At 39.0% G+C, this 108,981-nt stretch overlaps 8 protein-coding genes, 1 non-coding gene and 1 pseudogene across 33 annotated transcripts; 7 read left to right on the forward strand and 3 right to left on the reverse strand.

Annotated features, from left to right (window-relative positions):
- Window positions 1-3,976: 3,976 nt before the first annotated feature.
- Window positions 3,977-9,642, forward strand: LOC103721674 (importin subunit alpha-1b-like). Of its 3 annotated transcripts, none has more exons than XM_008811971.6 (11): window positions 3,977-4,427; window positions 4,590-4,686; window positions 4,830-4,921; window positions 5,028-5,159; window positions 5,288-5,473; window positions 5,575-5,738; window positions 5,826-5,904; window positions 8,009-8,137; window positions 8,380-8,507; window positions 8,608-8,996; window positions 9,115-9,642. In XM_008811971.6, exons 1-10 carry the CDS (start codon window positions 4,215-4,217, stop codon window positions 8,981-8,983), a joined length of 1,596 nt encoding a protein of 531 aa, XP_008810193.4. In that variant the 5' UTR covers window positions 3,977-4,214; the 3' UTR covers window positions 8,984-8,996; window positions 9,115-9,642. The 3 variants fall into 3 exon arrangements, with proteins under 3 accessions (XP_008810193.4, XP_008810194.4, XP_008810191.4); XM_008811972.6 differs by having other exon boundaries at window positions 8,608-8,986; window positions 9,077-9,642; XM_008811969.6 differs by having other exon boundaries at window positions 3,992-4,427; window positions 8,608-8,986.
- A 152-nt stretch (window positions 9,643-9,794) lies between these two features.
- LOC103721672 (pentatricopeptide repeat-containing protein At2g03880, mitochondrial pseudogene) lies at window positions 9,795-21,527 on the forward strand (annotated as a pseudogene). Of its 16 annotated transcripts, XR_015973301.2 has the most exons (5): window positions 9,795-14,675; window positions 14,920-15,092; window positions 17,427-17,543; window positions 20,724-20,785; window positions 20,871-21,527. The product of XR_015973301.2 is annotated as a pentatricopeptide repeat-containing protein At2g03880, mitochondrial pseudogene, transcript variant X13 (transcript). The 16 variants fall into 16 exon arrangements; XR_015973298.2 differs by having other exon boundaries at window positions 9,795-15,092; window positions 20,899-21,527; XR_015973299.2 differs by having other exon boundaries at window positions 9,795-15,092; window positions 17,430-17,543; window positions 20,899-21,527.
- An 836-nt stretch (window positions 21,528-22,363) lies between these two features.
- Window positions 22,364-25,358, forward strand: LOC103698753 (uncharacterized). Its single transcript, XM_088711010.2, has 2 exons — window positions 22,364-23,555; window positions 24,532-25,358. The coding sequence occupies exons 1-2, from the start codon at window positions 23,318-23,320 to the stop codon at window positions 24,903-24,905; spliced, it is 612 nt and encodes a 203-aa protein (XP_088567136.2). The 5' UTR covers window positions 22,364-23,317; the 3' UTR covers window positions 24,906-25,358.
- A 10,707-nt stretch (window positions 25,359-36,065) lies between these two features.
- On the forward strand, window positions 36,066-37,394 carry LOC103712613 (GATA transcription factor 15-like). 2 transcript variants are annotated; one of them, XM_088710891.2, is made up of 3 exons: window positions 36,066-36,570; window positions 36,681-36,800; window positions 36,915-37,394. In XM_088710891.2, the coding sequence occupies exons 1-3, from the start codon at window positions 36,550-36,552 to the stop codon at window positions 37,191-37,193; spliced, it is 420 nt and encodes a 139-aa protein (XP_088567017.2). In that variant the 5' UTR covers window positions 36,066-36,549; the 3' UTR covers window positions 37,194-37,394. The 2 variants fall into 2 exon arrangements, with proteins under 2 accessions (XP_088567017.2, XP_008797400.3); XM_008799178.6 differs by having other exon boundaries at window positions 36,681-36,797.
- Window positions 37,395-44,104: 6,710 nt separating this feature from the next.
- Window positions 44,105-48,841, reverse strand: CSLD5 (cellulose synthase-like D5). Its single transcript, XM_008799179.6, has 3 exons — window positions 47,796-48,841; window positions 46,204-47,008; window positions 44,105-46,100 (listed from the first exon to the last, which is right to left on the reverse strand). The coding sequence occupies exons 1-3, from the start codon at window positions 48,683-48,685 to the stop codon at window positions 44,316-44,318; spliced, it is 3,480 nt and encodes a 1,159-aa protein (XP_008797401.4). The 5' UTR covers window positions 48,686-48,841; the 3' UTR covers window positions 44,105-44,315.
- Window positions 48,842-50,847: 2,006 nt separating this feature from the next.
- On the reverse strand, window positions 50,848-50,921 carry TRNAT-AGU (transfer RNA threonine (anticodon AGU)). The gene has a single exon. It is a non-coding gene; the product is annotated as a tRNA-Thr (tRNA).
- Window positions 50,922-52,533: 1,612 nt separating this feature from the next.
- Window positions 52,534-61,530, forward strand: LOC103712615 (protein DEHYDRATION-INDUCED 19 homolog 2-like). 4 transcript variants are annotated; one of them, XR_015973145.2, is made up of 6 exons: window positions 52,534-52,859; window positions 52,949-53,094; window positions 55,475-55,552; window positions 55,772-56,025; window positions 56,671-56,882; window positions 60,955-61,530. XR_015973145.2 is itself a non-coding variant. In XM_008799180.5 (5 exons), the coding sequence occupies exons 1-5, from the start codon at window positions 52,787-52,789 to the stop codon at window positions 61,055-61,057; spliced, it is 654 nt and encodes a 217-aa protein (XP_008797402.4). In that variant the 5' UTR covers window positions 52,534-52,786; the 3' UTR covers window positions 61,058-61,530. The 4 variants fall into 4 exon arrangements, 2 of the variants coding, with proteins under 2 accessions (XP_008797402.4, XP_008797403.4); XR_003386686.4 differs by lacking the exon at window positions 56,671-56,882 and adding an exon at window positions 57,454-57,630; XM_008799180.5 differs by lacking the exon at window positions 56,671-56,882.
- A 2,380-nt stretch (window positions 61,531-63,910) lies between these two features.
- On the forward strand, window positions 63,911-80,706 carry LOC103712666 (calmodulin-binding protein 60 B-like). Its single transcript, XM_089927293.1, has 8 exons — window positions 63,911-63,928; window positions 67,099-67,355; window positions 67,444-67,493; window positions 68,099-68,583; window positions 69,882-70,042; window positions 70,132-70,281; window positions 79,784-79,898; window positions 79,987-80,706. Exons 4-8 carry the CDS (start codon window positions 68,202-68,204, stop codon window positions 80,382-80,384), a joined length of 1,206 nt encoding a protein of 401 aa, XP_089783419.1. The 5' UTR covers window positions 63,911-63,928; window positions 67,099-67,355; window positions 67,444-67,493; window positions 68,099-68,201; the 3' UTR covers window positions 80,385-80,706.
- A 1,545-nt stretch (window positions 80,707-82,251) lies between these two features.
- Window positions 82,252-96,081, forward strand: LOC103712667 (calmodulin-binding protein 60 D-like). 3 transcript variants are annotated; one of them, XM_008799251.6, is made up of 10 exons: window positions 82,252-82,612; window positions 82,690-82,756; window positions 84,942-84,991; window positions 88,515-88,990; window positions 91,110-91,270; window positions 91,364-91,579; window positions 92,850-93,012; window positions 93,115-93,269; window positions 95,367-95,433; window positions 95,521-96,081. In XM_008799251.6, exons 1-10 carry the CDS (start codon window positions 82,524-82,526, stop codon window positions 95,865-95,867), a joined length of 1,791 nt encoding a protein of 596 aa, XP_008797473.4. In that variant the 5' UTR covers window positions 82,252-82,523; the 3' UTR covers window positions 95,868-96,081. The 3 variants fall into 3 exon arrangements, with proteins under 3 accessions (XP_008797473.4, XP_026662542.4, XP_088566885.2); XM_026806741.4 differs by having other exon boundaries at window positions 82,291-82,612; window positions 88,478-88,990; XM_088710759.2 differs by lacking the exon at window positions 84,942-84,991 and having other exon boundaries at window positions 82,324-82,612.
- A 523-nt stretch (window positions 96,082-96,604) lies between these two features.
- LOC103712616 (kinesin-like protein KIN-14P) lies at window positions 96,605-105,121 on the reverse strand. Its single transcript, XM_017844157.5, has 20 exons — window positions 104,533-105,121; window positions 104,061-104,230; window positions 103,796-103,939; window positions 103,205-103,462; window positions 103,051-103,122; window positions 102,871-102,939; window positions 102,636-102,740; window positions 102,458-102,547; window positions 102,140-102,247; window positions 101,969-102,050; window positions 101,788-101,883; window positions 101,529-101,705; window positions 101,334-101,440; window positions 101,051-101,229; window positions 100,647-100,808; window positions 100,305-100,558; window positions 100,056-100,219; window positions 99,782-99,940; window positions 98,318-98,787; window positions 96,605-97,332 (listed from the first exon to the last, which is right to left on the reverse strand). The coding sequence occupies exons 1-20, from the start codon at window positions 104,648-104,650 to the stop codon at window positions 97,194-97,196; spliced, it is 3,123 nt and encodes a 1,040-aa protein (XP_017699646.5). The 5' UTR covers window positions 104,651-105,121; the 3' UTR covers window positions 96,605-97,193.
- Window positions 105,122-108,981: the final 3,860 nt, after the last annotated feature.

The following is a 108,981-nucleotide window of genomic DNA, read 5'->3' on the forward strand; positions in this document are numbered from 1 at the left end:
TAAAATCATTTCTTCTCTCTCTAGCTAGTCCATGCCATGTAACCTATAAAAAGATGATCCTTGAGTCTTTCTCTCTCTAATTAGGTCATGCCAAATTTCAAGTTATTTAAATCTTATAATATTAATGATTTTATAAGAATATAAAAATGTGTGACTCTCCCCCTTCCTTCTTATAATGTCAATGATTCAATAATATAAAAATGTGTGACTCTCTCTCCCCCCCCCCCCCCCCCCCCATCTCTCTCACACACATGCATGCGCTTATATGCATGTGTAGACGCAATACGCGTGAGACTATGTTATGGGTTAAGTTAACAAAAACCTTGCTAGGTTAATCATTACTAAGGCAAAGGAGCATAGGTGTACGTTACTAATTTGAAGGTCGAGTTTGGACCTACAAATTAGGTTGGAAAGAAATTTGAGCTTGGAATGTTGTTTGGCCCTGCCATTGCCCTCAAAGAGCTTGGGACTAGGCCTAATCTTCGATCGGGGTATGACCTGGCATTATGTCGAACTAAATTAACGGCTAGAGGTCTAACTTGGGCTCCATGCATTTGATAGTTTGATCCATGCAATTAGAATTCAGTCACTATCTCAATGTTAAACCTTCGATGGCTCGATCATTAATTTTCTAATCCCTATTTGGCTATTCACATGTAACTTACTCTTGTCCAGTCTGGTGATCCTTCCCATCATCCATCTCGATCTCTCATTGCCCCTTCGATCATCCCGCCCACGATTCCAAGCAAGGCAGATGAGACAGCCCTCTTGTTGGTAGTTAAGCATCACCTCTCTTTCTCTCATCGACAATGCTAATCAGGCATCTCTAGTCCCTATTTCTTACCTAGACCCAACTCAACTTTACCTATTGCTAACCCATTTGAACTAACTAAATAGTTAGGCTAGGAGTTAAGCTGCATCTATTAGGTGCCCCGTTTTCCTAACAAGCTGGGCTCTAATTAGGTTGGTTTTGACATTTCAAGCACCTATAATATAGATTAATCTCCAATTTAATACAAGGAAAAGGTTTAAGAAAAATACAGAAAAAAATGGGACATTTGGTTACAATCAAGATTCAAGATAGTTTCTGTGGTTTAATACAAATTCATAATGATGTGCCTAGAAGTTGATGCCATTAATTTGAAGGTCATGGTTTAGTCCCAAAATTTAAGTCAACTATAAATGTGAGCAGGCTTCTTGCTTTGCTAGATCGGACCTTTGTCAAGCTCTATGGTCTAATTTGACAAACCTTATTAATCCAAAGCATGGAGAACTAGGTTTAAGTCAATTACATCCTTTTGGACACTTGATATTAGGCAAGGATGAATGTGCATTCTAGCTTGTTCCGCGACATGGGATCCGATAAGTTGCTTTGTTCCCCCTTATACAAAGAAAGTCTTATCCACATTGCAATTATTTAGGTCTAGCTTTTCAGAGGTGCACTATCTAAGGGTATAATCCAAAACATCTAGTTATTAAACATGGGTGTGACCACTAAGGCAAACCGTACGTCAGGACAAGTCATATAAATTAACGTGTAGCTACACACAAAGATCAATAGAAAATGCTGAAAATGCATAAATAGTGCACTGTCCAAGGATAGAATCCAAGATATCTGGTTATTAAATACGGGTGTGACCACCAGGGCAAATCCTAGTTTGCGACGAGATGTATAAATTAAGGTGTAGCCACATACAAAGGTCACAAGAGAATGCTGAAAATGCATAAAATATAAGGAGATGGATGGATGAGTAAAGAATTAGAGCAAGCATTTATCTAATAGATTGCTTAATAAGGCTCCTATGCAAAAATTCTTATTAGTATTAATCATTTTCATTTTTTATTTTTCTCTAAATAGGGTTGGAATTGGGCCGAGCTAGGCCAAACCACTTCCTTGTTGGGCTCGCCTTTTGGGCATTGGGTTGGGCCTAAGCCAAAGTTTTTTTTTTTTTTGGGACTCAAAATCATTGCTTGAGCCCAACGTGACCCCAAGCCTAGGCCCAATATCGGATAAGCCAGGTTGGGCCAAAAGGTTAGGAGGACCTAATCGGCCCAACTGACCCAAAATTTTGGCAGGCTTTGAGGCAAGCCCTAGCCTCGCTTCATCCATTGAATGGGGGATATCAAGAGACATATCACGTAGAGTGAGAGAGGAGTAGGGACAAAGGATACTTGATTAACACTGCTGATAAGAGGAAGAGAGGTGGTGCCTAATTGCCAACAAGAGGAGGGCTTGCTTGCCCTATTTGGAAGAGTAGGTGAGGCAACGAAAAGTTATGAGAGGGGTGATGGATGAGAGCAAGGAGTAGGTGAATAGCCGAATAAGGATTAGGGAATTAGGGATTAGGCCATCAAGGATTCACGAATCCGACTTAGTGAGATAGTGACAAAATTTTAATTGCTCGAGTTAGACTCTCAAAGGCTCAGATCACATGTTAGACCTCAAACAAATAACTTGGTCGGATTAAGAATAAAGTTGGGCCTTGAGCCAGTTTAAGACTTAGTATCAAGCTCAGCTCAAAATTCTTTCGGATTTTATTTGTAGGTTCAAGCTCGACTCGCACAGTCTCGACTTAGCATAAAAGCGGGCCAAGATTGGTAAGCCTTGAGTTGGCTCGAGCCCATTTCCAACTCTACTCATGGTTCATTCATTTGCAGCTACGTTGGTTGAGCGTGCTTTTTTTTATGATAAATAATAGGAGGGGAGGGGGAGGGGTAGAACCTCACCCGCATAGCTGCCCCCACTGGGCCTTCCTTCCACCAGAAAATATTCGATGCGGATTGCAAGTTTCCACGTACCCTTTCCAACCTGTGGGAAACTCCATTGGACTATTCACGTGTGAGTACGTCGTCACAGCGTCACCTCAGTATTGATGAAAGGAAAATATATCCACACAGAGTTATTCGGGCGTGAGACATACGGTCTCCTGATTTAATCGATAGCCGCGCGTTTCGAATCCGAACAACTCGGATGGAGTCCAAGTTTTCTTACCACCAGGCTACCATATTGGTTGAGCGTGCTTTGATCCCACGACATAGCTCACATGGCGTGTTGGTTGTGATGAGGTAAAGACGCTTCCCTATCGTGCGTCTTGTCGTCGTGCGAGCCTAATCCGACTCACACTAGCCCGCGTGGTTCAAGTCAACTAAGCCGTCCAATACGTGCGAGGTTTAGAATCCAGTCACCGCTCTGTGTTCTCTCTGACCGGGTTAGTAGTCAAAATTCAAACCATCGTCTGCAACCGGTACGATATCGAGGAACATCTTACCGGAGAACGAACCGTAACCAGATTCCCGTGATGCTCTCTTCCACCGCCCAACCTTTACCATCCAACGGCCGAGATCCCTCCCCCCGTTCGTAGTTCAAATGTTACTAACTTGTAAATATGGTCACAGTTCATGACCGTTTTTTTCTTACGTAAAATTTACACCAAACCAGATCTAGTTAAGCTACAATACGGCACGTGGAAGACGAGCGCTCACTCCCGAACCGACCCTCGAGTCAAATAACAGCCAATCGTCACTCGCCACATCCTCAAGTTGAGGTTTACCTAATCTTCTCCCCGGAGAGCACGATACCGCGATTCTTTCCATCCCCACCACCTTTGCCCTCGAACTTTTAACCGACCTAAACACTCTACCCCAAGATGCCGCGTGGCCCGAACATGTCATAGATGGGCGTCAATCTGGTGTCAATTTGTAGCAACCTTGGGTAACCGTTTCCGTAGTCGATAAGCAATACCTGCCACGTACCCGGTATCCGATTAGTTACATTCTTTCTCGAGAGCACGTTACCACGATTTTTTTCCACATCTACCATTCTACCGTCGCCTGGAAATTATTTCCAAATAACCACGAATGTCTGTCTAACCCACTTGTTCACCCAAGACAGTATAATAATAAAAAAAAAGCAAGCGGGACCCACAAGAAATTATTCGGGTGGGTCGGGGGTTCCGTTTGGTTTGAAATTATCTCAAAGTATTAGCATTCTAGGGTTTTTTCGGCTCCCGTCGGCCGTGGCGTCTCTCATTTCAACCTATAAAAAAGAACCCTTTGCCCTTTTCTGTTCTCCTCCAGTCCTCTTCTCTCTCTCTGTCTCGCTTTCTCTCATACGAACTGCGCTAGGGTTAGGGTATAGCCCTCGGCCCTCCGCTTCTTCGTCCGGTGTTCTTCTCTTCCAGGTCTTTCTTCTTCGTTCTCCGGGGTCGGGTGCCATGTCGCTGAGGCCAAGCGAGCGGGCGGAGGTCCGCCGGAACCGGTACAAGGTGGCGGTGGACGCGGAGGAGGGCCGGCGGCGGAGGGAGGACAACATGGTGGAGATCCGGAAGAGCCGACGGGAGGAGAGCCTCCAGAAGAAGCGCCGCGAGGGCATGCAGGCCCAGCCCTTCCCCCCTCCCGCGTTACACGCGTCCGCTCTCGAGAAGAAGGTGAATCCATTTTTCATTTTGATCTGCTGCTCTAGTCTTCTGGATCGCGAGATCGGCCTGATTGATGGGCCTGTTAGGGTTATTCTAGCTCTAGGGCTAGGGTTTTTGGATTTAGGTCTCATGGACTTTTTTTGTTTTTTCATACTGTGTTCGAATTCGCAGTTGGAGAGCCTTCCGGCGATGGTGGCGGGTGTCTATTCGGACGACAGCACGCTGCAGCTTGAGGCAACCACTCAGTTCCGAAAGCTTCTATCTATAGGTAAAGGATTGATCAAAGATTTCTCTTTTTCCCTCAATTTTAATGGGTTTACGGTACCTTTTCTTCAATAATATATTCTCAGTTGTGATTTATTATTTCCGAGAAATTGACTGTTGTAATTGTATTATTATAAAAAAAAATAGAACGAAGCCCTCCAATTGAGGAGGTTATCCAATCTGGAGTGGTTCCCCGCTTTGTGGAATTCCTTACAAGGGAAGATTTTCCCCAACTTCAGGCAAGAATTTCTTCTGTTGAAGCTAATTTAATTTGGTCATGCGCGTTTATGCTGTTGGCTGTTTAATTCATTCTAATATTTTGCTTGTTCTGAATAATTTGGACAGTTTGAAGCAGCTTGGGCACTCACCAACATCGCCTCAGGGACCTCAGAGAATACCAAGGTCGTGATAGATCACGGGGCTGTTCCGATATTTGTTAAGCTTCTAAGTTCCCCCAGCGATGATGTCCGCGAGCAGGTGTATAGAGATCTGTAAATTGAGAATCTGGATTTTTTTCATGATATCCTTGTTGATAACGCTAAAAAAGGATTAGTTTTTGCGGGTTTTCATTTTAGCTTATTATGTGACCCTATACTGAATTTTAGGCGGTATGGGCTTTGGGAAACGTTGCTGGTGATTCCCCAAGATGCCGTGATCTTGTTTTGGCCAATGGCGCATTGATTCCACTGTTGGCTCAACTGAACGAGCATGCCAAACTCTCAATGTTGAGGAATGCCACATGGACTCTGTCGAATTTCTGCAGGGGAAAACCACAACCAGTTTTTGAGCAGGTCTGGCTGTTGGCTATATTATTATGTTCTTTATAATCTGGCAATGTGTTCCTTTTAATCTGTATGATTGTATCAAAGGCTTGTATTTTATTGATGAGCAGGTTAAGCCAGCTCTTCCTGCACTTGAGCGCCTCATTCATTCAAATGACGAGGAAGTTCTCACTGATGCATGCTGGGCACTGTCATATTTGTCAGATGGTACCAATGACAAAATCCAAGCTGTAATTGAAGCGGGTGTCATCCCTCGGCTTGTAGAGCTGCTTATGTATGTATTTTTTATTTGTTTATAACTTTTATCAGAGTTTTTACTTTCTTCTGAATGTCCTCTTAATTTGGTGTCTTATCTTTTCAGGCATCCTTCACCTTCGGTGCTTATTCCAGCTCTACGGACTGTTGGTAACATTGTCACTGGAGACGACGTGCAGACACAGGTATCTGAACGAGCACTGATCATCTAATTTGTATCATCTCTTTGCTTTCTTTTAGAATATCCTTTAATGCTTGATGCCTTTCAACAAGTATATACTCTTATGAGATGCTAATTAGAATTTGAGAAGCATGTTGACAAGTTTCTCTGATGTTTTTATTTGTTGTGCACTGACAACTCTGGATGATGTAAATTCTGCACGAAACAAATGGATATTCCTCAGCTTGATGCTTATAGCATGTTTGAATGTTGATTTGCGGCCATTGTTGTAGAACTTTTTTTTTTGAATTTGAGGAAGCTGCAACACCCTTGCTAGTGGTAGTTGCAGTGCCCTTTATCAATGTGCATTGACCCTTGCTTGGATTTATTTAGCATCAATTTCTTGTTTGGCTTCCACTTTTTTTTGTGATGTTTTTTCCCTGTGGCTCTATATGGTTTCATTTGGACTGGTTTGACTATTGCTTCTATACAAAGAAGGATTTGAAGGAACTGCGGAGCTGGATAAAGGGAGAAGTGGGGTAAATCAGAAAGCATGTTAACATCTGAAGTCTAGGGTATCTTTGGTGTACCACAAGCTACCTTTTAGATTCATCTTAGAATCTTGTATGCTAATGTTGTTGGAGGTGGTACTCCAAGTGCATTTGTGTGTAAATGTATGGATGTCCTCTAGTTACTTGGTTGGGCATTTAAAAACCTGCTTGGTATGTCTTTGAAAGGGTAGAATTTATTGATGTTGATGAGATGGAGAAGTTAGGTCGTAACCAAGATCAATGTCAACCAAATTTTGTACAAGTTACAAGTCCTTAGTAGAATTTTTTAATATTTTCATGGTTCTCAGCAAAATCACAAAGTAATGATCGTGCTTTCAGTTGAAAACCTTGTGCAACTAGTGTGTGATTCTGGTGGTGGCCACGTTTCTTTGTGTAATTTAAATGTCCCTAACAGGTTACGACATAATTTGTTTGTTTAGGATAGTTTGTTATTGCCCTTTAGATAATTATTGTGTGTGAAAACCAAAGCAAGTAGTGGAATTTGGTGATCAGAGTGGATCCGACCCATGATCTATGTGTGCTAGGGGAGCTGCAGCTTGGGACATTTGGGGCTGTCCATTAGCCAATTGTGGTGTTTGCAACTGGATTTAATTTGATAGTCTAACGAGAATGCCAAGGCTTAAAACAAGAGGAGGGTGTGAGGACCCATTTTGGACACATGTTTAGTCCCAAATTAACTGTGTCTCAAGGAGATCTTAGTCACTTATACAAGGCCAAGGAATCAAAATAACAGTTCTCTGGCTAGCCTTTTCGGATAAGGTCCTGGGTCATTACAAGAAGTATCCATAAATTACAACAAATAGCTTTGGAATAGCAATGGTTTTCTTGTGTTTATTATCTTTCAGGTTCTATTGAGTCACTTAGAAATTCTTCTTTGCTGCTTCCTGTGTATCTTTCCTGCATGTTATGATACAGGCGGACAATTTCTGTTTATCTGAGGAACTTCTTTTGGGAAGATCGATAAATCAGTAAATGTTGGAAATTGAGATGACTATGGGAAGCTGACAAGGAACGATGACACATTTTAGTCTATCTATTTTCACTTTGTTGGTATCAGATGAATGTGTGGCAGAAATATTACAATTTGTTCCACGAATCTATACTTTTTCTGTTTTTGAGCCTAGCTGATATCCGAAAGTCAAAAAGCACCAATGTTCCACATTTTTTGCTAAATATGGCATGATGATGCGTGCATGTTCCTTCTTTTGGTACTCGGTTTTCTTTAAATATCACTAGTACATTTTTCATGTATTTTTTATAGCTAAAGAATTTATTTCAAATTTAGCTTTAGTTAGCTTAAAGTTGCTGTTTCAATATTGGTAATTATGCCACATTTGTTCTCCACATCATATCAGTTTTCTCCTAGTGCATGTCATTCCTAAATTTGAATTTTACTTTAATTAAGTGATGACTGGATTTTTTTTTTTTTTTTTGCATTCGAATGTGTTGACTCTTGTTTTGAAGAAATTCTGCTTAGACTGTGCTGTACTGTTCCTCCCTCTAATCTTATATTCTATGTCATGATGTCATGAAACAATATATTTTGCCCCTGTCCAGTATGTTATCAATTATCAGGCACTTCCTTGCCTCCTGAGCCTCTTGACGCACAATCATAAGAAATCCATAAAGAAGGAAGCTTGCTGGACCATTTCAAATATCACAGCTGGAAATAAGGATCAGATACAGGTATGGATGATGAAAATGAAAGACATTTAATTACATATCTTGTTTCATTTACATATCATGAATGAGTCCACTTGTGTTTTTAGAGACACAAGCATATTCTCTTGAAGAGACTCGGAAGTTAAATATAGGAAGTTTTATATTTCTCTGAATTATTAAGTATCTAGTGCGACAACTTTTTTCTTCGTCCCTACCAAAATTCCTTTACTATTGTGCTAAGAATAATTGATACAACTGAATTACAGGCTGTGATTGCTGCTGGTATCATTGGTCCTTTAGTTCACCTGCTGCAGACTGCTGAATTTGATATCAAGAAGGAGGCAGCGTGGGCCATCTCGAATGCAACTTCTGGTGGTACCCATGATCAAATTAAGTATGTGTTTGACAGCCTAGAAACTTCCATGCTGTTTTTCACATTTGGATGTTCCTCATAGCTTATAACTTGACATGGTTGCTTGTGAACTGCGGTGCAGGTTTCTAGTGGGCCAGGGCTGCATCAAGCCGTTGTGTGATCTCCTTGTTTGCCCTGACCCAAGAATTGTTACTGTTTGTTTGGAAGGGCTCGAGAACATCTTGAAGGTTGGCGAGGCCGAAAAGAACTTAGGTGCAACTGCGGGTGTGAACCTGTATGCGCAGATGATTGATGAAGCTGAGGGCTTAGAGAAGATTGAGAATCTTCAGAGCCATGACAACACAGAGATCTATGAGAAGGCTGTAAAGATCCTCGAGACGTATTGGTTGGAGGAGGAAGATGATGCCATGCCTACAGGTGATGCTGCTCAAAGTGGGTTCCAGTTTGGGAACAACGAGCAGGTCCAAGTTCCATCTGGTGGATTCAACTTCAGTTGAAAGGTTAGATGGTGTAAGATATAACATTAGTTCTCTTCTGTTTTAACACCTGAGTTAAATGGCCTAAGTTCAATTGTTTTTGTTGAGTAATAGAAGATTGCATTGTGCCCAACCTGCTGGATTTTCTGCAGACATTGAAGGATGGTGTCCCAGCAATGTTGATGGGGCCTGGTCAAATGTCGGTCGGGGGAGTCTTGTGTTATTGTCCGGTCGGGTCCAGTCGGTCCAGTCTGAAGCGTTGATGAAGGTTCTACCAAATAAAGGAGCAGGTTTTATGGAAGACATCATTCCAGGGTGCATTCTGGTTCTGAGACAAGTCTTATTGGTCTAGCTCCTCTGGCTTCCTACCAGTGGATATGAGGTTAGCCTGATGGTCTATGAATGTCAGAAAGGGAGTGGAAAATATTTGGCCCACTTTGAGTCAAAAAGTATGTGTTGTTGCATGTTGCAGGTGATTATAAAACACAGGTTATAGTCTTTTTACCTCATGTATAGCATGAGTTCTCTTTTAGAGGTTTAATAGGGTCCATTCTTGGTTTGTTTCTCTTGAAGGGGTCGTTTGTTTGACCTTTCTGATAGAGTGTATTGTAGCATGTCGTGCAAGTCACAGCAACTTCAAAACGTTGAGAAATGGAATTGAAGTATCTTATTTGTGTCCACTTTTATTGGTTCAAGCTGGATGCGGTCAAATTTTATTGCTTGGTGGGGACTCTTGATTATAATTATTCAACGCGTTGTTACTTCTGCTAGTGGTTTATCGACTTTTTTTTGCCCCCACTAAATGTGTACACTAAAGTATTAAGTTTATGTTTAATTAGCCTTCTGTATTTTGTATCTTTTATTTATTGGTTTTCACCGTATTTCATTGCAATATTTGCCCCAATCTCTTTCCTTTATGCGGTATAAAATTAGGTTTTTTATAAGGTTCAAAGGGTTTCAAAACTTCGAAAGTCTCTGGATCTTTTCAATCCTCGTATTCTTCAACTGTGGGTAAGTGTTTGGATCGTATGTGAAAGGATGCTGACTGTATATCGAGTTTTGTAACAATTTAGAATTTTATCTAAGAGTTCAAATTCATTTAAATCTAATTATAAACATCACGATCAGCCCGTGGCCGGTTCAATAGATCTATGCTTCAGTATTCTTTATTCGTTTTTGATATTATTTGATACCGAGCCTGAAATATAAAAAACCTCGTTTATTTGTTGGATGAAGGGTGGAGTGCTATCAAAGTGCCTCATTTCTTTTCAGGATGGGGCGATTTCAGTTCCTGTAGTTCTTGAACGGAGAAGAAAGAAAGTTGTTGATGGATGAATAAACTTTGGTTCCTTTTCTTCATTTACGTCTCTTAACATGATCTTCCTCCTACTGTCTCCCCAGCCTGAGTAAAGTGTTGGCTCGCCAGCTGCAACTTACACCTCTCAAGCTCTCAATATCCTAAATACACATCTACCAATTCTTGATACACGTAAATATATTGTATCGATAGATATTTGAAACTGTAAATTGATATTTTGTTAATATATAACGTTTGTCAAAGTGATATACACCCAAGTCTTTTCTGTGTGGTGATACATAAATAACATCCATTGATACACATTCACCTAGTATTCTTGCCCTTATCGTCCCGCCCTTCAGGAGTTACACCTGATGGTCATTAATCAGAGCCGTTCGATACACGTGCTGCGAGTTTGGCTACCGAAATCTGAAAGAATTCCGACTGCCGAGAAAAAGGCTTCAGTCTTCCGCCAATTCCATGGCGGTGGTCTTCAGATGGGGGAGGAACTCCTTCCTTTGTTCTCATCCCATGGTTCGTCGTCGTCGTCTTCTTCTCCGGTTCATCTCCACTTCTGCCCTCCCCGTGTATCGAAATTCGGGAAGTGACCTCTCCGTCTACAGCTCCAGGATCCGAGAACTAGCGCGCCTCGGCCATGCCAGCGAAGCCCGCCGGTTGTTCGACGAGATGCCGCACAGGGATACCATCACCTGGAACTCCATGATCCTCGGGTACTCCCAGAACGGCATGATGGAGGAGGCTCGCTCTCTCTTCGATGCCTTCGCTGGTAGGAATACCAGGACGTGGACCATTCTAGTCTCCGGGTACGCCAAGAACAGGCGCGTCGACGAGGCTCGCCTCCTGTTCGACTCAATGCCGGAGCGCAATGAGGTTTCTTGGAATGCCATGATCAGTGGGTATGTCCAGAATGGGGATATCAAGCATGCTAGGATTTTGTTCGATGAAATGCCTGAGAGGAACATCGTGTCGTGGAACTCTATGATCACCGGGTATTGCCACGCGCATCGGATGGGGGAAGCTCGAAGACTTTTTGAAAATATGCCAGAGAGGAATCTGGTTTCTTGGACTGTGATGATTTCTGGGTATGCTCAGATTGATGACCACAGCGAGGCGTGGAGGGTTTTTGTTAGAATGCACCGCGAGGGAGTGAGCCCGGACCAGGCCAATTTTGCCGCCGCTGTCTCTGCGGTTGTTGGTCTCGGTGACCTCAGGCTGCTCGAGAACCTGCGGACGCTTGCGATCAAGGCTGATTTTGAGGGGGATGTGGTTGTGGGCACCGCGATGCTAAATGCATACACGAGAGAGAGTGCTGGGTTGGACATGGCAGTGAAGTTCTTTGAGGGAATGCCGGAGAGGAATGAATACTCTTGGTCCACTATGATTGCTGCCTTCTCGCATGTTGGACGGTTGGATGATGCTCTCTCTGTTTATGAGAGGGACCCCGAGAAGTCGATCGCCTCTCGGACTGCATTGCTGACTGGTTTTGCTCAAAATGGTAGGATTCACGAGGCAAGACTCCTATTCGAACAGATTCCAAACCCTAATGTGGTGTCCTGGAATGCCTTGATTGCTGGGTATGCACAGAACAGTATGCTTGATAAGGCGGAGGAGTTATTTAATAGAATGCCCGTAAGGAATGCAATCTCATGGGCCGCGATGATAGCTGGCTATGCACAGAATGGGCGGAGTGAGGAAGCTCTGGAGCTTCTGTCAGAGCTTCATGGGCTCGGGATGCTGCCCAGCCTTTCAAGTTTCACCAGTGGTTTCTTTGCCTGTGCTAACATTGGATCTCTCGAGATGGGCAAACAGTTGCATGCTCTTGCAATTAAGGCTGGTTCTCAGTTCAATTCATTTGTTAGCAATGGTCTGATTTCTATGTATGCAAAGTGCAGGAAGATGGAAGATGTAAGTCAGGTTTTTAGCTGGATGAGAGTGAGAGATACTGTATCCTGGAACTCTTTGATTGTGGCACTATCTCAGAACTATATGTTGGAGGATGCACGAACTGCTTTTGATAAGATGCCCAATCGAGATGTAGTGTCCTGGACTGCCATGATTTCAGCATATGTACAAGCTGAACATGGGAATGAGGCTTTGAAACTATTCCTCAGAATGTTACGTGAAGGGATTTTACCCAACTCGTCAACAATAACTAGCCTGCTTAGTACTTGTGGGAGCTTGGGTGCCACGAAGCTAGGTCGGCAGATCCATGGCCTTGCTATTAAATTGGGTTATGCTTTGGAACTCTTTGTGGGCAATGCTTTGATAACAATGTACTTTAAGTGTGGCTGTGTTGATTCTTTCTGGGTCTTTGATGAGATGGTGGAGCGTGACATAGTTACATGGAACTCAGTGCTTGCAGGCTGCGGTCAGCATGGTTTTGGGAGAGAAGCCATTGAGATTTTTGAGCTGATGAAATCTGAAGGAGTTTTGCCAAACCAGATCACTTTCATGGGGCTCTTATGTGCCTGTAGCCATGCTGGATTAGTCGATGAAGGATGGCACTATTTTAAGTCAATGAACAGAGATTATGGGCTCATGCCACTGGAGGGGCAGTATGCCTGTATGGTGGACCTTCTTGGCCGGGCTGGTCACTTGTATGAAGCTGAAGCATTCATAGAGAACATGCCTATTGAGCCAGATTCTGTAGTCTGGGGAGCACTGCTTGGTGCTTGCAGAATCCATCAGAATGTGGAACTTGGCAGAAGGGTTGCTGAAAGGCTGTTTGATATGGAGCCACAGAATTCTGGAAATTATGTTTTACTATCAAATATCTATGCATCTCTTGGGATGTGGGATGATGTTGAAGAGGTGAGGAAGCTGATGAGGGAGCGAGGTGTGACAAAAGTGCCAGGGTGCAGCTGGATGCAAATAAGAAACAAGATGCACTATTTTGTCACTGGAGATAAGCAGCATGAGCAGATTGAGGAGATACGTGCTACTCTGAAGGAGTTGTATAGGAAACTGAAAGATACAGGTTATGTTCCTGACACCAAATTTGTTCTTCATGATGTGGAGGAGGAGCAGAAGGAGAATGCTCTTCTCTACCACAGTGAGAAACTAGCTGTTGCTTATAGTCTCCTGACAACACCCAATGGCACACCAATGCAAATTATGAAGAACCTCCGAATTTGTGGTGACTGCCATACTTTTATCAAGTTCGTATCCATGGTTACTGAAAGAGAAATTGACATAAGAGATGGAAACAGGTTCCACCATTTTAAAAATGGTGTTTGTTCTTGTGGAGATTATTGGTGACTTTGTATTTATCTTGTGAGGGGATTCATAGAAAGAATCTCTGCTAACTGCTAGATGGTCAGGAGCAAAGAATTCTTAATGGATAAAGAATCTGGTTCCAACTGTTCTAGAACAGGTGTTGCTCACGAGGAAATTACTGGTGGGGGCTTTTGTGGCAACGATGATCAGATGAGGCTTGCAGAATTCTAGTTTTTTGTGGAAGCATTAAACCATTCACTGACCTTGATGGGCATAGCTGAGCTTCGCTATCTAATGTTTTAAAGAGCTCAAAGATGAGTGGCTTCTGAAGTTATCTGCAATCTTGCATCTGAAGGTCCAGATTGATGGGAAGAGAACCTGCGAATGCATCTTTCTTTGCCCAGAGTGGCTTTGCTTTTCGATAGACTGGCAGTTTTGCATTAGAAGGCCTTGATTGATGGAAGGAGAAGCTTCTGAACCAGACCAGAGGCCAAATGAATTACAGAAAAAGATATGAATCATTATTTTATGGTTTGTCGTGTTCAGTGACAAACTAGATGTAGTAGAATGAAAATGATACAAGAATGTCAAAAGTTACTGCAATAACAGAATCAACCCAGAAAGAAGTGACAGCAAGAATCTGATATTTTTTATTTAAGAATGTTTTGGATTTCTTCAACAATCAACTTTACTCTTGATATTGCCAAACAACCATGCTTCAGGTGCAAAAAGGAAAAATGAAAAAAGAATCAAAAGGAAACGGAGGAAGAAGTGCTTACAATTTGGAGCACAGTGTTCTGATACCATGTGAAAAAGCATGTACATAAGGAAGGAAGAGAGAGAGAGAGAGTATGCAGCATGGTTCTTATCAGTCTATGCCATTTATGTGTATATTTAATCTTTTGATAGTGATAAGGTCCTGGAATGACTAATCTTATCTTGCTTGAGTTGACATTTATAAATCAGGCACCAATTAGGGAGCACGTATTCACTTTTGGTGGTCTGTTATGATCTTAAATCTGAAATTTGGACCAATATAAAATGTCTTCATTCTTGAGCTGACAATAACTGAAGGCGCTCAGTGAAGGTGCAACCTAACCAGGTTGAGATGGCAGCAATCTGCGTCCATGTTTAACAATATTACGAGGATGGTGGAGTTTATGCATTATCTTGTACAAGGTGACTAAGAAATTTACATATTGATACAATGGTGTTTCGTCATTTTCTGCTTGGTTTTGTTCTTGGAAATTTTTAATTTTACATTTGACAAGTGAACTCATTTAAGTACCCAAAATTAAACATTCAATTTCCAGTATTTTCCAGAAAATTCAGTTGCAGGTTTTCTGGTGATTTGTGCATTACCTCTTGCTTTCTCTTTTTTAATAAATAGCTAATTATGCACTTCCTTTCAAACTGCTGTCAGTTCAATGCCATAGGACATCACGGAATGGAAATTAATGTATACAATTCATGGCTTACTGATGAGGGAAGATGGCGCCTGCTTTTCAATATGATACACTAATTTTCCATCTTTACATTAGCATTGCAAAAGATAGCTAGGATGACTCTAAATGGTTAAGTGGACTTCATTTATGTGTAAGTTTGTTCTTGAACAGTCTCCTGAAGTTTTTTCCCATTCAAATTATTATTATCATGGAAAAGCTGTGATTAAGCGTGCACATGCTAGCATGCAGAAAGACATATGCACACACACACATGGCCTACATGCACACTCGCTTATATGGATGCAAACATGCACATGCACACACTATCATCAACATCTCAATGTTTCTATTGTTTGAACAGATCTTCTGATTTTCTATTTTTTTTTGCAAATTACACTTTATATCTGATATAACCTTTGGGATTTTGACGACAGTAGCATTTCTTTCTCATTTCAGTGATTATGGGAATTGTTTTAGTGAAATAACCGCTGTTTTCTGATCGAGCACGAAAGCTAATTCAAACAAATGGCATTTCAAAGATGCTAACTGAAATCATGTTGCTGATTGACTTCTTGCTCCCTTTTAAGTTTTAAACTTGAAGATTGATTTCTTGGACTCCTGTTTCTATTAACATTTTCTTTTAAAAATCTTACTGATATACTCCTCTTTTTATTTACATATATCAGAATATTTTAAAACTATTTTTACATGGACAAGTAGTTGAGCCTCGCCATACAACAATTGACCTCAGATATTGTGAGTGCATCAAGCATAAGCAACAAGTTGGGAAAATGGCTGGGTTTTGCCCTGGACTTACAGCATTTATCCATATACACGCATTTTTGTTATGTTACACTCTCTTTAGCTATGCCTTATATTCTTTCTGAACAGAAAAGAAGTACCATGGTAGTGGGCAATAACCCTCCAACAATAGCTATAAACATGACAAACATCACTATCAAAATAATTTGGAAAAGATGTACAGATCTTTATCTGCTGTTATTATTTATAAGGGATACTTTATCTCTCTCTGTATGCTTTTCCATGATAAAACTCTTATGTGGGATGGAATTTAACAATCAGGCCTGTGGCATCGTCTCATTTACTGTGCTCAAATCTTCAATGATATTGGATCACTGATGTGATTCCTAAATCAAGTACAGAGAATTTATAGTCAAGGTCTAGAGCGTGAACATTTTTAGAAAATTCTATGCTGTCAAAGTTGTTAATTCCACTTTTTTGTCACTTTTTATTTCGAAGCTGGAAACTGTGAGCTGGATAGTTCTACAAATTCAACTTTTAGCATCAGATGTCATATGCGCTTCAATAGTTATGCTTGACTTATACTTGACTTAAGCTCTGTTTGGATGTGGACATTGCTTAGTTGCTGATATCACAAATGCATCACAAGGAGCAGTGCGAGTAGTCCAGAAGGGGAAGAAAGGGCCTATTGAGGGAAGCCATCAAATTTGAATCCTTAAATTTTATGGATAATGTAAATCATGCTTTACAGCATGGTCTGCCGTACCGGTCCGTACCGGTCGGTACGGGCCGGTACGTACCGGTCCGTACCGGTCGGTACGGGCCGGTACGTACCGGTCCGGCCTGGGACCGGTACCGGATCAGCGTAAAATTCGGTACCGGTAATTTATTGTTGAAGGACCGGTACGCCACCGGTACGGACCGGTACGCCACCGGTTCGGACCGGTACGGGACCGGTTCGGACCGGTACGGGACCGGTTCGGACCGGTACACCACCGGTACGGACCGGTCCGGGCCGCCACCGGTACGCCGACCGGTACCGATACAGCGGACCTTGCTTTACAGGGATAGTGTGATTGGCGGCTTCTCCTGATCCTACATACTCCTTCCTGGCTTTCTCACTCCACTTTTCTCTTCACCCTCCCCTCATGCAAGAGATATTCAACAAGTAAGATGTGTCCAAATAGAGCCTTGGAGTTGAGAGATAATCACTACATGATTTTGACCATATAATCAGGCAGAACCACTTTTGGTTCAACCATGGAGAATATGGTTAGCCATCGTATAGCATAAACATCAGTCAGTGGAAGACAGTAAAGTAGTAAAAGTATTCTCTCAGTATCCCTTCTCTCTTTAATTTTTTTTCTATATATGTAATTACATGTTAGATTTCTAATACTCAAAACTCAATTTTTATTCTGTTTCCCCCGATAACTAAAGCCGTCATCACGACCATCAGATTGTTGGAAGGTGCTCCAAAAGTTAATATTCATGGATTTAAAACGAAAATTGTCTTCGGTTGGTATGGTTTATGCTTCCTTTTAACCTCATAAATATGATGAATAAGCAGATCAAAGACTTAAGAATACATTAATTGGAGTACAATACAATTTGTCTGTATTTCTAAACTGAAGTTCAATTACCTTTTTTTTATTAATCTGTGCTTTCATAAGTGCATAAGTGTTGTGCCTGAAACATCTTATCAATCTTTTTTCTTGTGTAGAAGTTTGTTAATATCACAGTCCATATTTGGGCCATCTTCAATTCTTCATACTTGCATCAGTCACTAGATGGTTGCACTGAAACTCCTTACTTCACCGTCCACACTTGGAATCCTTTGGTAGCTTCTCTAACTTCAGCATTTCCTGCTTTAAGATGTTTCCTCTTTAGCCATGCTATGAATGCATTGCTGGTTATTATTTAATCGATTTGCCTGCGCACATATTCTTATCATCATCTGCATCTAGTTGCACCATCACTCTATATGTGGCGCTGCTGGGCATGTACTTCATAGGAGGGCAGTGTTTATTTATCGTGTTAACAAATTTGCTCTATTGCCAGTTAACTTCATCAGCCAACTCATCCAGTCACCACACTGTCTCTGCCATATCCCTACTTTGCAGACTTACGGCTTTAAGATCTTAAGTTTGCATCTTAACAACCATTATTTTATGGTTAACTTTGTTTTGTGACAGTTTTGTGATAGAATTAATGAAAAAAATCAGCTACATAGTTGCAACAGCAATTATTCTCTCTACCAAGCTTTCTCTTAGTATCATTTCGTATAATATCATAGGACTCTACATGAAATGAGTACATATAGGGCTGGAAATAGACCGGGCTGGGCCGAGCCACACCCCTACTCGAGCCCGGCCCGAAATATTTTTTCGGGCTTCGAGCCGGGCCTAGGCCCAAAAATACGAAACCCCGGCCCAAGCCCAATTAGGCCAACCAAGTGGGGAGATTGAGAGAGAAGATCATGATACCTCTTCAATGGCGGCGGAGGCGGAGAGAAGAGGAATCGAGTACGAGGAGAGGTGGAGAACGGTGAAGGAGGAGAACTCTAGCCTTAGGCTCCGGATTGGATTTTGTTGATCGATCGGATTCCGTATTTGGGAGTTTGGGGAATAGACCGAATAAGAGAAGTTATCGACGGTCTGTCGCTCGTTGGTACTCCCCCCACTCCCCATGCATTCTGGCGTAGGCTTCGGTGCGCCCAGCGCCATGTAGGCGTGGCCGTCCTTCAACGACGGCAGTGGTCCGAACGACCCGCCCTCGACATCCTTCGCCTGGTCTGCACCTCCGGTGGCTATCTCCTCGATCAATTGGACCACCTCCTTCATATTGAGCCTTTGTTTTGAATCTACGTCGATGTACGCCTCACTGAGCTGCAGGAGCCACTCCATCACCAGCTCCGATGCCTTGTCTCCTCCTGTGATCATTGAAGCGATAAGTTCTCTCGTAGACCGGAGCCGACACTAGAGGGCATGGGGATTTCGGGTCTTATCCAGTCTCGAGCTTGGGCTGGGCCCGGGCTGGGTCAATGATATACTCGAGCCTGGCTCGAAAAAAAAGTGGGCTCTATAATTAAACCCAAATCCGACCTGAAAATTGTCGGGCCTAGCCAATAGCCCGGCCCGAACCCATTTCCAGCCCTAAGTACATACCCATATTTGTTATCCTAAAGCTTTGTCATGTGAGAGAGGTATGCATGATGAGAGTTTCTTTTAGTATGGTAGTAGAAATATGGAAAAATAAAATCTTGACATTACATGAATTTAATGAATTTGCTAGAATTCATGAAAAAAGTAGATATAGCCTCTAAATAGCCATGAGATTCATTTGGTTGATGCGATATATCTTTTAGATACTAGGTGATCACTTGGAAGTTGCTCTGTCGCTACCTTTGTAGCTTGACTGCACATCATGATGCAATTGACACGTAGTGTTTATTTGAGGAAGTTCTTTTGGGAAGACCAATGAAAGACCTTGGACAACACTGGAACAAAGGTGGCTGCTGGAAACCTAGAAGAATTAGTGATACATTTTAGGGTGCCATCTGTTTCAACTCTGCCTCTATTAGATATAAATGGTGCTGATGCATGTGAGGCAGAAAACTGTTGTATTTGCCATGAGAATGCATTTTCCATCATTGAACCCAAGCCAATATATGAACAAGCTCCCATATTTTGCATGCTTGCTACCTATATTGAGAGTTCCTTGCAATGTAATCTTATATGCATGTCGAATCCGTAGGCATGATAATTGTTCCTGTCAAATGCAACTCCTTTGATTTTTGCCTACTTTTTTTTTTTTAAAAAAATGATTTTCTCAAAACATCACCAATGTATTGGCTTTATTTCATACTTCATTTATTCATTGAGACTTTCATTTTTCTATAACTTTAATTGTCTTAAAGTTGCTGTTTCGATATCGTGGTTATGTCACACTGGCTGCCAATGTGGTATTAGCTCTCTTTCAGTCTTTGTAGCTCTTATAATTTCTCTAAACTTGCTGGATTTGAATGTGTCAAACTCTTGGACATTTGGCTTATGTTGAGTTGTGATTTTCTTCTTCATCTGGTCTCAGTTACCTATATCATGATACAAAGTGTGTTATCAATGATCAAACACTTCCTTTCCTTTCTGAGCCTCTTGAGATACAATCATAAGAAATCCACCAAGAGGGAAGCTTGCTGGACCATATGAAACATCACAGCTGGAATCAAGGATCAGATACACGCAAGGTTCGCCGGACCGACCGTACCAACGTACCGGTGGACAATGGTATCGGTTTCGGAACCGATACCGAACCAGAGACGCGACGTGCGGACGCGAAAAAAAATTGCATGTGTCGCGTCCGTGAGAAAAAAAAAAACGCGCGGACGCAAAAAAAAAAAAAAAAACTATGCATCCGCGTGCAGATGTGTTAGATGCTGTGGCGTTAAATGGCCCACGCGGGTTGCCAGCCCACGTGGGCACGTTGCCTCGCGCGAGGTACCAGCTTGTACCGGTGGAAACCGGCTTGTATCGGTGCGTACCGAGCCGGTACGCACCGGTTCAAGTACGGAACCAATCAGTTCCAACCCAAACTGGGTCGGAACCGAATTTAAATATTGTATCGTACCGGTGCCTGTCGGCACCGGTTCGGTATGGGCTGAACCAACCGGTTCCGATCAGTTCGGCATACCTTAGATATAGGCATGGGTTGTGAAAGCGAATGACATGATTGGATACCATTCTTCTTTTGCATATTGTCAGGTTTGCCAACAGTGTGCTTGACCTTGTGAGTGAAGCTATTATCATGTTTCTGTAGACATAATCATAATTTCTTGAAGAAAATTCTTGCAGTTAAAGATGAAAGATTTATTCTTCATTGAATTTCTGAGTGCCTAGTGCAACAACCTTTGTTTTGTCCCATCAGAATTCCTCTTATTGTTATGCTAGGACAACTTTTTATCACTAAATCCCATGTTGTAATTACTGTTGCTACTATTGGTTCTTCATTGCACCTGCTGCAGACTGCTGAGTTTGATATCAAGAACGAGGCTTTGTTGGCCCATCTCAAATGCAACTTCCAGCGGTATGCACGACCAAATAAAGCATGCGCTTGCCATTTCAGTCTTTTTGTGTTCTACTTGTTCCCTAATTGGAAGTTTCTCTCATAGTTTGATCTTGCTGTGAACTGGGGTTCAGATTTCCGACGAGCTAGGTCTGCATCAAGCCCTTGTGCGATCTCCTCATCCGCCCTGACCCAAGAATTGTCAACGGTTTCTTTCGAAGGTCTTGAAAACATCATGAAGGCCAGTGAAGCTGAGAAGTTGAGCACCACTGGGAGTGCTAAATTTGTAAGTGCAGTTGATGGCTGGCATTGCCGAGATTCATAAGAAGGCTGCAAAGATACTTGGGAACAACGAGCAGGACCCATTTCCATCTGATGGATTCAACTTCAGCTAAGAGGAGGTTGGTTTAAAAAATCCCGTTAGTTCTCGGTTGTGTAAGATACTACGGCAAAGTTTAACCGTCGCCGTCATGGAGATCAATCATTTTTTCGCACAAAAGATATAATCCATACCCTTATCAATAAACTCTGAAACCCTTTATGTAAGGAGGCATTGCAGCAAAATAGAAAAATGGCATGGAACCTTTCTCAATGAAAGAAGAGCCCCGGTGTTCTTAAATTTGATGCTGTATAGAAAGGTCCAATTCTATCCATCTATGTGTATATGTATGAATGTATGTATGTGTCGAATATGACACAATATCTATCTGTATATGGAAGTCTGTGAGTACTGATTTAGTTTGGTTTAAATCATTCCTAAACACATCGTACCAAGATTGCTCAATCCACCCCTGCTAAATGCCAATTCATCACTCTTTTGCTCATGGTAAGGTTTTGAAAGTTTCATGGGAACCTTCTCGGACTCGATAACTGTTCCTGCTAATGTAGGACGAAATAATTAAAATTGGTCCCGGAATATTTAATGCACCACTTTTACGTGCATGAGTTCCGACTCGCATCCACCCTACTGCGCCAAAACCCACCTTCTAAGAACCGCGGCAGAGCCCCGCACGGGGAGAGAGAGAGAGAGAGTGAGAGAGGGAGAGGAGCCGCCTTTGAGTGTAGGAGCGAAGCCCCCAAGAAAGGGGAGAAGAGGAACGAAAAAAGAGAGACACACCGAAGCCGGAACGAAGCGGAGGGGATGCGAAGCACCGTACCGCCCCTCATCGACGGCGGCGGAGGCGTCGACGACGACCACCACCGCAAGGAACTCTTCTGCTATGTCTACTGGTGGCGATCCCTCCCCGAGTTCGACGGCGGTGGGCGGGGGGAGGTCTTCTCCTCCAGGGCCTCCGGCGGCCTGACGCCAAGGCTCCGGGTGGTGAAGGAGCTGGAGAGGCTCGCGATGCTGGCGCACGAGTCGCTCGACGATTTGCGGCACAAGCTGCTTACCTATAGAGCCGGGGATCTCTGGTTCCCCGCCGGTGGGATCCCGAAGCAGGAGACCGACATCCCGCCGGTTATCACGATACTGCTACTTGGTTTTGCGGGGTCGGGGAAGAGCTCGCTGGTTAATCTCATGTACTCCGTCTTCGGCCGGTCCGGCTTCGTCCCCTTCGCCCATTCCGCCTCCCCTGCCGGTACTTGTTGCAAAGATGCGGTTTTTTTTTTCTTTTTTTGTGGGAAAACTGGGTTTTTGCTGTTGTTCTAAAATTTGGCGATCTTTTATGTCGTTATGTGTTTTCTCCTCTTATTTACTTGTTTTTCTCATTATTTCCGGCCGAAAGTTCTGCTTTCTTGAACTGGGTTTGTTTTAAAATTGTAAAACCTCAGCGGGGGTATCGATCGGCTTTTCTCCTGATTTCTTATCAAAAAAGCTCTGATCTTTCGAGCTGCGGCTTGCGTTAGTTTAGAAAACTTAAAATTTCTGATGTGAGTATGGCCTTTTCCCCCTTTACTTCCACATTTCCGCCGAAATCTCTGATTTTTTAGACGTAGTTTGAGTTGTTTTGCAAAAAGATTCTAATGATTTTTTTAATGAACCTGTGATCTTTTTTTTTTCTTTTTTTATAGCTTGCTCCCTCGCTTCCAATCCATGCTTCTGATTTTTCCGAACTGGGATCGCCCTGTATGCATGAATTTTGTTCCACAAAAAAAGCTCTGTTGTTTCCGACGCTTCCCTGAAAAAAATTAATTTTTCCGAACGAAGCCTCCCGTACTTTGCTCAAGAAGTTAAACTTCTCATGAAAAAAATTGATCTAATTCCTGAAAAAAAACTCAATTTTTTCGAACTAGGCATGCTTTTCCCCTTATTTTTTTTCAGAAAAAGGCGATGATTTCGGAGCTAGTTACAGTATAGTTTCCACTCTGATTTGATTTCTTTTCTTCCAATTTCGGATCAAAAGTTACGATTTTTCGAGACAGCTATCATCAAAACCTCGTCTCTAAATTTTTCCTACTTGAATTCTCGACGTTGCAGGGAAGGACGGGCGGACGCAGTACTTGGAGGAGCACAACGTTCTGAGGTCGACGCGGAACGGCTTCTGCGTCTTCGACTCCCGGGGGCTCGACTACGACCGGGTGGCGGAGGGTCTCGTCGAGGTGGCGGAGTGGATGGAGGATGGCGTCCGCCACCGCCAGCCCTGCCGCGGCTCCGCCCTCCCGGATCCCGCCTCCGCCGGACCCTCCTCCGCCGTCGCGGCCGCCAAGCGCTTCGTCCGGCGACGGGTCAACTGCGCCATGGTCGTCGCCGACCTCTCCGAGCTCAACCAATCCCTCGTCTCCGGTGACCTCCGGCCGCTTGAGGCCACGCGCGGGCTCTTCCACTCCCCTTCAATCCAAACGTACTGCAGTGAGTTTGTCTTCCCCCTCCCTCTCCCTTGACGGCCGTTATAACGTGCTATAATAGCCGTTAACACGTGCTATAATAGCCGTAACGGTTTTGGATGCCCTTTGCTGTGATAAGTAACAGTTGTTAAATAACGGCCGTGATAACGGTAGTTCTTTTGGTGTTCCTCTTCTTCTTCTTCTTCTTCTTCTTCTATTAAATTTTTTATAACCCCTATCTCTTAGTGTTTGTGTGAGTAAATAGGTAGATAAAATTCAGATGTTCATGTCATTTCTTTACAAAAAAAAAAAATCATGACGAATTCATGTAAGCCGTAATTGAAGAGCATTATAATAAAATAACAGGTAAGTAACTACCATTCTATTAAGTTTTTCATCGTGATTGTTTTATAAATATTTTTTTTTCCGCACATCTACTCATTAAAAGTATTTTAGTAATTTTAATTTGAAACCGTTAATTTTTTAACGGTCAGTTTCTTATTTGCTACCCAAATAACGATAAATGTGTCAAAAGCAGGTCCGATTACGTCTATTCCTAATCCTAAATAAAATGTAACGACGTAGGGATCCATATGTAAACATAGTATCTATTTACATACGCGCGAATGACCCCTTCTCATAATAAGAATGTAAATAACCCTATTCCGGTTTGGTTCGGTATGGAATGAACTTATAATCTAAACTAGATCCAATAAAAAATAGACCGATTGAACAATAAGAAAATAACCGACTTCCTTTATTCCCCTTAGGAGGAGATATATATATATATATATATATGCAAAAAAAAAAAAAATAGAATAGTAAAAGAAGTATAAAGATATACATGTAAATATCAATTTTACAAGGATATTTATGCAAAATTTAATATTTAAGAGATTATTCATATAAAAAAATTTATTTATTATATCAAACCTTGGCTGTGACCCTTATTTGTTTAGTATTTTAATCCCTTTTTTTTTTCCTTTTGTTAATGATAACAGATGACAACCCCATCTTGGTGCTGACCCATGGGGATGAGCTCACCGCGGAAGAGCGGATCAACACAAGGGTTCAAGTCTGCGAGTATTTGGGGGTGTCGGAGACGGTGGGGGTCTACGACGTGGCGTGTGCCAACGAGCACGGGTCCCTGGTGGACGAGACGGATCCGGTCACCGCCTACGCCGTGGCCGATGCCGTTTACCGGGCCCTCCTGGTGGCCGACCGGGGCCACCCCCCCAAGCCCAACGTCAAGGACTGGCTCATCTTGGTCCTCTCTTGGGCCATGTGCGCCCTCTCGGCCTTCTTCGCTTTCCTTTCCGCTTCTTGTTCCAAGGTGGCCAAGGCTAGTAGAGAGCAGAAATTTAGGCCACAATGAAGTGGAAGTAGTAGCTTGCGGAAGACTAGCTAGGGTTGCACTTGTGCTGATTTTGTATCCCATGCCATAGCTCAATCAAAACCGATAGTTTCGGTTGCATCGTGCCGATTGCATATGTGTCTCGGATCTGGGTCCGACTCGAACAATATGCTACATGATTACGGACTTTCCGCCCAACCCAACCCTAATTCCACTTGGATTGAGAATGTTGGGTTGATTCCTAATCAAGTTGACTTAGGATTGGAAATTTTCCTGGTTGGATTAGGCTCGGGTTGGTCGTTAGACTGATTTGCATTGTTCAAGTTGTACCATTAGTATTATTGTTGTAATTGATAGGTGTAGTGATGGTTGGGTGTTCTGAGTTTTGATGAGATGATTAGAACGGAGAGGGCTTGTCATCTGATCAAAGCTTATGTTTTTAGATGATTTAATGGGATTATTTGGCTGCTAACATGGTTCTTTGTTCTTTGTGCGATTATTAGAATATCGTTGTATGTTCATTTCTATCTTATTCGTAATTTGTCTTGTTGTACGTCATTCCTAATCGAATGTTCCATTGTGAAAGATTTTCATGATGTTAGGTGGCGTTGTATTGCTTTAGCCATTTGAGTTTTCATCTCAGCTATAATCCTTATCATCTCCCTTGAAGCTAATCGATATGTTTCGAGAAATCATCCAATATAAAATTAATAAAAGATCTACTTTTTTTTTAGCAATTCTGGTTAGAGCCATGCCTCAAGAATGGCATGGGTATTGGATCGAGAAGGTGTGGATTAGCTTGTCCCAGTCTCAAAAAAAAAAAAAAAAAAAAAAAAAATCAATTCCTTAAAATGGTAGTTAATCTTCCAAGTCGAGATTTTGACATCTCTTTTTCTTATAATAGCAGTCAAGGTCCTAATTTTTCAACATCTCGTTTCAGTCGTTATAAGTCTAGATATCACCATCCATTACAAAGGTCAAGTTTTAAAATGGTAGGAAGTTATTTCTCTCTCCTATCTTGTAAGGAAAGGAAACTAGTCTCTAAGATTGACCATAAAATTATGGACTCTTAGCTCCTTCTGACTTAAAACCATTTGTACCAGTTTTACCTAACTAAACCATGCCCAAATTTTGTTGCATGGAAGTCTTAGAGTTGGGTTCGGTGTACATAGAGCTCAAAGTTACACCCTAGAATCCTATATTTCATTTAAGGACAATAGATTGCTTACTTTGATACTTCTTTCTTTTTAAGAACAGTAAACACTGCAAATCCCAGCACAGTCAGACATCTAATTAGATGGATCACTATAAGCACAAGAGAAAGTAGTCTACCTCTTGCCATTGGGATTCCCGATGGTATCACCCCTTGCCATTGGATTCCAATAGGAATCAGCCATTGTGGGATAAGGTATATAAAGTAGAAAAGATGGGAATTAGCCTCTCTTCATCACTAATATATACAGATATCCTTTTGATAAAATAAAATTTTAGATTAAAGACTGGTATTTATTTAATGAAACTAATTTAAGGCCTACAACAAGATTGAAAATTTTTCATTCTTATATTATGAAACCAATGCGAACCGATATCTTGATCAAGATATCCATCAAGATTAAAAGATTGCTTTAGATGTCACTCATGCCCCTCAGTCACAATATTTTTGCAGTATGGTACATATTAATGGAGTTCTGCAATTTTATGCTACAGACATTCAAAACTATGTAGCTTTAATTGCGAAGCCTAAGTGCGAATATAAAAATAGAAAAATATTCAAAAAATAAATTTCTAGGAATAATCTCCCATACAAGTCCTAGGAGAAGAAGGGGAGGTTTAAGAAGTTGGTTGGGTCCAGCACTCCTTTAATGGTATATGGTTGGATGCAATGCTAGCTCTTGATCTTTTAATGATATCCATGAAAGTGCAGGTTTGCATACTGCACTGATATACATTACAGACCGCCCATGATTTCCATAGATCAAATACAAGATTAAAGACTACATCAAGCCATCAAATGGTCCCATGAGCATCGGAATCGAACCTTTTCCAAGAGCTAAAAAGGGTATTCGAAAAACGGCTATATGGTGGGTTTGTTTGTGCATAATAATATAAATACGCCTATATACCCGTACGAACTAGATTTGCTAGTCTCATACACCATGGTGTTGGATTATATTGAGGGTGCATTATGTAAATACTCCTATATACCTTCTCTTTTTTGAGGAAACTCCGATATACCTTCTAATAACAGAATTTGCTAGTCTAATACACCATGGTGTTGGATTAATGTCCTAGGATATCGACATATTAAAATCTGAAATATAATATGTCAAACACCCATACTTTGTCCCACCATGTATGCATGGTAAAATTATGTTAGATGAACCCTCCTCCCCAAGGAGAGAATTCATATCGCAAGATTGTTTAATTTAAAAGGTGATGCCTCAGTTTAAATTTCTTAATATTTAAACTGATACATGCAAAGATGCTATACCCCTCTGAAGGGGAGAAGGACATCTTGCTGCCACCAAGGTGGTAGCCTAGTGGTACTGGGCAGCAATTCTAACCACAATGTCCCAAGTTCGAATCGCTGCGGTGACGATTAAATTGTGGACCGGAGCTCACTACTTTGGCCACTGCTTGGACTTGTGGTGTAGGACCGCTCTTGAATCGCTAGTAGCCGGGGTGGTGCCGGGTGTGACGTACTCACACGTGGGACTCGAGCCAGAGCTCAGAGGAGTAGCTGAGCCGGGCCCACGGGTGGGGAGGGTATGAGTAAAACCGGTCGGGGTGCCCAACACACGGCCATTTCTGCCCGCATCGAACATTCTCCTGGCGGGGCGGAGGCCCAGTGGGGGCTGCTACGCGGGGATGGGCTTGTCCCTTCCTCCCCCCTACCCCTTTTTATTAGCAAAAAAAAAAAAAAAAAAAAAAAAAAGAGGACATCTTGCTTTCTATAGGATAAGACTTGGGACAGTCTTGTTGGGTTCAGTGAGGTAATTTAGATTCCTCAGGACTCAATAGAATACGAAAGCACAATAAAATCATAAAACATCTCATCTTATATGTCCCACTTTTTTGTTCTTAATTAAGTGATGTTGTTTGTGTTGTTCTGGGTTTGGACCTAGCTGGTTTTAGTTGGGTGGTATTTTTGTCGAATGCTGAGAAAAGAAGAGGCCAAACAGATGGGAATCCCTAGCTTTCGTTTTCGGCCGCCTTGTCCCCGTAAACGCGGTGTCTCGCCGGCCTCTGTCCTTTCTTTTGTACTCTCGAGTCCAATGCCGGCCTCTACCACTTTTTATTTTTAATTTTTTAAAATATTATTTAATAATTTTTGAATATATTTAATTAAAAAAAGTTGGACTGTGAAATAGAAATGAAAATACTCTAATCCCTCGAAACCCTAATTCTGACTCTTTCATAATATTTGAATCTCATTCAGATTCTAATTTTGGCTACAGGCCAAATGCGTTAGAAAATACAGTCATGTTGGTTGCCATTTCACTTCATGCTCGCAAACCAAAAGCATACTTTTTGCATGGATGCATGTGGGGTGGAAGATTGGATTATTTGCTTAACCACAGGGACATTATTGTTGCATGATGGTATGATAATTGTTGTGGTTCAAATTTGACCCAAAGGTGACTACGCCGGAGGAGTCGAGGGAGCTACCGACTGGAGCTGAGGAAGGAGAGCCACCTTCTGCGCGACGGTGTACCTGCACAAAGCCTCACTTATGATTTCGGTGAGGACCTTTCGATGCTCAAGTTAGAGTAGAGTTTAGTTAGCTCAAAAGTTCCTTAGGCATTACTTGACGGGGCTATTTATAGTACTTGTAAAGGTGCCTAGGTGGCGGAGATATGACCCGTTCTCATCATGAGAGGGGATGGCTTTAAGCTAGATGGCACGTAGTTAGAGCTTGCTTGAGGCGCACAGTGCAGTCCGTTCTTGTGAACAGTAAGGCGTTGGCAGTTGTAGCAGGGTATGGCTGGAGTAGCATGGTGTGGTCCTTGACTGTCGTTGGCCAGCAAGCGAAGCATAGCGTGGAGACGTTGTAATGTACGGCCACGTAGGCGGGTATGGGTGAGGCCGAGCTCGATGAGGGGTCGCATCATGTATTCGGTGAGGTCGGCCTCGCTTTCTTGATTCCGAGATTTGCTCAGTAGGGCACTCCGAGTTCAAGGGTCAGGACGTATTGTTAGATGAGGCGCCCCAAACTTGGCCGGGCGTATCGTCGAAAATTAAGGACGCCCCGAGCTCGGGTCGGGGCTTGTCGGTGAATATAAAAGGTGCCCCGAGCTCGGTCAGGATGCGTTGGCGAATATAGGGGCGCCCCGAGCTTGAGTCGGGGCGTATCGGCGAATAGTTCTATGGTTGAAGGAACTTTTTGGCTCGCAATTGACTCAGCAGGGTATTCTGAGCTTGGGTTCAGGATGTCATTACAGGTGTTGAAAGAGGTTACGACAGATCGTAGTAGCGGAGAGATCCGGCCGAGGTCAACTGAATATTCGGCGGAGTCTGAGATTGGGCGATTCTGAGCAGAGTTGTGGTCTTGCCCGGCCGGAATAGGATGATCCCTTGCCCTGAGCAGGATGATCCATTTTGCCCCCCATCAATAATAAACATGGAGAACAACTCAGACTTATGTGCATTAGCAAGCACATAATCTAATTGGAAACAATATTATACTCTCTATATCAAGAAAATGAAGAAAAAAAAAGTATGCCATACTCTTGACATGCACAGACATATATGCATGATGGGCAGTTGACTTCATCCATATAGCTATTCACTCGTTCATTACGCTATGGGAGTGATAACATGTAACTATAAAGTCTCAGGAACAATAACAATCTTGCTAGCTTGTGCCTTCTATGTTAGATATTTTAAATAAAATGATATATTTATTTATTTATTTATTTGTTCCATAGTGGCCCACATATTGGAAGATAAGGGTAGCTATTTGACTTGTTCAAACTAAAGGTTGTGAGATAGTTATCAGCATACATATAGGAGTTAGTTTTCTTGATGGGATGAAACTAACTTGTACAACGTGCATACAAGGGGTCCCTGGTCTTGCCAGATAGTGCCTGCCATTCCCATCTATAGACACTAAAAGGAAGAAGGCATAGACCAGAAGAATTCCTTGTTCCCTACAATCTCCATTCTCAAAGTCTTCATCTCCCTAAACCTTTAGACAAACGACATCAAATCTGATCACATGGCTGGAGGTAATTCTATTTACGCTGTGTTTAATTCATCTGATATATCATGAGGTTTTTAGTTTCTTATTGATATACCATGTAGTTTTATCACATTCTACTCATCAATTAGGCATGGGCATCAACAATTCCCATCAAGCTAAATAGCACTAGAGAAACTATAGGATTCTTCTTCTAAAAACGATGAACGATGTGGAATTGTCTATTAATCTTATCTTTAATGGTCATTGACTGTAGTAATGCTAATGGCACGAGAAACACCTTTCAGAGACGAACAACTGCAATGCATTATGTGATCTCTTATAGGCTGTGAAAATACTATGAACTTCTAAAACATTAGTGCAATCTAAAGGCATGATGTGAAAGTAAGAGACTTGTCTAATTTGAGTAATTGGCATGGTTTGGAAGCCTCAAACTTGGGATTAGATTAGTAGTTTCAAGAAACTTGTCTCATAAGGTGGCAACCATCTAGGTAGTTAAAGTCCCTTTTATTAATACAAGGGAGCTGGGTTTTTCCTTTTATCCTTGCTCTGGTGTTCCAATATGCTTCCATTTATCTGGTTCTCCAAAAATAATAGAATGTCCTGCCGACTACGTATATATAAATAAGCAGAAGTATATTAAAGCAACCACTATTAATCATCGAATTAAATGATTATACAAAACCACTCTTTTTATGTCATGATGAATATTTAAACATATTTTATATTTAATTTTTCCATAATGAGATTTAAGATAAGTGCGGCATCTGAATATTTCAATAATTTTTTGCGAGTTTATGAAATTTAACGTATACATAGGCCAAGTGAAATGCCGACTACCATTGCTCTTTGGAAAACCTAAAAATTAAAACTACTAGGAGATATGATACATCGATATATTGCCACGACGTAAAGTATGAGCGTTGATACTAATGCTGGACCAATCCGTGCATGGATTCTATAAATATGACCAATCCATCAAAAATTAGGATAACATAGAATGAAAATTAACCAATTTTTGAACGTTAGAGCAAGATTTTTTTTTCTAATTCTTTTACGAAAAATATTGCTTCACAGCATGAGTAGAGGTGGGCAACGGGCCGTGCCGGGCCGGCCCGGCCCAGGCCCCCCGGGCCCAAAGACTAAACGGGCCGTGCCTGGCACGGCCTGTCCAGCATGGAAGGCCAGCCCGGCCCGGCCCCAGGCCCCTCTATTGGTGGGCCGGGCCGGGCACGGCATGCCACGGGCCGTGCCAGGCACGGCCCGTAACGGGCGCAAACGGGCCGTGCCAGGCACGGCCCGCAACGTCTCCAGACGGGCCGTGCCAGGCACGGCCCGTAACGGCTCGAGACGGGCCGTGCCAGGCACGGCCCGTCTGGAGAGGGGGGAGGAAAATAGCCGTTTCCAACGGCTATTTTCGTGAAAATGACCCTTTTACCCCTCCCAACAGTCCAATAACGGCTGAATTGAGGGGTATTTTGGGAAAATTTTTTTTTTGGGCTTCTATAAATAGCCCATTCCTCCCTCATTCTCACCACACCAAACCTCTCATTCTCTCCTTCTCTACTGCTATTATTTCTCTCTTCTAAAGTGCTCTTCTAGCAATTTAATTTTTAGTTTGTTCAAGTGCTACACAAGAGGAGGTTCCTGTTGAGAAGAGAAGGTCGCTTCTGTTGAGAGCACAAGAGGAAGCTCGGAATCTCGGCTCTGCCTCTGCCCTCCGACCCTCTACTCAATTCCTCCTTGCGGTTAGTTTTTATTTTTTGAATTAATCATAGATATGTCATCTTTTGAGGAAAGTCAGTTTGGCATTCCTGTTTCTGAGGGAGAAGAAACTAATCCCCAACCCCCTGTTCCTAGTTCCTCTAGAACTGGTGAACCGAGTGAAGGTCAAACCTCTTCTCGTAAGAGGACTAGTACTGTATGGAATGAATTTGATAGAGTTATGGTTGAGGGAGTCTGGAAAGCTAAATGTAAAAAATGTGCCAAACTTTATAGTTGTAGTAGTAGTGGGGGAACAGGGCATTTAAAAAGACATCAAGAGAGTCATAGGATGCATGATTCTCATGCTCAAACTCAAAGTACCCTTAATATACAAGGAGGATTACTTGTAGGTAATTTTGCATATAATCATGAAAATCAAAGAAAAGCACTTGTAAAATGGATAGTTAAGGATGAATTACCTTTTAGTTTATGTGAATCTTTTAATTTTGAAGAATATGTTCAATTAAACCTACAACCTGCTTACAAAAGAACTAGTAGGCGTACATTTAGAAGAGTAGCTATGACCAATTTTTTAGCAATGAAACAAAATTTAATTGAAACACTTTCTACTTTAAATGTAAAAATTTCATTAACTTCTGATATTTGGTCAGCATCTGTAGGTCGTAATTGTTTTATTGCCATTACTGCTCATTATATTGATAATGATTGGCAATTAAATAAACGTATTCTTGCTTTTCGTGCTTTTGATTTTCCACATTCTGGGCAACAAATTTCAAATATAATTTATCAAACTGCATGTTCATATAATATTAATGATAAAATTATGTCTATTACTTTTGATAATGCATCTAATAATAATTCTGCTGTTGTATTATTAAAAGACTCATTGCATCCCATATTAGATGGAAATTTACTGCATATTAGATGTGCATGTCATATCTTAAATCTTTCTGTTCAAGCTGGCATGGGCATGATTCAAGATGTGATTTCAAAAATTAGAAATGCAGTTTCTTTTATTCATGCTTCTAGATCAAGACTTCAAGAATTTAAGGAATTATGCATAAATCATGGTAAACGTTTTAAAAAATTTAAACTTGATGTAATTACTCGTTGGAACTCCACATATAGCATGATACATGATGCATACCCATATAAAAATTTATTAAGTGCATATATTAATGATCGTGGATTAGGATTTACATTGACTGAAACTGATTGGAATAAAGGAAAAATTTTGGAAGATTTTTTGCTTAGTTTTTATAATGCTACCAATGTTCTTTCTGGTATTTATTACCCTACTTCATGTTCATTTTTACAACAAGCATATATAATTAGTCAAAAATTTGCAGAACATAGATATGATGATGTTTTAATGCCTATTATTGACCTAATGGAATCTAAATGGAATGAGTATTGGGACAGGATATGTCCTATGCATAACTTAGCTGCTGTATTTGATCCTAGAGTTAAATTAAATGGCGTGCTAATTTTACTTGATGCATACTCTGAAAATATGAATCAAGATGCTGAATCTGCTAAAGATGAGGTAAAAAAACTTCTTTATGATATTTATGCTATATATGATGAAAAAATTCGTGGATCTAGAACACAAATACAAACCTCTATTTCTCCTTCTAGTAGTTCTCGTTCGTCATCTATTTTTTCATTCATTGCACAGAGAAGACACACACATGCTTCAAGTTCCTCTTCATTTTCTTCATCTTTAAGTAGTGAACTAGAATTTTATTTACGAAATGATCTTCATTCTGCATATGATGAAAATCAAATAGAGAATCTAGATGTATTATCTTGGTGGAAGAGTGTTAGAAATCAATATCCTGTTATGTCTGCAATTACACGCGATATTTTAGCTGTGCCGATGTCCGCGGTAGCATCGGAATCCGCTTTTAGTGCAGGTCGGCGTGTTCTTGACGAAAAGAGAAGTAGGATGACAGGCGAAACGGTGGAGATGCTTCTCTGCTTCAAGGATTGGTTGGATGCTGAGGCAAGACTTCAAGATAAAGGTGGACATAATACAACATCCTCTGATGATGATGATACAAACACTACTGAAGACTGAAGACTGAAGACTGAAGAGTGAATACTGATTCACTGAATCACTGATGATTAGTAAGATTTCTTAATTTTTTATAATTGTACATTTTTATTGTATTCTGGAGGTCAGACCAAGGTCCAAACCTCGGCCCTTTCTTAGTTTCTTATTGTATTCTAGAGGTCAGACCAAGGTCCAAACCTCCCTTCATGTACCATTTTGATTTAAATTAATAAACTGGTAGGGGTCTATGCCAAACCCCCCACCATTAAGGTGGCTTTATATTCATAAATCATAAATTCTTAGTGTTCAATATTTATTAATTTATTAAAAAAATTTATGAAGCATTAATTTTTATCGGGCCGAGCCGGGCCCAGGCCCGGACCGTGCCAGGCCCGCGTGCCAGCCCGGCCCAGGTCCTTATGGGCCGTGCCGTGCTTGGCCCGCGGGCCTAGACCGGGCCGTGCCGGCCCAGGCCCGAAGCGGGCCGTGCCAGGCACGGCCCGCTGGCCAGGACCCTCTAGCCCAGCACGGCCCTCTCAAAGGGGCCGTGCCAGGCACGGCCCGGCACTGTAGCTGGCGGGCCGTGCCAGGCACGGCCCGCTTCGTGCCGTGCCGTGCCGGGCCGTGGGCGGCCCGGCCCAGTGCCGATCTCTAAGCATGAGTTTGTCAATTATTGATCAATCTATTTAAATTTCTTGTATTGATATGGTATATTTAAATTTGATCATGTCTTTACACCTTTATTTCTTATACTTTTATAGGCCGACACCTTGCAGTGTAACTTCTATCTCTACATAGCTTATACAATGGGTGTAGACTTATTAGGACTTATTAGTCCTAGATTACTGGTAGTATTTTTATAAATTGAAAAAAAATGTGACATAGCAAACTAGAATATAACCAATTATTTGCACTTCTAATCTGGACGCCATATATCCTATACCATATGGTGGTGTACTATGCTAATCATAGATTTGTTTGTCTATGGGTGAATCATTGATTAAATGCAGGGACCGGATGCTCTCCTTCTTATTTGTCTGGTGAAGTTTTCATCTGATCTGCCGGTACTTAGGTGGTGTTGGTGTGACGTACTCACACATGGAAGGGGCTGCCACGTTGGTGAAGCTCCTCCGCGGATGGGAAGAGTATGAGTAAAATTTGTTTATCCGTATCGAACATTTTCTAACGGAGAGAGTATGAGTAAAACTTGTTTGCCCGTATTGAACATTCTTCAACAAAGAGGGGGTCCAGGGAAAGTTGCGCGGGTGAGGTCTTCCTCACTCCTCTTTCTTTTATTTCAGCCAAAAAAAAAAAAAAAATCATCGAGATAAGTACTCGACGAATGGAGGCTTGAGAAATACGATGCGATCGGCGCACTGCCATGTGGTACGGGTGGCGACAGCCTATGCATGCTATTGAACCAATCAGCCGTCAACACCTAAACTCTGCCCGTACTAAGAATTCAGACTCACTGAGTCAATCGATCAAGCACCATCCGAGCAGGCAGTTTTTCCCCCCACCCAGAGAGACATTTCTCCCCTACCACACGGTGGGCCTGGCCGGGCCGTGCGGTCTGGACCCGTCTGCCGGCCCGATGCGAGACCATCCCAACCGTCGACCCGGTACGCCACCGCTCCCCATCGCAACGTCGGATCTCGATCAGACCGTCTCCTACTCACTCCCAGCCCAAATGACCGAAATGCCCCCACGCGATAGCTCTCACGCACGGTCCGCCGGACGAGGTTTCCTCCGCGGCGCCGCCCACGACAGACAGGGAGACAACCGTCAAAAAATCTAACTCGCCGAGGGCATCGCCGTCATTTGAGCGAAATCTCCAGCGCTAGGGTTTCGTGAGCTCTTCTGCCTCCAGGGCTTTTGCGGCGGTGCCGAAATCTCATCAGCCGTCTTTTATCAAACAGCGAAACGATCACTCAGCCAGCTTTACATATGGAGGCCACGTGTATCTGTTCCCAAAAACTAATATATGGTTGCCACGTTGGATTTGTAAGATGCCTGCTGTTCGAAGGCATGCAGGGGATCTGGGAGCTGGGTCCGAACCTATGTCGGTTGAGACGGTAACTTACGCCCGCACGAGCAAATAAATAAAGGCTGCACGGCGCCCATAGAAGCTTGTTTGGGCCCAGGCCTTTTATTTATTAATCAATTAAATCTAATTAAATTGGAAGTTGCTACGAGAGTTATATTTTATTGGATCCCTTTCTCCCTCGTTCCGCTGCTCCTATTTTTTCCCGCTTCCCTCCATGCTTTTCCGTTTCCCTCCATTCTCCCCTCTCTCCATAGATTTCCCTCTCTTCTGCTCCTTCTTTCTTTATAAGCTCTAAAAATCTTGCCTTTTTTTGGGGAAATCGTTAAGAGATCAAAGATCTCACGGAGATTAGCGAGGGGGAGGGAGGTTTAGTTCTTTCGTGGCGATCTCTTCTCTTCTCTTCTCTGTTCGAAGATCGCTCCTTTTTCTTTTTAAAGCGAGCTGGAAGCAAAGATCTCGCGAGGAGAGTGAGTGAGAGTGAGGTTTTGCTGTTCCGCCCCAATCCCCCTTATCAGATCTCGGCTAAGGGAGCGGCTTTCAAGCCCGTCTTCTCTTCTATCTCGATTTCTATACTCCAAGGGCGCCTTCCTTTTTTTCGTTTTAGATCTTCGAGAAAGAAGCGATTTTGGACCGAGTGATGGATCTATGTGGTGAAAAGGTGAGATCTTGGATCGATTTGTTCCATTTTGATCTCTTATTTCGTTTGTTGTTTTATACTATAACGGATTTAAGTGCGCTGATCTGTTTTTGGTTTTGGTTTGGCTTCAGGAAACCGGATCTATAGATCTGGGCAGTAGCAGAGAGAGTTCAGGGGAGCTGAAGAGCTGCGCGGATTGCCGGACCACCAAGACGCCGCTCTGGCGAGGGGGCCCCTCGGGACCTAAGGTAGTAGTATCGATCTATCTAAACCCTAATCGATTCGAAAAATTGGATTTTGATTCGTTTTGTGGGGGCTTCCGATCTGATCCGTTGTTGTTTATTCCTGCTGCTTGTGATCCCCAGTCGCTCTGCAACGCGTGCGGGATTCGATACCGGAAGAAGAGGAGGGCAGTGCTGGGGCTCAAGGAAGGGGAGAGGAGAGAGAGGAAGCAGAAGAGAGAGGAGAGCAGCAGCACCAAAGACTTGGGTGGGGTTTCGGTGAAGCTTAGGATGCTAGGGGTGGGGAGTGAAGTATTGTTCAAGAGGAGATCTCTTCTTGAGAGGAAGAAGAGGAGGATGGGCGAAGTGGAGGAGGCTGCTGTGCTCTTGATGGCCCTCTCCTCTGGATTCCTCTATGCTTAGTTTTACTCTGTTATATTAGTCTTTATTAGTCGAGAGAGAGGATAAGAAGAGGAAAAGTTTTGGATGCTGGTCTTCTTTTTTTTGTTTCTTTTCTTTGGTTTAAGAAGGGGGAGGGGGGCTTAATCAATCAAGCATACTGTCTCCCCTGTTCTAATGTATAATGTTACCGTAAATGAAGAATTTTGCTTGCTTTTCTTTTTCTTTCCTGATCCTTATAAGACTGTCTTGAACTATGTCTATGTGATTTCTACTGAGTTTGGTACTCATTTATTACTTGATCTGACATGTGATTGTTCATCTACTATTTGGAAAAGTTCTGTAATGGATGCTATGTATTTGAGGACTTCTCAAGTTATGGTGATGATGTTATGATTAGAATGGTGAGGAAGGAATGTCTTGTGTGTGACAGGGATTTTGTTGTTGGAAAGGGCTGCAACTGTCAGTGCAGGACAGTTGGTTTAGAGCTGAAAAGCTCTTCAGACTGGTGATGGATTGGATTGGCCTAAAAGTTTTGGGTGATCATCATCAATGATATAGCCTCAACATCAGGTGCCTTATTTGTAAATCATTTCCAAGGTCATGGACCAATCTTTTGTGATGACTCTTGATCATCTGCTGCCTCCAGGAAGATGGCATGATGATCATAAGAAAATGATTTCAAAGCCATAGACCATTTCTTTGGAGAGGGAGGGCAGTTGTCTTTTTTGTTGGCAATTTCTTTGCTTGGACTTGCTTCAAGAAAAGATACTTTGAGAGTTGTTGGCCTCTTGGCTTTAGAATGCCAATTTACTAAAGATTTGAAAAATCAATTACACTTATAGCAAGAGTTTAATGAAGTGTAGAAAATTTAGAAATGATGAAGTGAAAAATAGTCTTTTATTGATTTACGAAGCATGCGCCTTTTCTTACATTTATGTGCGCTCATGGAAATAGAAGTCTATCGCAAAAGAAGCTATTGTTAAAAAAAAAAGAGGTTTGGCTTAGTTACAGGGTTAAATTACATTTACACAATCCAATAACCCACCACCTTGTAACCTTTGGAATTATGTCAAACAGTCAAACTTTTTTTCTCAGAATCACATCATTGCCATCTACCAATTAGATCAAAACCACATCAGAACTCTTAATTCTATATCGGCCACTGTCGATGAGACCCAATATCCATCATAATCCTCATTTGAATTATTCATATTTAATTATCAAATAACTAAATTTTCCTATAAGTCTTAAATTTATACTAAAATAATATTAGAAAGATAGATGCGAACACAATTTCATTATGTTTTAATCGCTAATTAGTCATAGAGATAATAATTTCTGCCGACAATTAGCTTCACTTGCAAACTTTATTTCAGAATGGAATTAAATCATTTTTTATTTAGTATTTGGTCAATTCACTACTGCAGTAGAATGTAAAAATAAACGAAAGATCAACTCCGGAGAAAATCTGCATTTCTCATTGTATTAATCTGTCCCCTATAAGTCAGCTATTCATTTGCAAACGCAATAATCTAACATGAATAAGCTTGTTTTATTGTGTTGCCAGTTTTCTTCTTCAAAGAGCTTGTTTTCTGAAACTTCCAAAATTTTTGAAGTTGTTTCTATTAAAAATAATAAAACACGCTGAACTTCTAACTTTTTTATTGTCATGATACTATTTTTCTGTTTCTAAAACCAAAAAAAATGAAATTTAAGATGTAAACAATCTATTATGGCAATTTTCATCTCCGGTTAAACACCCTTTTGCATATGGAGGAAAAATGACTGCTGAGGTGAGAGGATTCAGGTCAATCTATGGCATGGCATTGAGTCGAAGACTATCAACCCAAGATTCAACTTTCAAGGTTCCATGTCAAATGACATATGACCTCAAGGGTCTTTTGGTCTATATGTCCTACTTCCCAGCTTGACCGAGGTGGACTTGGTCTGGCCAGGTGGGATGCCATATTAATTATGAGTTGGACTAATCCAATCGTGTTATGTCATTAGGCTTAGTTTCCAACCCCCCAAACTTTCAAGTCTGAGCCATATCTCTCGATTCGAATTTTTTAAATTAAATTTAGGGTTAATGTTTTTTGAATGTGGCTTTGAAGTTCTGAAATCTCGAAAGTAATTATCTCTAATCCACATTGAATCCTCACATGACAAAATTCTTTCTTGATTTTTCCAATTAAATAGAAAACTTTTTTATTTATACTTTTAAAGAAATAAGAAAAGATTAAGCAAGAAGAAAATTTACCTAAATAAAACAATTTTCTAAATAATTTTCTCAACGTAGGAAGTTTTACTTTTCACTCAAAAAGGATTGTTTTAATTATCCCAAACAATATGAGATAGTTTTGCTTTAACTGTATATTGATTTAGGTTTGTTTTGATTCGAATGACCTCAATATTTCAAGCCTTTCTTGGAGCTACTTTTGCAACCGATGTCAATCACGTCTCCTAATTCTAGGAAACTTAATGTGGCCCACTTGATCAGTTTATCCCACATCAAGATATACCTCATTTAAATTGTGATTAAATCCAATCAAATTAAGAGGTTATTAAGAGTTTATCTTATCTGGTGGTTTCTGTGATAGACGGAAACTGTTAGAGATAAACCTTATAGATAATGACACGGATCCCTAACCTAGTATTATAAATAGCTTGTGGATTTATTACCTAAGGCACTCAAGTCCTGCATAGGTTAGAAGATCTGGGTTTCTTCTCTCTCTCGTGTGACATCTTCGGGCTTGAACAGCAATGGGCGGAGGTCAGTAAAATTATTTATTTATTTATTATTCTGCTGCGCATATTTTATCCTACATGGATATGAGGATATTAGCCCTGTTGTGATAATGCCATAATCAAGGCTTGGTCAGCACATACCCAGCCGTCGTCTTCAGCACCATTGCCATCAGATTTCTCATTTGTGCGACCTAGCATTGTACCCCACAGGTCAATGGTATATCTCTTGCGTCTGATGATCAGATTGTCAAGCCCACATCCACTATTCAAGACTCAGTTTCTCATGACAGTCATTTGATGGTGACTTGCTAAGAGTGGCACACTAAAACCTCCTTGGCTCAACACCAAACATTCTATGGCTTTTTATGTCGCCTTGGTAGAGCCCAGTTGTTGTACAAAGGCCTACAAAGAAGCAACTTGGCATTGGTGATGGCTGAAGAGTATAATGCTTTAATTGCTAATGGTACTTGAAAATTAGTTCCCCGCTCACCACATCATTACATTATAGGCTGCAAATGGGTTTATAATATCAAATGCAAATCCGATTGTTTGAGATCGTGGCCCGACTAGTGGCCAAAGGTTTCAACTAATGAGAAGGTATTGATTATGATAAGATCTTTGCAGTTTATGAGGGATGGCCCATCCACCAGTTAGATATCAAAAATGCCTTTCTTCATGAATACTTTGATGAGGTCTTCATAAAACCACCCCTAGGCTTTTGTGATCCAAATTGTCAACATTATGTTTATCGTCTCCAATGCTAGCTATATAGGCTTAAACATGCTATGCGGGCTTTGTTTTAGTGCCTTGTTTTTTATCTTCATGATTTGAGCTTCTTTGGATCTCAAGCCAATTTGTCTCTCTTATACATGGGCATTTATGTTCTTCTCTTTATATATGTTCACAATATTATTTGCACGTTTAGTCCTAATGCTCTGCTTGATGACCTATTCTCTTCTCTCACTTGTGAGTTTTCTATAAAAGATCTAGGCCCACTCCATTATTTCCTAGGCATTAAGGCCCACTTTGTGCAAGATGGCCTAGTTCTTATACAATCCAAGTATATTTCTTATTTTCCCAAGAAGACTCACATGGATGGCTCCAAGTCTGTTACTGCTCCAATACCATCTAAGTCCAAGCTTTCACTGCATGCAAGTGATCTATATTCAGACCCGACTTATTATCATAGTATGGTTGGGGCTCTTCAATACCTTACTCTCATTTGCCGGATATTGCCTATGCTGTCAATTATATATATCAATTCATGCATAGGTCAACTACTAAGCATTGAAAGGCTATTAAACGAATTTAATCTTTTTCCATAGAGCTCAAAGGATTAGTTAATGCTATAGTCCGAGCTTATATGGATTTTATTGTCACTGCATAATTAGTGCATTTCTTCTCTCTTCCTGCACTTTGGTGCGACAACCTAAGTGCAATATATCTGGTGGCCAATCGTATTTTTCAATTTTTTTTATGAATAGTGGCCAATCATCTCCTCTCAAGAATATATCACTGTAATAATACTGATGGACACAAGCTTGATTGCCTTCCAAACATGGCATACCATTTTTGGAAGAGAACTATGGTTGAGACAAATTTAATTAACCTTTCATCATAGCTACGATTACATTCCTGCATTGTCATTATATGATTTTTTGTTGCCATTAGCATAACTCTTTGACAATTTGTATATAAACGCACAGCATTTTTGGAACAATTCCTATTATACATGAAATCACGTATTTATTTCTACAAATGGATATACTATTTCATGACCTTTTATTTTGACTGGAATAGAAAACTGAACTAAGTATAACAAAATTTAAGATGAACGTGGGCCACACAAGTTATAGGGAAAATTTTCCACCAATTAGCACATCAGGATCATTTCATTACTATGTATGCAACACTATAAAGTTCATACCAAAATATGGAGTTGATGCGGGATTTACACCCCGTCACCAGCAGAGCCCACACACCAGCCGAGCAGCAGAAGAGAGAGTGTCCCTCAGAAGGTATTGTCCACTTTGGATCCGATTCGGAGGTCGAGCGTACCCGGAGCCCTCCTCACGGTGCCTCACGGTTTTGCCCCACAAAAGGCGCCTCCTTAGGGAAGAGTGATTGAGCCCCCCATTATATGGCACAGACCTTCCCGCTACACGGCCGATGTGGGACTAAATTTGGGGAACCTCCCGTAACAGGAGTAATCAAAATGAGGAGTCAACCTACGAATGATGAGCGAAGGAGGGAGGAGGCCTAAAATGGATGGAAAAGAAGAAATGGCAACTCCCTAGAAAAAAGGGGAGCGGGTGAATTCCCTTCTTGCTTCCTCCACGCTCTATATATTATCCCTTCCGGGTACGAACACCTCGGACGTGAAGAGTAATCCGCCGGCGACATGGAGGTCCGAATCGGCGGCGGCGGCGGCGCTGGCGGGAGAAAAGACAGCCTACGGGCTTACTGGCAGGCGACGGCCGCCGAGGAGGGCCCCGACGGCCCGCATTCCCAACAACGGAGCTTGAAAAGGAAACTCCGGCGGGCGAAGCTGGGAGGCGGGGGGCGGCGTCGACGGGAGATTATCTGGATAAAGGATGCCGTGCGAGTGATGAACCGGGTTGTCAGGTTGCGGGGGGCAGAAGCCAGCGGAGGAGCGTCAAGCAGTCCGGCACGAAGAACGTCGTCACTCGAATGCATCAGCCGCGTCATGTTGCTGTTCCAACTTTCTTTCCATTTTTCTGAAATTTTTTTTTGGTCCCTTGAAAATGGGGGTTTAAAAATTTCAGAGATTTCTTTTGTTTCTTTCTTGTGCTTGAGAAAATAAGATCCGGTACTTGGGTTGATAGAGAGAGATTGCTGAGTGCTTGGATTGAGGGTTTCCTTTTGTAATTTTTATGTTTAAATTGTTTGTATATATTTTTTTGATGGATTTTTTTTTTGTTTTGGTTTTTTGGTACACCGGATGAGAACACAATCTAAAGAGTGAGACAATAGAAGAAAATGCAATGGAGACAAAACAGAGACGTGGGTCTATCAAATAAAATCATCGGAGTGATGAGAATGCATGATAATCTGCTACTTGAGAAGCAGGCTTCCCTCTTCTTGAATATAAAAGATAATAAAAAAAAGGCAAGTGATAATACTTTTTTTAATAGATAATAAAACAGTAGGAAGCTGATAACCAATAGCTAACATGTTAAGAAGTAAATATCTTGAATACTCTAATCTATCGGACTGTCCAATATGTTCTAATCTTTTATAAAATATTATAAAGGAGTACCATAGCAAAAATTTTTTGTTTTTATTTTTCAGGTTGGAGGAGGCTAATTCTCTTGAAATGGTTGTAGTCTAATTTCAAAAACCAATAGGTTTTGGTTTTGGTTGGTGTTGAGGATGATAATCTCTTTTGTTTTAATATTTTGGACTTTCACACTTTCTACTATATTGGCTTCGAACAATCTTGTTTTGGAGCAAAGAAGTATGCCGACCATAGCTAAAGTGCATGCCTTAAGTATCGAAGTTTGCGATACTTGAAGAATCTAGCAATGATCAAATGAAGTAGCTAGGGAAATTAGAAAAAATGATAGTGATGACACAATTGAGCTAGGTGAAGATGAAGAGTGATGAACAATTTGTTTTTTTTTTGAACTTGGGGTTGTTGAGATACTTCCTATTAATGGTTTTGTGATGACCCAAAATATGTTGGTATGCTGGGGAATGGAGGAACTGAGTTAAGTTTCTGAACCACTAATAAAGAAATTCAATGCCCATTCATGAGTTTCTTTTTTCCATTTCGGTGGTTTCTTACATAAAAAAGAGATCGTTTTCCCTATTAGCAGTATCTTCATCTCAGCCTCATATCAAACCACATATCAAGAATTCATGATTCTAGAAATTTCAAATTTCGAATTTTAACTTTCAAATAGTATAAATTTAAGATTGATCCTAAAAATTTATTTACTTTCTATCCTAGTATCATTTTAGTTGTAATCTCTTATATATTTTTAACTATAAATATATATGATGACTATCTTATAAAAATAGATTTTAATTGTAATCTCATTTTCATGTGAGATTTACCTCATACAACGTGGAATTATACAAATATGCGCTTGAGCCATTACAGTAAAATGCCGCTGTAGATTCGCACTTGGAAAGATCATGACGCTCTCAAAGAAGATGAATTAATCGAACACAAAGAAAATGGACACTGCGAAGTTTCATTTTCGAGAAAATTAAAGATTCCTCCATCATAGAGGGCGAAGAAATTTAATACATTCCAAACAAAAAAAGAAGAAACTTTGATGGAAACTAACAGGACAAAGAAAGAAGTATGAACGACAACATTACATGAACCAGATCATCATGTACGTCTGTAAACTTCTGTTCTCGTCCTCATGGGAACTGGAAGTTCATGATGAAGTCCTTCCTACTTCCTTTAGGAGGGCTAATGTACACCCAGAGCAAAGAGATGACGATCGAAAGCAGGCCTGACCACATGAACACAATTGTTGGCACCTTTCCCCTCCTTCCCATCAACCCCTTAGCGAATGGGTAGAGATGGCACAGCACCCAGAAGCTGAAGAACACCCCTCCAAGGAGCTTGCTCCATTGAGGGAATTCACTGTACATCGTCCTTGACACCCCTACTGCGATAGCTATCATGTTGATCATCATAATTGTGATTGGGGGCACCATCAGGAAGCTCCACCTGACCTCGTAGAGCTCGGCATACGCATCGTCGTTGTCACCGGCCGCTGCAGGCTTCGATGTTAGAGTGAAAGAGATATCGACGCCGGCAATAACCTTCAGCAGCCCTTGCAGCACCGCTGCTGGGTGAGCGCTGGTCCCTCCAATCAACCAGAACTGCTCATTCCTCCACCACTCATGCAACGTTATCCCAGACCATTTTATCTCGAGCAATGCAAGCAGGCAGAGTGTTATAGTGATGGCCAGTAGGAATATCAGAAAAGTTATGCTTAGAGATTGAACTATGAATTGCCCTGAGAAGAGAGAAACGGCTGGCAGGATGCAGTATACCAGTAGAAAGATCGACGTGAAGGGATACATTCCCACGTTGAAATAGGCCACCCTCTGCAAGAGCTTCATCCTCCTTGTGGCAAAGAGCGCATTGTTTCGAGAGAAGAAGATCTCGACGGAACCCGTCGCCCACCGGAGGACTTGGTGCAGGCGGTCTGTCAGATTGATGGGGGCCGTCCCTCTGAAGGCATCTCGCTTGGTGACGCAGTAGACCGACCGCCAGCCTCTGTTGTGCATCCGATAACCAGTCACGACATCTTCAGTCACAGAGCCATAGATCCACCCCACTCGCTGACCCCATTCAGTTTTGTCCTCGTAGTAGCAGGATACGACGTTGATTGCCTCGGCCACGGTTGCAGCATCCAGTGGCTCTCGAGGGACCGCAAGAGAGCCTGCAGGGCGGCCCTGCCGGACACCGGGCAGGTCTTGAAGTAGTCTTCCTTGGTACTCTGCAACTGGGATGGAAGCTACTAAAGTAGCCGAGCTCCCAAACCTCTTAGGTAGGAGCGATGATGATTCCATGTCCCCTTCTTCATTCTCTTCATCCCCTATAGGCGGCAGCATGATTTCGTTATCCCGATCGCTCTTCTTCCCCATTGTCGGTTTCCTTAGAAAAAGCTTAATCTTCTTCCTTCCAAACCATCCATGGTGTTCGGTGGCACGAGGAGGACTAAATCCATAAAGAGCAGTTCTCCGAAAGATGCAGCCAGTTCCGACGTACATCGGACCCTGCAGTCCATCCATGGCCCTCATGCTGACATCGAAGAACACCAAGTTGTGGTTTGCATACCTGTCACTTGGATCAATCCCTTCAAACCTCTGAGGGAATTGAACGTAACATATCCTGTCGCCGCCTCTATCAAGCATGAAGCACATCCCTTCTCTGAGAGCCATGGAGTTGTAGATGTAGTGATCGCAATCTAGATTCAGAATGAAGGGGCCATTTGACATTATAGCACTGGTTCTAACAAGAGCATTCATAGCACCAGCCTTTTTGTTGTGATCATAGCCTGGCCTTTTCTCACGAGAGACATAGACTAGCATTGGCAGCCTAATGTCGACACCGGCAGTATCGATGAGATTACGCTCGTTTGCCTCAGTGCCCATTACTGGTTCCGAGTTTGGAGGAGCAAGCATTGCCTGTTAAAAAAGATAACATAAGGTAACTTTCACTGAATTATATCTTATGATGGTACCTGAATTTTACTCAATTAAAGAGAAAGCACCAGAAGAGAGTTGATACCTGAATTATACCAGCATGATCACCTCTAGAATGATCAGTTTCAGGCGAGAACCAAGTCCCGGGCCAATGCGAGCCATCGGACATCCAAGTAGCTTTCACAACTTTAATGGGTTCGGAAAGGTTGCCTCCCATTTCCTCCTGCTTCTTTTTAGCTCGCAACTCCTCGTGGGCGTTGTATGCATCGGATCTCCGCCTGATGGATTCAGGCAGAGAATTTATCCTCACCTTGAACTCGTCATACTCTCTTTTAACCTTCCTCCTCTCTCTGACAAAATCTAGCCGGACTTTGTTCTTGAGAGGGTCGCGCTTCTGACTGAAATAGGCCTCAGGATTTCTTGGCTCTATGTCATGTTTTCTGCAGAAGGGGACCCAAATCCTTGCAAAGCTTGCGGTCTCAGCTAGAGCCTCGAAGGTTAGAAGGGATCCTCCATCATCAGATAGGTAGCAAGCTAGCTTCTCGACAGGGTAATCGACTGCAAGGATGGAGAGGATGGTGTTCGCGGTGACAAGAGGAGGTTCTTTTTCCGGGTCTGCCGTGGAGACAATTACGTCAATACCTGGTAGATCGGATCGCCCTTTGGGGTTGCGAGCGCTCGGTGACTCGAAGCGCTCTTTCAAAACCGAGAGGTCTGTTGCTCTGTTAACAGGGCAGAGCTTGGGGAGTTGGTCAAGAAGCCATGAGAATGCAAACCAAAGCTCGCAGGCTACGGACATTCCCCAGAGCCACATTGCGTCATGGTTAGGATGTCGAACTCTCCAAGCGAGAAAGAAGCCAAGGGCGACAAGGCGAATTACCATCAGCAACCTGTGAAAGTTGACAGTGCTAAAAAGATTCACGCATCTTTCAAAACAAATAAATTTGTATCGAAGAGATCTTTCTTGTATTCAGACACTCGAATACAGTAGAAAATTCTACTATATTATGACTGAAGAAATGGGAATCAGCTTACAAATATTAAGACTACAATATGTTTCCTCCCCCCAAAAGTGGCCTAAATGTTGTTGCCATTTGTCCCTTCTTCCGTATATAGTTTATAGAGTAAGTAATGCTTGCTCTTGGATGATTTGAGGATTAAAGAATGGCTTTCTGATGAAAACAAGAGAAAATTGAGTGGCCTTTGCTTCTGAAAATCACGATAAAGAGCTCATAAATGAGCTCAAATGCACTGAAGCAAAAGCTATAAAAGATTCTTCAGGTTTATTTGTAGATCCGGGCCCTCCTCAGAAGTTTGATTGACAATGAGTGCCTCCCAGGTTAATCTATTGTAAGGTTAGGTGGAGTATAAAAATATTAGCCCTGTTATTCTCCCTCTTCTGTTCTCTTTAAGTTGATGCTGTATTTTCTTAAGCACTAACTGTTGCATCTAGGCTATATTGGATGTCAAGTTATAGTTAATCCTTTAAATTTTCACCAAGTGTAACCATATCAAAACTAGGAACCAGATTTCAATAGTTTCTTTACAAAAATAATGATTTGCACTGCCTAATTAGAATAAACCACAAATGACATGAAATAATGCATTAAAGGAAGACAAAATATTCAGTTCAAGTAACAATTCTTATCCCATCTACTTCAAAACTAATATTTTTACCTGTATGGGCTGAGAATCGCTTGAGATACCCCAACCTTCCTCGTCAATGGCCTCCGACTTCTTACCCCGAAACTGGGTGGCTCTTCGAACCCCTTAAATCCTGCTCCACCGCCATGCCCGTCCTTGGGCCAGACAGCATTCCCATACCCATAGGTCCCTTTTGTCTCAAAGAGCCAGCGGTTATGATCAAAGTCAGCAGGCTGGTTTGGGGCTTTGGTCGATTTTATCATCGAAAGCCTTCTTCCGCCTCTGAAATCTGCCATCGATGTCAGCGGAAGGGCTTGCTCCTCGGCCTCTGACCCCGAGTCCTCATCGGTCATGCTTCTGTAGGGCTCCTTGCACCCTGGACACTGCTCTCCACTCCCAATGCACTCCAAATAGCAGTCCTTGCAGATCACAAAGCCGCACTCGCATGGCAGCTTCGAGCCATGCAGAAATGCAGCTCCGTCGCAGCCCTTCATCTTGCACAGCATTCCTGCGGACTTCGCCGTCGGAGGGCTATCGGCGGAGCACTCCATGACATGACCGCGGGTCACGCAGTTGAAACCACCGGTAAAGATGGTGCCGGAGATATAACTCCTTTCAGGTTGAGACTCCGTTGGCGGGTGGTCGGGGGTTGGGGGTATGTGAACGGTGTACCGGACGAATTCAGAGCTCACCTCTTCGATCTCATCCTTGGATGCGGAGCAGTACCTCGCACCACCGGCACTCGATACCTGGCTGCTTGGCCTTGCAGCGGCTGGAGAATTTGGGTTGTTGGACAGGGAATGGCGTGGGGCCGGGCTTGTCAAGCCGATGCTCCTCCGGAGAGCCCCGTCTCCTGCTCCCTTTCCTCCAGAAGAGACCATTATGGTCACAGGAGAAGCGGGAGATGAAGCCCTTCGAGCCATTTCTTTTGGCAACCTCTGTCCTCCTTCCGTGTGCTCCCCAGGAATCAAGCAAGACAACAAATCGTGGATGGGACAAAGAACACAAGGAAAGACCGAAATCCAAGGAAGTTTCTGAACAATCGGAAGAGCAGAGGAGGTATTTGAGCAAATGGAACGGGACCCAGATGCCAAGAAAACCTCAGGGATGAGAGGAGAGAGGCTGGAGATTCTGAGAAGCTTTTTGAAATTTGGTAACCGTTTGGGGCCAAGATGGGATTCAAATTGTGCTCTCCCAACGGTCAGATATGACCTTGCGGCAGCGGAAAGGCACCGACGAGAATTTCGAAACCCAACGGTCGACTACTCCGGGCGGTCCGTCGGATGGGAATCCAACGGATATAGAATGCTGTCAACGGTCACTGCATTTGTTGAAGTTTTAAATTTGGAGACGAGGACAGCAAGGAGCCAGCATGATGGCTTGGATTTGTGCTGCATGTGTGTCTTACACAACAGAACAAGTTGTAGAAGACTTTCAACAATTCATTAAAATGTTCTGATTTTCTAGAATTTTGAATCTTGGCTGTGAGGGACTGGGCTTGGTTGGATGGATCCAAGACCTGAAAAAATATACCCAAAAAAGAGAGAAAAGCTTGGTTCATGCTTACTCATCTTTAGTGACAAAACACTTTCTACAAGGAGAATTATCAAGTTGGATCAATAGAATTGTTAATGGCTAAAGATGTGATATCGGTTCGAAACCCTCGGCATGGCCTTTACAAGTTAAAATACATGTCACCTAGAGAAAGTTTGAAACCAAGTAAACAATTAACTAGTTAAAGTTCCTATTTTTGGTAATTACATCGCATAATACGTTATTCAAAACTAACCAACTTCTCTAAGTTATCCAAGATTAGATTGAATTCCTAACAACAATGGAATGTAAGCTGCTAAGATATAAGTGCAAAACCTTCGCTCGCTACCAATTCTAATATGTGCTAGTAACGGTTACTATGTTCACTATGAAGCAAATGCTGCTGGTTATTGGCCAGCAAACTTAGTCAAGGATATGCAACAAAGTCAAGAATGGAAAAAATGATGTTTGGTAATTCCCATTCTATTTTTATTGTGGGATCACAGCTTGTTTCAGCATGGATGACGATATATCATTAGCAGTACAAGATCCCTATAGCAGGTAAATCTCACCAAGCAAAGCAAGACGTGAATACACTAAATGTTATTTCAAGGAATTATTTTTGATCTCAAATTAACTTTTCTCGCACTCTTGGATAGTGTTTTTTGGGCTCCTGACATAATTAAGAGTGCTGGCTATTACTCTTTTTTTTTTCTTTCCCCCGAGCAATCCCTAAACAATCAAATTGCCATAGAACACAGAAATGAGTGTTATACTATATGAGACTAAGTCTTCAAAAAGGTGCATTTGTTTATGAAAATTCTAATTTTAACTTTTGTTTTATAATTTTTTGGTATTGAAACCATTATGCATCATAGAAATTTGAAGGCAAAAGTTTGTACAAAGTGAGTTCGTACATAACATTTAACCCAAAATCTATAGAATTTACTTTTCTCTCACACACACATGGACAACCAACCGAAAAGCATAAATATAAATAGAAATGCCCCGCCATTTTCCCTTGTTTATTTTCATTTTTTAAAAGAAATTAAGTATGGATCAATAGGAAAATGTTTTTCTCAAAAATAAAGAAATAATAAAGAATCTAATCAACCAAGGATAATAAATCTAGTCAGCCAAGGTTTCATTGTCTTTTGCTAAAAATTCATCTTGAGTTCGTCAATCAAGTATGACTTAGTGAACCATTAGCAGCCACAATGATCAGGTAGCAGCAAACCATATTAAAATAGAATACCTACCTAATGAATTTTATATGCTTGGGTTAAATCTCAAGGATACAAAAATAGTGGAAAAAAGCTCTATTGGAGTAAAAGGATTTACAAATTAGAAGCAATCTGGTTTTTTTTTTCTTCTTTTGTATGATTATCTCTAAATAAATTAAATGATAGATTACAAAAACATAACACACAAGATTTTGCATTGCTCCATCCAAAATTAAATCAAATTTTACATCAGATACAAACAAAAGCAACTGATTGCCAGTATACATTAAAAGTAAAAAAAAAGAAAGATACAGTCTATACAAAAAATATGCTTTCGTTGAGAGTCGAACTCAAGACCTCCCGCTTACTAAACGGGTGCTCTAACCAACTGAGCTACGAAAGCAGGCAATAACGGGTGACCTATTCAGTTTATATGATGAATAACCACGCGAACGCGTAGAGAAATTCTTGAACCACCGGTTCTCACTCATCATCATCTTATATGATGAAAAGCAGGTTTTTCAATTAATTTGCACGGAGCCCAAACCACACACACAAAAAAAACAAACAAAAAGAAAACAGACACAGAGCAGGCGGTTCCCTGGTGGCCCGGCGATCATTTGAGGGTGCTTTTATGGGTTTACTCATAATTGGTACAATTATGTCCTCTGTGAGGATCCGGGCACATGCGTTCACCTGCTTCACCTTTTTCACGTCGCCTCCGACACCACGCGCAATAATATACGACGGTTGCAAGACACGCTACCAACTGAATAATATACAACGGCCTACTCAGCAAATCGTCATCTGAAACATGGCCAGTGCAAGTCGGACCCACCTGCCTTTATTGTATTTCTATAGGTTGAATCAGCTGTCTTCTGTGGGTATGCTTGTACCCAATCCTTCCCTCATCGTAGCCAAAAAAAGAAAAAAAAGCTCGCGTATAACTTGCGCCACAAGCTTGCGGTGTTCGAAGTCACTGAACCCGTCCACGTGGCGCACATTTGTTCCCCGAATTATAAAAGATAACATACTCTGCGATATTTGATCTACGGCCAGGGATTTTCCTGTGAAGTCATCTCGTCAACATTGACGGTAGATCCTTCGTTCCTATATACATCGCCATGCATGCCCTCGGGAACAAAAAATAGCAACCATCCAGGTCCACCATAGATGGATGAAATCATTTCATGTTCTCTCCTTTTCTTTTTAGAAGGAAAAATAAAATCATTTTATCATTCATTGATACGATAAATCTGGTCTACTTAATAATTTTTTTAATCAATAAAAAAAATTGTGGGAGCCTAAAGTTAGAAGAGTTTCACATAAAATATTTATTGTACCATAAGATATCTACACTTGCTGGGGAACATTCCAAGAAGCTATTCCATTTTCCTTATGTTTGCCCATATTCAGGCAACAAATATTAGTACTTTTCGTACCAAACATAAGGAAGAATTTAATAGAGCTGCAGATTGGATGGCTGGTTATTCAACTAGTCATTTTAGAGGCACTATGTGGGCCGGGAAGGGAAGGGAGAGCTACTTTGGACATTCTATAACTTTTTATTTTTTTAGTTGTACTCTTGTTGTATGGAACAACTTGCATTAGCAAATAAATAAATAAAACAACAACGACAAACATCACTAAGTAGGCCGCAATCTTTTTAGAAACTCGTCAGTTTCCCTGGAGTTTTCCTCGCGGTTCCCTTTCAGGTTCGTATCAAAGCTGTAGATATCTCGCAAACCGGTTATCCTAGATAATCTCTATGCGACAATAATCTCTGCCGTCTGATTTGATCTAAACCAATCAGTAGACGCATCTCGGTCCGATCTCGATCCCCGCATAACAACATCTCGACCAACTTTATGCGTACTATACTAACGGCCCGTTTCCCGCAGCCGCGAGCATTCCTCGCCACGATTTGAATCTCGCCACGTGTACACGTCGGGCGGCATTCCCTCTTGCGGAGAACGATCGGGACTAATTATATAATTCCAAAAAGCTCTAACATTCCTGGGTCGGTGGTCTCTGCCTGTCTCTTTCTCGTCTTCTTCTCTTCTTGCTCTCCCAGGAAGCAATTGCTGAGCTCTTTCGCCGCCTTTTCCCCAAATGAGCTCGGAGCTCTTTCTCTTATATATCGCCCTTGTAAATTTTATATGAGGGTAGGAGGGATCAGTGTTGTCTTGCTTGGTTTCCGTGGCTTTTGCTTGCTCTCCGGGGGACTAGAAGCTTGGATTGGGGGAACACCGGAGGGAGGAGGAAGCCATGGAGGCTGATTGCTGGAGCCGCTTCTCGGCCGCCTCGAAGCGCCACCAGTCCGTCCTCCAATCCCGATTCGGTGAGGATTGAGTATCTGGTAGTCGATGGTCTAGGTTCGGAGTTCTTTTTTGTTCCGAGTGGGGTTTCATTGGGTGTTTTGGTTTGTAGATTTGTGCCTTGGGTATGAGGAGATCGATGGAGGGGCTGAGGATTCGAGCGCAGAGTTCCGGTGTCCGTTCTGCTCCGAGGATTTTGATATCGTGGGGCTCTGCTGCCATATCGACGAAGAGCACCCGGTTGAGGCCAAAAATGGGGTATCGTTTCGTTTCTGGCCCTTACTGGCCCTTTTGAGAATTCAAGATGCACCAGAACTGCTTGGGTTTTCATGTATTAAGGGAATACAAAGTTTATTGGGGGATTTTAGTGTAAATAATTGATAAAAGTTGGGATCTTTGTTGCGTTTTTCTGGAAAAGTTGGATTATGAAACATCTTCTTGATGGGATGAACGGTAACATGGAAAAAAGTGGATTCTTAAGCGTCTGGAAGTGATATTTAGTAAGCCTGCTAAATTTTTTTGGGGTTTTAAGCGTCTGGAAGTGATATTTAGTAAGCCTGCTATTTTTTTTTGGGTCTTTGAGTGTATAGCCTGCTAAATATGCCAATTTATATGGATATTTCTGCAAAGTTGCTATTTTTGTATATAGCCTCATAAAACATTTGTTTTTTATGTATACCCTTTCTTTCTTGCTTTTTTGCATATGTATCTATACCATCCAACGTACTTAAGAAATAAGCGGTTTAAAATTAAAATGACTGTAATTGTGACAAGCAAAAATAAATATTTATAAGGTATACATGCAAATAGCAACTTTATGGCGGTATTCATGAAATTTTGCATATTTAGGAGGGTATACGCTTAAAAACCCCTTTTTCTTAAAGGTTTTCCTTCTTGTCTGATTCTGAAGCTCTTGTTTGCATTTATTTAATAGTTGGATTTTTGGTGTTTTTCTCCACTCAATAACCAGTGATGCTAAAACTTTTCTTATAACTTATTGCTTTGTTCTGAATGATTTTAATTTTCTTCTTGTCACTCATATCTGATAAATTGATTATTTAAGATTTCCTGTGTGAGTGCGTTGTATGCTGAAGTCCAATTCACTGTTCAGTGAAAGCAATTCTTTATGCGGCCACTATGAGTGGATTCTGAGCTCCCCTTTGTTATGATACCATCTTATAATGATTTTGGTCTTTCTCATTTTAGAATTAATGAGATTCAGTTTTTTTTGTTCGTTTGCATAAGTTCTATGGTAGGATATGAATTCAAGGTCTAGTCTTGTATAAAATCACATCAATTGGTTCTTGTTTGCTTGCGTAGTTAGAAATTTAGTATGCATATATGGTAGATCCTGTCATCTTTTTCCACCTCTTTGACAGTTGGCTTGAAGTTGTACAGACAAGCGGATATCGTTGGAATGTTGTTAGTAATGGTCTAGGATGTCCATGCTGCTTTTAGAGCTTGCTGGATGGGCAGGGTGGGACAATTTTAGACTGCAAATTAGAATGCTACTAATTGAACTTTATAGATTGCTGCTATAAATTAAAGAATTTTGTTGGATAAAAGACTGATACATGATTTTTTCTGGAATCTATAAAAACTAACTTTCCTTTGCTTTAGTCACTAAGATATTTTTCTTTGTTTACCTTTAGATTTACCTCTTTGCTTTTAGATCTTGCTGATATATAAAACACCCCCACCGGACATCTGTTGTATATCCAAAAGGGACATTCATCCATATCCATCATGTGCCAGGCACATGAAAACATGGATGACTGTGATAAAGAGATATAATAGGAAGTAAAGAATGTGGAGAAATGAAGAACGGCCTCTATTTTGACTGATGATTTATGGAACACAGTGCTTTTGGATGCGTGTAGGATGTACTTCATGCCAGTTTTCAATACTAATGCAGTAAAGTATGTGTTGGTGTTGCCAAAATTATTTGATGATTTTTTGCTGCTCCTGTTAAGCATTTTTTGAGTTGATTGAGGTAGGTGCTTGGCATTAAATCTGGACAACCTGGAATTATATGTCTGAGAGCATGGGATATCTAAACTCTATATGTTGTTTACTATGTGAAAAAAGAGCGCAGTTCTATTAGTTTAAGCAAGTGAAATTCCATTTGATCTTATTGAATGACTTGAGCAAAAAAAAAAATTAAGCCATAAAGCCTTTATCACCTTCTTTGGCATGCTTCAAATCAGATATTAGTGGTTGCACATGAAAGGTCATAGATACTTGATTTAATACATATGCACTTTGATTTTTAAATTTTCAGGTACAGAATCACATCAAATTTTAATGTATCTTGCAATCTAGAAATGCAAGTAAAACTGTGGAACTTTTTTATATGATCTAGTGGTGTTTTAAAGTTTTTGTTTTTGGTTTAAGGTGATTGCCCGTTTGATGTGAATATGACATTTTTTAGGTTATTTTGTTTATTCTGCTTTCTTAATTTTCTTTGGGGAATTGTGAGACAATCTTTTTTTTTTTTTTTTACTTCTCCTTTTTTTTTTCGTTTATCATTGGCCCAGAAATAATCATTTGCAGTATTTGTCTGTTTATGTTTTAAAATTCTGCATATGTGTATTGAAACATATTGTTGCTTAGAACTGGCTTTTGTTTGTTAATGCAGGTATGTCCTGTTTGTGCATCTAGGGTTGGCACGAACATGGTTGGGCACTTAACAGTGCATCATGCGAGTTTCTTTAAGATATCCTATCTTCTTGTCGTTGATATCATATGTCTTATGTGTAGCAATGAATATTTTTTGTTTTTGTCTCTAGATGCACTATAGTTGTTTATTGTACACCAAACCCTGCTCTACGAATCAAATTGTTAAATTGTCAAGCTATCTTTACTTTGTTCATTTTGCGCAAATGTCATGTTTGATTTTGAGCAGTAGGCTTTGAATTCCTTAATAATAATTCACATGCAGTGTAGGAGGAGATTCCGTAAAGGTTCATCAGGGTCGCATTCTACACTTTCTTTGTTGAGAAAGGATCTGCGAGAAGGGAATCTACAATCTCTTTCTGGGGGGTCTTCATTTACATTTTCTCCCTCCAATGCTGCACCTGATCCATTGCTGTCATCATTTATTCTTAACTTTCCAGTGGCTGATTTATCAAAAGATGTAAAGCCTGAATCCTTGAATGACAAAACTTCAGATGAGAAAGCAGTAGAAAGGTATGAAACATTGGCATTTTCCCTCAATTATATTCTCTTTTTCATTAATGTTATGATAATTTCCATTATATTTCCAATAAGGTGGTGGTAATCCTTCAAGATTCACTGACTTCCACTTGATTACTCTGAAAGAAAAAGTGTTTCTGTAAGATGATGAGAAAAATGATTTGGAATTACTTTCTACTCTTTCCTGATCAATCATTTGTTTGTATAAGGACATGGCATAGTATGTTCATAACTATAAATTGGACTTCTAAGGGGAGAAATAGTCTTATTTTCAAATGGCATTAGTAGTTATGTTACTTGTTTTTTTTTTTTTTTTTTTTTTTTTTTTAACTTCGTCTCTAGAAATGCATGCCGCCACTTGTGTCAAATAAATTGAGATCTCTTATTCTAGTGTAGTCAATTCTGGTAATTTTTTTGGTTTTGCTATGTTGATTTTTTTTATTAACTGAATGTGGAAAATATTTTTTTGGTTTGTAAATGCTTTTTTTGTTTCATAGTAATTTTTTATCCAATTAGGGAGCTTTTTTGGCTTGATTGGATCTAATTACCTAGTGCATTTTCTGTGCCTCTGTGTGCATTGATTCATGTATGCATGATAGTTCTCTTTTAATTGTAATGGAAGTCTAGTATTGTGTACAGAACTTTAGACTGTCATATTGAAGATCTTATCCACCAATCTTGATTTGACCAAAGAAAAGATGACGCATTAAGGCCTCCAGTGGACTGTTAAAGCTAGATGATTTACCTTGTTTGAGCTCCTTTAAAGTATAGGAACTAATGATTACTGATATGAGGTGCATGAACTGGCTACTCTGGCTCACAACAAATGTTATGTCTAATCTTCCGACTAGGTATGCCATGAAATTGTTTATCAGATCTTCCCATTGCACTCCAAGTTCTGTATTTTGATCCAATCATCGTAGTTTAAGTTTTATCATGTATCTTCTTTCAGTTATAGGTTTGCTTACTTTGATGGGTGGCAAATATTTTACGGGTCCCAATGACTTAGTATTAGAGCGCTTATTCAACCTCTTCTTCATTGCTGCAAGTGAGCATGAGATCATATATAGACATAAGCATTGTAATTATGCTTCGCGCATTGAGCTTGGATGGTGCCGTGATCCTGCTTAACCTGAAAGTCATCGTGATATTAGAGCATGATATCATCTATAGACTGATTTTACTTGCTTTTCCTTAACCTGAAGCACATCCTTTTTTTTACTTGATTTAATAAAACTTGGAAACCCTGCTTTAAATTGAAAATCATTATTCTTCTTATTTTAGCTGATTCCTTTTGAGCAACAGGTGTATATAGCTGCTCCATGTAAACTTCATGTAGATTGCTTTGCAATATCCAGTTGAAATGATTGTCATGCTACCCGTAAGTCACCATAACAACTAATACGTGGTTCGATTTCACAGGTCACCATGCAATATCCCATTGGAATGGTAGCCATGCCACCCTTAAGTCACTACAGCAACTAACCTATATGTGATTCAATTTTGTAAGAGGACAGAAAGGAGTGAAAAGTCCACCCCATATCTCTGCATGTCATTTAGTGACTAATTGAGCATTTAATTTGTTAACTTTTCCTTCAGGTAGGTGATTCACTGGCTAGGTACAGCTACTTCCAATGTTTTAATGAGCATGGTCGTTTCTTCCATGGCTAACTTCCAGTTCTTGCTAAAGTACCATTATAAAGTTAGAAAAAGTTCAAATTAGAATTCAGGTGCATGGGGAATATCATCCTCATAGAGACCATTAGGTCAGTAGATTGGGAAGCAATTCTCTCGGCTAGCCATAGTTGTCAAATAGTCTAGGTGGCCCCAGACAATGGACCCTCCAATGGCCTAGGTGATTAGGCAGCCACCTAGGTGACAAAATTTATATAAAGAATTTATACAAAATTTATAAACAATCTATAACTTCATATATTTCAATTATAGGTTAAAACATGTATTTTCTCAATAAACTGTCCACATCACATGACAATAGAGATACATCTTTAACAATTAATGCGTGAGTTCTACTTAAAATACAATACTTATAAATCTATCACAATTTTATTGTTTTTGTTAGACTTATAGAATGCAATTATCTATGATAATTAATGTCTTATCTCAAATGATAGAGAAGTCATTCTCTATTGATTGTGGCTGCGTTCAAATCCCATTCAAGTATACAAAACTTTCGTTTCTCTATTTTACAGTGTATATTATTGAATTTACCCTATTTGACTAGTTAGTAGTTACTCCTGTTGAGAACAATTTTCAAAAATAAAAAACAGAATTTTCAAAATATAAAACATAGCAACTATAAAGATGCATGAGGTTGAAACCCTCCAAATCACAGCCATATTTTTTTGAGAAAAAAAGAAAACAGAGCATTATTACTTTCCAAGGGGTGGAATATCTTGTTGGAGATCATTAGCTTGGATGTCTTGAAAACATACACCACTCACAACGATGGATGCTCATTAGCGCATCCTAAGCTCTCACTCCAAAGCTAAAGAGAAGAGAAAAAGGAAAGAAAGAAAAAGATAACCATGATAAAAAATTCCTGTTTTAAAGGGTTGGACCAAAACCCATTCCTTATGGGGTTTACAACATCAGAAAAAAGAAAAGAAAATGAAGTAGAGAGGGAGAAATAGAAGTGAGAGAGCGAGAGAAAGAGAGGGAAGAGACTCACCTTGATCAATTCCCTGAGCAGTGCTGGTTACCGTCGATCACCTTCGAGGTGAACGAGAACCAGATTGAGAGAATCTAGGATTTGAAGGTTTAGTTAGTATTAGAAGGTTCTACCCAAAAAAGGTGAGGGGGTATGTCTGGTGTGAGGTGTCTCTAAGTGACAATTGGGCTCTTTAATTACTGGGGTGAGCATTATGCATGGTAAATAGGATAATAAGAGAAATAGCAGAAAGAATTTGTCAAGAGTCTGGAGAGTGTAGCAAATGTGAAAGTTTATCTGATAAGCTTGGTAGTGAATTTGTTGTTTTTATTCTCATTTGGAGAAACCTACCTCAAAGGAATTGAATATGGAATTAGCTGTGGTATCTTCCTTATAATTGTGAAATTTAAGGAGGCTTGATAAGAAGAAAGCTCAAGCAATTAGAGACCAAGAGAATAGTGGAAAAACAAAACTAATATCCTCAGGTAAGCAGGCATAATTATCCCTCATTCCCCCTACTACACAAACAAGAAATGGAATACAGAGAAAAGGAACATTTTAAATTACATTCCAAATTAAGCTTCTCAATTTTTATTAATATAAAAATGCACTCTGTTTGCTTCCTATCAGGTCATGACTTTATTAGGACTATTAAAAAGGTGAATTTTAGGCCTCCTATTGCTCAGTCTGCACATTATTTGCAGTTTATAGGAGTATTATAGCTTTGTTTTGGCAGTGGGACCAGTACTTCCAATGTAAACTTATAACAAAGCATGCTTTTTTCTGTGAGGGTGGGCAATGGGTATTAAAAGCTGTGTAGAGTGCCATATAATTTAGAATCTTTCTATTCCTGTATGATGGATTTTTCCATATTTATTTGGACACCAGCACTTAAGCATGAGCAAGCTTTTTGATTGCCAAATCCAAATTATTCCATCCTTCTGGTGTTCTCTATGCTTAATCTATATGATGCAGCATACGAAATCATCTTCCTGTTGGCATGTATTTCTTTTCCCCATGAAAAGAAAAAAATGGTGTCACATTCCTAACTCCTATGCGTATCTCACCACTGTAGAGGCATTAGAATTAGTCGTAGGGATCCATCCATCCCAGGCCTTCTAGATTATCTCATTCTCGTGTCTTCCTTTGGCAGTTTTGATTGTTCTGTCTGTATTAATGCTTTTAGAACACCTTGCTCAACTCCTGAAATCCCCAACTGCTAACTGCCTCTGACTCAATTGAACATGGTAATGCCTTTTGTTATTCCCTAAACATCTACATTTGACAACAGAATGCAAGCACGAATGCCCTTCATGGGATCATGCAAATTATCTGCTCATCCTTCCTTTGCAATAAAGTCCCAAGTATATTTGTTTTAATTCACACTTTAAAAGAAGGTAAGTGCTAAATTAAATTGCTTTGATCTTTGTAATTTTCTCTGGTCTGCCTGCTGTGCTACTCTTTTTCTGTCCTCATTCTTTCAGATTTCAGTTAAATCTATTTCTGTGATCATTCAATTTTAACCCAGTAACCCTATCAAGATGGAACCATAGGCATTTGATTCCGACCAAATTTTGTAAGTCAAATGTATAATCATTAAATATAAATGAGTTATTTATGTGTCACAAAATCACGGATGGGTTTGAGGCAGAACGAGTGCTTGGCCTTTAACCTTTCTGAGGGTTGAGGAGTGTATGAGTAAACCCTGACATAGACCTTTCTCGGCCAGAATGTGCCGATGTAATGAAGTGCCTAAAGTTTGAACTAATGAGACCTGGGACCAAACACAACCTTTCTGAGGGTTGAGGAGTGTATGAGTATTGGAGTGCTACCTTTTATTTTGTAGCCAAACATGCCTATGCATCTAATCTTCCCCTTCCCTTCTCATGCTCAACGCCCAACACGTTATTAGAAGGGGTGAAAAAAAAACTCCTTCCTGTTATCAAAAGAAACCGGCAAGAGATGCATCACCCAGCGTTTGAGTCTTTAAGATTTTGCAAAAGGTCTAGATATCTTTTAATGCGTATTTAGCATTTTGACCTTCCAATCCACTGAGCACTTGGGAACTGCTGCTTTGCATCTTAGTGCTGAGTGAGAGTTTAGGAAATATTCAAACATCGATTACCTACTGCTGAATTATCACCATGCTTAGACTCTGGCAAAAAAGGCTCTTTTTCCATGCATCTTGTTACCCAGTGTGCTTATAAAAGAAATTTTCACTTTATTTGCCTAACCTTTAGTTGCCTGCCTGCCAGTGTTGGGCCATCTCTATCCAAGAAAGACCAGGAGGAGAGAACTTGGAGGAGCAAGTTTGTGCAGGAGCTTGTGTTGTCCACAATATTTGGTGATTCCTTATGAGGGGAATTCCCCCTTCATTCATGGTGACAGCAGCGGCCGCAGCCAATGACGATGACGCCCAAAGATGGTCCCTGGGCAGCTGCATTGTTGCTATCATGACATGCTGACCAGATGCCAGAAGAGGGTTATTCTGGGGGTTATATTTAAACTGTCTTATTACGGCAGAGAGAAGAGAGCATAGAATGTATTATATTGTTAGTACCTAGATTTGGAGGGATTCTTAATTCCCCCGTTAGTGGGCATAGCTGTACATACATGGAAAACTACTCGAACAGAGCTTGGTCAAGCATCTTTTCTGTTCTCCATAAAGTTTTAGACCTGTCATCTTGATTTAATGCCCTAAGCTTTTGCTCAAGATTTAATGGACTAAGCTGCTTATTCTACTGACTCTTGTACCTGACCTACTGCATGTGTTAATGCTATCCATCAGTCATATGATTCAAGCGTGTTTAAGTATGGCTCGTTTGCATGAACTGTATATTCTGGCTGGATAACTGTGGTATAATGTTTGAAATAACTGGGAGAATTTGTGCTATGATACAAGAGATATCTGAAATATGAGCCTGGTTTTAGAGGTGTATTTGGAGAGGCTGTCAACCTGCTCACTGCGGAGTTGGCCAGGGCTAATTGCCCGTAGGGGAAGGTGTTAGCCATGATGTCAAGGTGCATGGATTGAAGGACATCGATGTCTGATATAATAGCATGCCAACTTATAAAAGGTTTGAATCAATGGATCGTCTGCTTTAATAGGCTCCTAACAGCAATTCTGAGCTGACGGAGAGTTCTAGTAAGTTGATATATGGTTCCAAGTGTGGTTAGGGAGGTAATTCCTTATACCTCTGTTGTATTTGTTTTGTTGATCTTGGTCTTAGACTCTCGTTGTTGCCATTACAATATTTGAAGTAAACTTGTAGATCTGTTGTTATGATTAGAATTATTGGTAAGCATGAAGGGTTGGTTGGCTGACGACCGTCCATTTCGACATTGAATCTAAAACTACTGAGTGCCACACCATCTGATTACAAGGCTAATGTTTTGCAGTCATCTGTCACCATTTTACTGTATCATCTCTCATCATGTCTTATTTGGGTTTATTCTTAATTTGAGATAGAAACGGGAGACTATCAAAATCTAGTGTAGTTATTAAATTATAGAGGTTGAGAGATTGTAGCCACAGGAAGTGCCTCGCACTTGCATGGCTTGCATTAGGCTTCAGTTAATAGAAATATCAATGGGCTAGAGTTAGGTCAAGTTGATATAAAATTCTAGGGAAAAAGAATATAATATTGCCGGCCTCTGCACGCGGCTCCTCTGTTTTAAAAAGCCTCAGATTGGCCCAGACCCGAAGTGGTCCTTTTGTCCATCTTCGTGAACCTGGCATGTGTGACCATTGCATGAGGTTTTAAGATCACCTTAATGAAGTGCTCTCTATTTTGGTCCCAAGGTTAACCATATTACATTATTACCTGAGTTGTACATGCTCGTCTTCTTATTTTTTTGAGTAAATCGGATAAATTAAACTGGTCCTAATATGAGTGTCCTTCCGAGACTTGGTTGGTAGCTGTTTGGAGGGTGAGTTGAACTTTCATTGTGTTGCAACGGGCTGTGAAGGAGTTGGTAGTAGACCAGTGTTAGGATTCTGCCTTAAAATGAGATTAAAGAATCTTGTTCTGGGTAAGTCAATGATGTATATAATGTTGAGTAACTTTGTTTTCGGGCTGTTGCGTAACTATTTGATCTTTATAATGATAAGGAGAATATGATAGTTTAATTGAATCTCGGTTCTTATGATTCAATATGTACAATCTCAGGCATGCAAAATAAATGTTAGCTATGACTCTTTAAACCGGCACAAAATTAATATATATATATATATATATAACCTATTCCGAATGCTAAAACTGGATTTATGCTGTAGTATTAACATTTCAAAAGCTTAAAGAGCAGCCTTCTTCTAACAATTAAACGTTCAATATTCAACATGAGACAAAACACTTCATAACAGGACCAAAAAATTAGCTTAGTAAATTACCACTTCACGATGGAGAGGGAATATGATACTGCTCTGCTTAGTTACCCCACATGCATAATCCCAAAGCACGGTGCCAAGAACAAATTAACAAATAGCAGCAAGAAGACATTTCTCAACATTAAGGTTGACATTCTTGAGATAGCTCCTTGCATGGAACGTACGAGGAATGTTCGATCTCCGTCATGTACCAAAATTTTCCTAGCACGTGTTTAAGTTTGTCAAAATCCGTGTGGGCCTCTCTTGTATCCTTCGTTGGAACCTCCACGTCGGAGACTGCAGCCCTTCACGCGTTTCTTTGGCGGTACCATAAGTTCAGGCGAACTGACATGAAATCTTCCGTAGATACACTCACGCACGCGGAAGTGTGCACTTTCCAAGCACTTCTAGCCGTTGGAAGAAGAGCTTAGCTTTTGCTTCTCTTTTTTAAGTCCGGTAACACAATTTAAATCCAAACAGGCGGAGACTTTTCTGTATAAAGCTTTCCTTCCCTGCATTTTCTTCTTCCCGCTCTATAAAGATTTCCTTCTCCCTTCAACTCCACTATGGCTCCAAAGCGATTGCCGCCGGCGGAGGAGGCGGAGGAGGACAGGAATAGATCTCAGATAGGGAAGCGATGGCGGGGCCTCTTAGTCCAGTAAGTATCTCGACTTGCTGTCTTGTATTCTTCTCTCTTCTTCTTCTTCTTCTTCTTCATCTTTTCTTTTTTTCTTTTTAATTAAAACAAAAAGTGGAGGGTTTGCTTATATCTGGACTCTCTTGTTGGTATTTCATTCAGGGATGTTGTAGCCGAGCTCCAGCGGCTGCTTCCGGAGGAGCTTGAGAGGGTGATTCGCAGAGTGGTATAAATTGAGCCTTGAATTGTGATAAAATGTATGATGAAATAGAAGAAATGACAAGCAACCTTTGCCAACAACTGTTAGTGTGGGAACCCATGTTGACGTGTGTTTAGTCCCACATCGGTTATTCACCGAGAAGATCTTGGGTACTTATACAGGACTAAGAAATCCAAAAAAATATCTTCCGGCTAGTCTTTTTGGGTGAGGTCCTGGGTTGTTAGAGTTAGCATAGTTCGTTGGCACCTCACCTCTGAGGGCTTGCAAACACACACCGAGAAAAGAAAAGAAAGGACAAGCAATCTTATTATTTAGTTCGATTACTTTTTATCTTAGCAATTGAATCTGATCAATTCTTATTTCTTTAGATTATAGTCTCTATAATTTATTAAAAATGGAAGAGAAAGGAAAAACAATCTTAATAATTTAGTCTAATTACTTTTTATTCCTTTAGATTGTGCTTTTTATAATTTATATTGTGGTTGATTTAAGATACCTAGGATCATGGTCTGTTGTACCACCCCATACCATCTGATATAGAGTATACCGCACTGTACCGAGAGAAAACCAATATGAAAGTTAACTTCAAATCGGTACAGCTCTGTACTAAGATGTACCGCCTGTACCGAGGTATACCGACCTGTGTCGAGGCGTGCTAACCTGTATCAAGGTATATCGAGATGTATCGAAGTATGTATAGGCCCATATCGAAGCATACTGAGCTGTATCAAGACGTACCGAGATAAAAATTGAGAAAAATAATTAGAGAGCTAACTCGATACTGAAGCATACCGTACCATACCGTATCATACTGAACCGATAAAGTACTGATACAGTATCTGATATCGAAATTGCAGATCTTGCCTAGGATTGTATTTAAACTTTTAAATAAGCTACAATAGGAAGTTTATATGTTATTTGGTGTTGCATCTTAATTTTTGCATTCCAAGAAGTGAGTGGCTGAGCTTGGATTTCATAGAAAGGGGTTGGTCTCATGTTTTATATTATCGATTGCTTTTGTTCTTTTGGACTATTTATGCTAATGGGAAGTCGAGTGAAGTGGTCTTCTTTTCAAAAATTCTTTTTCTCTGGATATGTTCTTTGCACTTCCGTACATTTTTTTAGGTGTTTAGGTTTAGGTAGCTTAAGATATATACCTAGGGGCTGTATTTCTATTTGAATCTTTTCTTGATAATTTGTGCTTAGGAGATTAATGCAGTTTCTGATATTGATTTTGCCTTATTCCCATTATGCCAAGGATCTCCTCTTGCTGTAGTTCTTATTTTGTATATCTTTTTCTTAGGGTATGTTTGGAAAATCCAATAGGATTAGGCTGAATTTTCGGTAGAATTCGGGCATGTTAGCCTGCCCAGCCCCTTTTATTTTCTAAAAGCCCGTTCTAATCTTGGCCTAAATCCCATCTATAGGCCTATTGAACTGTAACATAAAAAAAAGACCTATGGAGATCTTTTTGTTTCTCTCACAAGATTTGGGCTGGAGAGGGATTGGGTTGATATGGGCCTTACTTAAATAGACTGTGTAATCTATGGTCCAACGGGAAACCCAGCCCAGCCCTACTGGATTTCCCAAACAGGCCCCTAATGTTATATTTCTATCATATTTGTGTTTCTACATGCACACAAATATTTTGTCATATTTATGTTTGGACATGTTCTTTGTACTTTTGTATATGTGTTTTTTTTTCAATGTTTAGGTTTAGATAGTTTAATATATACTTGAGGGTTGTGTTTCTATTTGAATCTTTATAATCTTTGTCTGCTAATTTGTGCTTAGGGGATGAATGTAGTTTCTGATATTGATTTTACCTTCTTCCCATTTGGCTAAGGTTCTTGACTTGTTGTAGTTCTTATTTTCTATATGTTTTCCTTAATGTTATATTTCTGTTATATTTGTGTTTTTACACATGCTCACACACATGAACAGATGCAACACACGCACGCATATATTTCAAGTTTCCTTTTTAAGTTAATTAGGAAGTTTAGGATAAGGTTTTAGATTTATTGTCTTTGTTGGAAGTATGGTTTTTAATCTGTGCTTCAGAGATAATTGTATTGTTGATGTACTAAAGCTTGTTTTCTTGCCTATCAGTTGCAAAATGTCCTAGTTTACTTCCTACTTTTTGTTATTTTCCTTGCATTCTTTTTAAATTTTGGAAACATATCCTTGTCTTTTCTAAATTTTAAATTGTGTTTAAATAAGTTTAATTGGAAGTTAGAATATCTTTTAGGATTTGTTGTTGATTTTTGTCTTCAGTTTGCAATATGTTCTTCAAAGAGAAATACCTTTACCCAATATTTTGGCCTTTCCTCTCCCTGTCATCTGAGATTTGTTCCAAGTTTTGGGAACTTAGGTTGGTTGCTTCATGGCTACACAAACTAAATGTATCATTAACTATGTTGCTTGTCATGACAGTAAAGGACAGTTTAACAAAAGGAGGGAGGATTTTTCTTGGTACACAATATAATTTGATGTATCTACATGCATCACGTCATAGGTTATGTATTTCCTCAAAAGAAACATTTAAATATAAAATAAAAAACAATAATTTTCATCATTTTACTTAGTAAATTTGATATTTTATCCTAATTGTTGAATAATATATTAAACATTGCACACACTGACTTTCCAGATCAATTGTGGAAGCATCATTTAAGCAGTTAATGGGATTAAATGGGTTCTTAAACAATTAAGCATTATTTTAGACTGCCAAGCAAACTAAATGACTGCTCGGTCTTTAGATGGGTGTTGCTAAATAATTTAGCATTTCGGTCTTTAAACATTCAATTAGCTCTTTTAGATAAGCTTGCATCGGAATTCATATATAGAGTCCAAACTAAATCCTCGTCCTACACTAAGCAGACCCTGTCTTGTTGCATGACCACGAAAATGAGGTGCAGTTGCCTCAATAATCCATTATGGTTATCACCCTCAATTTATGAAGACATGCATGTGAAACTAAAGCACAGAATTTTCAATGTAAATCAACATCATAAATTAGATGATTGATGTTGCTTTTTCATAAGGAAATCTTGAGTGGGAGTTCTCAATCCCTTCTGAAAACTCCCAACTACATGAGACTAATGTTACATAATGCATTTTTTGTTATAGTCTTGCAAGGGCCCTTTCTCATTGTCTAAAGTCTATTAATAATGCAGAAAAATCTTACAGGGGTGCTTCAAATATGTGGTGAGAGAAGGGTTAAAACAATGTTGGACTCATTCATTGAGATCCCTGTCCTTCAATTCAATATGTTAATCATAACTCTTCATGATGAAAGAACTCATGCACGTAATATAAAAAGATTGGATTGAAGGAGCACTCAACCAAAAATAACTGGGAGTAGATGCACAAATTAACAATAGAATGACTTCATCTCTTTGGACATCTTCAATTATTTCATCAATGATCTTAGGTAAAATGAGGTGCTTGATACATACATTGACTTTAAAGCAGTTCACTTCCCTGACTAGCTTCTGACAAATCATGGTACTTGTAATCAGGTTCCAGAAGTACTGAAATTACTTGCCAACCATGTTCAGCCAGCTTTCAGGTACATCTTGTCTCAAAGTTCCTAGTACTTGTAAATGTCACTCCTTGGAATGTTTCTGTTATAGCTTAAGGAATGGCACACCATTTTCCTACCATAAATTTTTATTTGTTTGTGCCTACTTGCTGCCAAATTGAGCTGACCATTGTGCATAATGCCCAGTGCTTCAAATAAAAAACCAGAGTTTTAGAATTTTGTGAATAATATGTGTACCAGAACTATTTATTTTCGATAATTTACTTTTAACTAGTTTTCTTGTATAAAATAAAAAGAAAACACTGTTTTTTATAGCTACATTAGTTTGACAAAGTTTACATGTGCTCTTTATATCTGTGGTTGTTGATCTGACCTCCAATTGGTACATTCTGTTTTCTGGTGTCATTCTATGTCAGTTTGGTGATTGTTTTTTGTGACACATGTGTGCATTTATTTCATGTGTGTTTTACCATATAGAAACCATGCTGTGATGCATGAGAACATTTTTTTTTTTTTTTTTTTTTGCATTGTACCAGATTCGCTCTATGCATATATTGTAGCTTAAGGATAATATCTGATGCCCTTGTATGGATCGTGGAACAGAATATTAATATCTAATGCCTGTTTCACAGACTACCGATCAATCAGGATGAGGAAATCAAGTATCGTCTGCATTTTCAGAACAAGTTACCTCAGGAGATTTTCACATTCAGCAGAATTGTATCAGCAGACAGGATGGGACTTCAGATAGCTATAATGGATTCTAATTTAAAGGAGGTTATCACTTCCAATCCCTGGTCCTCAGTTAAGGTTGAGATTGTTGTTGTTAATGGTGATTTTGGTGGTGATGGACAAAAAAATTGGACGGAGGAAGAGTTTAAAAATAAAGTGGTAACTCAAAGAGGTAACAGAGGACCGTTGTTGGTGGGAGAACTAGTTATTAAGCTGAACAATGGGATTGGTTGTCTTGCTTGTGCCAATTTTACAGATAACTCCAGTTGGACGAGAAGTCAGAAGTTCAGGCTGGCTGTGAGAATTTTTCAAAGTGGGAACATTGAAGAGAGAGTTCAAGAAGGAATAAGCGAGCCTTTTAGGGTAAAAGAGCGCCGTCTAGAACGTAAGTTCATCTCATGTTGAATTTGTTTACCCTTTAACTTTATTAAAATACTCTAAAGGTGAAAAAAAAAAGACAACTCATTTAAATGACTTGCTATAGGAGATTAATCTTTTTGTTGAAATATATGCCGGGATGCACCATCGATACTTTGTTTCTAATGAACATCTTATGATACGACACAGGTACTATTGCTAGCAAGTTAACATCATGTTTCCATTGCATTCAGGCCCAAGACTCACTAATTGACAAGTTTGTTTGCAGTAGTGAGGTCTTCAACTGAACCAAGCTTACCCATGAAAAATGTGATAATAATAGTAGTCAAAATCCAAGTTAGAAAATTAGTTTAATTTTCTAGCTGAGAAAGCTGTAATTTTATTGAAGTCATGCCACCTTTTCTCATGAAGAAAAGGGATTATGTTGAAAGTTGAAACTTTTAAGTGAATAGGGAATGACACCACATTTGATAAGCATGTGTGAGCATCAACTGAATCAAGTAAACTATTTCTTTTGGCTGTTCTGCTTATAATTTTCTTAGTTAAAGGTGGTTTTGCTAATGCTTTCAAGTGCAGTATTTTTATGGTTCACAGAGATCAGGTAGCTAAGTGAAAAGATGTCGTTATACTGAAAATGATATAATATCACAATTAGGTGGCTTCCAGTTGTTGTCCATTAAGAAATGGGCTTTTCCACCTGGAATGGGCCCTCAAGGATGTAATGGATGTAGAGTTGCAGCCAAGACATAGACAATTGGGTGAAAGTATTGAACTGCTGAGCTGATTGGTCACAAGCATGCAGTCATTTTCTACAAATCATCATTTAGAATTTAAGAGGAAAGGTTGTCCTAAAAGTGCAGCTCTCTTGCAATTCCTATTATCTCTGTTTTGTATAAAATATTAAATGCAGTATTGTTTCCATTTAGTATGTATCTTTCTCATACGATCAGCACACAGGCATTTTGATATCAGTTAGAAACCTGCATGGAGAATGAACATGACGAAAGTTTGCGCAACCTGTAAGTGTGTAAGTAATTGCTCCTTTGTTTCTCTATGTTCTCGGTAAACGGGTCAGTAACAGGATTATTCTGTCTTGGAAAATGTCTTCAGATATACTGGATTGCATGTAAATAATCAGTGTAAGGACTTCATGTATATGATACATGTAAATATATGTGGAGAGTACGGCAAACTTAGACTAACAAAGACAAATGGAAAATATGATAATTATATTTCTATTAATATAGTTAGTCAACTGTCGGCTACATTTATTCCTACGTTGAAGTTGTCTTGTGATAATTTCAGCAAATCAAAAGCATCATCCTCCATTGCTGACTGATGAGGTGTGGCGTTTGGAGAATATAATGAGAAACGGTGTTTTACACAAGAGGCTTGAGAAAGGTGGGATCCATACTGTGCAGCAATTTTTACAAGCCCTCACTATGTACCCTGAACGGCTGCGAACTGTAAGCAAGTCTCCGATAACTATTTTAGCTAAGATATTGTGGTGGGGCATGAACTTATAAAATTTTACATCTTTTCTGTCAATTTTTAGTTACTTTGTGATGAAGCATCGAAGAAAGGAATTTCAAACAAGAGGTGGGATGCAATTATTGCGCATGCTAAGGAATGTCTCATAGGCGACGAGCTTTGTACTTATAATGTTGCAGGACAGAACATGGGTGACTTTACTGCATCTCCACAGGTGTTTTGATTCAGAAACTAATCCAAGAAATTGATTTATCATGGTTCTTACATATATATTTCATATGTCATGCAACTGTTTGCTGAACTGATCGAATTTGAGAAGTTAGTGTTAGACTCTGAGAAGTACTGGTAACTATTCAAAAGATAAGAGCTGGTAACAAGGATTACTTTATCTTTCTGACACTGCATATGAACCTGCCCACAAGCCTCATACTTTGATATTTTAGAAACTTATCATAGTGCAGATCCTGCATTTCTTTCATAGCTCAATGTACTACTTATTTGAAACACGATAGCTACTGTCCCATACTATCACAAAAACCTGTTTGCTTTGTTAGAGAGGTAGCACTGGGAGATCTTTAAATAGATTCTTGTTTATGCTTCACTGTTTGAGCTTGGTATTAGTGTACCTGTTGCATAGCTTCACATTTACTATTTTGATACATTTATCCATATCTAATCTAGAGTATTGGTGGATGCACTAATTTTACAATGTTGAATGATTCCAGACTGATTTAAACCAATACATGCCAACCTCCTCTAAGGCCAAAACATGACCTTTCTACTATATATAAAGAAAACTCTAAAAGTTGGACATGAGAAGCCGGACTCCACAAAAGTGAAGCCTCTGTCTAATAATTACAGTTTTCTGGCATAGCAGGAGGTTTTTAATAAAAAATTCCACAATGGAACCTATGCTATATAAGAGATAAATACTAAAATATATTTGTTTCCACAAGTACTAGACTTATCATGTGCAATGCATGTGACGAAGACTAGTATTATAGAATGATACTGTAGACACCTCCTAGTTGTCGTAATTCGTAGCTACTTGCTTCATTGACTAACTTATATCCCTATCCTTCATCTTTACCATCATCACACACCCTCTAATCCGGTATATAGGGCTGCAACTCAAGCAGGTTGGATAAGGTTGAGGGTAAACCCTAAACCAACTCAACCTTTAAACACCTCAACCTTTACCCAATCCAACCTGGTCTTGGGTTGGGATTTCTCTGACCCAATCGTATGTATCTTAAGCTTAATTTAAGCTGGATTGGCTTAGTTGGCTCGAGCTGGGTTAGTCGGGTTGTATCATGTTAATTGGATTAAATCAAGTTAAATAGTAAATTTAAGATAAGGGAAAGGTTTGGGAGTTGGGACATTTTTTGTTAGAATAAATACTTGTTCAATTGAGGCCTCAATTAGTCCTGAATTTTAATGGTACATTTACAAATAATTTAATATGATTAAAATATATAAACAAATAACTAATACATATGAAACATAAATTTGAATTATTTATTTTATTTAAATATTCTAGGTTGGATCGAGTTGGGTTGCGTTGAATGTCATCCCTAACAAAACCTTACTTAAGGTTGGGTTGCAATTTTTGAGCCGAAGCCCAACCCAAATTTATAAAATCTCAACCCAACCCTACCTAATGAGCAGCTTGAGCTGGTGGATTTGGGTTAGCCCAAGTTGAAACCCTACCGATATCTTCATAATTTTTTCCTTGATTTTCTATTTTATCCCTTTTTTTTATTTTTCTCATTAAAAAGCTTTTAAGGATCCCTTAATCTAACCTTAACCCTATCATAATCACCCGATCTGACCCAATTTGACGTGATCCTACCCGATTCATCCTAACTGGTCCAACTTGATCTTGCACGATCCAACCTAATCTTACATGATTCAACTTGATCCTACATGATCTGACCAATAGATCCAACTTGATCCAAATGATTCAACCGATCCTACCTAATCTTGCTCGATTTAACCTGATCCAGCTTAATCATACTAATTTGATCTGGTTAATCCTTCTTAATTCAACCATTCTTACCCAATCTAAATTGATCTACCTGTTTGGACCTGATTCAACCCCGATCCTATATATCCTACCTAACCCAAGCTTAATTAACCTAGCCCTAGGGCCAAACATAACTCATACACATAAAAAGCCTAAAAATCTACTGTTAAATTGAAATTAGATCCAGCATAAGGTCCATGTAGGCTTAGAATAAGCCCAAATTTCATAGCCTCATCAATATCATCCTTGATATCCTCACCACCTTTTAGAGATGGGCACTGGGCCGGGCCGCCCACGGCCCGGCACGGCACGGCACGAAGCGGGCCGTGCCTGGCACGGCCCGCCAGCTACAGTGCCGGGCCGTGCCTGGCACGGCCCCTTTGAGAGGGCCGTGCTGGGCTAGAGGGTCCTGGCCAGCGGGCCGTGCCTGGCACGGCCCGCTTCGGGCCTGGGCCGGCACGGCCCGGTCAAGGCTCGCGGGCCAAGCACGGCACGGCCCGCGGGCCAGCACGGCACGGCCCATAAGGGCCTGGGCCGGGCTGGCACGCGGGCCTGGCACGGTCCGGGCCTGGGCCCGGCTCGGCCCGATAAAAATTAATGCTTCATAAATTTTTTTAATAAATTTATAAATATTGAACACTAAGAATTTATGATTTATGAATATAAAGCCACCTTAATGGTGGGGGTTTGGCATAGACCCCTACCAGTTTATTAATTTAAATCAAAATGGTACATGAAGGGAGGTTTGGACCTTGGTCTGACCTCTAGAATACAATAAGAAACTAAGAAAGGGCCGAGGTTTGGACCTTGGTCTGACCTCCAGAATACAATAAAAATGTACAATTATAAAAAATTAAGAAATCTTACTAATCATCAGTGATTCAGTGAATCAGTATTCACTCTTCAGTCTTCAGTCTTCAGTCTTCAGTCTTCAGTAGTGTTTGTATCATCATCATCAGAGGATGTTGTATTATGTCCACCTTTATCTTGAAGTCTTGCCTCAGCATCCAGCCAATCCTTGAAGCAAAGAAGCATCTCCACCGTTTCGCCCGTCATCCTACTTCTCTTTTCGTCAAGAACACGCCGACCTGCACTAAAAGCGGATTCCGATGCTACCGTGGACATCGGCACAGCTAAAATATCGCGTGCAATTGCAGACATAACAGGATATTGATTTCTAACACTCTTCCACCAAGATAATACATCTAGATTCTCTATTTGATTTTCATCATATGCAGAATGAAGATCATTTCGTAAATAAAATTCTAGTTCACTACTTAAAGATGAAGAAGATGAAGAGGAACTTGAAGCATGTGTGTGTCTTCTCTGTGCAATGAATGAAAAAATAGATGACGAACGAGAACTACTAGAAGGAGAAATAGAGGTTTGTATTTGTGTTCTAGATCCACGAATTTTTTCATCATATATAGCATAAATATCATAAAGAAGTTTTTTTACCTCATCTTTAGCAGATTCAGCATCTTGATTCATATTTTCAGAGTATGCATCAAGTAAAATTAGCACGCCATTTAATTTAACTCTAGGATCAAATACAGCAGCTAAGTTATGCATAGGACATATCCTGTCCCAATACTCATTCCATTTAGATTCCATTAGGTCAATAATAGGCATTAAAACATCATCATATCTATGTTCTGCAAATTTTTGACTAATTATATATGCTTGTTGTAAAAATGAACATGAAGTAGGGTAATAAATACCAGAAAGAACATTGGTAGCATTATAAAAACTAAGCAAAAAATCTTCCAAAATTTTTTCTTTATTCCAATCAGTTTCAGTCAATGTAAATCCTAATCCACGATCATTAATATATGCACTTAATAAATTTTTATATGGGTATGCATCATGTATCATGCTATATGTGGAGTTCCAACGAGTAATTACATCAAGTTTAAATTTTTTAAAACGTTTACCATGATTTATGCATAATTCCTTAAATTCTTGAAGTCTTGATCTAGAAGCATGAATAAAAGAAACTGCATTTCTAATTTTTGAAATCACATCTTGAATCATGCCCATGCCAGCTTGAACAGAAAGATTTAAGATATGACATGCACATCTAATATGCAGTAAATTTCCATCTAATATGGGATGCAATGAGTCTTTTAATAATACAACAGCAGAATTATTATTAGATGCATTATCAAAAGTAATAGACATAATTTTATCATTAATATTATATGAACATGCAGTTTGATAAATTATATTTGAAATTTGTTGCCCAGAATGTGGAAAATCAAAAGCACGAAAAGCAAGAATACGTTTATTTAATTGCCAATCATTATCAATATAATGAGCAGTAATGGCAATAAAACAATTACTACCTACAGATGCTGACCAAATATCAGAAGTTAATGAAATTTTTACATTTAAAGTAGAAAGTGTTTCAATTAAATTTTGTTTCATTGCTAAAAAATTGGTCATAGCTACTCTTCTAAATGTACGCCTACTAGTTCTTTTGTAAGCAGGTTGTAGGTTTAATTGAACATATTCTTCAAAATTAAAAGATTCACATAAACTAAAAGGTAATTCATCCTTAACTATCCATTTTACAAGTGCTTTTCTTTGATTTTCATGATTATATGCAAAATTACCTACAAGTAATCCCCCTTGTATATTAAGGGTACTTTGAGTTTGAGCATGAGAATCATGTATCCTATGACTCTCTTGATGTCTTTTTAAATGCCCTGTTCCCCCACTACTACTACAACTATAAAGTTTGGCACATTTTTTACATTTAGCTTTCCAGACTCCCTCAACCATAACTCTATCAAATTCATTCCATACAGTACTAGTCCTCTTACGAGAAGAGGTTTGACCTTCACTCGGTTCACCAGTTCTAGAGGAACTAGGAACAGGGGGTTGGGGATTAGTTTCTTCTCCCTCAGAAATAGGAATGCCAAACTGACTTTCCTCAAAAGATGACATATCTATGATTAATTCAAAAAATAAAAACTAACCGCAAGGAGGAATTGAGTAGAGGGTCGGAGGGCAGAGGCAGAGCCGAGATTCCGAGCTTCCTCTTGTGCTCTCAACAGAAGCGACCTTCTCTTCTCAACAGGAACCTCCTCTTGTGTAGCACTTGAACAAACTAAAAATTAAATTGCTAGAAGAGCACTTTAGAAGAGAGAAATAATAGCAGTAGAGAAGGAGAGAATGAGAGGTTTGGTGTGGTGAGAATGAGGGAGGAATGGGCTATTTATAGAAGCTCAAAAAATTTTTTTTCCCAAAATACCCCTCAATTCAGCCGTTATTGGACTGTTGGGAGGGGTAAAAGGGTCATTTTCACGAAAATAGCCGTTGGAAACGGCTATTTTCCTCCTCCCTCTCCAAACGGGCCGTGCCTGGCACGGCCCGTCTGGAGCCGTTACGGGCCGTGCCAGGCACGGCCCGTTTGGAGACGTTGCAGGCCGTGCCTGGCACGGCCCGTTTGCGCCCATTACGGGCCGTGCCAGGCACGGCCCGTGGCGTGCCGTGCCCGGCCCGGCCCACCAATAGAGGGGCCTGGGGCCGGGCCGGGCTGGCCTTCCGTGCTGGACGGGCCGTGCCAGGCACGGCCCATTTAGTTTTTGGGCCCGGGGGGCCTGGGCCGGGCCGGCCCGGCACGGCCCGTTGCCCACCTCTACCACCTTTTCCTTAGCATAGGTGCACATAGTGAAGATTGAGGAATATTCCATCACATGGGCTACTTTCTTTTTGCCTCAATCCTCTTGTCCTTGGACCACTTGGGACTACTTGTTTATGAGTGTGAAAATTGGCACTCTAGCATCCCTCCATCTCATTTTTGTGATGATTTTCCATAACTAACTCAATCCCTCATCCTCTCTCCATGTGCCATGTGCTTTCCCAAGGGCACACAACCATTCTTGCATGAATTCCTACCTCAAATAAGGATAAAGGAGAGATCTTTTCCACAACAAACTCTCCTTCTCCTTGATGCCAAATCTGCTACACGCATTGGCTTGGTATTGCTGTTTTGTGTTGGGCCCTTATATCTCTCCCTAGAAATCCCTTCAATGCTTAAAACCTTTCTTGGATCTAGTCCTAACCACATCAAGCCCACTCAATTCTCATCCATTTGATCTCTTTCTCCTTCCTCTACAAAACCCTAGCCTTCTATATGTCCTCCACACCATCAATCCAAGAGAGGAGGGAAGTAGCCTTTTTCTAACATCTAGCACTTCTCTCCATCCTTGGATCATAATCTCCCTCTTCATCCCAGCCCTTCACCCAATCTTTTCATCCTAACCATCCAAACAAACACAGATTTGGGAAACATATCCCTACAAATTCTCAATTATCCATATCATTAATTCAAGCCACCTCCTTATTAGCCAACAACTAGCCTCCACCTTATAACCAAGTACCGAACCGGTACCAAACCGGTTCGGCTGGTTCGGCCGGGTTTCGGCTACAACACCATTTTTTTCTGGCTGCGGGCAAGCACGAGCGTGCGCAAAAAATGCCACAGCATAGCTACAGTGGTATTAAATGCTGCTATAATGATATTGTAGCTGCACTGTAATGGTACTATAGCTACACTGTAGCTGTTACAGTGACATTAAATGCCGCTATAATGATACTATAGCTGCACTGTAGCTGTTACAGTGGCATTTAATGATACTGTAGAACCACATTATTGCCACAGCGCGGAGCTACTATCCTACGCAATTCGAAGCATCTCACGGGTTAGATTTTGCTGCCGACATATTCGGATAGGCCTCTCCACAGTTGTATTATCAGCTAGAGAACATCTCTCAAAGCTAAAGTTTTAGCAAGATTGCTTATAATTCGGCACGCGTTCCTCATAGGATGAACATACAAAGACTAAGCCACCACTTGGTTAGAGGGGTGGGTTAATGTGTCTCCTGATTATACTAATAATCTGGATATCTACGAGAGGCATTGCCACTCGGCCCGATTTTAGATATCAGTATGTATGTTGGACTTTAAAAGTATGTAATTGATTGTATCTTGATTTGAAGTTATTTAATGTTGTTTATTTTATGATTTGCATCATTTTAAAGCAATAAGATGCATTATCTAGGATAAATCGGGATCATAGAAATATCAAAAAATATCAAAAAAATTATCAAAAAAAATATCACATTAGAATTAAATTCATAGAAAAAGATCGAAAAGAAAAAGAACTACAAAAAAAATAGGGTATGCCGGTCAGTGAACTGGCATGCCCTATCGGTTCGGCCCAAACCGATACTGAACCGTACCAGGCGCCGACCAGTATAGGTCTCGATATCGGTTCGGCGAACCTTAGTACCGACTACCGAGTGTCAATACATTCAACTGGCCCCATACTGAGCGTACCAATATAGTAATAAATTGGTACCAATATGGGGTCTAGCATCGAGACGGCATACCTTGCCTTCAACTTTCATCCTCTACCTCATCCATCCCACATCCATGGCCCTCTCCCCTCCAACACCATTAAACTTAAGCCTTCTCCAATCAAGCTACCTTCAAGACAAGCAAGAAGACCTACTCCTTTGTTGGGGTTCTCTCTAAGTGGAGACCCAATACCAAAGAGGGTGGTGGAGGAAGCAGCCGAAGAACCTGGAGGCACTATAGCCTCTTTCATCTCCTTTAGTGCATTTCTTCAAGTATTTGCATTTTTTTATTTTTATAATATTTTTTGGATTATTTTCTACATGTATTTTATAGCATCTACCAATCTAGATGTAGGCTTGGTTTCATGCTTAAACATGACCTTGGAAGCATATAGACCCTTAAGGACCTCCTTTGTTGGAAAAATAGGGGTGGTGCACCATAGGGTCCTTCCGCCACCTTAACTTAAAACCCAACCCCAAGACTTATCCATGGTTCAAGGTGTCCTAGGCACCTTTTCTATAGTAAAAGCCCAGGTGGTGGCTCCATTAGGTGCCCGCAAAGGCGCAAATATTGTATGCAATACCCATTTAAAACATAGCACTAAATTTGCATTCCGACATTATTTTGTCATGGAAAAATTGCAATTTGCTGTAACTTAGGAATAAGTCAGAAACTAAAAGCTTGATATTTTTATTGAGTCAACATAAACCTTGGGAAAAAATGCTGTGATGAAATCTCTAAGAATATTGAAAATGATTTTACATTATGTCAGAGAACTTTGCTACTAGGATTTTATACCATACAATCTTGCAAATATCCTGCAACAGAATTTAGCAGTCATCTGAGTTGAGATTCTGATGTAACCTAGGTTAAGGTCTTAGTGTTACAATTTTGAAGGATTACAGATGAGGTGATACAAGTTGAATCAAAGAGGAAAAAAATACAGATTAGGTGTTAAAAGACTCTCTTAGCTTTCTTCAAGATTATATCCAAACGCTACAGAAAAAGGTATTATTTCAAAGGAAGCATTCCTAGAGTTTCTTTGGTTAAGGAATATTGAGGTTTTGGTGGAATATTTAATTGTGGTGGAAGGAGATGGTGGAAGGAAAGGGATGTCGATTATGTGGTTTGAGGAAATCTATCTCAAGTCTGATCTGATTTATTTCTACTTTTGTGTGAAACTGATTTTGTAGGAGGAAAATATGTATTTTCAACTCGCTGCGAAACAACAAAAGAAGGGGAACAGTTTTTTTTTCCAGATACATGTAATAGAAAAAGGTAAACAATTGAGAATTGAAGGAAAGCAAATCTATTTCTGTGCATACCCTGGCTTTTTGGATACCTAGGCAGCTAATCCCTTAATCACCAAGGTGAGCTACTAAGGGGCCAGGCAGACCTTTGAAATTGAAGTTCTGCAATAATTGATTATATTATAAAAAAATGATAAATATATACATATAAGTAAAGCTAGTTCTCAAAAAAAAAATACTAAAAGCTTTAAATTGCAAAAAACCTAACTTATCGTAGACAAAAAAACAGGGTTAGGTAAGACCTTTTAGCTAATGCCAATAATAAATAAATGAAAGAAGAATTTAGCTAAGAAGAGGAAGAGGAGGAATTTGAATTCTCAATTGTATAAAAGAAGAATAGATTAGGACAAAGAGGAGGAAAACAAAGAGGAGAAAATTTATTTTGAGGGATTTTGAGTGTCTTTGTTCTAGCTGGAGCTTGAATATTGTGCTCATGCTTCCGTCTCCCTTTTGTTTATCAATTGATACAATAGAAGAGAAGAGATGGGAATATGTTAAAGATTATGGAGTAAATTGCATGATTTCTTAGATGTTGATTTTAACTTCCATATATCACTGTTGTCTTGTAGAGCTACTACCAATTTTATTATTAAAATAATTAACTGTAGAATATATAAAGCAAGATACATACAAATGGTCACATGGACTACTAATTGTATATCAGTCACCTGCATCAATAAGATAATACATAGAGAAACCTGAGCAAGAAATTGATGTCCTAAGCTAACAAGCAGCTCATTACTGTATGTCATGGGATCTAAACAATTTGATGCCCTCCTTCCTCAGGCTCATAAAAGTCCCTGTTTATGGTTTGTGACAATATTGCTTCCTCTGAATTACACGAGACCCGTTGATGTGGACAGCGTATTGTGCATCACAGAGAAACCTGAGCAAGAAATTGTTCTAAATATCGGCTCTCTTCATTCAATGCATGTATTTATTTTGTTTTATAGTTTATACTCTATAAAGTGCTCTTGTAGTTCATCTTAAACAATGCTATTCTCGTTTTGCAGGATCTTGTAATGCAGATGGGTGATTTACCAGTCGGCAGCATTCCCACACCCACCAGGACAGCAACTGCTATCATTCCAGTGCCACTGAATCCTGACTACCCAGCCAGACATTATGGTAGTTAACGTTTACTAATCTTGTGCAATATCATTAAGTTCCATTATCTCCCCGACTGCTGCTTGATTGATGTTGAAACTTCTGACAGATGAATCAGCTGCCCATTGGGGTTTCCAGCATCCTAATCAAGACCTTTCAGATGAACAGGGATTCTATCAGGTTCAGCAGCCTCTTTCCTTCCAAGCAAATAGTCCCGACACAGCTGACATTTGTTATGGGAACGCATTTAGATCCATGCATACCAGTGGAAGGGACAGGAATATGCCTGATGAATCGGAGGTAATGTTCTTGGAATTCCGGCAGCCTGATTTTTGTGGTGCGGCTGTCCCAACATCTCCTCGGAAGTGGGCTAAGCTGATCTATGGCCTCAAATTTTGGATTTTAATGAGCAAGCATATAGCCGCCAGAAGGCCAGGAGTTGTGCATCTGGAGTGTCCAAACATGGTGCCAACTAGTTGCCTTCATGCACTTGGAGCAGGGTGGTGAGAGCTGAGAACAGCATTTGACTACGAAGATTGCTCAAAAAAACATCTGACCAAGGAAGCAAAGAGGGATAGGAGGATCTATCTCTCACATTTTCACTGTATTTGCACGTTAGAAGAGTCGAAAAGTTGAAAATAGTAGTAATCATGCTGCAGAACTTTCAGTTTCTTGTTATATGTGTGAAATTTTAGTATATACCAGCTTCATTTCTAGTACTATTGCGGTCAATTTATAGGTGATAAAGGGACAAAAATGTTATGTAATTTGGAATAATGATTTGTATAACTTGTGTGCTACTTCAATTCTAGTTCCTTTATTTGAATTATCAGCATCCATTCGCTTCCTCTCCGGTCTTCTATTGTGCAAGTAAATGCCTTTTTTTTCCTATCTTTTGTAGTTGTGGAATTGAATGTTACCTGCAGAGTAGATAAAGATGGAAAGCTTGCTGAGCTTGGTATCAGCAATGAGGTTTTCCTCAAAGTTGGCTGTACATGCTCACATGTATCACTTTTATTCTCTAAAATATTTTCCGTGCAATCATTTTTTATCCGAACAAGAGTTCTGTAAGAGCTAGATCTTTCTGAATTAGCATTACATCCAGATGCATCTCTCCTCAATCATATTATTATATCCAATTAATAACAATATAGTTTTTTTCGTAACTTAGATTGAATCTTAATGTCTCACAATCCGAATTTATTAGAAGGTCAAAGGAGTGGCATTTCATTTTTGGAGATCATCCGTATAAGATAAAAAAGGAAATTCCAGATATTTGCTATATTTCTTTTTGAATGAGATCTCAATTCCAACTACGGTTTGGTTTCTATGGTTGCTAGAATTTTATTAGTGCTTGATATTCCAACAAATCCTGCTACAGCTCTGGGTATTGTTGGAATTTGATGCAAATAAATTACCAAGGATGTCATCGGTGCTGGAATTGGACCTGATCCCATAAGTTAGATTGACCTGAACCTGTCTTCCGCCTCCATTTCATTATCCTGTTTAGCCTACACAAGTTTAGGCTTGGCTTTATGCTAAAGCCTCTCAGGTTGTCCTCGCATGTTTGGTCTTTAATTTTGAATGGAGCCCAACCAGATTACTAAGAATCAAGTAGAACTACAGAAAGCATATTGGTTTAGCAGACGGAATTGAACAAAAAGAACATGTTACTTGAAAGCAGAAAGGATGGGATTGTAGTTATGAGCCTTCTCATAAAATGATCCGAGCTTCAATTCTTTGCTTTCACATTTTCAGCTTTTTTTCATTTTCTGTCTTTTCTTTCTTTTTTTTTTGTGGATTGTAAATAATAGAAACAATCAATTGAGCTATAAATAACTGACCTTTCTTGGCCGACCTGCAGACAGAGCAGACGGGTAAGATACTCCTATTGGCACTTTCCACTATTTGAGATTTAAAATTAAAACTTGTAATGGATTTGGAACAGGTTTGGAATTTCCCCCCTCCCGAATTTCTACTGCCCGAAGTTGATTATATATAATATACATGTGTGTATATATATATATATATATATTATAAGATTTTATAAAAATATATATGGTAAGAGATGTTGAATGTTAAATTTTAAGGATATCTAACATCTATATTTATCACTAAGTTATTTGTGCTTAAATTGTTTTCCAAATTATTTATATCTATTTTTATTTGATGTTATTTATTTATTTTTTTTTGTAATTTTAGGCTGGGTATCTGACCCGACCTGTTATTCAATCCGGAAAAGAATTAATTGGATGGATGTGCAAACCCGACGAATTTATTTATTTTTTTACGGAATGAATTTGAATTTTTTTGATAAATTTTTAACCAAAATTGGGATAGATTCAAATAGTGAGATTTTAAATAGATTTGGGTTGGATAAATTTTACAGGTATCCTATCCGACGATATGCCCAAAAGTCCACCATCAATCATCCTTTCTTTATGTTGAAGTACAGTTTCCAAGTACTTGCTAAAAAAGTACTTCGCCGTTGGAAAATCTATGCTTTGGATCATTCCCTCCGCGTTCCAATATTCCCATAAGCGCGAAGCCAACGACTTCTTGCACTCTGAGAACGTTCCATGCTCCTTCCCTCGTCTCCAGTCTCCTCTATAAATATGGCTTTCATCGCTTTCCCTCCGATCAGGCATGGCTCCCAAGCGGCCCCTCCCTCCGCCAGAGGAGGCGGAGGACGGCGGCAGATCTCGGGCTCTCAAGCGATGGCGGCCCTTGGTCCTGTAAGTGCCTAGGGTTGGGGTTCTATTCCTTAATTTGCTACTAAAGTTGCTGATCCGTATGTCTTTCTTGATTTCAGAGAGGTACTGGGTGAGCAGCGCTTGCAGCGGCTCTTGGTGGAGCTCGAGAAGGTGTTTCGCAGAGTGGTATCAATTCGATCTTTGACCTCATCTTTAGTGTCAGCTCAAGTTGTATTTCTTTTGTTCTTTTTTGTTTCTGATACGTCCTTGTGATTTATGTGTTTAAGATTATATTTAGTTTGAGGTAATTAGGATTGTGCGGGGTAGGTTAGAGTGGAGGTTAGAAAATAATTTAAGATTGAGTTTGCATCCTGGGTTCCAATAAATGGCCAGTAGGTGCACGGATTTCTTAGAAAGGTGTTGATTTCTTGATGTTTTATATTAAAAAGAGCCAACATTTCTCTTGATTTCACTCATATTGCCTTTGTCCCTTTAAATTGTTCTTTTGTTGTAATACGTTGTTGGTTTTACATTTTTTAGGTTGTGGTTAATTTAAAATAAGTAGGATTGTTTTCAAGCAAGTCAACAGTAGGAGGTTGGATTTCCAACTTTTTGAATTTCTGGATTCCAAAAAATGGCTGCCAACTGGATTGATTCCAAGAAATGGCTAGTAATGAATCTTGGATTTCTCAAAGACAGGTTGATCTCTTGATGGTTTATGTTAGTGGGAAAATTTCGTTAAAAGGATAACTCTGTGACTTATCTTCAGAGTTGTTATTTCAATTATTCTTATTGTTTGGCACTATTATTGCCCAATGTACATTTTTTATTGTGTTTAATGTTGGTAGCTTGACATATGGTTGGAGGTGTATATCTGTAATCTTTGGCTGGTAATTTGTGCTTAAGGGATGAATGAAGTTTCCGCTACTAATTTTGATTGCTTCCTTTTTTATTTAGACTCTCATGTTGCTGTAGTTCTTATTTTTATATCTTTTCCTTACAATTATATTTCTGTTGTATTTGTGTATTTGTGTATTTTATATTTTTCAGTCTGCGTCTTGTTAAGGTAATTGGGAAGTTTAGGATAAGGCTTGGGATTTTGTTCTGAGTTGGGTCCATAGGTTATAACTTGTGTTTCAAGGATATCTGCATAATGTTTTTTTTCCAAAATCTAGCCTTAGCACTTCCCTATCATCTGATATTCATATTAAGTCTTCAGAAATTTGGGTTGGCCGCTCCTTTGTTGGACAAACTAAATGTACCATCAATTAGGTTGCTTATCATGACAGTATAGGTCAGGGTTGACTTAAAGAGGGATTTTTTCCCTTAATACACACATGATGTTATACACCATGTAGTCCCTTTGAAGTGCGGTTCTTAACCATTTTAGGTAGCCTTTTAGGTAACCTTCCTTTGGATTTCATATATAAAGCCCAAACTAAGTTTTAATTCTACTGTAAGAAGACCCTGGTCATGTGCATGTTGCTCCATAAGTCAACTATGACCTCAACTCTCACCTTATGAAGACATTTAATGGGAACTAGAGAATAGAATTTTTAAAGAAAACAGCCAATATACTAAACTATATAAAATATCTTACCTTCTGTTGGTTGTTATTGCTATTGCTGATTTTCCATATGTAAATCTTGAATGGAACTATGGAAGTTCCTGATCTCTTTTCAGAAAATTCACAACTAAATGAGATTGTCATGCTAAAAAAAAAAAACAAAATATTGTTTCTCATAATATCGCGGAGGAATCTTTCTCATGATTCAGAGTTAATGAATATACAACAAGATCACATAGGTTTGCTTGAAATATGTGGTGTAAGAAGGGTTAAAAACAATGCTGGGCTCTTTCATGCAGACCCCGATCCTTAAAACATAGAAGGGTTAAGGATATATGTTCATGATGAAACAACTCATGCATGTAATATAATAAAATGTTGTTGAAAGCAAGGATTTAAGTGCCACTGCTGCTGGGTATACCAGCAAATATGCCATGTCATTCCACAGCTTAAAAAAATAAAATAGGACTTAATAACCTTTTCTTATTTAAAAAGTACTTTAAAAAATAATTGATAGGTGTTATGCCAACCATGCTGTGTGTCTATACTAGCACAGCACAGTATGCACCAGCTGCCATGGATTGGCATGGGCCAGCACTTGAAATCTTGGACAGAAGGAACACAACTAATAACATCGAAAAGTAGAGATGCATAAATTAGTAATAGAATTAGTTCTCTTTGGAAATTGCTAACTGTTTGGTTGATGATCTTAGCTAAAATGAGGTACCTGGTATATACATTGAGTTTAAAACTGTTCATTTCCCTGACTAGCTTCTGATAAATCATGTTACATTTTGTGATCAGGTTCGAGAAGAACTAGTGACATTATGTGCCAATCATGTTTACCAGCCCAGGTACAATTTGTCTCAACGATTGACGCTACTTTTAGGATCCATAATCACTTTAGGATTTGAACTTTTCTCTTACGGTTCAAGGGATGACATGCCCAGTTTCTTGCCATATATTTTTTGTTGATTTATCTTCTTGCAGCTGAAATGTGCTGAATATTGTTCACTATGCCCAATGCTTCAATATTAATATACTTTTCTGTTACAGTATAATTATGAACATATTTTTTTATAATTTCAATGGAAAGTATTATTTTAAAATTATTGTTGGATACATAAAAATTACTATAATAACTAATAATTATTATAAAATAGATATTGTAAAATAGTTATAGTATTATTGTGATATTATATATAGATTATAATAAGAATCATTATGATATAATCAAGGTTTAAAGTTTCGGCTGAAACAGATTGGCTTTGGCCAAAACCGGTCCTTAGTTAACCAGAATTTTCAATTTTGGATAGTTTCGGTGGTTTGGCCGGTTTAGGTAGTTTTAGTAGTTTTGGCCAAAACTAACCGAAACTATATTTTTTTAGGTTAACAACTAAAAAAAATTAAAATTTTTCTAAAATTAACAACTCTGCTGGTTGCACCTACACCAGAGTAGGGTGAGCAGTCGTTGTATCAAAAAAAAAAAAAAACTGCAAATGCAATAGTAGCTATTTGGTTTTATGATATTCAAATAGATACGTAATCCTGCGAATGATCTAGTAAGGTCACCCCTAAAAATAATTGTCATATTACAAAAATTATGTATCATTACCTTGACAAATATATATTTTATAATATATTGTTATCGTCACTAATAATTACTACTAATATTATTATAGTAATATTATATATTCTATGATAAGAATCATTAAAATACAATAATAATAATTAAATAATTATATTATAATCATAAAAATAATTATGCTATTAAATATTTATTATAACATTAGAGCAAGAATTATCATATTAATTTTATATTTAGATAATAATATTATTAAATACATATCGATTATTATAAAAATAGTTATTATGGTAATTATTTCAGTAAAAAGATTCACTATTATAAAGTTAGATATACTTTATAATCATTATATATCTATGATATTTATTTAATTATTATCATATTATATATTATTTTAATATTATATATAAACTATAATGAGTCATTATAATCTAATAATAATTAAATAAGCACATCATGATCATAATAATAGGTGCAGGCCTTGACGCAATGATAAGTCTTCTTTATTGTGATCTAGGTCATCATAGGTTCAAAACATAGAAACAATCTCTCTAAACATGGAAGTAAGGTTGCATACATCTGACCCTCTCTAGACCTTACAGTGGCGAGTCTTTTGTACATTGGGATACCCTTTTATGATCATAATTATTTTATCAAATAATTATTGCAATATTATAATAATTATTATATCAATATACTTTTCTATTATAGTATAATTATGAACATATTTTTTTATAATTTCAATAGAAAGTCTTATTTTAAAATTATTGTTGGATACATAAAAATTACTATAATAACTAATAATTATTATGAAATAGATATTGTAAAATAGTTATAGTATTATTGTGATATTATATATAGATTATAATAAGAATCATTATGATATAATCAAGGTTTAAAGTTTCAGCTGAAACAAATTGGCTTTGGCCAAAACCGGTCCTTAGTTAACCAGAATTTTCAATTTTGGATAGTTTCGGTGGTTTGGCTGGTTTTAGCTAGTTTTAGCAATTTTGGCCAAAACTAACCGAAACTATATTTTTTTAGGTTAACAACTAAGTATATTTAACATTTTCTAAAATTCATCATGCAACTGAATTATACATTTTAAGGTTCTACTAGTCTGGACAAGGTCTGATTTTCTATAAACTTTGTTAATGGCAAGTAAGATGCAATCATAATTTGTGCCTTTAATTCTAAAGAAGCAAGCAACATTATAAGGTGTAGTAATGGTGATTGTGAACTATCCCATCACTATCCTCATCAGCATCAATTCTCCCACCCAAGTCATAATGATACTGATTTGCATGCCCCCCCCCTGCAATAGCATGTCATATTAAATTGATATATATACTCAATTTTGTACTCTTATATACTTACTAACTTCTACAATCAAGTGATATTTGGTATTTCATGCAATAGATAAGTACAATGAATTAAGCTTCATTATAGTTTAAGTCTAGCCTAAAATTGCAGAAATTATATAAGTTTTGATTCTAGATAACTTAAAACACAATAACATGATACAAAATAACTTGCCTTGATTTTTTTTTAAATTCTTTGTTAATTTTGTAATTTTCCTGGTCTTTTGGCCAAAACTCTGAAATTCAGAGGGAATTGTTGAAATTGTCAAAACTGCCATTGCCAAAACTACCCTAGGGATCGAAACCGAAGCTGATCCGAGTTATAAAACCTTGGATACAATAATTATAATTAAATAAATATATGACAATCATAATAATTGTTATATCGTTAACATTATAGCAATAATCATTACAGTATTATACTATTATAAAATTTATTTGATATTATAATAGTTATATACTATTATAATAATAAATTTATACATTATTATGTATTTATTAAAATAATTAATATTTATTTAATATGTTGAAATTATATAATATTAAATCTCAGTGGTTGGAGAGTGGTGTGGGCACTCATTTTAGGGCTGGTTACAATTGCTTGAAATCTTTAATAGGAACATGGACAGTTTCGTTTACTTTCGCCTGTAGTTCCAATTACAAGATTAGACCATTTTTTGCACTTCAAATGCAGCCCAGAGTTGCAATTGTGAGCATCCAAACTTTTGTTTTGGATGTCTGCAATTCATTTGCAACTACAATCTACCCAATTGCAAGCAAACCAACAGTCCCTGAGAGTAGAATAAGAATACCTCACCATAAAAGTGCTATTATTTGCCTAATGGCAAATATTATCCTGGGAAAGTAAGATGAGCATTTTATAGTAGACTGAAAAATCCTGCCAGTTTATTGTTGATATTGTGAAGTGCGGCAAATCTGAATCCTATATCCCAAAGGAAGTCTGTGTCTTCCTTTAAAAGATCAGCAACCTTAGCTTCTTTCTGCATACTTAGATTGTACAAGGACCTTTGAGTAATATGTGCATATTTTTGATAACTTCACATGTTCCTAGTTTTCCTGTAAAAATATTCAAAAAATATACCTTTATTTCAGCAACATGTAACATTGCTACAGTTCACATATACTAGCTCTTAGTATTTGCAGTTGTTTTGCTGATACCTACACATGGTAGGTTTTTCATTGACATTATTTATATCAATATGGTTATCATCTTTTATGGCACATGTGTGTGCATTTTCTTTCATGAGTGCCTAACTATATAGAACTGTCATGATGCATTAGAAGAATGTGTTTTATTTTATATCATACCAGAATTCCTCAAGTCTGGGAGCTTAGGAATAATAACTGATGTCCTTGTTTGGGTCATTGAACAGTATTAATTTTTGATGGCCATTTTTATGGACTGATCAGCAATCAGGACAAGAAAATCAGGTATCGCCTGCATTTTCGGAACAAGCTACCAAAGGTGTTTTTCACATTCAACAGCATTTTAGCAGAGGATGGGATGAATCTCCAGATAGCTTTAATGGATTCCAACTTAAGGGAGGTTATCACTTCCAATCCCTTGTCTTCGGTTAAGGTTGAGATAGTTGTCATTGATGGTGATTTTGTTGGTGATGTACATGAATATTGGACTGAGAAGCAGTTTAAAGATCGTGCTGTACCTCCAAGAGATGGTAAAGGACCATTGCTGACAGGAGAGTTGGTTATTAAGCTGAACAAAGGTGTTGGTGATCTTGCTCATGCCACTTTCACAGATAACTCGAGTTGGACAAGAAGTCAAAAGTTCAGGCTGGGTGTGAGACTTTCTCAAAGTGAATGTTTTGAAGATAGAGTTCAAGAAGGAATAAGTGAACCTTTTAGGGTAAAAGATCGCCGTGTGGAATGTAAGTTCATCTCCTCTTAATATTTTTACCTTCTTAATTTTTTTCTATACGACTCTGAAGGTGGGAAATGATAAATTCATTGGAATAAATAATGAAAACAATTTCATCTCTATGTTGCAATATATGCCAAAACATGCCATGGATACCCTGTTTGCAATGAAGAAGAACAACTATATGATACCACACATGCAGATAAGATGTTACTAACACAGTTAATGCCCTCATTCATTAGCATTGATGCTCATAACTCGATTAGTTAACAAGGTTGTTTTCAACGATTGGGCCTTCAATTGAACTAGTTTATCCACAAAAAAATGTCACAAATAATAATACTAGTCAAAGCTAAAGCTCAAAAAATTATTATATCATCTTAAAACTTTTGTTTTTCTACTTAATGGAGTTGTTATTTTGTTATGTCAATTTTATCTTTCTTCATGCAAAAAAGGGCAGAAAGAAATAAGAAAGAGATTATTCCCTTAGAGCTTGTCCAATACCAGCAATACTCAAAATGCATCTCCTTCGCTCGCGGGCTGCCTTGCATGCAAGAGAAGCGCTATTGGCGAGTTTTGTTTGCTTTGTCCCTCTTGACGTCGCTGGTAATCCCAACTCGTATTAGCTATCGAAAGCCATACTTACCTTCCTACTTGCCACAAGTAATCTTAGCGTATACATTGTTAATTATTATATTCCAACTTCCAAGACTTCATTCATAGATGAAGGTTGAGACTATTGAACCTGTCATACATAATCTGATACATTGATGCCTTTTTAATTTTAATTTCTCATCTAGATTTTTCAAGTTAATATACTGAAGCTTTGTATGTGGCAGTACCAGAAAACCATGTTATATGTCTTTGAATAATATGGACTTCTACATTTCACGATTTCCAAAAACGAAATTACAGTGTTAAAGGACATCAAAAATTCAAGAATCAGTATAATTTTGAACTATTGCCTGGTCATGTGTTGCCAAACAGAGAACACTCTCAATTACTAAATACTATAATGTAATCACTTCTGTTTGTCCAAATCATACACATAAAAAGAATTCTTTGAGATTTGGTCATGTTTTGTTGAAGTGTGTGGAGCTTATGGTGGCAATATTTTTTTGCTTTCGGCTTTCAGAACTGTCTGGATCTTGCTTTGATAAAAAATTTATATGTTTAATCCCTATGAGATAATTATGATTATAACTAAATGGCAGATATTCAAAGCTACCCTTCAAATATGAAAAGCTGGCATGTACTCGTCAATCATCTATTTTTTCTTGTTTTGCCCATGAGTATTTTGCCCCTTGAGTAGGGACACCTCTGACAGGTGTGTGCGAACATGGTTAAATCGAGTAGCCAATGCCTTTGGCTGATCATTTTGTAATTTTGTGAATTTAGAGGTGGTTTGGCAAATGTTATCACAATAATTTTATGTTTTATGGAGATCAGGAAGCTAACTAAGAGGATCTCATCATATTGGAAATATATAATATCAGGTCTATGCAGCCTTCCAGTTGTTGCCAGTGTAGTAAGGGATGGGCTTTTCCACCTGAAGTGAGCCCTCAAGGGTGTGATGAATATACAGTTGCAGACTTGATCAAGAAATAGGCTATCAAGTGACAGAAATTAAACTGGCTGGATGATTGGTTACCAGCATGCAGTCATTTTCTATGAAATTACCATGTAGCATTTAGCATTACTGAATGCATCATTGTTTCTATATACGTTTCTCATGTGATAATCATACAGTCACTTTGTTATGATATCAGTTATGAAACCTGTACGGAAAACAAGCATGATGCAAATATTATGCAACTGTTATTTGGACAAGTAGTTGGCACCATTGTTTCTTGGTGAAATGGTTTTCAGTGACATGATCATTCTGTCTTGGAGAATCTCCTCAGTTATATTGGATTGCATTACTGCAATTAGCATACAGACTTACATTACATATGATCCATGTAGATATGTGTCGAAATTGTCTCATACAGATTGAAATTCATAAGCATTATCTACAATAAACAGTAGATGTACAAGTACAGATGGAGAATACGATAAAAAAGAATGAATAATATGGTAATACAACTGTCAGTCGTACTTACTCTCACAGTAAATCTATCTTGTGGCAGTAAATCAAAAGCATCATTCTCCATCACTGACCGATGAAGTATGGCGTTTGAAGAATATAATGAAAGATGGTATATTTCATAAAAGGCTTGTGGATGGAGGGATCCATACCGTGCAGCAATTCCTACAAGCCTTCACTATGAATCATGAAGGGCTGCAAAGTGTAAGCAAGTTATCTCATAAATTTTAGCTAAGATATTCTGGTAGCATGCAAACTCAAAATAAAAGTTCACTACTTTTTGCTTCCAACTTTTAGTTACTTGGTGACAAAGCAAAAAAGAAACAAATTCCAAACAAGAAGTGGCAAGGAATTCTGTCACACGCTCAGAAGTGTCCTGTAGGCAATGAGCTTTATTCATATAGTGTTTCAGGGAAGAATTTTGTGCTCATTTTCAACTCAATATATCAACTCCTTGGAGCAAAATTTGATGGCCATTATCACTCCATGGGTGACTTAACTGCATCTCAACAGGTGTGTATTTAGATTCAGTAAATTAATCCAGGATATTGACTCATCATGGTTGTCCCATGTCTCTTCATCATATTTCATGCAACTGTTTGTAGAACTTGAACTTGATATTAAGTTAGCATGAAACTGCCAGTTGAGAAACACCAGTAACAAAAATCATTTTCTCATTCTGGCACTGCACATGCACCTGCAGTCAGGCCCAATATAATGACTGTTTATCCTTCATATCTCGGTATAGCACTTACATGATTTTTTTTTTTGAGAAAATACATGAAAATGTTTAGTGTGCCATGCCACGTGAATCTTCACAAAACCTGTTTGCTTGGTTAGAAAGGTTGTACCAAAAGAGAGTTGAGTTTGGATTCTATTGCTAGAATAGCTGCTGGAGTCCTAATCTAACAAACCAGATATTCTTGGGAGAAAGATAAGCCAAATAGCTTCTGATATCTGAAGAACATTTAGTAAAATCTCTTTAGATGGGGAGTGGGGGACAAAAACCTTCCTCTTTCTTTCATGAAATCCACCATATCCCATTCTATCTCCCTACGTCCACTGTCTTTGCCCCATGGCTCACCTCCTTTCCCTTTGCAACAGATCTACCACTATAACAACTGCCACTGTCCAATCTTTTCCCTCCTCTCTTCCCTCTGCTATTGCATCAACACTCAAAAGAACTTGTCTCTTCCCTTTGCTTTCCAATAGTTTGCTTCTGTTGAGAGTTGGTGCATCATTGAATTAGTGAGGTGGACTGGCGAGGCAATGGTGTGATGGGGTTTGGCAGAAGGGAAGAATTGAGAGAAGGTTGCTTTAGTAGGTTCACAGGTCCAAATGGGCTGACAACAGCTAACACCAGGGTGGAGAATATAGCTTTGCAAGCTACAATGAGTAAGTGGTATTGTGATTTTGTGCATGGGGGAGAAAGAGCTTTTTTCCCTTTTTTACCTCATGGAGAGGGGGGTATGAGTTCTTACAACATCCATGTAAGTTTTCTGGCAAGAAAAAAAAAATCCTATGATTTTATAGTTACCTTACGCTTATCATATTTTTTGTATTCTAGTTTGTAGTAGTACCCTCTTTATTTTCTTTTTGGAGACTAAGATGGGGACAGACAATTTAAAATTCCGAGTCAAACACTGGACAGCTCCCAATGTATGAACGGAGAACCTCCCCCGAAATGGAGAAGGGCTGCAATCACTGAGGCTATACCCAATTCGCATTTTCTGCTAGAAGTTTTGTATGTTTATTTGAAACACTGTCATCAATTTTCTTGCAGAAATTAGTGGACTACTGCAAAAAGCTTGCCTTTGAAAATCCAAATGACATTCATATAATGGTTGACAACCTTCCCCAGCCCATCACTCCAATAAAGGTTCCTTCAGTTCCTGGATCAAGTTCATTGGACCCACAAATCCCATATAATAATGGTGAAAATCATGGTAGGCAGACTCAGGATCTTTTTTGTTTGGGCAGTATTATTATCTTTGAATTTTTACCTCATACTAATTAGTTAATATTTTTAACTTTTAAACTTTGGACAGATGAAGCAACTACCCAAGTTGGTTTGTGGCATCAACCTAATGCACCACACAATAAGAATTCAAATGTTTTATTCCATGCAGAAGATATTTCTGTTGAGGACAAGGTCCATTCAATTCAAGAGTCTTCTTCCTTCCAAGAACCAATAGTTTCTAATGTAAGTGATATTTTTACTAAATTATATCGTGGTCTTTGCATTGGCTAATGACTAGGAGATATTAAATGATCAGGGATTGCAGATATGGATTGATCTTAGCATTAGGATATAGACGGCATAACAGGCAGCTCTTTCCTTAATATAGTTTTGATGTCAATATTTCTTTAAGCAAGTTCATTTATGAAGCACCTACCTGCTAGTGAAATTCAGCATGGTGCATGTGGCTTACTTGACTAGTATCAAGCATATTATCCTATAAAAAAGTCCTAGTATAGATTCTTGTTTACGTCTCATATCAGTGTGTAAGCTGAATTGCTGCATTTGCATTATTTTGATGTGTCCATCCTGTACCCTGTTTAATCTATATTAACATACAAAACACTAAAATTTAAAATATGGAATTAGTTTAATTCACATTGACACACGCCAAACCCTGCATCATGTTGATAAGGCCACAAGGCTACACTTACATTGTAAATATAATAACAATATGCATTATGCATTTAAACATAGTAATAAATTTGGTATTCAACATTATTGTCGTGGGAAAATTTGCAATTTTTTAAAACATGGGAATATGCCAGAAATTAATGAAAAACACCAAAAACAGAATGGATATATTTTTAAAAAATCCAGAGTTATTCATGAAATATTCACCATATAATCGTAAAAGCTTGATATTCTTCATCAAGTCAACATAAACTTGGGGAAGGTCTATAGTACTTGGACAATTTTACATTAATCCAGATAAGAATTTTAAACCATGTGACTATGCAGATACTCTGCAACGGTATTGGCAGTCATCTCAGCTCAGGTTCTGATGTCACCCAAGGATAAGAACTTAAGGCTACAATGTTGAACAATTAGAGATGAGATGCTGAAAGATGCCAATAGCTTTCTTCAAGATTTTATTCTGACATTACACAAAAGGTACTTGTACAAAGTATTATTAGAATTTCTTCAGTTAAGGAATATCAAGGATTGGTGAACTCAAACACAGACTAGAATCTTTTTACTGAAAGGCAAACTCAGGATGTACATGGCCCTCTAATTGACCTACTACTCTCTAAAGGCCCTTTAAGTAGTGCCAATAAATGAACAAACTAGGTGGGGAACGTCAAAAGTAAGGAATTTGAATTCTCAACTGTCTAGAAGAAGAAAATATTAGGACAGAGGAGAGGATTTAGTTGGGGGATTTAAATGTTGTTCTGGCTGGATTTTGAATATTGTGGCTGTACTTCCTCATACCTTTTTGTTTTATTAAGTGATATGACACAGAAAGAGAACATAATATGTTAAAGAAAAGAAAAGCTAATTGCATGAATTCTATATGATTCATTTAATTTTTTATATAGTATTACTACAAGTTCTTCATAAACATAGTAGCTATGTAGTACATATAACTCAGGTTAATATACATAGGTATAATCATAGACAATAGATGAACTGCTTACTGTATGTCACTCACCTGCTTAGGCATCAAGCAGCTAATAAGCACGAAGGCAGTCGCCTTGCTTGGTACCCGTATTAGCATAAGGTACCTGTACAACCGCTGATGACAACACCATTTCAGTTCTGCTCTTGTTTTCAAGATTGGGTTTTAATACAAAAGTCTGTTAAAAGGAAAGGATAAGGCATGGAAAAGGGGGGAAGGTTTTCTATAAAATTCTTTTAAATGTAGCAACAAAACTTAAACTTCATATCCAGAATAACCCTGATAAAAGACAAATCTTATAACAACTTATGTAAATCATAACTTGAGCAATAGCTTAAATGCAGTCAGAATATAGCAATACAAGATAAAGAAACTAATTTGAAATATTCCACTAGATTGTAACTTTGTATCATTCTACAATTAGGGTACTGAGATTTCATCATATCACAAAATGTGCTTGATTTATGTTTGTTAGCAACAATGTCTCCAATGTATTTTATGGGACCCTCTTGATGTGGATAACATATGATGCATCGCAGAGAATCTTGAGCAAGAAATCATGCAACATATCATCTCTCTTCATTTGATATCTATCTTTATTTTGTATTATAGTTTATACAGAACTCTTCCAGTTCATCTAAAGCAATATAATCTTTCTACAGGGACTTTCAGTTGGCAGACTGATCCGACCAGAGCCACAGAATTATGATCACCCAGCCACATACACTGGTAGTTAATATTTATTTCTGTCATGCAATATAATTACTTCCCGAGTCTCCCAGACTGATGCTTAATCGATTTTGAAACTTCTGACAGATGAATCAGCTGCAGATATGGGTTTCCATCAACTTCCTCAGGACATTTCCAAGGAGCAGGACTTCAGTCAATTTCAACAGCTTGCATTCTTCCAAGGAAACGTATCCCCCATGAATGACATTTTAGATGAGCGCTTATTCGGAATTGAGTCATGTACTGGTAGAGTGGATGAATACATGCCTGATGATGAGTGCGAGGAAATGGTCTTGGAATATTTGAAAGCTGGTATCCCAACATCTCCTCGGAAGTGGGTTAAGCTGATCGCTGGCTTAAAATGTGGGCTTTCAATTAGCAAGTACTTGGCTGCAAGGAGGACTGGAATTGTGCATCTTAGTTCCAAACAGTAGTGCCAAGCAGTTGTCTTGGCACACTCAGTGCTGGGTCCTGGGAGCTTAGAACAGTATCCAACAGAGGAAGCAAAGAGGATGGAACGATTTATTTTGTAATTGCATAGTATCTGAATGTTAGTAGAGTGGTAAAGTTGAACATGGTAGTAAGCAGTTTGTTATAACATTCTTACTTATGTCAGGTTGTTTCTAATAAAGTGGGTAATTTGGATGATGCCTCTCTCTTTTGGGGATATTGAGCCGGTCCTTGGTGAGCCAGAGTATAATTTCTAATGCCAATTGACTGAAATATAACACCTGTCTAGGTTCCACCGTTTGTTTGATTCCGAGTCAAGATGGCAATCGGGTCGGGTTGGATCAAATACAGGTCAGGTTGGATATATGATAAATTAAAAATTTGTCAATTCGAACCTAACCTATTAATTAAATGGGTCAAAAAAACATTCCGGAACATGCTCATTCTAGTAAATAGATAGTCCACTCCGATTTACAATAGATTAAAACAAGTTAAACGGGTTAAATGTTTAAGCAATGCCACCCCTAATTCCCAATCCCTTATCTCTAAATCCTATTCATAGTCACGAGTTCAGATCATAATTTGGAATTTAAAAAGAAAATCCAAAAAAATTCAAAAATAGTTCTGATTACAAAAAATAAAATAAAATATTAAAATTAAAATAATACGACTTTTTAAAATATTTTAAATTTATTTATTTATAAGTATAGCCGTATAGGAGAGAGAAAAATAATAAATGACATCAAATAAGGATGCATGGCATCATTAATTTGTAATACAAAAATTTTAAATGAGTCACAAATAATTCATGAGTAAAACATAAAATTTATGTATAATCCAAGAATAACTTGGTAGTTCAAACTTGTTTGCCACAGCCATTATGCATGCCTGGAGCTTTGACTTTACCAGCATGTTTGCTCGACCTCATGGCTCTCCATAATCCATTGACCGTCCGCTTTTATTCACGACCGGCTATTGATATTAGCCTTCTTATAAACATTGCATCCGAGCTTCAAACTTTTGCCTTATCATCTTTTTTTGTATTTCTTTATCTATTTCTCTTTTCTTTCTGAAGTGTAAGAATGCAGATAATGAATTAAGTTATGAATTACTGACACTTCTGGACTGGCCTGAAAGCAAACCAGGAGGGTGAGAGAATCCTCCTCTTTGGCACCGATCAATACCACTATCCATGCAACAAACAGAAGAAAGTATTTTTGCCATCTACAACGAGGGAACAAGGCCCTCAATCTCTTGTGCCATGGGATAAAAAGATAGCCTGGAAATCTCTCATCTTTGTCTTATAAGCCTTACCTTCCACTTGGCACCTTTCCACTAACCGGCCTCTTTCCACCAATGCCACCGGAAACAGGAATCCTCCCTGGCTGGCGCATTGTTTGGCCAGGCCCATTCGACACTTCTCGAGATGGAGATTGGATGAGGGACGTCCTGGTGCACAGAGGAGGAAAGAAAACCATTAAAACATTATAAGTCCAAGTTAGTTAAAGACATGCACCTCAAATTTCAAACTGTGGGCAGAGTTAGTTAATTAAATTATTAATTAATGAAAAGATCAAGCTGTGGTTTAAGATGCAAAAACAGCAAGTCCTTTCATTGTATAAATGAATTTTGAAGTGATAATCAAATCGTTTAAACCTTGCAATCGGAAAAAAAAAAAGGAGCAATATTTTAGGCTGTTCTTACAGGAGCAGTTGCCAGTTCATAGCACTGAATACAGTCCAAGGATTCAGATACATGGATTGCTTTCGTCTCTTAAAATGTGCTGGTTCAGATTGAGGATGATGTGGTAAAAAAAAAAAGGAATAAGATGAGTAACTCCAAGGAAGCATAATAGCACTAGTGGAGAATCTAGCAGCACAGAGTTGACTGAGATGGCATGCATAGTGCAACAAAATCTGAGAAGATTGTATTAAGTAGAGTGGCTCAAATTTCGGTCAATGCATCAAAAGATGGAATGCAGATCTAAACCAGAAATGGGCGGGCGGAGGTCTTAATTAATTTTTTATCAAATCTGATAGCGTTACTAGTGCAGCACTTGATAAAAAATGCATGGTTAACTAAGGTTACAATGATCTGCATTGTTGGAGGTAGATCAACAGATTCCATCAAAACAGTCCCTAACAAATAGAAATATCTGCCACCTGAAATAAGCAATTTTTAGGAAGCTCTCCATCTCTGAAAGAAGTTCTTCTGTACTATCTTGGAGTACAAGCAAAAATCAATAGAATTAGAATTAGATCTAACTTCTTTAGAATGACCAGTTATGCCAATAACAGAATTATGTTAGGGACAGTTTCAGTTTCATATCAGAAATCAGAAGTTCCAATTTCATATCAGAAATCAGATTCTATCTTATTTATAGTCATTTTGGATTTATAAGTATAAAGAAGTAACTTTATCACAAATGGATTACCCGACATGCAGACTCTTTATTGGCTTTGTTTGAGGCTTCTTAATCCTTGATCCTACTGCACTGACTGCCGCAGTAGGTTTTGGAATACTAAACTGCCATAGCATATCTTGTTCTGAAGAATCACTGGCCGCCAAATCCAGATCATCTGAATCATCAGATGCTACAGACTCAGCCTGATTTCTATGCTGTTCATTGTAAATTCCTGCATCAGGACTAATTTTTTTATAAAAATAAACAGCGGGTTGTGTGTCATCTCCTTCTGAATCTCTTGGGGAATCTTCAACCCCTATGACAACCTCATGCTTGTTAATTATGACCTTGTCGACCCACTCTCCAGAACTTGTTTCTTTGTCATCCATCTTCTGGATTACAGGACAGCTCTCTGGCCATGGAGAAGGATTGGTTTCCATCGATAACTCTTGGATATCATAGTCTGCCTTCTTTTGCATCAGTGCAGAATTGCTCTGGAACTAACTCAGATACAGACAGAGGCAAAACAAAGCAAGAACACGATCAGACTGAATATTTGATAGTTGATACTATGTTATACAGAAAAATTTCCACCATAAAGCTCAATAACTGGTAATATATTAGTTACATGGACATCAATAAAAGCAAATGGTGATATTTAGAAGGAAATAAACAGGAAGTAGGCAGTTTTTTACATTAAAAAGCACTTACATGAGTCACTGAAAAGATTGCATACCCTACATTGCAAACCATATGCAAACTTCATCGGAAAGTTATCTACTTACTGTTACCTATTTGCAAGTAAACACTAAGCTAGATAATATGCACAAGAAGTATTGTCAGCGACTCAGCATTAACTAGACAACCTTCTTGACATATTGCTAAGTTGACTGATGGTACTATCATTTAGCTGCTACTATCATTTATACGATCAGAGATAACTCTCAAAACAAGGAAGTTTATATGATGTTAGTAACCTTTGTAAAAATGACTACAGTAAACGGGCATCCACTTTTTAGCCAGGAGAAATAGTAACCATCATGGATTTTGGACCAAGATCCTGAAATGGCCAGGGAGAATCGTTACATCTTCAGCTCTCTGAATGGAGATGGTGAAGGAAATTTTCTATGAAAAATCCATAACCAAAATCCATTTCTACATAGAATATTTATTATTTGGGTTAAGTCTTCTTCTTCAAAAAAAAAAAAAAAAATGCAGATGCACCGAATGCTTAAAAGTTTGTCAAGTCAATTCTATATCATGATTTTTCCTCAAAATGAATCTTGTAGTTGCATCTGCTGATAGTGTCAGTGCAATGTTAAGCACACATAAAGATGAACATTAAGCAGTCCGTTCTGACATAATACTGGAAGTCTACCCTGCATTGCAATTAACATAAAATGCAATCATAGAGGATTTATCATCTGATGATTATGCATGAATTACGAAGTCCAAATCACTGATGTAGAGTTACCATTTTAACAGTATGATTACCTCTATGTTTCCAACATCCTCCATTGGCTGTCCGAATCTTGGAAATGATGGTGAGCTTGCACCAGACTTCATCCTGTGTATATCAGGGCTGGACATTGTACTTCTTACGTGTTCAGTTTCTCCCTCTCTCCTAGCCAATGCTGCCTTAAGACTAGCTATCTGAAACAAAGGGAAGAAAACATTATCATTCAGAAAGGCTACAAAGCAGTGTAAATAAAACAATGTGCAGGCTGTATCAACCAATGCAGCTCAAGAAATGCAATGAAGGCAAAACCTGCTCTCTGAGTTCTTTGATTTCTCCATTATCTTTGTTTTTCTTGGCAGCGCCTAGCTCAACAGTGGCAACCCGCTCAGCAAATTTGAGAGTGCCTATGGTCTCACCAATGGCATCTACCTCTGGGCTTATGTGGACAAACATCAGCGTTTTGGCTTGCCCTCCTGAATATTAAAAGATGAAATTTAATCCTGTCGCAATAGCAATACGATAAGATCGTCAGATAAGATCTAAAATATCTTATCTTACCAAGAGAATCTTGAAGTAATTGTGTGAGTTTGCTATTCCTGTAAGGTACATGTGTGATCTTTTGGGCAAGGGCAGATATTACATCTCCTAATGCTGAAAGAGATTTGTTTATATGTTGTGCCTCCTTCAGCCTGTCTCCTTTGACCTTGGATTTATCTACTCTTTCACTCCCTGCCAAATCAACTAGATGCATGCATCCTCGAAGAATGTTCCCAGAGGTCAAGTCTCTTCCTTGAACATGAATGGTGAGGCAACTGCAAATAAATCCATCAGTAATGCATATGGAAGAGGAATTGCATCTAATTACTATTTGAACAGGAAACATTAAATTTAAATCCAAACCAGTGAGAGCGACTGCTGCGGTCATTCATGGCTGTTGAACTCACTGCCCGATTTTTTTGACCAAGATTCATCAATTCGATAACATCAGAAGTTGATGCAACAGGGACCAAATTTGCATCGGGTACATTAAGTCCTTTTTGTGAGCTGTTACGAATTTCTAATGTTTTTACACATAAAGGAAATCCAGCATGTATGAATTGTGGAGAAGTGAAGTAATTGAACAGCATTATAAAAGGAAGCTTAGTAAAGCTAAAGCATTTGCTGTTACGTAAATGATATTATACAACATTATTTTAAAAAATAACAACACACAATGCATTTATGTATTAATTAAAATATTTTTCCTCGTCTTCTTTTAAGAAAAAGGTTTTAAATAAAGAAAATGAGATAGTTCAAAAGGATATCTTCTGTTCCCGCCATCATTTGAAAGGAGATCTCTCACTTGCTCATTATATATCTCGATCATCTGAACAGCAATCTCATAACAAAATGTGTCCCTTCTCTGTTCTGAGATATAAAACAGGTCATTTAATGCCCTATAATTTACACCAAGAGCTTCCTCGGTAAGTTCTTTAGGTCCGCTCTGCATAACAGAATTAAATCAAATCAGTCTAGATCCATTATGATGCTCAAAGTTTCATATGGTCAAAATTTTAATGCTTGGGTATGGGTTTTGTCAGTCCTCACCATTGTATACGTTTTTCCTGATCCCGTTTGGCCATATGCAAAAATACAGACATTGTAACCATCAAGAACTGAACGAATAAGAGGTTGGGTGTCTGAAAAGACCGCTTCTGCATTGATACAAGAAGAGTGTAATGCTCGGTGGTTAAAGTTATATTACAGATGACTAAGTAGAAACAAAAAATAGTCTTCAAAAACCTTGAGTTGCAGTTGGGCCAAAAACTTTATTGAAGGTAAAAGTTTTATGCCCTTCTTTGCAGTTCTTTGCAGGGGTCATGACTGTAATATTTCCATCATCAATACGGCTGAGAGTGCTCATGCTACCAAATTGTCCAGGAAGAAAAGGTCTCACACGGCAGTAAACCCTAATGTTTCCTAATAAAGGATAAAATAATTTTAGTATAGAAATCCAACTTTTCATAAGAAAATATAAAAGTTCAGAAGCTGCCAATGTCACCTTTAAGATCTTGCACTTGATTGTATAATTTTCTGTTTTCCTCGAGAACTTTATGATAACCTAAAGCAGCATGGGCAAGGATCTGCAAACGCTTGCCTATTTTGAAAAGAAAAAGAGCCATGACAGTAGCACTAACAATATCTGATGACCAATAAATGCTCAACATAATGTCCAATCTTACCAAGACTGCTAAACTCCTCAGAGCATTGTGATTTCATGAACTCCATGCCGGCTCTAGTCATGTGAAGGGCATGTTTCAGTTCCTGTAAAAAGCATCATAAAACATCAATATAAATAAACAGATCTGATCATCAAAGTTATCTTCAAATAACAATATCATAGCAGATTATACCTGAATCTCTCTTTGTTGTTGATAAACAATTATGTGTCGCTTTTGAAGCCTCTCATTTAGAGTATCTTCATCCTTCGAGCAGACATGAATTTTATCTACCATATCCATCTAATACAATGAAATTACTAAGCATTTAAATTACATCCAAATTCATGTTGATCCATATTGATATCTAATATATGATGGAAAAACATTTTAAAAGACACGCTACACTATTGAAAATATTCAAAAAGAGCTTGAAATTGAATTATTACATGAAATTGTATTTCCCATACTTAAGCATCAAGTAACTTTGTGGAATACAGATCCACAACCTACCTTCATTTCACCAGAAGCAGAAGAGACCTCCATCAAAACATTCGTCTCAGAGGAGGAATTATTGTCATCAGTGTTGTCATCAATCAAGCCCTAAGATTAATTGCATCAAACCCAATTATCCTTTTCATAATTAAGCATCAAGTGGATGCTTTTTTTGTAGTGAAGATCCAATGAGTACCTTTGTTTCATCAGAAGCAGATGAATCCTCTGAAAAAACATCCTGTTTGGAGAGACAATCATTGGAGATATTATCATCTGCCAGATCCTTCAAAGTTGTTTTCACCTGTCAAGTTATGCAGTATCATTATAGATAAATGTGGCTATTGATGGAGCTCCAATTGTCCTAAAGTATAAAACATATCTTCAATTGAAGTATAAATAAATGAATAACATAAAAATGCAAGTAGGCCTACCATCTCATTTTGGCTTGCAGTACGACGCTCAAATTCTTTCATGACTTTACTTAACATTGATTCTACAAGCTACAAAAGGGCAAAAGAATTTTTCATCAAAAAAAGAAGAAGCAAAAGTGTCTTATTTCCTTTGTGTCCAGTGATAATTTCAATCAAATAGCATGACAAGCATATCCTTACCATTGGAACTTCGTCAGGCTTCTTATCTGATAGAATAGTGCGGACAAGCATATTCAGAGAATGTGATGTTGTCTGTGAGCCAACAGAGATTGCTTAGCTGAACTGGGTATGAGCAAATTAGTACAATAAATCTAACAAGATTCGGCTTACCAACCATTTCAGTTGATTCTATTGAAAAGTCTACACTTAAGTTCTGCTCCAGTGATAAGCCATCCTGGAATTTGTCACCTGCTTGGGTCCTAGACAAGGAATACATGAAAGGTTCCGAGTTTTTGCTTACGAAATATTTCCCTGTGCTGGCGGGTTTCAACACTCCACCATATTTCCAGGAAAAATTTCTGCCTTTCTGTTTACATTCATGGTAGGACCTAAGAGCCAAGACACTGTTAACTACCCTTGAGCCTTTACCTCCCTGTAATTTCATCCAGAATATAAAAGAAAACATGAAGATCATGCATGGAGACTAAGTAGGCATAATTTTTTTTCATTTGAAGACAAAAATTTGGCAGATATCTATATACAAAAAAAGGGTCACATTTTCATGCAGTTTAAGAATAAATTGGACCCACAAAGCATTACTAAAGAAGCAATGCCATTGACTGGGATGAGAGGGGTGGGGGGAGGAGGTCAGTTATCAAGATTTTTTTTTCTTGGAAAAGAAGAAGCTTGTCACTTCTTTAAAGTTCAAAACTAGGATTGAAGTACAACAAATTCTCCTGATTGGCTAACAAGTTCAAAAACCCACCTTTTGTAGATCAGATGCCTCGAATGTGGGGAGACCCATCTCTTCGAGTGCACAAAGAAAGTTCCTTAAATTTTCAAAGTACTGATATGCTGACAAAGCTGCTCCATCTGGGAGAACAGCAAAATCTGCAGGAGCTTCTACCACCTGGACATTATAATCATAAGGAGATATAAAACATATCACCAAGGAACATCGACAAAAATCGAACAAAAGGGGGGAAAAGAATCATAGCAAGATCTAGTATGCCCCAATCCATTGAACCAACCTTTGGCACTGCACCAGGATGAACCTTGTTGAGCGCATTGCAAAGAATTATCCCATTTCTCAAACCGATTCTGAATTCCTCCTCGGAAGGCTCTTCTGGTAAATCTTTAGCACCACCAATGACCCCAACCATCTTCCTCAACCACCCAGCTGCCTCATACCTTCTTGTCGCTGCCATTATAAATTAAAACCAAAGAATTTTATTCCCTTATTCTTCATCAATGATTACTTGGTATTTAAGTTCAGAATTCAAATCTTTGTATTGAAAGAGAGGGAGAGAGAATTATGTCGAGGATGAAATTAAAGAACATAAAGTCCACAGAACTTCTTATCTTATTACATAGCAAAAATTTCTTGAAAACTTATTTCACTATAATTGACAAAACAGAGCATTGCAAAAGCCAGCCATTGGATCACGAAAACTAGCCTATTTTTCAAATATTGAAACAAAGAACAAATGTAAATCGACCCACCTGCTTCCTCTTCCTTTCTTGAAGCCAAACTGCTGTCGCTTAGCCTCGAATTATGCTGATTCATCACGTTCTCCACCGCCGACGCCACTGATACAGAAAGAATCCCCTCCGACGCCATAGCCTCACTAACAAATCCACCCAAAAACAAACCCCAATAAAATAACAGAAACCCTTGCCCAATTCAAATCAAATTCACCATTCTCTAATCATTCCAGCCCCCAAAGAACTCCAAAGGAAAAAACACGCATAGAGAGAGAGAGAGAGAGAGAGAGAGAGAAGGGGAAAAATAAGGGAAAGCTACGATTTTGGAGAGAAGGGAAAACTGAAAAAAGAATCCCGATCGAGGAAGAGAGCCACCAGAACCGAATCACCCCAGATTCAAGAATTCCCCACCATTCCGGCCCCAAAAAACACCGGGAAAAAAACCAGAAACCCCGGCAAAAGGGAGGGAAAGCCCTGATTTTGGAGGGACGGGGGTGGAGGGATGGCTCTCGGGGTTACTCCTCCGCCATGGGGAGGGGGTGGGGAGGCGGGGAAGCAAAAAGGAAAGAGAAGGGGAGCTGAGAGGGGGGTGCTTTCGGCCCCTCTTGTTTGGTGGCTGGCGCTCTCGGCAAATTAAAAAGGGAGCGAAAGGAGCCTCCGTCGGAACCTCTCGGCTCGGACCGAGGCGGTTCTTGTTTGATGGAGGGAGCTACTTGTAAGAGAAAAAAATGACGAGGACTGGCTTGGAATAAAAACATGGCCAGGTACAGCGATTGCTAGCCCACACACTTCTGGCAGCCCGCATGATCTCATTAAAAAAAAAGACCAAAATATACTATTTAGATTTTTTAGCCCTAATTCCAAAATTTATTGTGCATAGCCAATATAAGAGTAAACATACACCTGCACATTCTCACACACTTTCTCTATTTAATCTCTACAATTTTTGCTAGGTTAAAAATATAAATCCAATTAGGTCCAATCAAATCTAATCATAAATATTATGATCGGTCAATGGTCAACCTTTAAAGGGTTTATGTTTATGTTGCGGTGTCTTCTAATCCACATAAATTATAGACTGAATCCACTCTGATACTATTTGTAGCTACCTAAAATCTTACCTAAGAAAATTAGTTGAAAGGTATTATTTAGCTTACCCAAGGTCTATCCAGTATATAGCTAATGTGGGACTAAACACGTTTGTACAATTCCTCATACTTCTTTATTGGTGGGCTAATTTAGTTATCTTTGTGTCACTTATTGGCTGGGTTTATGAGATTGTTTTGTTTCCCAACAAATAGGGTTAACTAATTTGACTAGAGAATCGAGCTTTTCTTTAGAGGATTAACGAATTTTTATTGGTTTTATACCGCCCCTCATTATCTTATTGGTTCCGAGTTTATGTGAACAACTATCTAATAATGATTTTTGTAGAAAGAAGTTATTGAACATCTAAATTGGTGCTCCATAAGCATGCCATTCAATAATTGCAAGCACTCATCAATATATACTTTTATTCTTTTTATATTTTTGACATATATATATAGCGATTTAGGTTGGCAACAGTGATTTAATGGCATACTTGTATGGTGATAATTCAAAAGGCATTGTGTAAAGCATTTTATAAATGGAGTTCTCGTTAGGGTTTCGTTTTTCCAAGCTATGTTAGGGTTTGACTACTAATGCTGGAACATGGGATTTGGAATGAATATGAAATTTGACATGGTTGGTCTAAACCAAGTATATAGAGCTCTATTTAATTGATTGGCTGATGTGGTGGGGGATGATGTGGTGATCTATTTTTCTCCATCATGTTTAATGCTATTATTATATTCTCTCCTACAAATTCCCAGGAATGTAGGGGTTGTATTACCATAATATCAATGCATGAAATGGTTGAGGGATGGCAAGTTGAATTTGTTTTCCATTAGTATTACCCATGAGATTTTTTGTGGGGCTTGACTACTTTTGGACAATGCCAGGAGTGCTTAGTGAGATGAGCAATGCTCTAGCAACTCACAAGTTTTACTCAACAGCTGTAGAGTTTTCTGTTGCTCATTTTGAATTGGCACCATGCAATCTGCCAAATAATGGAGCAATAGAAAAGCTCAGTAGCTACTAAGCAACTATTTTGAGTGCAATCTTCAAATGAAACCATTTTTATGGTAGGACTCATTAGAGATGGATCATGTTATTTTTTGGATAAGAAGAAAAGTAAAAAGAGGTAAGAAGTACAAATTTCACCTTCTTTTTATTGGAAAAAAAAACTAATTATGATTTTTTTTTCTAGCACAAGGCCAAGGTTTTTTAGGGCTTGAAGGCCTAAATTAGTGTGTTAATATAGGCAACTTGATTGCCACCTTGAATATCTGTTAAGGCTTGGATTTGACCATATCAATTGAAAGGTTAAGCACAAGTCATTTTTCCATATAAACAATTATCTTAAGGATCAACATGTTATCAGTTATGGAATATTTTATAACCAACTTTGCACCAACCAATGGAACTTTCAAAACCTTAGGCATTAGTCGATAAGTTGTCACTAATGCATTCTTGATTATGCAATGCAAACTCAACTAGTTATGGAGTATATTTTGATCCGATCGGAGAAATTTAGGATTTGTGGGCATTCATCCATGCATGTGTGTATAGTGTATGCACATATGCGCATATATATATATATATATATAATATATATATATATATATATATATATATATATATATATATATATATATATATATATATATATATCGGTATTAACAACATAATATCGATATTAATGTGTTAGGCAATTATTAAAATTCATTGCTTAATATACAACATATATTGAAGATGCCGGTATTGATATGTTCGGCTATCATTAAAGTTAATTGCTTAATGTGCAATCAAAAATTTAGCTGTAGAAGTTTTCTCTTTATTGTAATTTATTATATTGTCATATTACATTTCAAAAGCAGTCAGAAAGAGAAGAAAAAATTGTATCCCATGCATTATGCATATTAAATAAATAGCTATTCTTTTTTGGTAACTTGTTAAAGAATGCATTGAAATACAACCGTCTTTCTCTTATAATTTTTAACTTGTCCCCAAAAAAGGAATGTTAATAGACTAAAAATATTTTCTAAGAATAAATTCCTACCTTTTTTTCTTGAAATATAATTGTCATTCTCTTATAATTTTTAACTTGTTACCAAAAAATAAAATTATGCAATAACTTGTTAAAAAATATCACTTTGAAATATAAATAAGACTAGCAAAAATAAGGCACAACAAGTCATATTGAAAAATATGGAAACCGGATGCCCTCTGCTTGGTTTGCCCGGTGGAGTCGCCATCTGGTCTGTCGATACTGAGGTGGTGCTGGGATGATGTACTCACATATGGGTGATGAACCAGTAGGGGAGCCCATGGGTCGGAGAGGGTACGTGAAAATTTGCGGCCTATATCGAACATTTTCTGGTGGAAAGGGAGCCCAGTGGGGGCTGCTACGTGGGTATGGTTTCCTCTCCCCCCTCCTATCTTTTACCAAAAAAAGAAATTGTATTCTCTTTTGCTAACAAGTTGAAGAAATAATTAAAATACACCTAGCACTATAAAGAAAAAGGTTTAAAGTCTTGAATGTATTTGGTGCCAAATTTGGCGGTGCATGAAGCGAGTTTATGTAGACTATTAATCTCCAACTAAAGAACGTTTAGTCACCAAATCTAATAATAGATATTAGATACAACTATTTTTGGAAAAACAATAAATACACCCATGTTTGGTTCAAGAATAAGAAAAGTGGAGCGGAAACAACTATTCTGTTTTTCTTGAATCATTTATTTCTTGACTGGAATAAATTTAGGGTAAGGGTATTTTTGTCCATATAAAGGTATCAAAAGGAATAAAAGAGGGGCTTATTCCAAAAATAAATGTATTCCGGCCCTCTTTGGAACGGTTCTTTTGAGATTAATAAGTTTAATCAGAATAATTATTCTTCCATTTATCCTTGCTTTTTTTTCATTTAGTAGGAATAAGACTTATTCCAAGCTTAGGTCTCTCTTTATTATTTAATCTTCAACCAGAAGCATAAGGAAGGGGTAGTTCTAAATACACCCCCCCGATTGCTCAGGACACCCCCCAAAAATTAAAAAAAAATTAAATACTCTCTACACCCCCCCATTTGCTAAGGACACCCCTAAAAAATTGAAAAATCCTAAATTACCCTTCACCCTCCCCACCCCCTCACCTAAATTGCTCTCTACACCCCCCAAACCCCCCCCCCCCCCAACCCCGCTCTTCCCCTCCAAAACTCCACTCCAGCCGGCTTCTCCCTTCCCCCCAAAAAACTTCGCCTCAAGAACCTCAAGCACCTCGCCGGCGGCCAAACCCCCTCCGTCTCCCCCTTCTCCCTCGCCCAAAACCCCCCCGTTCCCCCTTCTCCCTCTCGTCGCCGGCATTCTCCCCTTCTCCCTCTCGTCGCCG

The sequence above is a fragment of the Phoenix dactylifera genome, chromosome 14 (genome assembly GCF_051530095.1).
Source record: "Phoenix dactylifera cultivar Ajwa chromosome 14, Ajwa_hap1_PhDact_Kaust_v1.1, whole genome shotgun sequence".
Lineage (NCBI taxonomy): Eukaryota > Viridiplantae > Streptophyta > Magnoliopsida > Arecales > Arecaceae > Phoenix > Phoenix dactylifera.

Coding starts and splice junctions, on each gene's coding strand:
- LOC103721674 (XM_008811971.6), top strand. CDS start 4,215: ATGTCGCTGAGGCCAAGCGAGCGGGCGGAGGTCCGCCGGAACCGGTAC. Junction 4,687..4,829: donor CCGAAAGCTTCTATCTATAG/GTAAAGGATTGA, acceptor AAAAAAAAATAG/AACGAAGCCCTCCAATTGAG. Junction 5,160..5,287: donor GCGATGATGTCCGCGAGCAG/GTGTATAGAGAT, acceptor ACTGAATTTTAG/GCGGTATGGGCTTTGGGAAA.
- LOC103698753 (XM_088711010.2), top strand. CDS start 23,318: ATGGAGGATGGCGTCCGCCACCGCCAGCCCTGCCGCGGCTCCGCCCTC. Junction 23,556..24,531: donor TTCAATCCAAACGTACTGCA/GTGAGTTTGTCT, acceptor TAATGATAACAG/ATGACAACCCCATCTTGGTG.
- LOC103712613 (XM_088710891.2), top strand. CDS start 36,550: ATGGATCTATGTGGTGAAAAG. Junction 36,571..36,680: donor TGGATCTATGTGGTGAAAAG/GTGAGATCTTGG, acceptor GTTTGGCTTCAG/GAAACCGGATCTATAGATCT. Junction 36,801..36,914: donor GCCCCTCGGGACCTAAGGTA/GTAGTATCGATC, acceptor TGTGATCCCCAG/TCGCTCTGCAACGCGTGCGG.
- CSLD5 (XM_008799179.6), bottom strand. CDS start 48,685: ATGGCTCGAAGGGCTTCATCTCCCGCTTCTCCTGTGACCATAATGGTC. Junction 47,009..47,795: donor GCGATTCTCAGCCCATACAG/GTAAAAATATTA, acceptor CAACTTTCACAG/GTTGCTGATGGTAATTCGCC. Junction 46,101..46,203: donor ATCATGCTGGTATAATTCAG/GTATCAACTCTC, acceptor CTTTTTTAACAG/GCAATGCTTGCTCCTCCAAA.
- LOC103712615 (XM_008799180.5), top strand. CDS start 52,787: ATGGAGGCTGATTGCTGGAGCCGCTTCTCGGCCGCCTCGAAGCGCCAC. Junction 53,095..55,474: donor CGGTTGAGGCCAAAAATGGG/GTATCGTTTCGT, acceptor TTGTTAATGCAG/GTATGTCCTGTTTGTGCATC. Junction 55,553..55,771: donor ATCATGCGAGTTTCTTTAAG/ATATCCTATCTT, acceptor ATAATAATTCAC/ATGCAGTGTAGGAGGAGATT.
- LOC103712666 (XM_089927293.1), top strand. CDS start 68,202: ATGGGACTTCAGATAGCTATAATGGATTCTAATTTAAAGGAGGTTATC. Junction 70,043..70,131: donor ACCCTGAACGGCTGCGAACT/GTAAGCAAGTCT, acceptor GTCAATTTTTAG/TTACTTTGTGATGAAGCATC. Junction 79,899..79,986: donor CTACCCAGCCAGACATTATG/GTAGTTAACGTT, acceptor AACTTCTGACAG/ATGAATCAGCTGCCCATTGG.
- LOC103712667 (XM_008799251.6), top strand. CDS start 82,524: ATGGCTCCCAAGCGGCCCCTCCCTCCGCCAGAGGAGGCGGAGGACGGC. Junction 82,757..84,941: donor AGAAGGTGTTTCGCAGAGTG/GTATCAATTCGA, acceptor TTTTGTGATCAG/GTTCGAGAAGAACTAGTGAC. Junction 95,434..95,520: donor TCACCCAGCCACATACACTG/GTAGTTAATATT, acceptor AACTTCTGACAG/ATGAATCAGCTGCAGATATG.
- LOC103712616 (XM_017844157.5), bottom strand. CDS start 104,650: ATGGCGTCGGAGGGGATTCTTTCTGTATCAGTGGCGTCGGCGGTGGAG. Junction 101,884..101,968: donor TGAGGAGTTTAGCAGTCTTG/GTAAGATTGGAC, acceptor TTTTCAAAATAG/GCAAGCGTTTGCAGATCCTT. Junction 98,788..99,781: donor AGGATGTTGGAAACATAGAG/GTAATCATACTG, acceptor TATCTGAGTTAG/TTCCAGAGCAATTCTGCACT.